The sequence below is a fragment of the Monodon monoceros genome, unplaced genomic scaffold, assembly GCF_005190385.1.
Source record: "Monodon monoceros isolate NGI ecotype Baffin Bay Population unplaced genomic scaffold, NGI_Narwhal_1 Super_Scaffold_9, whole genome shotgun sequence".
In the NCBI taxonomy this organism is placed as follows: Eukaryota; Metazoa; Chordata; class Mammalia; order Artiodactyla; family Monodontidae; genus Monodon; species Monodon monoceros.
Genome location: NW_021703786.1, coordinates 20,376,174 through 20,502,661, shown reverse-complemented (window position 1 = coordinate 20,502,661; position 126,488 = coordinate 20,376,174). Strand labels below are relative to the sequence as shown.

Below are 126,488 nucleotides of genomic sequence, written 5' to 3'. Positions count from 1 at the left end.
TGCTTCTGGTCGCATGCCTTTTGGGCTCTGTGGGCATCCCCTGCTGAATAAAACTTGATGATGCCATAGAACCCAGGACCGGCCACTGCTGCGTTTGGGAAGACTCGGACCGAATACAGAAGGCCAAACTGGGAGAAGACTGTGAACAGAGAATGCTGTAGGGTGGTCCCATGCTAAGTAAGTGCAGGAGATTTCACGCCCAGGAAAACAAACCGCCCGTTCCCTTATGTTCCCCCAGCCCTTCGCCACAGGCAACTGTGGTGAGCCCCAACTCCAAACACTTCTCATTTTATGAACAAGTTTCCCTCTGAAATCCTAAGCTTCGAGAAGCATTAGGAGGCAATGCCGTCTGTTGGGAACTATCTCTCAAAAATCTGTGGGAGCGAGCTGACTGCTCAGGTCGGCTCTAGAACTAAGATTCCTCTCAGCGGAGACCACAGGCAGATGAGGTGCTGAAGCAGTACCCCGGGCCGCCCAGTTACTGGGGCGCGCGGCGGCTTCCTCCACCCCTCCCTCCGCCCCGGCTCGGCTCACTTGCAAGGCCTCGGCCGTGGGTCCAGAGCTCAGCTCCCACACCAGCAAGGTTTTGTCTCCCGCGACGGGAACCGCAAAAGGTACCAACTCCACCATTCGACCGTTACCGCGTTTGCGCGACTCGGAGCGCAAGCGGACTGCGCCTGCGCACGCGCGCCCGCGCCCGCGCCCGCGCTTTTTGAAAATGGGAGCCCGAGGGGCGGAGCCACCTGGGTGGGAGTGGGACAGGGGCGGTGCTCGGACCTCTCCCTCGCCCCTCCCACTCCGGGCTTGTCTCTGCCTCTAGTTCCCCTTCCGAAACCCGCGCGCCCAGAAGTTTTGGAGTTTAGCGTTTCTATTCAAGTGTATTTTTAGCGTAGAGTCCAAAGTGTGAGTTTACAGGATCGAATGGTGCGGACATCTTTACAGCAGCTGGCTTCATCTTCAAAGTTCCAGAGAAGACTAGAGTACTAAGTAGTTAGTGCTAACTATCCACTGAACTTTAAAAACTTAGATTTCCCGACTCTGTTTGAGAAATGACCACCAAAGATGCAATCTTTCGTCTTGAGTGTTTGCATGAGTCTTAAATATGTAAATCAAGGTATAACATTAAAGCCATCAACAGTCTAGTATGAAATTCTTAAAAAGCTGGTTTCTAGCCCATTTTCCTAAAGTACCCCCAAATCACCGAGCACATTTCTTCATCCCCACCACGACTTTCTCCACCTCAATATATCAGACCCTTATCCCCACCCATTACCTACTTCTGAGCTCTTTTACTTCAAGAACTGTTGACTTTGGAGGAATTACTTGGATCTTGATACTGTTTCAAACCAATAACTATAGAGTTATTATCCATATCATTATCCATTGCATTCATTGTATGTATCCATTTATTCATTGTATCCATTATCTGTGTATGGAGAAGATCCATAATCTTCTCCAGATAGATTATGAACACCTCATGAACAATATTTACAGATTTATCATCCTTTTTCTAGTACCTAGCACACTCATACTCTATTAGGTACTCAAATATACTTGGGATTAATCATGACTAAATTAACACATTCTTTGCACAAGGAATGCTCTAATAATTCCAAAAATATAAAAAATTCTTCATCGTGGTCTTCTTGGTTTGCAAATGACAGTCAGGAACCAGGGGCCTGGGCCTGGATAGGAACAAGGAGGAAGTCCTAGAAAACCATTTACTCCTGGGGCTCTGGTCAGTTTTATTTGTAAATGGGAAAGGAAGAAAATAACATGAGGTGGAGGCAAGAGGAAGAAGAAATGGAGAATTCCCAAGTGAGGAGAGGAGTTCTGGAATAACTCCACCACAGGCCTGCTCCCTGTCTCATGCCAGGTGGCATCCTGTCATCCAGTAGGAGAGTGGCCGGCCTGCACAGTGCAACGTCCATTTTACCCTGTGGAGAGAAGGAAGATTGGTTCTTTTTTTTTTATTAAGAATCAATTTTATTTATTTTTGGTTGCGTTGGGTCTTCGTTGCTGCACACGGGCTTTCTCTAGTTGCGGCGAGTGGGGGCTACTCTTTGTTGCGGTGTGCGGACTTCTTATAGCAGTGGCTTCTCTTGTTGCGGAGCACAGGCTCCAGGCGCGTGCGCTCAGTAGTTGTTGCACATGGACTTTGTTGCTCCACGGCATGTGGAATCTTCCCGGACCAGGGTTCGAACCCGTGTCCCCTGCATTAGCAGGCGGATTCTTAACCAATGAGCCACCAGGGAAGCCCAGCAACACTTTTTATAGAAAATGCTGCTGCCAATTATGTAGAGAGGGCCCGTGGCAGCCGTGTTTATGTTGCATAATTTCTTCCATGCCTGTAGCTGAATGAATGGAGCTGGGACACAGGGTCCAAGCTGAACCCATCAGATCCTGCCTGCCAGGCACTTGGACTGGGACTGAGCCTAGCTAGTCTCTATGGTTGCTTAGGACATTAGCCCATAGATTCAGGGCAGACATAGTCTGTCTGGTAGACTGTAGAGCAGAGAAAGCTGGTCTGCAGAGGGAGTAATGAAGCCAATGCACAAAGAGAAGCAGAAACCTGCAAAGGAAAGTTTCCAGCCCTGCTTCCACCCTCTTCCTGAGGCCCAGCTGCACCCCTCGTGTGGGCTCAGCAAGACACCTTGTCCTCTCAGAATAAATCTCCCCCAGCTAGCTCAAGTTGCTCTGTTCCTGCAACCAAAAGAGTTTTGTTTAATATGGTGTCAGAGGAAGAGCCAGATCTCAGGTCTTCTAAGTCGGAGTTCCAAGCCCTGCCACATCCCACATTTTTCTAGGCTGTAGAAAAGGTCAGGTCCTGGCCTACTGTCCCTTTCTCTGTCACTACATCTTGCTTAAGGCTCCGCCCACTAACTTCATCCCACCATGGCCTCCTCACCAGTTCTTCATCCCCCCTGTTCCAGACACAATCTTTTTCGCACAGTTGATGATTGAAAGAAGATTTGGGCTCAGCAGTTCTGAAAGGGAGAAAGAGGATACCCGTCAGAGCACAGGGGACAGTCCCGAAGACTGGCTCTCCCTGCAAGCCAACACTATCCAACATGCGTCTGTATACAGGTATGGTGAGGAGGCACCACCTGTACTTGGAGAAGTCCTGGAGCCCTACTCCTTTTTTTTTTTTTTATAGGCTTATGGGTGTCGAAGGCTTTGTAAAAGGGGTGTGTGTCTACATAGAATAACATGGTGGAGAGCTAGCTGAGTCAGAAATCTGGAAGGTGTCAGTGTAGTTGGGCAGCAGGTGAGGTACTGGTTGCTGGTGACATGCAGTCAGCCCCAGAGGTGACTGTAGAAACACCTGGAGTTGATCCTTAGTTGCTCTCTGGAATGTTCTCACTGGGATGAAAGCTGGGTAGACTGCAGGCAGTGGAGCATCGGAGAGAACATAGCTGCCATTCAAAAGGGCTGCCAGAGGAAAGGTGTCCATAGGGAAATATCTCTCAAAATATGGTCTGTGGAGCTCTACACTCAAACATCTCTGGGATGCTTCTTTAAAAGGCTGATCCGGGGACTTCCCTGATGGTCCAGTGGTAAAGAATCTGCCTTCCAGACTTCCCTGGTGGTGCAATAGTTAAGAATCCACCTGCCAATGCAGGAGACATGGGTTCGAGCCCTGGTCCGGGAAGATCCCACCTGCCGCGGAGCAACTAAGGCTGTGTGCCACAACTACTGAGCCTGTGCTCTAGAGACCGCGAGCCACAACTGTTGAGCCCACGTGCCGCAACTACTGACGCTCGCTTGCGTAGAGCCCGTGCTCCACAACAAGAAAAGCCACCGCAATGAGAAGCCCGCGCATCACAACAAAGAGTAGCTCCAGCTCACCGCAACTAGAGAAAGCCTGCGTGCAGCAATGAAAACACAGCACAGACAAAAATAAATTAAAAAAAATAATAATAATAATATAAGTAAATAAATAATCTGCCTTCCAATGCAGGGGATGTGGGTTCAATCCCTGTTCGGGGAACTAGGATCCCACATGCCACAGGGCAACTAAGCCCGCGCGTCACAACTACTGAGTTTGCACGCCTCAACGAGAGAGCCCGCGCATCACAAACTACAGAGCCCACGCGTTCTGGAACCCGTGCCACAACTAGAGAGAGAGAACCTGCTCGCCACAACTAGAGAGAAGCCCGAGCCCTACAACGAAGATCCTGCGCGCTGCAACAAAAGGATCCCACATGCTGCAACTAAGACCTGACGCAGCCAAAAAGTAAAGAAAATAAACAAATAATAAATAAAAGTTTAAAAATAAAACGCTGATCCTAAATAAGTAAATAAAAATAAAAGTCTAGTCCTGGACACACACACGCCCCCCCTTATCAAAAAGAAACAAAGCCACATGCTACTTAAAGTGGTAAAATCAGAGTTCAATCAGTAATGTACAATTGCAGTGGTAGAGGGAAAGAGACCATCATGAACTGAACTCAACTGCGACTGGTACAGGGCTTTTAAAGGGAAGATGAGGGGATGAGGAGGGGGGAGGGTCTGTCTAGTCAGAGAAGTGAGAAGGGGAAGGCGGGGTGGTCACGTGAAACCCATCTGTGCTGGCTAACTGAGGCTTCTCAAAGTTAGGCTCCTACCCTGTCCCAGAAGCCGGGAGACAAGAGCCCTATCTTGAGGTGTTGGCTAGAACAAACAGCAAATCCTTTAGGCAGCCTTGAGCTTTTTTCAGGCAGCCACTTTAAGGAGGGCTAGGGTCATCCTAGAAATGTGGTCTCGAGCTGTTAGAAACTCTGTTAGTGTTTGTTGACGTCTTTATAGGCCAAGGTTGGATCTAGAGGAAGGCTCAGAGGAGCCTGGCTAGAGTTTGGTCCAGCAGAGAGCCTGTCACCCTCCAAACCCACGTGCCCACCCATCCTGAGTCAACCTCAGAAGCAGAGGGACCCATTTTAACAAGCCTTGTTACGCTCACTGAACTGCTGAGGTGTGGAAGGAAGGGGGGCAGGGAAGTAGGGGCTGCCGAGGTTCTCTGGCTTCTTTGGGGTCGGAGGTGAGCGGGGATTTGAGGGTGGGAGAGGCCAGGTGCGAGGATGACTGGGAGGGAGACTGGACTCTTGTCTTGGACACTGGACGGCTCCCCCCACCCCCCATGGAGGTGAGGGCCTCTCACTCCTGGGGAGCACCAGTTCTGGCCCCTGGGGTCCTGGTGAGAGTGAGATGCATTGACACCTGGAGGATGGCAGCGGAGCACCAGTTTGGGGACGTGGAGGGGAGCACGCCCATTCAAGAAGAGGACAAGTCCCCAGGCCTGAAAGAGAAGCGGAATCATGGTTCAAGGTGAGGCCTTAGGTGCTGGACGGTGATGTTGGAACGAGGTTTTGGCGCCACACTGTGGAATATTTCGGTAAGACTTCGATCTGTGAACAATATGAAGGCTTCGGGTGGAAGAGGGTCACACGGAGAATGGTGGAGTCTGGCTCCCTGACACACGAGCCACCAAACTAACCCTGGACTACTTAACCAGATTCTTACACGAGAGATCAATAAATGTCTTTCTTATTTAACCCACTGTTGTTTAGGGTCTCTATTGCAGCAGCTGAACTGATAACCTAATAAAAGAGTGGGTACATGTACTGGTTAGTTACTGCCACAATAATGCTATGTAATAAACCCATCCAGAAATTCAGTGGGTTGGAATAACGATTCCCATCAGTCTGCCGTTTGGCTGGTACAGCTATGGTTTAATGCTCTGCTGGCTGGGTCTGCTCTGCTTCTCATTGCTGGTCTGCAGATCAGCCAAGGTAGCTCTTTTCCATGTGTGTTCATTCAGGGGCCCGGGCTGAAGAGGCAGCAGCTACCCAAGAGAAGCATACGGGGGCAAGCAGCATCAGGCTTCCTCCAGCTGGGCACGGAACTGGCACGCTCTCATTTCTGCCCATTCCATGAGCCAAAGCAAGTCACATGGCCAAGACCCAAGCCAGGGGACTGGACAGTACACTCTGCCCACAGTGAGACATGGCAAAGAGTATGGATGCAGGGAGGGATGAGGAATCGGGACTAATGATTCTATCTGTCCCAGGATGTGGCTGAGTCTTGGTTTGGGATGTGTGCAGATGACTGTGATTTTATTCCGCGTCAATAAACAGCAGCCATAGGACCTGTTGGCACGGATATTCCTGGTTCTGTAACAGAAGTAAGTGTTCCGCAGAATGCACACCTTCCACTCTTTCAGGTGTCACCTCTAAATGGAACATTGTGAAAGACAGTGTCCATCAGTGTGCAGACCCAAACACTGTTCTCTATTAGGTCAGGAATGCTGACAAGGCAAGAATCATATCTCCTTCCTCTCCCCAATGTCTAGTAGCAGGCCCTGCCCCCAGTGATGACTCAGGAACATTCTTCAGTGAATTTTAGACCATTTCTTCATTCTCCCCTTATGATTCCTTGTGAAATACAGACCGACCTCCTAGAGGTCAGCACAAGATGCTATGTATTGGCCCCATAAGCTGCAAAGGAACTATGCCATTTGGAGCTGAGTTTTTTACCCACATCAGCCTCACATAGGGACCTCACAGAAGAAAAGGTTTGTACAGGGTAAACATCAAAACAGGTTAGTGAAATGTCTTTCTCTAGACTCCATTTGACACTGGAAAGAGACTCACTGCCTGAAATATCCTAAGAGGAAGGCTGTCTAAAAGCACAATCCTAGGGAGTTCCCTGGCGGTCCAGTTGTTAGGACTAGGCACTTTCACTACCTAGGGCCCAGGTTCGATCCCTGGTCGGAGAACTAAGATCCCATGTGCTGTGTGGTGCGACCAAAAATAAAAATAAATAAAAATAAAAAAATTTAAATAAAACCACAATCCTAGTTAGGGATCCACGTGGACTTAAAGACAACTTTAAGAACAGTGAGATTCACCATCAGAGCCCGCATGGCTCCACAAAGCCCCTTGGCCCCTCTCATCATGTCTTTGTCCCTGTCATCGGGGCAGAAGCAAAACTGGCCCCAGATGCTCTCCGTTCATTGTTGCCTTGCCCTGCAGACTTTTCGCCCTAAAGGAGAACCACTTAAAGGGAGCCATGATTAACCCTAAAGAATGCCACCATCACCACTGAATTCCAGGCACAGGGCATGAAGGTGGAAAGCGTATTTTAGGGCAGTGACTCATGGTAAGTCGTAGCTTCCAGTCCCTAAAAGGGACTATTCAATGTCAAACTACTCAGGCCCAGGCCGGTATAAGTGGAGGGGTGGGGAACACAGCATTCTTGAGAGATGTGCTGGTTATGATGCATGTAAAAGATTTTAGAGCTTTTTATTAAAAGTGATGACTTCTCTAGACTGGGTAAGGGATTGCCTTACTGGATTACGAGAGCAGGTTTTAAAAATAAGGCAGGGGCTTCCCTGGTGGCGCAGTGGTTGAGAGTCCGCCTGCTGATGCAGGGGACACGGGTTCGTGCCCCGGTCCGGGAGGATCCCACATGCCGCGGAGCGGCTGGGCCCATGAGCCATGGCCGCTGGGCCTGCGCGTCCGCAGCCTGTGCTCCGCAACGGGAGAGGCCACAGCAGTGAGAGGCCCGCGTACCGCAAAAAAAAAAAAAAAAAAAAAAAAAAATAAGGCAGACTGGAACAATCTATCTCCAAGATGTATGTGTTGTTGTGTGAATAAAGCAAGATGCTACTATACACTTTGTGTTAGATGTACAGTATAGAACTGCACAGTCCAATACAGTAGCCACTACTGCATGTAGCTATGTAAATCCCAATTTAAATTAATGCAAATTAAATAAATTTTAAAAGTCAGCTCCTAAGTCACACTAGCCACATTTCAAGTGCTCAATAGTCACATGTGGCTAATGGCTACCATATCGGACAATATGCAGATAGACTGTTTCATCACTATGGTTCTATTGGATGATGCTGGTACAGAATATCTCCGGAAGGGCACACAAACTCATAACGGTAGTTGCTCTCAGGGAAGAAAACTGGGAGACTGCAGCACCATATTCCGTTTTGTACCTTTTGAATTTTATATCATGTATTTGTATTAAGTAATTAAATTTAAAAAAACAAACTGGGAATTAGAAATCCCCATATAGGGGGACTTCCCTGGTGGTCCAGTGGGTAAGACTCCGTGTTCCCAATGCAGAAGGCCCGGGTTCGATCCCTGGTCGGGGAACTAGATCCTGCATGCATGCTACAACTAACAGTTCTCATGCTGCAACTAAAGAAGCCCACATGCCGCAACTAAAGATCCTGCATGCCGCAACTAAGACCCGGTGCAGCCATAAATAAATAAACAAATAAATAGAAATTTCCATGTAGGGTCACTGTACCAGGACAGTGATTCCCAGGAGATGACTTTGCAATCAGCCTAAAACAAAATAAGTTAATAGATATTATGATTTCACATTTAATTTTTTTTCACAGTGTGAACTTTTAGCTCCTGCCACCATCTCTCTGCTCTTGTGAGCTCACAGACAACAATGTGAAGTAGCAAGGGGATGTTAAAGGAAAAACAGGGCTTTCCTGGTGGTGCAGTGGTTAAGAATCTGCCTGCCAATGCAGGGGACACTGGTTCCATCCCTGGTCCGGGAAGACCCCACATGCCGCAGAGCAACTACACCCGTGCGCCACAACTACTGAGCCTGCGCTCTAGAGCCCGCGAGCCACAGCTACTGAAGCCTGAACGCCTAGAGCCCGTGCTCCACAGCAAGAGAAGCCACCGCAATGACAAGCCTGCGCACCGCAACGAAGAGTAGCCCCTGCTCGACACAACTAAAGAAAGCCCACGTGCAGCAACGAAGACCTAATGCAACCAAAAATAAATAAATAAATTTTTATTTTTTATTTTTTAAATTCATTATTCTCTTTTTTCAATTAATTAATTTATTTTTGGCTATGTTGGGTCTTCATTTCTGTGCGAGGGCTTTCTCTAGTTGCAGAGAGCGGGGGCCACTCTTCATCGCGGTATGCGGGCCTTTCACTGTCGCGGCCGCTCTCGTTGCGGAGCACAGGCTCCAAACGCCCAGGCTCAGTACTTGTGGCTCACGGGCCCAGTTGCTCTGCGGCATGTGGGATCCTCCCAGACCAGGGCTCGAACCCGTGTCCCCTGCACTGGCAGGCAGATTCTCAACCACTGTGCCACCAGGGAAGCCCCAAATTTTTTTAAAAAAAGGGAAAAACAACCTATTGTCAAGCACTGGTTGACGGCATTTTTTTTTTCTCTTGAGAAATGTATGCAGATGACTGTGATTTTATTCTGCATCAATAAACAGCAGCCATGGGACCTGTTGGTAAGGATATTCCTAGTTGTGTAACAGAAAGAAGTGTTCTGCAGAATGCATACCTTCCAAGTGAAACAGGAGGAAGGGGGCAGGGCACAACCTCTAAAGAATGACATAGGGGCTTCCCTGGTGGCGCAGTGGTTGAGAGTCCGCCTGCTGATGCAGGGGACACGGGTTCGCGCCCCAGTCCGGGAAGATCCCACATGCCGCGGAGCGGCTGGGCTCGTGAGCCATGACCGGTGAGCCTGCGCGTCCGGAGCCTGTGCTCCGCAACGGGAGAGACCACAACAGTGAGAGGCCCGTGTACCGCAAAAAAAAAAAAAAAAAAAAAAAAGAATGACATAGCCAGAGCATGCGACATAAACGTTAGAATCAACTAGGTCCAAGATGGCGGACGAGTCGACTTCCACTAGACCTTGAACCTCAGTACACACTCGTAACATATCAGCACGCTAAATGACACACCCACAGGCGCCATGACAGTTCCAAGGCTGATCATAAATGGTCAAAAAGTGGGCGTAGCCTAAATCCTGGACACCCCCACCCCTTCCCCAAAATAGCTGGAATACTCCTCCCACTCATTAGCCTATGAAATTACCCACCCCTATGAAAACTGACAGCCCCATACCTCGGGGCCTCTCACCTTCCGAGATGGCTCACACTCTGTCTGTGGAGTGTGTATCTCCCTGAATAAACCTTCTTTCACTTTACTATATAGCTCACTCTTGAATTCTTTCCTGCGAGAAGCCAAGAACCCACACTCGGCAGCCATCCCAGGGACTCGCCTGAGACCTGGAACGTGAGCATCCACTCGGGCCCCACTTTCTTTTCCGCAACGCGGGTAGGGGGAATATGCAACACCACATGATGCTTTTAGAGAAGGAATAAGCATAGACCAAAAGGGGACAGGAGATTAGACGTTGCTCTGCTCAAGAGGCAACCCGTGGAGCAGTGGGTTTCCAAGATGTGGCCGCAAGTCCTGGGAAGACGAGTTACAGCAGGGGGTCTCGTAACACACGTGTCCACCAAGCCCTGTTTGCAGAGCCAATAAATCCTGTGTCTCCACAAATAGAATTATTGTATCACTAACAGCTATCACACATTGAGGGTGTATGTTATCTCATCTTACAGCGACCTGTGAGGTAGATCTTATTCTACCCAATTAACAGATAAGGAAACTGAGACTTGGGGGCGGGGATGGGGGAGTAAATAACTCGCCCAAGTTCACAAAGATAATATATTAGTCACTGCTCTTTATGTTCCAAGTGAAAGATGCTTAACCCACAAATGGCACACAGTATATCAGCTCGCATAACCAGGAAGCCCACGGGCTTAGAGCTGGCTGCTTCCAGGACTCAAACAACGTCATCCTCTCCCCATCTGTCCCTTGACTCTGCTTTCCTCTCTCATGGATTCAGCCTCCAGAGGACTCCTGCGCCCTGACAGCAAAGATGGTCATTAGTCATTCCCACTCCACACCTTTGGACCATGTGTCCGGGAGGAGGAGACCCTGATTGGCCAGCCATGGTCATGTGCATATGCTGGGTGGGGTCTTAAACCAGTACTTCAGTGCCCACTGAATCACAGGGAGCAGAGGAGTCTCTGTTGGGCAGCATGTGGAATCTTCCCAGAGCAGGGCTTGAACCCGTGTCCCCTGCATTGGCAGGCGGATTCTTAACCACTACGCTACTAGGGAAGTCCCTAAAGCTTAAATCCATCAAAAGTCACCTCCTCCAGCATGCATTTCAAGCTCTCTTGTCTAGCAGTTTGCAAGTGCTTTTATTATTGTTCAAATTGTGTGGTAATGTGAGATTCTTTTTCTAGCTGGAGTCTACCTGGTGGGCTCTTGGTCCATGTGTAAAACCTTTCATGGAATGCCCCTTCATTCTCCAGCCGTCCCACCCCCAGCCGCCTGCCCGGATCCAAGGCTTTATTCAGCTTTACAAAGTTTTGTAGAGCAAGATGAAGAGAGAAGACAAGCCCACAGATTTTTCACAGAGGCTGAGAAGCCTGGGAAATAAGAGAAGACCGGGAGATGGGGGTGCTGCTGAAAAGTCAGACAGCATTAATCCAGGGGACTCCCACAGCTTTTGCAGATGGCAGCTGTGCAAACATTCATCCCAATTGAAACCGCTAGGTGGCGTTTCAGGGGGCTCCAAAGAGCTCTGGTTCTTTATGTCTCAGCACAGAAAGAATTCAGTGAGGCAAAGTGTTAGATAAGAAGTGATTTATTAGAAGAGGACACTTGTGAGGCTTACAAGCGGGTGGGTGAGAGGGTGACCCGCCCTGAGAACTCAGTGGGCTACAGTTTTATAATCAAAGGAAAAGTGAGGAGGGGGAAAAGACCACCGTCTTCCTCATTCTTGAGTAGACGTCATGCTTCCATCATTAGTCCTCCTCTATGTCGGGCGGAGGGGTTTTCTCTGTCATGGGACTATGGAAAAATTATTCCAGGTCTCAGTACAATGAGAGTCTTTCACGTTGAAATATCACCTTTCCATAAATTATTGTTTTTTATGTGTCCAGAGAGTATGTCCTAGGGGTCATTAGCTTACTGAGCTCACTGGGCAGGATGTGGGTCTCATGCCACCATTGTTTTATAGTTTGGGGGCATGTCTCTTGCTTCTGTTGCATGGTTTTGGTGCTAAGCAAGCCTGCTTGGCTTTGTGGTTAAGCAAACCTGCTTTCTTGAGTAATCGTTAACTTACAGGGGTCTCCCATACTTTTTTTTTTTGCTTACAATCCCCTAGTGGGATTAACTATTTAATCACCTACTTTACTCTGCCCCTATCAGAATAACTGAGGGAGGACTTTCCTGGTGGTGCAGTGGTTAAGAATCCCCCTGCCAATGCAGGGGACACAGATTTGAGCCCTGGTCCATGAAGATCCCACATGCCGCGGAGCAACTCAGCCCGTGTGCCACAACTACTGAGCCTGCCCTCTAGAGCCCGCGAGCCACAACTACTGAAGCCCACGCGCCTGGAGCCGGTGCTCCGCAACAAGAGAAGCCACTGCCATGAGAAGCCCGCGCACCGCAACGAACAGTAGCCCCCGCTCACCACAACTAGAGAAAGCCCGCACACAGCAACAAAGACCCAACACAGCCAAAAATAAATAAATAAAATTAAAAAAAAAAAAAAGAATAACCGAGGGACGTTGCATATTCCATTTGTGGGGAGGGCATGCTTGTGCCAAGCCAGTGAGGCTCTTGCTGTGTCAATCATGACGAGAAACACTGTCCTTCTGCCAAGGTAACCGGATTTCCCTAGTAAATCTCTTACTTTCCACCTTTACAATGAGTTCGGCCCTGAGAGAACACTTTGCCTCTATGTCCTTATTTCTAATCTTTCCGCTCAACCGTTAACTCCAGTGAAGGTGCTCAGCAGTCAGATGCATCTAGCCTAAAGCTGAAGATGCGGTGGTTCTCACTGCTGGAGAATTACGGAAGGGGCCGACCACAGCCCCAGCAGACGCTTTTATAAGTGGAAACTGTCATTGGTGTCACCTGAAAGCTGGGTTCACCTCTTGTTGGCTGTCAAGCCAAAAGATATAACTTTTAAAAAAAGATTTATTATTTGTTTATTTTTGGCCGCGTTGGGTCTTAGTTGCAGCACGCGGGATCTTCGTTGTGGCACGCGGGATTTTTCGCTGTGGTGCGCGAGCCCTTCGCTGTGGTGCCGGTCTTCTCTCTAGTTGTGGCGTGTGGGTTTTCTCTTCTCTAGTTGTGGTGCGCAGGCTCCAGGGCACGTGGGGCTCTGTAGTTTGCAGCATGCAGGCTCTCTAGTTGAGGTGCGTGGGCTTAGATGCCCCTCAGCGTGTGGGATCTTAGTTCCCTCACCAGGGATTGAACCCGTGCCCCCTGCATTGGAAGGCGGATTCTTTACCAGTGGACCACCAGGGAAGTCCCTAAAAGACACAACTGTTATTACCAAGGCTGTTTCTCCAGAATCATCCACCTATCCCTCCCTCGAATGGAAACCAAGTCTCTTATCTAAGTTTCAGGAGGAAGCTGCAAAGAGAAAAACAAGAAGTGGTTAGAACCAACTAGGCCCAAGATGGTGGAAGATTTGACTCCCAGTAGACCTTAAGCCTCATTGTAATGAATTACCATGCTGAATGACACACCCACTAGCGCCACGACAGTTGACAATTGCCATGACAACTGGAAGAGCCCGGACAAGGACTGAAAAGGAGTACTGCATCAATTCCGTGTCCAAACCACACCCCTGTTGTTGGATAACTCACAAATATTCCTCTTCTCTTTCCAATTCACTCTCTTTTACCTCTCCTATATATATGATGTCTCCACCTGAGCTGGGTTGAGAAGTTGATTTGAGAAAAGTTCCTCTTCTCCATTCTTTCTCTTTTTTTATTCATTTATTTATTTTATTTATTTATTTTTGGCTGCTTTGGGTCTTCGTTGCTGCACGCGGGCTTTCTCTAGTTGTGGCGAGCTGGAGCCACTGTTCGTTGCGGTGCGCGGCTTCTCATTACAGTGGCTTTTCTTGTTGCGGACCATGGGCTCTAGGCACACGGGCTTCTGTAGTTGTGGCTCGTGGGCTCTCAAGTGCAGGCTCAGTAGTTGTGGCGCACTGGCTTCATTGCTCTGCGGCATGTGGGAACTTCCCGGACCAGGGCTTGAACCCGGGTCCCTGCATTGGCAGGCAGATTCTTAACCACTGTGCCACCAGGGAAGCCCCTCTTCTCCATTCTTTAGCCATTGAATAAAGCTTGTCTGTTCCAGTCCATCATCGGTTTCATTATTGGCTGTGCAAATCCAAGCAGAAAAAACCTCCTTGGCAGAGACCAGGGGTCTCAGCTGGCCAGGACCCTGGCACAGGTCCAGTCGACCAATTCAATATCACCACCAAGTCAAAGACCAGAAGGAAGGGTTTATTACTTGCAGCAAGAGAACATGGAGGATCCTTCCCAAAGCAGCATCTCCACAAACAGCAAAATTGGGGCAGTTTTAAACTAAGGGCACATGCACACTTCATGAAGGGGTTTGAGCAGAGGGCAATTCAACATAGAATAGGGGCAAAGGCTGACAGAGTCCAAGCTTTAGTTGATTGAAGTCACCAGGGTCAGAAAAGGTCAACATCATCATTCCTTAATTTTCCACCAGTCTGCGGTCTTAGCATGTAGTTACCACACTCCACCGGGGTGGGGGTCCTTAGTTCCTGTAGTACAACTCAAAGATATGTATCAGATTATTAAGTCTATCCCTTAAGGAGGAACTAGGACTCCTGTTTTATCGCGGAATTATTGTTTCTTGATGGCTTTCCTCCATTCCTTTTTTCCTTTAAGATCATTAATTACTGAGGCCTGTTCAAAGGCAAGCATTGTGGCCAGGCTCAGATCACAAAATGGCTTAGGCTGAAAATGGCTTCTCTTATGTCAAAAAGCTATATCGGGTTCTTTTCCTCCTGGGAACACCCACACACCCACACACACACCCACACACACACACACATACACAACTGCTTACACTGGGACCTCAGTCTTCCCAGAGATATGAGGAACACCTTCCCTGGAGAGGCGGATGGAGCACAGGAATCCAGCAGAGATCAGTGGAGCTTGCTCCTAAGAACTAGCCTGTCCCCTCCTCTCCCAGCCCTGTAAGCCACTCCAGGGTCCCCTGGACCTGCATGTAGTGGTACCTCTCCGCCCCTGGCCCACGCTCAGACCCTAGGCTCTCAGTCGATCAAAGCCTGCATGTGTTAAATGTCTGAAGTATGGCACGACACCCCTGCTACTTTTGACCTTTTGCTCTGATTCCATTTGAAAGAGAAATAGCACTTATACGATGTAAAGCAAACAAGGCTGTATGAGAATTGCTTGAGCATGTGCGGCGCGGGGATGATGGTGCGTTACAGGACAATGCCCAGAGGACCTCAAGGAGCTCACTTGGTATAAGCTGTGCTCAAAACATCTACGTTTTTCCTGAGAGCAGGAGGGAAGCTCTAAGTTGGGCCTGGGCTCTGCCCACCGGGCTACGCTGATGCCCTGGGGGAGGCAAAAACGGGATAGGCGTTGGTCCCATTTTACAAGTGGGCAACCTTCGCTGAAGGCGGCCATGTGTCGGCCCCAATTCTACGCAGATAGTGCTGCGGCCAGATACGGTCAGGAAGCCAGAAGCCAGGATCTCGTCTGACGCAGACCCTGCGAGAGGCAGGCAGTGAGAACGCACTCCGCCCGGAGTCTGTGGCGTTGCCTCTCTGCGCCCAACAGAAAGGCGAGGATCGCGAGTCTCCCAGATCATGTCTCTGCTCCGGGCCTGGGAACCCTTGGGCGTCCAAGCGCGCTGGCCCCGCCCCGCGGTTCCTCCGCGCCCCGCGATTGGCTCCGAGGGGCAGGGCGGGGCCGGACGCCCAGCTGACGTGATGGACGGCGTCAGGCGCCGCGGGAACCGCTTCCTGTTGTCAGTAGTCCGGAGGCCGCAGCGTCCGGTCGGAGTGTTAGGGGCTGCAGCGACCGGGAGTGCCCCCGCCCCCCTCCCCACTCCGTTTGGTGAGTTAGGGGTTGGGGGCGAGGCGGGCAGCAGAGGGGCGGCGAGGCCGGGACGGGAACAGGCGAACAGGGAACAGCAGCTCTCTCCGTGATCCCAAACCCCTGGTTGCCTTGAGACTGTCCTGCTTCAGAGTCCTCACCCTTCCCAGCCCAAGCCCCGCGCCCCACTCCAACTAGCCTTCGGCCCGCACTGCCGCTGCTGGCCTCTCCCCTCTATTTGCCACTTGTGACCTGACCCCAGCCCTTACCCCCACCCTCTCACCGCCGGTCTTGCGTAAATGCAGCCGCACCCTTGACCTCCTGGTAGCCCACTTCCAACCCCGACCTTGGCCACATCCCTCCGCCTCCCTCTAACACAGCTCGTCTTCACCTCTCAACCCCTTTGGCCGTGCTAATGCTGCACACAGGCCTCCTCAGGACCCACCATTCTGGTTTGCCTTTTTCGGGATCAGCTTTCTTATCCGAATCTCCCACACCCCCCTGGTCAGCTCCCCACCTCTGTCCCACTCTCATTTAAGACCCACCACTAAAGTAGATGCCCTGTTGAGCACACCCTTTTCTTTTTGATAACTCTGATCTCAGCCCTATCCCAAGTCTTACATGTATCTTGTCCTCACAGACTCATACCCTAACTTCCTAGCCCACCATATACTTCCTTTCCATCTCCAACCATCAGAGGACACCCCCATCCCTAAGTCTTTGCTAAACCACCCCCAACTCTTGGTGCCCCAGTTACTACCACCCTCAGCCAATCTTATTAAAAATAGATCTCCTGCCCTTTCACCTCTGCTGTCCCCACCTCAGCTCTACACCCATTTTTCTCTTGACCCCCGTCCCCATTCAATCTGAGAATTTAGTGCAGAGTCCCCTGCCAACCCCACCGGCTGCCCCTCAACAGCCAAATTTAGGTGCTTCCTGGGAGCCCAGCAGTTAGAGACTGAGCACCTTGATGGGTGCATGCAGGGCCTCAGGTGGTAAATAAGTGTGGAGAAGTAGAGATCCGCCCTCGGGTCAGGGTCAGGGATTTTTTTTCCCGGGTGTCTTGTCCGCTGTACCTGCTCCCAGGGATTATGGGTCTAGCATTCATATTAAATGACTTGTGCTACTGCTGGAATGGTGGGTGTCACCCACATACCTGGAAGGTGAGGAATGGCCACTCACCTAGCTCACTCACAGCCTGGGCCAATGGAAGCCATCACTTCCTTTTGGCTGGTTTTCTGGCCCAGGAGAAACTCAGGGAGTACCACTGTGTGACTGTGGTCACAGAACCACATCCATGTGTGTTGTCCTGGCACTTGTAAAGGATCCTCCTCACCCAGTGTTCCTCCCGGCTGGAGCTGACAGCAGACCTGTCCCAACGCTTAACACAGGGAACACAGTGGACGCCAGAGATGATGTTACATGTTGTGAAGAGTGTAGGTGAGAGGGTTCCCAGGAGGCTAAGGCGAGTACAGAGGCTGTTGAATCACTTCCTCGTTTTGCAGGTGCTGAATCTTTGAGTTTTGGCCATTTGGTTACCCATGAACGTGGGGAGTTGAGATATCTGAGTAGCTGAGGGAGAGGGACGTTCCTGAGGCACCCGTGCCCCAAGCTCAGCATTTATCATCTCCTGGGCTTTTAGGGCACACATTCTCTCCAAATTCTAGTGACCTGGCTTCAGATGGTTGGCCGTTTGGCAGCAATTTTAAAGGGCCCCAGACAGGACCCGTTGTCTTTGCTTTTGCCGTTTATAGTCTTGTTCCTTTGAAAGTTGAAGCTCTCCCTTCAGTATCCCCCACCCCACCCCCCATTAAGGTGCAATATATCAGAGTGGTCTCAGCCTGCTGGCAGGGTGATTTAATGAAAGGAGTTGCATCGTGGCTGAGAATTGTATACCTCAGCTTTCCTCGGTCTGTGAAATGGAGATAACCTGCCCCTGAGCCTTATTTTTGTTTTATTCTTCTGTTCATTCAGCAGGTATTTTTTGAGCACCACTGCGTGGTCTGTGTTGTTCTAGGCACTAGAAATGTAATGGTGAATGAGTTGAGTAAAGTTCCTGTTTTTAGTCATTCAGAGTTTGGTCCTTGCTGGAATCCTAAGGATGGGACAAAAATATGGGGGAGATGGGTATTATTGAATGGAAGGAAGGAGGGGGGAAAGAAAGTTACCCCCTGTTCACTGATTCACATTTCTGGGCTCACTCACTAGCCTTTGGTTTGGGAATCACAGGCTAGATGTTTCTTGCCCTGCAGCTGGTATCCAATTGCTTCAAAGATGCAGTTCCCCCAGCACACTCTCTCCATCCCCCGCCCTCCAGAACACTTGTCCAGAAATCCAGCTTTTTACGGGTGGGAGGAGGTGCAGTTTACTCAGCACTAACATGTCTGAAAGATCAGCTGCCTTTCTGAATCAGAAGATAACTTTGTCATTCTTTTCCAACTGATAACTTTGTCATTCTTTTCCAACTGAAAACCATGACTCATCAACTGGTACAGCAGCTGGATGGCTTAAATGTCAGGCTGTTTGTTCTGAACAGCCCGGTGCAGGATTGGATTCAGGCTGTAGAGAGGAGGCTGTTGGGAATGGCTGAGAAGTCTCTAAGGAGAAGAGGTTGCTGTTTACCTATGGATGGAGTGTTTCAGAAGCGGGGAAGCCAAGCCATCCATTTCTTCTTTGAATGTAAGTCTCATATAAGCCATTTTTTTCTTTCTTCCTTGGTCTCTGGAAGAAGTGAAATTGGATGTTTACAGAAGCCCGGGCAGTATAATAAAGAAAAGCAACCACAACAATTCCTTCCTGTGTGTTGGAACATTTAAGAAAGGACAGCTGTGAAACCTGTGTACCATGGAAAGGACCTGGCCTCAGCTGGTTGGGACTACAGACCTGATGGGTAAGATTGTTTCTTGTTGATTTTAGCCTTATTTGATAAAAATGGAGCTTTCTGAGTACTAAGTTAATTATTACTTAGTCTATAAGTAATCAGTTTGCCTGAAACTCTTGGAACCAGAGACCTGAGACAGTTTGATCTGGTGAAGTCTGACACAAGACTTAGAATGAGGAAACCAGACAGTTTTGTCCCTTACCTGGGGCTCTTTTCTACTGAGCCTTAGTCTTCTCCTCTGTAAAACGGGGATAATCATCCTTCTCTCACAGGATTGTTTTTTTTAATTAATTAATTAATTTATTTATTTTTGGCTGCGTTGGGTCTTCATTGCTGTGCGCGGGCTGTCTTTAGTTGCAGAGAGCAGGGGCTACTCTTTGTTGTGGTGCATGGGCTTCTCATTGTGGTGGCTTCTCTTGTTGCAGACCATGGGCTCTAGGCGCATGGGCTTCAGTAGTTGTGGCTCTCGGGCTCTAGAGCGCAGGCTCAGTAGTTGTGGCACATGGGCTTAGTTGCTCCGTGGCATGTGGGATATTCCCAGACCAGGGCTCAAACCCGTGTCCCCTGCATTGGCAGGCGGATTCTTAACCACTGCACCACCAGGGAAGTCCCCAGGGTTGTTTTAAGAATTAAATGAGATTAGAGAAGCTAGGAGAGCCATGTCAGGATGAATCAGTACTTACGGGGAGAGGTAGACTTCTCGTGGTTAGGAGTTGCCTAAAAGGCAGACAGAAGTCACCTTTTCTGCTAAACTCCACCAGTAATGTTTGAAGAGCTCTTTGGTAATGTTGCCCACGTTCTCTCCTTAACTCTTTTTAGCCTAGGTCTCCTTGCAGCCACGCCTCTCTTTGCTTTGGCTTTTGGTGTCAATGAAGACTGTTCTGGGGACAGGAAGTGAAACCAGTCCCATAGGAAGGTGGACTGGGGGTCTAGAGAATGACGGAGTGCTGACCCAGCAGTCAGGAGACCCAAAGCCCCGTTATGGTTCCGTCAGCAAGTTCTCGTGTCTCCTGCCCCCTGAGGCATGATGGAGCAGACCCACATAGGTGGGGTGCTTTGGCTTCTTGCAAAGAAAGTTGTGCCCTGGATTGTGGCCCGAACCCCAAAGCCTCAGTCCTGTTTTGTGAATTGTCAAGTGGCCATTCTCCTTCTGGACTCCTCTGCACCGTCGTCAGTCATTTTGTGGCTTTTCTGACTCTTGGTTTTAGGGGGCGATTACGTGTCTCCCCCTGCTCTGACCTCTCAGCATCAGTTTGCTTTGGGTTTTTAGCAGACCCTTACTGGGCTGGAGGACCCACTTACTAACAGGCCTCCCTCCGTCCCATGAATACTATTTTCAGTTAATTAGTCAATGAGGCTTTAACGGATCCGGGCTGTTCTTTAGATTGTTGAGGCCTGAGCCCTTCCTGGCCTGGCCCGTGGCTGGCTGAGGGAAGGGCAGTTTCGCAGCTTGAGGCTCTAGAAGGGCAGGCCGGAGGGGAGGCCTTCGGCTGCTGGAATTGCTGAAGGCGATTGGAACCCAGGGTCTTGGAGCCAGAGAACCTGGATTTGGCCTCCTGGGCTGCACAAGGGTGGCCTGGAAGGAACGTTGTCCAGAGGGACTGTCTGCAGCACATGTCCCCTTGTCTGGGGCGCTGGTGGCTGGAGTGTGGAGGAGAGCCCTGAAGAATCCCTGGTAGGTGGGAGGGGGATGAGGTGAGGGTGAGGTAAGTCAGACAAGGCCTGAGGCTGGGGGCCCGTGTTCTGGGGTCTCTCACACCCTGACCAGAGTTGGCTCTGCGGGGGCCGCCCTCCACACACCTCCCTCCCTCTGCATGTCCTTACTTGGAGAGGTTGGCTCTGGGTCCTGTTTACCCACTGCCCACTCCACAGGCCAGGGATTGAATCAGAGCAGCTCCTACCATTTAGGGCCACTCTGCCTCTCTCATCTCCAAGTGTCATGCTCATGTCCCCCTGTAAACCTCTCCTGCCAGACTGACCTCAGTGTTCCACTGTGGCCTCTCACCGGGGCCCCCGGCTGAAGAGCCCTCCTCCCAGGCCTCCCCTGCCCCCTCGCCCGTTGCCCCCTTAGCCCCAGCCCACACCCGCCTCTTCCAGAAGGGAGGTGGTCGCACTCCTCCTGGAGTCTGGGGGTTTCTCTTGAGCTCGGGTTGCTGTTGTCCTGGCGGCGGCTGGTAGAGTTGGCCACTTACCAGCCCTGGGATCTTGGGAATTTCCCCGACCTGGGTCAGCTTCTACTTCTTATCTGTCAGACTGAGATGATAAGATACTCCTAGGATGGTTATCAGGAATGAATGGGGTAACACATGTAAAGGGCACAAAACCCATTTAACAGGTCTTGGTTTTACTAACTTCTTTGGGCCATGGGTTCTTGAGAGCAGAGAAAGCAGTAACCTGATTTTCTCTCTCTTTATTATTTTTTGTTGGTGGTGGTGTCCCCTCATGCTTAGCTGTGTGGCCACTAGAGATTTGTTTAGATGTGAGTGTGCCTGTCCAGTCCTGCCCTGTGCAAGTTCCCGGGGTGGGGCAGGCCAGGCAGCAGCCCCTTCATGCTCAGGCCGTAGTCCTCGCCCCCACCCCACCCTTAGCCTCAGCCACCCCGGGAGAGAGCCAGCTGCCTCGAGAGATTTCTCTGCGTACTGACTTCAGCTGCTAGCACACGCTTAGTTAGGTAGTGGCATTCTTCGCCTGTAGATTCGGGCGGCCGCATCCACTGGGGTTAGAGATACCATTTATCCTCGGTAAATATCAGGCCCTGCGCTCAGCGTTTTCCATACTCATAGTCTCCACTTAAGAGGTCTGATACGTGCCCCAGTGTGCCTAGCTGGTTAGTGGCAAATTGAGATCAGAACCCGTGTTGTTCCCCTTTAGACATGTCCCTGTGCTGCTCAAGCTAGACCTTTGCAGCCCAAAGGAGAAGCAGCTGTGTGGCGAGAGAGCCCTTCCTTTTGAAGGCATTTCAGTTGTACTTTTCCCCACTGAGCTGGCCGACCCTGGGATGGGACAGGAGTCGGGACAGTTGCAGAGCCCAGGCCCTGAATGTGAATTGTGAGCCCCTGCTTCCCGGCCCCTGTGGGTTCTTGGCCCCTTCAGCTGCAGCATCCCCCCTTGCAGCCTCACATCTGTATCTAAGTTAGCCTTTTTTTTTTTTAATAAATTTATTTATTTTTGTCTGTGTTTGGTCTTCATTGCTGCATGCGGGCTTTCTCTATTTGTAGCAGGCAGGGGCTACTCCTCATTGCGGTGTGCGGGCTTCTCATTGCTGTGGCTTCTCTTGTTGCGGAGCACGGGCTCTAGGCGCGCGGGCTTCAGTAGTTGTGGCACACGGGCTCAGTAGTTGTGGCTCACAGGCTCTAGAGTGCAGGCTCAGTAGTTGTGGCGCACGGGCTTAGTTGCTTCGCGGCATGTGGGATCTTCCCAGACCAGGGCTTGAACCCATGTACGCTGCATTGGCAGGCAGATTCTTAACCACTGCGCCACCAGGGAGGTCCCTAAATTAGCCTTTTATTCCCTGCTTTTTTGTGCCAGCATTTGGAGTGGTGTCAAGAGCCCTTTCTACCCACCGTTTGGGATAGACTCGCCCATGGCACACCCCACGAAATCTTGTTTCCTTCCTTGTTTCCATCCTTAAAATCCACTCTCAGTTTTTACTTTTGTATTGAAAGTCCTTGCAGTTGCAGGTTGAGTAAGATGGGGGTGGGGCGTGGGGAGGAGATCGTTTGGGCACAGTGATTGTTCATCTGGCCGTGTCTGTCCCTGTAGGTGTCATGTGATTCTTCTGGGGAGCTGCTGCTTGAGTGGAAATGCTCTCAGCGGTGGAGAATGGACTGGACCCCCGGGCTGCCATCCCGGTAGGCAACAAGGGAGAATCAAGGGTGGAGGAAGGGGTGCCTGGGACAGCCATTTCATTGTTTTCATTGTTTTTTCTCACTTTGAAATGCATTTGCACTGTTCAGAAAGAGAGGCCTGGAGTTGAGAAAAAGTTATAGCAGAAGCAGGCTCCGAGGAGATCCTGCCCTTTCTAGATCCTGCCCTTTCTAGATCATCTTAATGGTGATAGAATGGAGATTTACAAAAAACAATGGAGATTGCATGTAGGTTACCTGAGGACCAAGGATTTCTCCAAAGAACATATACAAATGACCAATAAGTACATAAAAAGACGCTCCACATCATTAGACATTAGACAACGGCAAATCAAAACCATAATGAGGAAAACAGAAGTAGAGTCACCACGGATGTAGAAAACAAACTCATGGTTACCGGGGACAAGGTGTGGGAGGGATAAATTGGGAGATTGGGACTGACGTATACACACTACTATATATAAAATAGATAACCAATAAGAACCTGCTGTATAGCACAGGGACTCCACTCAGTACTTTGTAATGGCCTGTATAGGAAAAGAATCTAAAAAAAAAAAAGGTGGATATATGTCTATGTATAACTGATTCACTTTGCTGTACACCTGAAACTAACACAACATTTTACGGCAACTATACTCCAATACAACTTTTTTTTAAAAAGTAAAATAAAATAGTAAGAAAAAAAAATCATAATGAGGGACTTACCCAGTGGTTCAGTGGTTAAGACTCCGTGCTTCCAGTGCGGGGAGGTAGGGGTTCAGCCCCTGGTTGGGGAACTAAGATCCCACATGCTGTGCGGTGTGGCCAGAAAAAAAAAAAAAACATAATGAGATACTTCTTCATATCCACTAGGATGACTGTAATCGAAATGGCAGACAATAGTAAGTATTGGTGGGGTTGTGGAGAAGGTGGAACTCTCATACCTTCCTGGTGGGAGTGTAAAATGGTACAGCCATTGTGGAAAACAGTTTGATAGTTCCTCAAAAAGTGAAACATAGAGTTGCATGTGACTCAGCAATTCCACTCCTAGGTATACACCCAAGAGAATTGAAAACATATATTTACACAAAAAACTATGAACATGAATGTTCATAGCAGTGTTGTAGCCAAAAAGTGGAAACAACCCAAATATCTATTAATCGATGAATGGCTAAATATAATGTGATATATCCATGCAATGGAATATTATTTGGCAATAAAAAGGAATGAAGGACTGATATATGCTACAACACAGACAAACTTGAAAACGTGCTAAGTGAAGTCAGACACAAAAGGCTGCATATCATATGATTCCATTTATAAGAAATGTCCAGAATAGGCAAATCCATAGAGACAGAAAGTAGATCAGTGGTTGCCAAGGGTTGGGGGAGAGGGGAATAGTGAGTGACTGCTGATAGGTACAGGGTTTCTTTTGGGGGTCATAAAAATGTTCTAAAATTAGATAGCAGAAATGGTTGCACAATTCTGTGAATGTACTAAAAACCACTGAGCTGTATATTTTAATGAGTGAATTCTATGATATGTAAATTATGTCTCATTAAAGCTGTTCTAAAAAAGGAACATTTAACTTTTCAAAGAACATTAACATTAATTGTGTTGGCTAAAATAAAAGTGAAACAGTGAAATATTTGTCCATAATCCTATCACCTAATAATTCAAACCAGTTTTTCTGCAATCCCTTCCAGTCCTTTTCCAAACCCTTAGGTAATTTTGATATATGTACTTATATTATGATAGAACGATCTTAACTATGTATTTTCAAAGGACTTTATGTATATTTTATAATTTATTCATTTAGCAAACATTTACTGAGTACATGTGCCAAGAACCAGGCCCATTGTGGAGGGCACAAGGATGAATAAAAAACTAGTCCTGAGCTTCCCTGGTGGCGCAGTGGTTGAGAGTCCGCCTGCCGATGCAGGGGACACGGGTTTGTGCCCTGGTCCGGGAGGATCCCACATGCCGTGGAGCGGCTGGGCCCGTGAGCCATGGCCGCTGAGCCTGCGCATCCGGAGCCTGTGCTCCGCAACGGGAGAGGCCACAAGAGTGACAGGCCCGTGTACCGCAAAAAAAAAACCAAAAAAAAAAACTAGTCCTACTTTCAAAGTGTAATACCCCCAGCTGTAAATCACCAAGTATTATTTCCATTTAACAGATGAGAAAGTTGAGGCTCAGAGAGGTTAAGTGAAATATCTGAGGTGACCCAACTGGTGACTGACAGAGCTGAGACTAAACCCAGGCTCTGACTGCCAGGTCTAGGATCTTTCTTCATGTAAACTGTGCTCCTGTTTCTGGGTGTTTTTATTGTTCTAAAGCAACACTTTTTGACTCTTAACCTGTTGACTCTCAGTGGAATGTTGGTCATGTGATTAAGGTAGAAAGCCTCACCCCTGCCCTAAATGGATTACCCAAGCTCCCATAGCTGTAACTCTGATGGAGCCAGTATTTAAACACAAGGTTTATATGGCTGTCAGCTCACTGAAGTTTGGTTTAAAAAACAAACAGGGATTTCCCTGGCTGTCCAGTGGTTAGGACCCAGCGCTGTCACTGCCGTGGGCCGGGTTCAGTCCCTGGTCGGGGAACTAAGATCCCACAAGCCTCTCTGTGCGGCCAATAAATAAGTAAATAAAAAATAGAAAACAAAGAAATTTTTAAAACACACATATCTTTGCAAAAACTAACACATCTTGGGGCGATTTTCCTTTTCTTCTCTCTGCTTTCTCTTTATTTTCTACTGTTAGCCTGTACTCGTTTTGCTACACAGATATGTAGATTTGTGCATGCATGTGGACCCATGAGTTTGGCCACAGGAAGAGTCACATTGCAGGGGTCGCCACAGGAGCCTCTAAAGGCCTGTGTTATGTCTGGCGCCACCCAGGTCATCAAGAAGAAGCTAGTGGGCTCCGTGAAGGCACTGCAGAAGCAGTACGTGTCCTTGGACACAGCAGTCACAAGTGAAGACGGAGATGCCAACAGCATGTGCAGCGCCCTGGAAGCCGTCTTCATCCACGGCCTGCACACCAAGCACATCCGAGCCGAGGCCGGAGGGAAAAGGAAGAAAAGTGCCCACCAGAAGCCTCTGCCTCAGCCCGTCTTCTGGCCCCTCCTGAAAGCTGTCACCCACAAGTGAGAGCTGCTGGGGGTGGCGGGGCAGGGGGTGGAGGCAGTTCACGTCGGGGAAGAGCTTCAGAGTGTGGGACGCTGGGCTCTTCCCTCCAGCCGTGCGGGAGAGACACAGAGAGCCCTGTGTCCCGGAGAGGAGTTGGTGGACCAAGCGGGGTGGGGGTGGGGGGATGTTAGACCAGGGCTCAGTGAGCCCCTCAGGCCATGGCCTGGGGCAGCGTCGAGCCCCTGGGCTGGGCGCCCTAAGCAAGAGCAGGAGCCTTCTTTGTACCACCCTCTGGCAAATTCGGTAGTTGCAACAGAGGTTGTGTGGCCTGCAGAGCCTGAAATCTTTATTGTCTGGCGCTTTCCAGAAGTTTGCTGACCCTGCCTTAGGATGTTTGCACATCTGTGTGCTACATATCATACTTGTAACAAGGTAGGGTTTGTTTCTTTTTTTTTAAGAAGAGTGGCATCCAGCTAGAGCCTCTGAATGTGTGCTCTGAGACACTTGTCTTGCTGGCCCTGCCCTGAACCGCCTGGACTTCGGAGCAGGCAGCTGACACTGTGCCTCTCGGGGCTATTAAATGCCACCTCCTGCCCGAAGGTGCCTTTGTCAGTCTCTAATCTTCCTTCCCGTGCTACTGCCGCTGCCCTATCTCAGGTTCTTACCTGACTCCTGGGTGGCAGTGCCTTTCTAATTGTCCCCCTTATCTCATTCTGTCTTTCCTTTGGTCAGTCAGCCAACATTTACTGAGCTTAAGCTGACTGGAGCTCCATCACTGGGTTCTGCAGAGTACGGTCCGCACTCCCGTGGAGGAGACGTGCACAGGGGATGGCGGTAGTCAGAGGAGGGGCATTTACATCAGACCGAGGCATTCAGGAGCTGAGTTTGGTACACGTGAGGTCGGGTTGGGTAGGAACACCCCACCCTGAAGTCTGCGTAGCTGCGAGCACGTCACTTTCCTGAGCAAAAACCTATAGCCCACAGGCTCCCAAACGCCAGCCTGGGGTCTGCTTCACTTGGCTGGGGCCCCGGAACCTGTATCCTAACCTAGTTCCCCAGGTGATTCGGGTGCACAGCCAGGTGTGGGGAGCATCGCCCCGCTTTGCCTCCCCCGTTTGATACTCAAGGCCTGCATTACCTGGCTTTGCAACCCAATCACCCACTCTTTGTCCCTGTGCTGTAACCGGAGCACTCCCCACTCCTGTTACAGTCTGTTGCTTTCCTACCCTTTATGCTTTTTTCTCCGTCAGTCCCTTGTGCCTCAAAGGTTCTCCATCCATCTTTGCCTCTTTAGTCTCTCAAGGCCCAGCTCAGATACTACCCTCTTCTGTGGTGTTTTCCTTACTCCAACCCAGAGATGACTACCCAGCCCTCACCCCAGCTCTGCTAACAACAGGGCTCACCTCAATATGCCCTTGAAAGGCGGTTTCCTGGACCGAGGGTAGGGACCATGACTTTACCCTGTGTCTTCACAGCTCTGAGGACCTCAACCTAAAATTTAGGGGCTTAGCAGACACGTCCAGGATGAGCAGGTGATGTCAGGGGCCGGACGGGTAGTTGTCATGAAAATGGCAACAATCCTTCATGACACTAAATGTAAAAAAGTTGGGGGTTTAGAGCTGAACCTTTCTAAATTCCCCTTTAACACTGTTATCCAGGAGCTTTTCATGCCTATGTATATTTGTGGTCGTTGTTACTGGCTCTTGCTAACCAGTGGATAAAATGACATGTCCATGATTTGGAGTTGTTTCTTGAAGACACGTGTGCTCTCCGCCTTCCCAGACACATCATCTCGGAATTGGAGCACCTGATCTTCGTGAGCACGGATGTGGGCCGCTGCCGGGCCTGGCTGCGGCTGGCCCTCAATGACGGCCTGATGGAGTGCTACCTGAAGCTGCTGCTGCAGGAGCAGGCCCGCCTGTGCGAGTACTATCAGCCCACGGCCCTGCTCCGTGACGCCGAGGAGGGCGAGTTCCTCCTGAGCTTCCTGCAGGGCCTGACGTCCCTGTCCTTCGAGCTCTCCTACAAGTCTGCCATCCTAAACGAGTGGACGCTCACCCCGCTGGCCCTCTCCGGGCTCTGCCCGCTCTCGGAGCTCGACCCCCTCACTACCTCTGGAGCGGAACTACAGCGGAAGGAGTCTCTGGATTCCATCTCCCATTCCTCAGGCTCAGAGGACATCGAGGTCCAGCACTCGGGCCATAAGATCCGACGGAACAGGGGGCTCACAGCCTCCTCCCTCAGTCTGGACACGGCCAGTTCGTCTCAGCTCTCTTGCAGCCTCAACTCTGACAGCTGCCTGCTCCAAGAGAATGGCTCCAAGAGTCCAGACCGTTCCGAGGAGCCCATGTCCTGCGACTCAGACCTGGGGACGGCAAATGCTGACGATTCGGACCCGTCTCTGCAAGAGTGAGTACCCCTCCCCCACCCCTTCCCTCTCTTTCTCCTTCCTTCTTCTCTTCCTCTTGCCCTCCCTCCCTTCCTGGGGCATGTGATTGCCTGTCACTGAGCACGGAACTCTGTTAGGGCGTAAAGACAGATGAAGGGGGCAGGGACTCTCCCCCAGAGACTGGAATTGCTGGGAGCTGTACCTTCAGGCAGACTGGGGCCAGTGGGGAGAATGCATTTAGATGGGGCTCAGAGTTGGTTCCAGCCCCATCTCTGTCCTGGTGACCTGTAACAAGTTATTTAATCTCTGAGATTTAGTGTGAAATATTATTGTCGTCTTCATCTAGAGAGAAGGAAACTGATAGTTCAGAGCTCTATGTACAACTTCCCAAAAAGTGCAGTGAAGCACAGTGCATAAGGGTGATCTTCTGGGACCTCACAGAAGACCTTCTGGGGGACACAAAACCTGAGTGATGCCAGGACGGGGGTGGCAGACAAATGGGGACGAGCAAGTGTGTGGAGGAGGAGGACATGGAATGATGAACTGGACTGGAGAGGGGAGCCTGGCCAGAGCCTTCCTTCCTTCAGGCTTTTTAACATTAATTTTTGAATAGATAATATATTTTTATAGTTAAAAAAAATCTAAAATATATACAGTGAAAAGTCTTTCCCACTGTATTTATGTAACCATAATTATTAATTTCTTGCATATTTTTCCAATTTCTAAATGCATCTATAACAAATATGAATGTACAAATTTTTAAATTTTCTTTTTTTTTTTTTTTTTTTTTTTCAGTACGCGGGCCTCTCACTGTTGTGGCCTCTCCCGTCGCGGAGCACAGGCTCCAGACGCGCAGGCCCAGCGGCCATGGCTCACGGGCCCAGCCGCTCCGCGGCATGTGGGATCTTCCCGGACTGGGGCACAAACCCGCGTCCCCTGCATCGGCAGGCAGACTCTCAACCACTGCGCCACCAGGGAAGCCCTTTCTTTTTTTTTTAAATTGAAGTATAGTTGATTTACAATGTTGTGTTAGTTTCAGGTGTACAGCACAGTAATTCAGTTATTTATACATACATATAAATATGTTATATATATATTATATATATATATATATATAATATATTGTTTTTCAGATTCTTTTCCCTTATAGGTTATTATCTTTCTTATTTCTTATTCCTTTCTTTCCATGAAAGCTAGTATAAATTATTCTATACCTTGTTTGGGAGATCTTTTCATATCAGAGCTTCTTTTTTTTTTTTTTTTCCTGTTACAGATTTTTCCATTGTATGAATGTACCTTAGTTTATTGAATCAGCCCTGAGTTTAATGGACATTGGAGTTCAGTATTTCTATAAATAACCTGTGTATGTGGTCCTTTAGGCCTACGCAAGCTATCTCTGTTCAGTAAATTCCCAGAAGCAAAATTGCTGAGCCAAGGAATAAATTAATTTGTAATTTTCACAGATATTGCCTATTTGCGCTCCATCAGGGTTGTGCTTGTGTCCTCTCAGCCTTGTCAACAGAAGGTATCATCAAACTTTTGGAAATTTGCTCGTCTCATAGGTAAAAAATGGTAGCCGTCTCTGAAGCATTTCCTCTAGTAGGACCTGTGTTACATCAGCTGTGTTTAGGACCTTTCCACTCCTGCTGTTCCCCACCCTTCCCCCCACCTTGGTTCAGGTCTTTACAGGGCTCCCACCCGGTGTGGGAATCACACCAGGATTGGGTGTCATGGACTGGCCCTGGAGCAGATCTAGTTTCAAGCCCCGTTCCACCACGTACAAGCCCAGTTATGTCTCGTACATGGCTAACTCTTCTTGAGGTTCTGTTTCTTCATCTTTTTCTTTTTTCTTTTTTTTTAAATTTTTATTGGAGTAGAGTTGATTTACAATGTTGTTTCAGTTTCTGCCGTACAGCAAAGTGATTCAGTTACACATATTCTTATATCTACTCATTTTAGATTCTTTTCCCATATAGGTCATTACAGAATACTGAGTAGAGTTCCCTGTGCTATACAGTAGGTCCTTATTAGTTACCTATTTTATTGTTTCTTCGTCTTTAAAATGGAAATTCCCTCATAGGGCTGTTTGAGAATCAAGTGAGATACCCATGAGTGAGATGCACACATAAGAATGTCTGGTAGGTCCCAGAAATGGCCTCTGAACATTGAGCACATCAGATAGAATTTTCACATGTCAAACGGAAGGATTAGATATAACGTGCTGGGAAGGAGCAGCCCCCGCCCCAGAGATGGCTGGGCCCATGGCGTGACTGAGGCTCAGTCACCTGTCTTAGCCCTTGGTTGTCTCTCCCTCCTCCCGCAGACCAGCCAGCCTTCTCTTTGTCATGTGCCTCGTCTTTATCTTTCATGAGTCTTGTGATTGGAAAATTCCAGCTTAAGGTCACTGAATCAGTGACCATCCACCCTGCATGGGAAGTGTTGTCCTGGGTATTCCAGGGGAACTCAAGGGAAGAGGGTCAGGATGTACAGACCAACACTGGACAGTGATGTGAGGAAGCGGCAGACACCACACACACACACACACACACACACGTACACACACACACAAGCACGCAGCCAGCGCCATCATTCTTAGAGCTGGGCTGGAAGTTTGTCTTGGAGCATTCACAGAGACCAGCATTTCTTAAAGTATATGTTTTAATGGTAAAGATTCTCACCAACACGTAAGAGTTTGCTTAAGTTGTTGTGCTACTTAAATGTATATAACTTAAAATTAGGCATAAACATGTTGTGCTTAAAACTCTTACAGCTATAGAGTCAAAACATCTATAAACTGGGAATTCCCTGGTGGTCCAGTGGTTAGGACTCCGCGCTTTCACTGCCAGGGCCCAGGTTCAATCCCTGCTCGGGGAACTAAGATCCCACAAGCCTCTCTGTGTGGCCAAAAAAAAAGAGAAAAAATCTACAAATTAAACATGAAGCGCAAAACCCATAACATTCCAAATGAAACTTATTAATGTTTTGCAGAAGCCAAATTACAGTTTGCCTTGTGAAGAGAGGATCGACTGTCCCACACAGCTTCTTTTGTGTTCATTGGGTCTGAATTATAATTATATCCTGAATTATAATTATATCATGCATAGGTACAGTCTAGTGGTAAAAAGTGTGGACTCAGGAGCTGGACTGCCTGAGCCCTCCATCAACCAGCTTTGCCATCTCGGGCAAGTTACTCAACCTTTCTGACCTTGATGTCCTCATCTGTAAAATGGGAATAAGAATGCTTCAAAGGAATGCTGGGGAGATGAAATGAATTTAGATCTGTCAAATGCTTAGAGCAGTGTCTGACACAGCATGCATGCTCACTGGGTGGTGGCGTCATTTTACTACTGTGTACCTGTGACATCCGTTCTCCTACTGCTTGCCCTCACATACACTGCTGCAAAACCTTGGTTAGTAATATTTGTCAGAGGTCATTGTCATGAGGCCTTCCCTTGGGGGAAATGATTCTTAGCATGTGCAGCCTACCTCTTTGCTTTTTTTTTTTGCAGTACGCGGGCCTCTCACTGTTGTGGCCTCTCCCGTTGCGGAGCACAGGCTCCGGACGCACAGACTCAGCGGCCATGGCTCACGGGCCCAGCTGCTCCGAGGCATGTGGGATCTTCCCGGACCGGGGCACGAACCCGCGTCCCCTGCATCGGCAGGCAGACTCTCAACCACTGCGCCACCAGGGAAGCCCTCTTTGCTTTTATTAGTGGCCCTTGACTGCCAAATAATACTGTGTATCACCAACACAATAGTCTGCATGTTCAGGAAAACCGCAGGCTCAGGATCACTTGTCAGGGGTACTTTATAAGGTGGCCATTCAGATTCTCCAGGCCATGCTTTTAATTTACTTCATACATAAGTATTTATAATACATATACTTTTTTCCCAGATTGTTCTCTAAATGAAAGCACAAAGTTTAAAAATTTTCGAATAGAGGACTTCCCTGGTAGTCCAGTGGTTAAGACTCTGCGCTTCCAATGCAGGGGGGGCCTGGGTTCAGTCCCTGGTTGGGGAACTAAGATCCTACATGCCGGGCGGTGCAGCCAAAAAAAAAAAACAAAAAAACAATTTTCGAATAGAAAGGTTTTGGGAAACATGGCCCTGAACCAGACCAAAGTGGAAGGACTGTAGTGGTTTCAGTTTCATTTCTTTTCCTTTTTTTTTTCCCCCAGTTTCATTTCTATGTTTCATTTTCCTCAAAATTTTTAAAAATGTTCTTTCTCTTGCCTTTCCTTCAAAATCTCATCTCTAGCCCTTTTTTCCACTTGATGTACGTGTCTCTCTTATTCTCACTGAGTCCTTCACCAATTCTGGTGAAGCTCTGTGAGCTTCATTTCACCTTGACCTGGGTTTTTTGTTTTTTTGGGGTTGTTTTGGCTGTGCCCTGCAGCTTGAAGGATCTTAGTTCCCTGACCAGGGATTGAACCCGTGCCCCCTTCAATGGAAGTGCAGAGTCCTAACCACTGGACTGCCAAGGAATTCCCCTTGATCTTGGTTTTGATTTGACAGAAGCTCTAATTGATCACACAAGCTTTCTGCTGTTTCGTGACATTTCTCTAAGCATTAAGTCAGTCACTTATTCTAACACCCAGTCTACGCTTGTCATTAAAATCTTTCTTATAGGTTAGGATTCACTTCTAATTGGTAACTGTTTTGGTAATGCTAGTGAGTATTTCAATAAATCTGTTCCTTTCCTTACACGTCTATGTTTGTGTACACGGAGGCTAAGCAGTCTTATCAGTGATAATGAGGTTAACGTTTATTGATCGCTTTGTGCCAGACACTGTGCTAAGCACTTTACCTGTATTATGTCATTTAATCTTTGTCACAGTCATAAAAGATGGGTGCTGATACCACATCCATTTTCCAGATAAGGGAATTAAGTCCATGAACATAATGTTCACATTGTGGGGCCCACAGCCGTGTGTTAAGCAAGGCCAGGTGGACTCGGGAGCCCCTGCTTTTAATCACTCACCACACCACCTCCTGGGAGCCCATGAGGAGACGGGACCTCACAGAGGACCTTGTAAAAAGTCTGACACCCTAGTTCATTTCAGAAGGGGGCCCCGTGGTTTGGACACATATAAGTGGTTAGCAAATGCCCCTCCTCCTCTGCCTGTGGAAACTACCCCTTTCTTTCCAGAACTCATCATTGCCTACTCGCTGCAAATTGCACTCTTGGATTTTTTGTGGGTCTGTTTTTAGAGTGTGGCTTTTAGAGCAAGAGCAAGTCCCCACCTGCGTCCCCGCCGTAACTATTCCACAAACACATTTACAGCTTTCTCTGAGAGGTCATCTGTTTGTTTATCAAGATATGATTCACATACCGCAACATTCACCATTGTAAAGGGTACTGTTCAGTGGTTTTCAGTATATTCACAAGGTCGTGAATTCAACGTCTACTGCTGTCTACTTCAAGAGCATTTTCATTATCCTGTAAAGAAGTCCCTTACCCATTAGCTATGAATTTACCTTTTCTGGACATTTAATATCAATCGAGTCATACAGTATGTGGCCTTTTGTGACTGCCTTCTTTCACTTAGTACAATGTTTTCAAGGTTCAACCACGTTATACAGCACATATCATGGGCAAATAATATTCCATTGTATGGATATATTACAATTTGTTTATTTATTCATTAATTAATGGACATTTTTTCCCACTTTTTGGCTATTATGAATAATGTTGCTGTGAGCATTCATTTACAAGTATTTTGTGTGGACATATGTTTTGAATTCTTTTGGGTAAGTACCTAAGAGTAGAATTACTGAGTCCCATGATAACTCTATATTTAACTTTCTGAGCAGCTACCAAATGTTTTCCACAGGGGCTGCACCATTTCACATTTCCACTGACAATATATATGTGTTCCAATTTCTCCACGTCTTTGCCAGTACTTATTATTCTCTGTCTCTTTGTTGTTTTTTTTTTTTGCGTACGCGGGCCTCTCACTCTTGTGGCCTCTTCCGTTGCGGAGCACAGGCTCCGGACGTGTACGCTCAGCAGCCATGGCTCACGGGCCCAGCCGCTCCGCGGCATGTGGGATCTTCCCGGACCGGGGCACGAACCCGCGTCCCCTGCATCAACAGGCGGACTCTCAACCAGTGCGCCACCAGGGAAGCCCTCTCTGTCTCTTTTATTATAGCCATCCTGTTGGGCATACAGTAGTATCTCGTTGTGGTTTGGATTTGTATTTCACTATTGTCTAATGATTCTGAGCACTTTTTCATGTCTTCATTGGCCATTTATATAGCTTCTTTGGAGTAATGTCTATTCAAATCCTTTGCCTATTTTTTTCCTTTGCCTACTTTTAATTTATTTATTTTTTGAAAGCATTGTGCTTTTTTCTTTTTAAAAATATTTATTTTTGTTTGAATTTTATTTATTTTTTTATACAGCAGGTTCTTATTAGTTATCCATTTTATACATATCAGTGTATACATGTCAATCCCAATCTCCCAAATCATCCCACCACCCCACCACCACCACCACCACCACCACCACTTTCCCCCCTTGGTATCCATACGTTTGTTCTCTACATCTGTGTCTCTATTTCTGCCCTGCAAACCAGTTCATCTGTACTATTTATTTATTTTTGGCTGCGTCGGGTCTTAGTTGTGGCACATGGGCTCTTTGTTGCGGCCCACGGGTTTCTCTCTACTTGCAGCACGTGGGCTTAGTTGCCCTGTGCCATGTGGGATCTTAGTTCCCTGACCAGGGATCAAACCCGCATCCCCTGCATTTTAAGGCAGATTCTTAACCACTGGACCAGCAGGGAAGTCCCATCCTTTGCCTGTTTTTAAATTGGGTTATTTATTGTTGAGTTGTAAGAGCTCTGTATATTCTGGGTACTAGACTCTTATCAGATATATGATAATATTTGCACATTTTATATGCAAATATTTTTATTATATTTTTATTAGTCACTTATGCATTAGATGTCATATCTAAGAAACCATTGCCTGATCCAAAGATATGAAGCTTTACACCTCTTTCCTTCTAAGAGTTTTATAGTTTTAGCTCTTACCTTTAGGTCTTTGATCCATTTGGGGTTAATTTTTTTATATGGTGTGAGATGAGTCCAACTTTATTCTTTTGCATGGAACTATTCACTTATCGCAGCACCATTTGTTGAAAGACTATTCTTTCCCCACTGAAATGTCTCAGTACCTCTGTTGAAAATCAGTTGCCCAGAAATGCATGGGTTGGTCACCTCTTCTTGTCTAAAATGTCTTAAAATGTTGTTTGGGGTTATGATGGTGTAAATAAGAGCAGAGCTCACCTAGAAGACAATCAGATGAAAACTTGAGTTCTAAAATCCTCTTTTCTGTACCGCATTAAGGGGAGTTTGATGTGTCTTCTGCACCCAGTCTAAGCCATTAGGGCAGATACGTGCGATGGTGAGATCTCTTGGGCCCCAGACAGCTTTCTTGCCACCAGAACCTGTATTTGCCCATGATGTCCTCACTGGATTCATAAGCAGAGGTGGAGACAGCAAATAGGTTTACTTCAGAAACAGAACTTGGATTCTCGGAAGCCTCAGGAGAGGGAGGGAGAAGCAGCCACTAGCCAGCGCACATTCCAGAAGTCCCAGAACTCTGTGTGTGTGTGCGTGTGCGTGTGTGTGTGTACACAAAGGCAGTGACATTGGCTCCCCCGGCCCCAGACACACCACTGAGGGGCAGAAAGTGCCAGTCCCATCAGGAACACATCCCCATGTACACGGGCACACACACTGCACAGCTTGTATGCACTGTGCTCCAGCAGCAGCTTCTGGGGATTTGAGGCTTCTCTGGATCCACACCCAGCCCCTCACCCCGACCCTGCTGCCCAGTTACTGTTCCAGGAGCAAAGCGGGTCCTCACTTCACCCAAGCCCGTGTCCCAGGGAGCGGAGTCTTGGAGCCCAGCTCTGAGACATGCTGTTCACCGAGGCACTGCTGAGGTCGCCTTGGGGCAGGGACCGGCCACACAGCTGTTTGGCTGAGCCAGGTCTGCAGGCCCACCGTTAGCCTGTTCAGAGGGTGAAAGGCAGTCAGTTCCCATTCGCCTCTAGTCCTGTCCTCTGCTTTGTGGGCTTTGTCAGCTGAGATCCTGGGCTGCACAACTCACCTGCCTACCCAACCTGCCCAAGTCCCAGCCGGGGAGCAACTTTGGCGGGAGTGTCTGTGTGTATGAGCTGGGAGCACAGCGATGATTAAGGGATTGGGGATTGTTTTGTTTTGTTTTTTGTTCAATCACAAAACAGCAGTTTTCCACTTAGCCTTGGGCATTCTAGCTGACAAGCCCGTCACACAGGTTTCTTTGTTTAAAAACTTCCAGGGTGTTGTCAGAATTCAGCAAAGCCCAGGTGAACTCTGTGCCAACCAACAGACTGAGCCACGAAGCGGAGGTTCCCATGCTGCAGGCCTTGCTCGCCCTCCGCGGCCTGGACACCAGCACACCCCTGCGCCTTGAGGTACCTGCAGAGCCCCGCCCCGCCCAAGCATCCCCTGGGACTCGAGATGGGGACCGCAAGCAGGAGCCGCTTTCCCAGGCACCTGGCGCCCTGGGCTGGCCACAGCCGGGCAGTGCCCAAGCTGTCCTTTTGGGGAGCACTTCAGGCCAGCAGCCTCCTAGTCCTGTGAGGGAGGCGACCAGAGCAGTCGGCCAAGGAAGTGGCCAGCGGAAGCTTCCGGAGGAGGATGGACCTCGGCTGAGCCTTGTGGTTCCTTTGCCCACCAGTCCGGTGAGTGGTACAAGCTGGGTTTTTTGGGGGGGTGTCGGTGAATGTCTCAGAGGCGGTGCGGAGCTTCTCCAGCTAGTGACCCTGAGTGGCCTCTGCTTTCCCCCGAGCCTCTCGCCCTGCATGGTTTGGTATTAATAGCGTTGTAGCGATGGAGCTCATGTTCCTTGGGGTGTGAGTGGTGGATGTGAGCCAGGCTGTGCGCCCACCTCTTCCCGTGGGTGTCTCCTGTCATCTGCACATGGACCCTGTGGAGCACGTAATTCTCACCCAACTGCAGACTCTCTTCTCTTAACCCCTGCCACTCAGGGGTTATGCCCTTATGCCTTAGGCGAGGCACTTCACCTCACTGAGCTTTGGTTTCCTCCTCAGTACTTGTTATTATTAAATTAACATTTTCATAAAGCAGCAGGCTTTGAAAATACTCATTTTGCAACACGAAGCAGATTTCGGGCCGCGCTGTCCACTTGGGCAGCCACTAGCCACGTGTGGCTCTGGAGCACTTAAAACGTGGCTCGTCCGAATTGAGATAAGCTGAGTAAGATACACACTGGATTCTGAGGACTTAGTAGGAAAAAAAGAATGTAAAATGTGTCATTCGTAATTTGATTATTGATCATGTTAAAATGAAAACATTTAAAATATGTATTTTAAATAAAATTTATTAAAATTAATTTCACCTGTTTTTTTAAACTTTTTAAAATGTGGCCACTAGAACGTTTAAGGTGACCTATGTGGCTTGCATTGTATTTCTGTGGGACAGCGCTGTTCTAGAATAAGCCAATCCAGTGTGTTGATGACCCGAGGAAGCCAGCTCTGGGACTGTCCTGGAGAGAGCCCCGAGGGTAGAGGCTGGAACTGTGGGCCCCGGGAAGCAGTAGTCAAGCTGTGAACCCAAGCTCTTGTGCCATTTCACATTTGTTCTTGGGTCATGAAAAGCAGAAGTAGGAATTGGAGTGCACGTGGACACAGACACATAAAACCCAGAGCTCATCCTAGCCGCTGTCTGGGGCTTGTGTTGGGAATATAACCTTGCTCTTTCAGTTCCATCCACACACATCCTTTGGCCTACGTCTACACATCCTTTGGCCTGTAGCTTTCAGATCCTATAACTCAGGATGGGCCAGCGCCATGAAATAGACTATAGAAGAGGCATATCCACTCTCTTTTTCTAAGAGCTTTATTGGGATATAATTCACATACCATACAATTTACCTAATTAAAGTGTATAATTCCATTTGTTTTAGTATATTCACAGATTTGTACAACCATCATCACAGTCTAATTTTAAAACATTTTCATCTCCCATAAAAGAAACCCCCTACCCATTAGCAATGGGTCCCTTTCCCCTCCTACCTCACCCCGCTCAACCCCTGGTAACCACTAATCTCCTTTGTCTATAGATTTGCCTGTTCTGGACATTTTACATAAATGGAATCATGTAATATGTGACACTTGCGATTGGCTTCTTTCAGTTAGCAAAATGTTTCATCCATGTTGTGGCCTGTATCAGTACTTCATTCCTTCTCATTGCTGAGCAGTATCCCATTGTAGATTTCATTAGATGGATGTATCACATTTTATTTATCCATTAATAAGTTAATGAACATTGGCGTTTTTCCTACCTTTTGGCTATTATGAATAACGCTACTATGAACATTCATGTATAATTTTTTGCTTGGACATATGTTTTTAACTTTTTTGGATTCATACCTTGAAGTAGAATTTTGGGCTCATATGGTAGCTATATATAACCTTTTGAGGAACTGCCAAGAGCAGCTGCCTTGTTTTATATTTCAACCAGCAGTGCATTCCTCTGCATTCTCACCAACAGTTCTTACTGTCTGTTTTTGTTGGTTTTGCTTTTATTATAGCCATCCTAGTGGGTGACAAGTGGTATCTCATTATGGTTTTGATTTGCATTTCCCTGATGACTAATGATACTGAGCATCTTTTCATCTAAATGCTTATTGCCATTTGTGTGTTTTCTTTGGAGAAATGTCCATTCAAAACATCTGCCCATTCTTTTTTTTTTTTTAACAGATTACAGTTGTCACAGACTGTTTTTTTTATATTTATTTATTTGGTTGCTCTGGGTCTTAGTTGTGGCATGCGAACTCTTAGTTGCGGCGTGCATGTGGGATCTAGTTCCCCCACCAGGGATCAAACCCGGGCCCCCTGCACTGGGAGCGTGGAGTCTTATCCACTGCACCACCAGGGAAGTCCCTGCCCATTCTTAAATTGGGTTATTTAATAAATTGAGTTATAGTTCTTTATATATTCTGGACACTAGACCCTTATTAGATAAATGATTTGCAGATTTTTCTCCCATTCTGTGGGCTGTCTTTTCACTTTCTTGATTATATCATTTGAAGCATAAAAGTTTAAAATTTTGCTGTTGTCTGTCTTTTCTTTCGTCACTTGTGCTTTTGGTGTCATACCTAAGTACTCATTTCCTAATCCAAGGTCGTGAAGATTTACTCCCATGTGTTCTAAAAATTTTACAGTTTCATCTCTTACATTTAAATCTGTGATCTAACTTCATTTTTTTGCATGTGGTTATACAGCTGTATGAGCACCATTTGTTGAAAAGACTATTATTTCCCCATTGAATTGTCCCACTTTTCCCCTTTAAAAATTTTTTGAGGAATGGTGTATTTAAAGTACCCAGAGCCTCAGTGTACACCTCAGTGAATAATTATATATTATACACACTCTGTAACCACCATCCAAATCAAGAGTCAGAACATTTCCAGCTACCAGAAGCTTCCTTCATGCCTTCTGCCACTCACTGCCCTGCTCCAGAGGAAACCAGCATTCTCACTTCTAGTCCATAAAGTTTGTCCTGTTGTTGAACTTCATATAGATGGAATCATACAGTATGTACTCTTCCACTTGTTTCACTGAACACTATGTCTGAGAGATTCATCTGTACCTGTAGCCTGAAGCTCTAGTTTGCTCTTTTCCATCGTTCTGTAGTCTTCCACTGTAAGAATATATCACAACATCGTTATCCATTCTCCCATTAACAGACGTTTGGGTTGTTTTCAGATTTGGGCTATTATGAAGAAAGCAGCTGTGAGCATTCTTGTACTCGACTTTCAGTGAACCTGTGTACCCATTTCTGGGTGTACATCTAAGAGTGGAATTGCTAGGTCACTGGGTAGGCATATGTTTAGCTCTAATAGATACTGCCAAACGGTTTTCTAAAGTGCTTGTGCTAACTTATACTCAACAGTAGCAATATATGAGCATTTTCATTGCTGTTTATCATAGTCGATGGTATTATCAATCTTTTACATTTTGGCCACTCTAGTAGGTGTGTAGTGGTATCTCACCGTGGTTTTAATTTGCATTTCGCTGATGACTAATTATATTGATACCTTTTCATTTGCTTTGTGGAAGCATCCTTTAAAGTCATTGTCTCATTCTTTTTTTTTTTTTTAACATCTTTATTGGAGTATAATTGCTTTACAGTGGTGTGTTAGTTTCTGCTTTATAACAAAGTGAATCAGCTATACATATATCCCCATATCTCCTCCCTCTTGCGTCTCCCTCCCACCCTCCCTATCCCACCCCTCTAGGTGGTCACAAAGCACTGAGCTGATCTCCCTGTGCTATGTGGCTGCTTCCCACAAGCTATCTGTTTTACATTTGGTAGTATTTATAAGTCCATGACACTCTCTCACTTCATCCCAGCTTACCCTTCCCCCTCCCCGTGTCCTCAAGTCCATTCTCTACGTCTGCATCTTTGTTCCTGTCCTGCCCCTAGATTCTTCAGAACCACTTTTTTTTTAAGATTCCATATATACGTGTTAGCGTACGGTATTTGTTTTTCTCTTTCTGACTTACTTCACTCTGTATGACAGACTCTAGGTCCATCCACCCCACTACAATTGTCTCATTCTTAAATTGAGTGTATGTGTTTTCCTTATTGATTTGTAGGGGCTCTTTATATACTGTGGATGTGTCTTTTACTGGAGAAAAATATATGTTTATAGCAAATATCTTCTTACAGTCTGTGGCTGGCCTTTTAAGTCTCTTAATGGTATCTTTTGTTGAACAGAAGTTCTTAATTTTTAAAAATTATTTATTTATTTATTTACTTTGGCTGCACCGGGTCTTAATTGCGGCACGCGGGGTCTTCACTGTGGCATGTGGGGTTTTTAGTTGCAGCATGTGGACTTTTTAGTTGTGGCATGCATGCAGGATCTAGTTCCCCAACCAGGGATCAAACCCAGGCCCCCTGCATTGGGAGCTCGAAGTCTTACCCACTGGACCACGAGGGAAGTCCCAGAAGTTCTTAATTTTAATGAACTTCAATTTATCAGTCTTTTTGTTTTGGATCAATGTGTTTTGTGTCTATTTTTAAAATCTGTGTCTACCCCAAGGCTATGAAGGCTGTGGAAATCCCTGTATTTTCTTCTAGAAGCTTTCATATTTTACCTTTTACAATTAGGTTTATGGTTCATCTGGGATTAGTTTTTGTATATGGTGTGAGGTAGGTGTTTTCCAAATGAATATCTGATTGACTTAGTACCATTTATCGAGTATGACTGTGTAAATCATGGAACTGTGTAAGTGTGGGTCAGACTCTCAGTTTTTGCTCTCTTTTTTTGGGGGGGCCGGGCCTTGCAGCTTAGGGGATCTTAGTTCCCCGACCAGGGATTGAACCCAGGCCACCGTAGTGAAAGCGCCGAGTCGTAACCACTGGACCACCAGGGAGTTCCCCAGTTTTTGCTGTCTTGAAGGTGGCTTTAGGCCCAGAATGTCACAAGACCCTGAAGGTTGTGACTATAAAACCAGCAGCACACACCGAAGGTTGAAGAGAAAGGCTCTGAAGCCCCCACTCGAGCTAGAGGAAAGGGATGTCCCTTGTGGACAGTGGCTCTGGGCCGCAACAGGGCTCCCCAGCATGGCCTTGACTGTGGTGAGTTCACTGCTGTCGAGGGTCTGGCTTCTGCTTTGCTGGCTCCGACATCCTGTCTTGCCAGGGTCCTAGAGCTGATGGACAGAACAGCTTACCTCGTCAACAAAGTTCCTCCTCTGCTCACCAAGCTTTGACGGTCCCCACCACCTCCACCCCCACACTGCCTCCGTGCACCTGCTTCCAGAGCCCGCTCCTTCCAGCCCCAGCTTTTACATTTGCTGTTCCCTCTGCCTGGACCCTTTCCCAACTCACTGCTTTTCCTCACTGTCGTTTCAGCCTTCCTTGACCACCCTGTTTCAAAAGCACCATCCCCAATGACTGTCTTTCCCATTTACCTGCTTCATTTTATGACACTCATCACTAGGTTAGATTCTGTTATCGCTTTCATTGTCTACGTGTTTATTTCCTGTATTTCTGTCCAGGATATTAGCTCCATGATACAAAAGACCACGTCTGTTCACTTGTTTTTTTTAATATTTATTTTATTTACTTATTTGGTTGCACCGGGTCTTAGTTGCGGCCGGCGGGCTCCTTAGTTGTGGCTTGCCAGATCCTTAGTTGTGGCATGCAAACTCTTAGTTGCGGCATGCATGTGGGATCTAGTTCCCCGACCAGGGATCGAACCCGGGGCCCCTACATTGGGAGCGTGGAGTCTTAACCACTGCGCCACCAGGGAAGTCCCACGTTCACTTCTATATTGTCAGTTCTGAGCACTGTACCTGGGAAAGCATAGGTATCAGTGAATAGTTCTCAAATTGTTCAGAGACTCCCGAGATGCCAGCTTGTAAGTTTACACTGAGAAGTGCTCCACCAGGTGCCTGGGGCGGGCAGGTTGGTCTGACCAGGTCACCCTCTGCCTCCTGGCCTGCATCAGGGGAGCCTGGTTGCTGCAGGGTTGCTTGGGGACTGTGAAATCGAAGCACCGGGTGCCGAGTTCAGCGTGAGAACCTCAGATGCTCGCCCCTCCCAGAGTCTGTCTCTAGAGGGGAGCTGTGGGTCTGTCCATTCCCTTCTCAGGAGATAGTCACTGTGCTGCCCCTGCGATTCTCATCTTTCTATGCTCCTGTCATTTAGTCACTGCTATTTATCTGACACTTTATGGGGGGGAGGGAGTCACTATCAAGTTTTACAATCCCGAGAGCCGTTCAGTCTTTCTTTAAAAATTTGTTTTTAATTAATTTAATTAAAAGCCCCAGCTATGGGCCAAGCACTACACTTGGTACAGCGATGGAACAGGACAAAGGCTCTGCTCCTTGGGGAAAGACACTATGTTAGACAAATAACTGCCTGCACCATAATTACACTGGTGACAAGTGCCGGGAAGGATGGGAGTGGGGAAACTAGGGTGACTCTGTGGCATCCGGAAGGTCATGAGTTGGTTTCTCAGTTTAATTCCCAGAGGACAGTCTGAATTCTAAGACTTGGCCCTAATCACTGCCCTCATGGACCACTGGCCTCTGGCATGTGGTCCCCTCCCCCAGGAGGAGGAACAGGCAGTCCCTTGGCCTGACATAATGAGGACAGACTGAACAAAAGGGATTTTTTGAAAGTGGTCCAGAGACCTGACGTCTCACTCCTCTGCCAGACCCCTCTCTGGGATTTAGCTGTTGTACACAGTGTCCTGGTCCCTGTAGTAACTCCAAGTGGCATTCTTCTGTCTTGGGTCCTGGTGGCAGGTGCTGCTCTGGCTTAGATCCTTGGTCATTGGTGATTTCCCCCCACTGTTAAAGGGGCAGGGAACGGGCCAGATATGGGGCCTTGAATGAGCAGGAGGCAGGTTTAGTGGGGGAGGGGAAACAGTGGTGTGCTGCCCTCTCCCCCGCTCTGTGTAATAACTGGGGGTCCTGGAGGGGGGCACAGCCGCAGAGCTCAGTCCAGGCCCATGTGCAGAAGCTCCAAGGACCCAGTATTCCTGCTGTTTTTCTCTATTGCTTAAGAGAACAAAAGGTTTTCCCTAGAGTATCACTTCCTGGTGGCCGGCCTGGGGCCACTGGACCAGGTGTGAACATCTCCAAGGAGAGAGAGGCCCTCACCAGTGAGCCTACACCATCTCAAAATCCACATCTGTCTCCTGCCTTGTTTCCTCACCCCATCTGTGTTACTTTATGTTAAAGATAGTTGGATAGTCAAGGTGTATCCCCTCATCTTTTATAGCTCTGTGCCCGGCACAAAGAAGGATGACCATTCCAAACAGCTTTGTAGGTGCTAGGATGGGGGTGAACACAGAATGCCATGGGAGCCCAGAAGGGGTCCCAAACCCAGCTGGGGGTGGGTGAGTAAGGACAGCTTCCAGGAGAAGGCGATGGATGACCCCTGAGCTGAGCCTCAAGGGAGAGTGGTCTCTCCCATTAGGGCCATTATCCGGGGCTGCAGCGTTGCAGGGTTTCCCAGGTGTGTGTGCCAGGCTCCAGGAGGCTGCCTGGACAGCCATGTGATTGCTCCTCCAGCCCATTTTCCCTGGGGAGTTCCCCTGGGTCATGATGACTTAGACAGGCTTTGTTCAGAATCCTGAGTTGTAAATAGTCCCTAGCAGTCACCCTGATTGACACGTTGTCCTGTCACTGGCAGAAGGAAGCATCTGCCAATCTGAGGGTTTGGGGAGGAAGCTCTGGAGGCCCAGCTCTGTGAGCCGCCACCCCCCACCCCCAGCCCACCTCCAAGCTCCTGACTCAGAAAATTTGGCAGCATCTGAATGGATTAAACTGTCCAAACCAATCCTTCCGGGCATTCTGGGTAGCTCCAAGCCCTGCTCCCCCATTCCCTGTCTGCGGGAGCAGAGAGGGCAGTCTTAATTTAGGGGGTGGAAATAGCAACATCAGGATGAGGTCGGTGGCACTTAACAGAACAGCTGGGCTGTCCCACCCCTCAGGTGACTCATTTCCTCTGTGTAGACAGCCACTTAGGCGCCCAGCCAGCTTCCTCACCTCTGCTCTTCCACACTTAGGCACGGAAAGGCAGGGAGCACTTGAAATAGTGAAGAAAAGGAGGCAGAGTCCATTCCTACAAGCCTCCTGACCCCAGAGCCACCCACTTTCCTCAGCCAGTGAGCAACTTCAGACTCGGAGAGACAGCAACAGAAGGGAAGGGCTAGGGCCTGGCTGCCTGGAGCCGAGGGGCCTGTTCAGAAGTGGGGAGCAGAGGCAGAGGGAGCTAGTGAGGTCTCTGGGTCCTGCTCACCCATACCTCCCTCATCTCACACCCTACAAGCAGTGCTGAAAAACCCTACATCCCTTCAACAAATGGTGCTGGGACAACTGGATATCCACATGCAAAAGAATAAAGGTGGATCCCTTCCTCACGCCCTACACAAAAATTAACTCAGGACTTCCCTGGTGGCACAATGGTTAAGAATCCGCCTGCCAATGCTGGGGACATGGATTTGAGCCCTGGTCCAGGAAGATTCCACATGCCGCGGAGCAACTAAGCCTGTGCGCCACAACTACTGAGCCTGCACTCTAGAGCCCGCGAGCCACAACTACTGAGCCTGCGTGCCACAACTACTGAAGCCCACACGCCTAGAGCCCGTGCTCCGCAGCAAGAGAAGAAGCCCGCGCACCACAACAAAGAGTAACCCCCGCTCGCCGCAACTAGAGAATGCCCGTGCACAGCGATGAAGACCCAACGCAGCCAAAAATTAATTAATTAATTAATTAATTTAAAAAACCAATTAACTCAAAATTGATTGTAGACCTAAATGTAAGAGCTAAAACTGTAAACCTCTTTGCAGAAGACATAGGAGTAAGTCTTTGTAACCTTGGCTTAGGCAATGGTTTCTTAAGTGCAATACCGAAAGCACAGAGACAAAAGGAAAAATAGATAAATTGGACTTCATCAAAATTTTAAAATTATGTGCCTTAAAGGACAACATCAAGAAAGTAAAAAGACAGCTCACAGAATTGGAGAAGTTATTTGCAAATCATGTATCTGACAAGGGCCTAGTGTCCAGAATATAAAAAAAACATTGTAACTTGTGTTTGTTTCCTAGGGCTTCTATAACAAAAGACCATAAAATGGATGGCTTGAAACTACAGAAACGTATTACGGTAGTTCCCCTTTATCTGAGTGGATACGTTCCAAGACCCCCAGTGGATGCCTGAAACCATGGATAGTACCTAGCCCTATATATAGTGTATTTTTTCCTATACATACGTACCAATGATAAAGTTTAATTTATAAATTAGGCACAGTAAAAGATTAACAACAATAACTAATAATAAAATAGAACAAGTATAACAGTATACTGTAATAAAAGTTATGTGAATGTGGCCTCCCCCCCCCAAAAAAAATATCTTATTGTACAAATTTAATGCCTTTAAGCACTTATCACATGCTGTGGCCATAACTTTTGCAGTTTGAGGTGTGACAGCAAAGCTGGCACAAATTTCCTTTTCCTTCTTCACAGTCTCACAGAAGATTCATTCTTACCATAGATCTTAGCAACCTCAGAATATAATTTCTTTCTTTCCTTATTAAGTTGAGAACTTTCACCTTTTCACTTAAAGAAAGCACTTTACGGCTTGTCTGGCAGATCCGAATTGCCAGCATCACTAGTCTTGTGCTTTAGGGTCATTCTTAAGTAAAGTAAGGGTTCCGTGAACACAAGCACCAGTGATACCATGACAGGAGATCTGATAACCAAGAGGGCTACTAAGTAAGTGACAAATGGGTGAGATACACTGGACAAAGGGATGATTCACGGCCCAGGCGGGATGGAGAAGGATGGTGCAAGACTTCATCACACTACTCAGAATGCACGCAGTGTGAAACTTGCGAATTGTTTATTTCTGGAATTTTCCACTTAATATTTTTGGACCACAGTTGACTGTGGGTAACTGAAACCGCAGAAAATGAGACCACAGATAAAGGGGAACTACTGCATCTGATATTCTGAAGGCTAGAAGTCCAAATCCAGATGGAGGCAGGATTGGTTCCTTCTGGAGATCCTGAAGCACCATCTGTTCCACGCCTTTCTCTTAACGTGTAGTGTCTCCAGCAATCTTGGGCATTCTCTGGCTTGTAGACGCATCACTCCAGACCCTCCCTCCGTCATCACGTGGTGGCCTCCCTCTGTGTCTCTGTCTTCACGTGGTGTTCTCTCTCTGTGTGTCTTTTCTCCTCTTATAAGGACATCAGTCACGCTGGATGAAGGGCCCACCCTACCCCAGTATGACCTCATCTTAACTAACTGCGTTTGCAGCAACCCTGTTTTCACATTCTGTCACCTAACGTCACATTCTGAGGCACTGAGGGTTAGGATTTCAACATATCTTTTTTTGGGGGTGGAGCATAGTTCAACCCATAACACAAGAACAAAAGGACAAATAAACCAATTTAAAAATGGGTAAAGGATTTGAATAGACTTTTCTCCAAAGAAAATATACAAATGACCAATAAGCACATGGAAAGATGCTCAGTGTCATTAGATGTTAGAGAAATGCAAATCAAAACCGTAAGATTGCATTTCTTATTACAGCCATATGGGATGGCTATAATCAAAAATACAGATAATAACAAATGATGGAGAGGTGGTGGAGAAATTGGAACCCTCATATGTTGCTGGTGGGAATGTAAAATGGTGCAGCCACTTAGGAAAACAGTTTGGAAATTCTTCAGAAGTTCAACATAGTTATCATATGACCCATCAGTTACACTCCTAGGTATGTACCAAGGGAATAGAAGACGAGTGTCCACAGAAAAACTTGTATGTCAAGGTTCCCTGCAGCATTATTCACAATTACCAAAAAGTGGAAACAACCCAAACGTCCATCAGCTGATGAGTGGCTATGCAAAATGTGGTACATCCATACGTTGGAATACCATTTGGTAATAAAAAGGGATGAAGTACTGATACATGCCACACCATAGATCAACCCTGAAAACATTATGCTAAGGAAAAGCCAGTTTCAAAAGACCGCATGTTATAAAATTTCGTTTATGCGTGTCCAAAGTGGCCAAATCTCTGGAAACAGAAAGTAGGTTCTTGGTTGCCTAGAACTGGGGGGGTTGAGCGGAAACAGGGAGTGACTGCTGCTGAGGACGAGGTTTCCTTATGAAGCAGTGAAAATGTTCTAAACGCAGATTGTAGTGATGTTTGCACAACTCCGTGAAGACACAGAAACTGTTGGATTACATGCTTTCAGTGCATTGATTTTATGGCATGTGAATCATGTCTCAATAAAGATGTTTTTAAAAGCAACCTGTCTTTACTTCTTTCCCAATAGAAAAGCACGAGCTGGATCTCAGAAGATGACTTCTACCGGCCTCCCCGGGAACAGCCCGCAGAGAGTCCTTCCCATGATTCCGTGGCTTCTCCCAGAGGGACTCCAGAGCCGAGGCCTGGTCTCCTCACGCAAGGACCAAGAAGAAGCTGTTCCATGGAGGCCTTAGACAAAGCTTGTGTGCCTTCCCTAGGAAGCAGGAGAAGCAAGGCCGCCCCGACACCGGAGCATAAGAACTTCAGGGTGGTGCATCGCAGGCAGATGGGTAAGCGACTTTGCAGGCTTCCGGGCGCTGCACTGCGCGCGGGCAGTGCCTTTCAGAAAGCAGTTCAAAAGTCCCCTTTTCCGTTACCAACTGGGCGGTGTCTTCTCCCAAGAAAAACCGCATCCCAAAATGTAATAAGGAGCACCCTTGCTGAGTAATTCAGAAAAGTATTTCAGGAAGAGTACTATATTTTCTCATAAAATCTTTTATTTATTTATTTATTCATTCATTCATTCATTCATTCATTCATTTATGGCTGCATTGGTTCTTTGTTGCTGCGTGCAGGCTTCTCATTGCGGTGGCTTCTCTTGTTGCGGAGCATGGACTTTAGGCGCATGGGCTTCAGTAGTTGTGGCTGGCAGGCTCTAGAACGCAGGCTCAGTAGTTGTGGCACACAGGCTTAGTTGCTCCGCAGCATGTGAGATCTTCTTGGACCAGGGCTCGAACCCGTGTCCCCTGCATCAGCAGGCAGATTCTTAACCACTGCACCACCAGGGAAGCCCTATTTATTTATTTACTCATTCATTCATGCGTGCATGCATGCTGGGCCAGGTCTTAGTTGTGGCACGTGGACTCTTAGTTGCAGCATGGGGACACTTAGTTGTGGCATGCAGACTCTTAATTGCGGCATGTGTGCAGGATCTAGTTCCCCGACCAGGGATCAAACCTGGGCCTCCTGTATTGGGACTGTAGAGTCTTACCCACTGGACCACCAAGGAAGTCCCTCTCATAAAATGTTAATAAAGTAATGCTCAAAACTGCCTACAGAGTACACAAATACTGTTTCATATATTGAAATGGAAAATATCTTCCCTGAAACTCTCCTATAAATCTTATGATTATACATAAGATAATCTTATGAGTATATAGACATCGTGATTCTGTCTGTAGCCCAGAGCAAACCCCTGCCTCTTAAAGGCCCAGGTGTTTCACCTGCTCCTTCCCAAGGCCTTTCTCTTAGTTTATTTCGCAGCTGTGATGGGGTTATTAGATCTGCTGTTTGTTCAGTGGCCTCTGTGTGCAGTTTACAGTGAGGCCACCTTGATCTCCACACCCTGTGAAAGTCTAGAAAGCATTAAATAACCATAACCTGATTTTTCTGTAACCCTCAGAAACAAACAAACACGTGTGCTCTAGAGTCAGTTTCTTTCTCTTCTCATTTTCTGTTTGCAATGACCCAGCAGAGAATTCTGGCCAGGTTCCTGGGGCCCTGGCTCGGGGAGTCTGGGCAGAGCCCTGGTCTCCATGCTGCCTCCTTTTAGGTTTTTCTTTCAGCCCATGTGATGGTTGCAACCATACCAGAGAAGGTGTGTTTTATGCCTGCATCATCAGGTACCCTGAAGGGTGGGAAGACCCTACACAATGGTTTGAAATCTCTAAGGCTAGTCCAGGCTGGGAGAGAGACGTGTGTGTCCTTTGGACCCCCTGGTTCAGGGGATGGTTGACCCCCAGGGAGCAGGGATCATTGGGCTGTGTGTGGTACATAGACACGCACTCACTCACTCAGCAGATACTTACTGAGCATCTGTGATGTGCCAGGCACTGTTCTAGGTGCTGGGGACACAGCAGGAAACAAAGCAAAGTTCTTATCTTCATGAGACTTATATTCTAGTGTGAGAGGCAGGAAATAAACAAATAAACCAAGTAAACGTACAGTGTGGGCAGGTAATAATAATTTCTGTGGGGAATAGTAAATCGCGGAGGGAAGGAGGAAAGCACGAGACGATCTTCGTGTTTCGAGCGGGGAGAACGTGTGCAAAGGCCCTGCAGTGGGAACGTACTTGGCCTGTCCAGGAAAAGAGCGGAGACCAGAGTAGCTGGAACAGAGGAGATGGGGAGGGGGGTGGTTAGAGATGAGGTCAGAGTGACGGAGGGTCTCGTGGGCCACAGAAAGGACGTTGGCTTTTGCTCTGAGGGAGACAGCAGCTTTGCAGGGTTTGGGGGGGAGAGATGTGATCTGACTTATCTCTTGAAAGGGGGAGTCATACTGGCTCATTTGTTGAAGGGCTACAAGGGGACATAGACCAGTTAGGAGGCCACGGCCATAACAGGCCAGGGATGACGGTGGATTGAACCCCTGAGGTAGTGGTGCAGGCGGTGTGAAGTGGAGGAAGATTCTGGATATGCCAAGAGGATTGGCTGATGGATTAGATGTGGAGTGTGAAAGAAAGAAAATCAAGAATAACTCCAAGGTTTTTAGCCCAAGTAGCTGGAAGGATGAAGTTAGTCATTTTATGAGATGAGGAACTTCAGGAGAGAAGCGGGTTTGGAGTGGGAGAATCAGGAATTCATTTTTGGACATGTCAACTTTGAGAAGCCTATTAGACATACACAGAGCAGTTGAAGATCAGAATCTAAAGTTCAAGGGCAAGGTCTAGGCTGGAGATAAAAACTGGTGAGTTGTTGACATAAAACCCCAAGACCAGGGGAGATCAGCTAGGAAGCTGGTGTCAGTAGAGAAGAGAATCCAGGGCTGAGCCCGGGGCCTCCAGCATCGAGAGGCCAGCGAGAGGAGGGGGAGCCTGGGACACAGGAGGGGGGACAGTGACGGCTGAGAAGAGCCAAGGGAAGGGGGGCTCAGCTGTGTCCAATGATGCTGATGGGCTAGGCCAGATGGGCACCAAGGATTGGCCTTTGGACTTGGCGACAAGGAGGGCCTGGTAGCCTTCCCAAGGGCAGGTTCTGTGGAATGAGGGGACAGAAGGCTGCCTGGAGCAGCTTCAAGCAGGAATGGGAGCAGGGGGACTAGAGACAGTTCCCACACCTCCCCAGGGAGGTTTCTGAAAAGGGGACAGAGACACAGGGTGGTAATTAGAGATGCGAGTGGAGTCAAGAGGTTATTTTTAAAGCTGGGAGAAATAACAGCGTGTTTGTGGGCTGGTGGGAATGATCCAGTAGAGAAGGGAGGAAACGGCGGTGCAGGAGAGGGAGGGAGGATTGCTGGAGGGACGTCCTTGTCCTTGAGTATGTGGGGGGCGGTGGGACCCCCTGCACAGATGCACAAATGGGAGGGTTGGCCTCAGACGTAAGCATAGTCAGCTCATCCCTGGCGACGGGGGCAGGCAGAGTGTGGGTGCAGATGCTGGAAGGGAGAGGGGTAGTGGGGGGCATGTGGAGGTGATTGAGTGCTTTTATTCTCTCGGTGAAATTCAAGAACAAGGTCAACAGCTGGGGTGAGGATGGAATGGAGGCTCTCAAAAAGTGTTCCCATCCGGCCCATGGCGGGCCTGTGTTCTCCTGGTGGTCATGTCGTCTGCACGCAGGACAGGACTCAGGCCCCGGATGTTCTCCTGGGTGGTGAAGGGTCAGGCCCGTCGTCTAAAGCACCTCTTTCTGCCTCCAGGGCTGTCTAACCCATTCCGGGGGCTTCTGAAGCTGGGCACGGTGGAGCGGCGGGGGGCCATGGGCATCTGGAAGGAGCTCTTCTGCGAGCTCTCCCCGCTGGAGTTGCGCCTCTACCTGAGCGGCGAGGAGCACACCTGCGTGGAGAACTGCTCCCTGCTGCGCTGTGAGTCCGTGGGCCCGGCCCACGGCGACGGCCGCTTCGAGCTGGTCTTCTCGGGCAAGAAGCTGACCCTGCGCTCCTCGTGCCGCGATGAAGCCGAGGACTGGCTGGACCGTGTGCGCGAGGCGCTGCAGAAGTGCCGGCGGCCCCAGCAGGAGGAGGAGTGGGTGACCATCCAGTACCCAGACCAGCCCGAGGACCCTCCAGAGGCCCCCCAGGGTGGCTGCGCCTCCCACTCGGACCTGCTCTCGGAAACCCCTGAAACCCCCCAGGGCCCGCAGTTTGACTGGTCTTCTTCCCAGGTTCCCGAGCCTGATGCTATTAAGGAATCCCTTCTGTACCTGTACACAGACCGGACCTGGATGCCCTGTATCTTCTCCCTGTCCTTGGAGTCTCTGAAGTGCTTCCGCGTGAGAAACAATGAGAAGATGTTAAGTGACAGCCATGGAGTCGAGACCATCCGAGATATCTTGCCGGACACGAGCCTTGGAGGCCCATCCTTCTTCAAAATCATCACGGCCAAGGCCGTCCTGAAGCTGCAGGCCGGGAACGCTGAGGAGGCCGCCCTGTGGAGGGACCTGGTGCGCAAGGTCCTGGCGTCCTACCTGGAGACAGCTGAGGAGGCAGTGACACTCGGTGGGAGTCTGGATGAAAACTGTCAGGAGGTGCTGAAGTTCGCCACGCGGGAGAACGGCTTCCTGCTGCAGTACCTGGTGGCCATCCCCACGGAGAAAGGCCTCGACTCCCAGGGCTGCTTCTGTGCAGGTGCCGACTCGCTGTCCTGCTGCCCCCAGCCTGCTAGCCTCGCTCTGCCTGCGGTGGGGTTCCCACTCTAGGCTCTGCACCCCTTCCTGCTCCCCACGAGTGCCCCCATCCTGCCCCGGGGAAGTTGCAGCAAATGAGGCCGTTCCATGATCACATTGTATTCTTTTGGAGCAGGGGCATGGTACCCTTCCAAAAATTTTTCGCTTGCTTTTGCAAGTGGACACAGTTTTTTTTTTTAATTACAAAAATGGGCTCGTATTACTCAGAGCTGTCCAACAGAACTTTCTGTGATGATGAAAATGTTCTAGATCTGTGCTGTCCAGTACGGTTGCTACAAGCCACATGTGCCCACTGAGTACTTAAAACGTGGCTTCCTAGTGTGGAAGGAACTGAATTTTCAATTTGCTTTAATGTAAATATATTTAAACGTAAATGGGCCCCTGTGGCTCGTGGCCACCGTTTTAGACGGCGCAGCTGTAACTGTTGTTCTGCAACTTGGCTTTTTTCTGCTTGGGAGTATATTATGCGTATTCTTCTACGTCAGTACGTCTGCTCTGTCATTAGCATCGTCAAATCCTGTGCTGGGCCCTGGGCCAGATGCTTTATTTGGATCATCTTGTTTAATCCTCACAACAACCCTGTGGGGATTTGTCTCTATTTGTAACTGAGGAAACTGAGTCACAGGGCTGGTAAGTACCTGTCCCACACTCACACAGCGAGTGATGGTGGAGCCTGCAGAGGACTTGATGGTCCCAGAACCTGTGCTCTTTTCCAGGCCCTCACAGGGCCTCTCCGCTCCCTTGCTTTCAAGGCTTCGTGATCTTCTGCTGCTCACGTTCCATTTCTAGCTCTTCTCCCCAACCCAGACACCCACGTCCATCACCCTGGGCCCTCCGGGTGAAGTGTGAGGAGCCTGTGGGACGGGAGGCAAAAGCCTGCTTCACGCATCTAGAAGGGAGTGGTCTGCAGCTGGTGCCCCTGGAGGATGGAGTAGCTAAGCAGAGCAGAGCTTCGCGCAGAAAATATCTTCAAGCTGCTGCTCACCCCTCGCCCCCCCACCAGCCAGACCCTAGCAGCCACACTTTGCCCTTCAGCACGTGGGCGCCAGTCTCAGGGAGGAGGCCAGGCCTCCGGGGCTGGGAGGAGGGCTCCCTCGCTGGGGACGTGGATGCTGGTGGGTGGCTCTCCCCACGCCTGCCACCCGCCAGCCTGCCGGCCAAACTGAAACTGGGGAGCTCGGGCCTCCTCTCTGCCTGCGAGCGCAGCTCGGTGGCCGGGCAGACACCAACCTCTGACATCTGGCTTGTATTTCATAGTTTACAGGGCGCTTTCAAAACTCCATTTAAACTTTGTAATAACCCCACAGAAGAGCAAGTAGTAGGGAATTGGAACCTTGCAAAACTTCTGTGAGGATGAGACAGCTAGCATGCAGAAGAACCAGTCCTTCTAGTCCCCGGGAGGCGGAAGGGACTCTTTCCCTGGCCCTGTAGGAGGCAGGGCCTGTGCTCAGGATTCGAGCCAGGCCTTTGTTGTGCCCTGGGCACACCCCACTCCCGGTCCCCCCACCTTCCCCCGCCCCACTGTGGAGGGCCCTCCAGCAGAGGGACTGAAGCTGGCCCCAGGCCATGTCCAGACAGCCCTGCCTCTGGCTGGCTTCCCCACCCACTCCCTGTGGCCAGCCCCATGTCCCCAGCTCCTGCCCTGCTTGCCAAGACCCTGACTCCGTGGCTTCCATTTCTGGGCTGCCATGGAGGGGTGGACCTAGAGGAGGCTGGCATTGTTGTGCAAGCAGTGAAGAGAGGCAGCTGGGAATAAGAGAATGAGGGCTCTACACCAGCCCCACCCAAATCTGACTCCAGCTGTGCCACTCAATCGTTGTGTGACTGGGCAGGTTTCCTGCCCTCTCTGTGCACCAGCTTCTTCAGCTGTGAAGCCGCTGATAACTCTTAACAGTGTTTTGTCCTAAAGATTAATTAATAGGGTTGGTTCTGACTGGTGGGAATATGAGCGGTGGTGGTTTTCATCTTCGTACTCTCCTTTTTAATCTTTCTATGGATACTTTCCTTAGATAGCGGGCCCTTTCTGCCTTGGCCGCTTCCGGGTCACTCAGGAGCTGACTCTGTCCCCACCGCTGCTCACCCTCTCCCTGTTCTTCTCCCCAGGCTGCTCCCGGCAGATCGGCTTCTCGTTTGTACGGCCCAAGCTCTGTGCCTTCTCTGGCCTCTATTACTGTGACGTCTGCCATCAAGACGATGCCTCAGTGATCCCGGCCAGGATCATCCACAACTGGGACCTCACCAAGCGCCCGGTAAGTCTGGAGCCCAGCCTGCCGTGGCCGCACAGGGCTGCCGAGTGACAGAGGAGGGGTCGCTCCTCTTTGTGGCTGCTGTTCGTATGTTTGGGGGAGTTTGGCTCTAGGGAAGCCCAGGTCACTAGTTCAGGCCCCATGATGTGGGGGAGTTGACCAAGAAAGTAACTGGGTGCTGGTCTCCAGCCCCTGGACACAGCTCTGTCAGTGCCTACCTTGGTCCTCAGGTGGGAATCTGAGGATGGTTTGCTGCAGCTCCCCATGGATACAGATAAAACTGTTTAAAGCACCAACAACTAGATACATAGATGGAAATGATAGATAGGATAGATTAGATATAGATGGTTGGGTGGATGGGTTAGGTGGGTAGATGCGTGCATGGATGGATGGGTAGATCGGTGGGTAATGTGGATGAGTGGATGGAAGGATGAGTGGGTGGATGGATGGATGGGTGGATGGGTGGGTAGGTGGATGAGTATGGATTGGGTGGGTGGGTGGATGGATGGGTGGGTGGGTGGGTGGATGGATGGATGGATGCGTGGGTAGGTGGATGAGTATGGATTGGGTGGGTGGGTGGGTGGGTGGATGGATGGGCTAGCCAGCTGGCTGCACTTTCCCTGGGAGCATTTTTCCGTGCATTTTTGTTTTTTACATATACATCTACTTTTTTTTTTTCACCATTCAAAATCATCTTTATTTGGTTGTTTAGCCTTTCTTCCCCACCCCCAAGATTACAAGCTCCTGCATCTACTTTTGGTAAAGTTTGGGATCATGCCGGACTCATACTGCTTTATAAGGTGCTTTGTTTAGTTAGTATTACATCTTGGGTACTTTTTTATGTTCACCAAATGCTTCTGCATAAGATGTATTCTCTGATCTTTCAGATTTTCCTCTTCAGCTGAGCTTACCCACTTACATAGCTGTGTTACCATGAGCAGACTATTTAACTTCACTTTCCTCGTCTGTAAAGGGGGATTAATAACAGCGTCTGTCCCCAGGCTGTGTGAGGACCAAAAGAGACAGTACCCACCAGTCACTTAGCTGGTGGCTTACATTAGTGCCCTGAGGCCTCACCTTCTGCCCCTAATTTGCTTGAGGGTCTGCCTCAAGGGGCGCAAACTTGGCTTTCTTCCAAAGGCACAGATTTCTGCTAAGACAAGACACAGAAACACCGGGAAGAGTTTGGTTGCTTCTCTCAAGACCCAGGCCTACCGGCCGTGCTGTCTCATTATGTGGAGATGTCTTCACATGTCCCCATCAGAGTCCAGGGAACATGGTTCTCAGAGCCCGTACCACCCTGACCTCCACCCCGCTGGGGGTGAGAACCTTCCAAAGACATTAGCTTCACTTTGGCTTTTTTATTGGTTACCTCATCCCCACCCCTGCCCTCAATGTTAAGTATTTAACTAACTACATGGAGAAAACTAAACCTCAAGATCACCACAGATGCGAAGAACCCTCTGCCCATAAAACACCCTCCCTGCTTATAACACCCAGATGCCTCTGTTGAGCCACCTTCTTTTCACTGCTGTAATTTTGGTGCCACTTCCTTTTTCCAACTGGAGAATTCTAACACTTCCCTTGGCATGCCTGAGGTCAGGAAATATCCAGCTCTCTCAAAGATCCCGGGCCTGGGAAGGACATGAAAATTCACACTAGAAAGTGGCTGATCGGCGGGTTAAGGGCCCTTTGTCCACTGTTACCACTCTGGCTGACCCACTTGTGCAAGGTCCGGCTGGCACTACTTGGCAGGATGTCAGCCCAGGCCTGGGGCTTCTCTCTTTGTCTGTCTCCTCCACACCCACGGGGGAGGAACAGTCCCTGGGGAGCTCGAAGCCCATGCCTGTCGGCAGCACTTGGCAGTTTTCAGCGCACATTCCTGCGTGGTATTTCATCTGAGCCTCGCCAGAAGCCTGGGGCTGAGTCGTGGGAAGGGCTGGGTTTGACCCGAGTCACGGACTCACCAGGCTTTTGCCAGTGGGCTGTCTATTGGCTGGGGGCTGGTTCCTCAGGGCTCTGGGAAATGGGAAAAGATGGAGTTGTCAGCTGTTGCGGGAGGCGAGAGATACTGGTGAAGCTGGTGGAGCAGCCCCCAGCCTAACGGTCTCCTGAGGGCCCTATTACATCCCCCTGAGCCAGGGGACAGACACCGGGACCACACAGGCACTCACAGAGTCTGATGGCAGCTCCCCTTTACAGAGGATATGCTTACATGGATTTTCTTTTCATCTAAGCTCAAAATTATCCCATGAGGTAGGTGCTTTTATTTTCCCCATTTTACAGATGAGGAAACTGAGTCACAGAGAGGTTAAGTAAGTTTCATAAGGTCATACAGCTGGGAAGGGGCGAACCAGGAGCCAAAGCCCGACTTCTAAGCACTGCCGGGTGGTTGACGGTGGAGAACATCTCAGCTCCTCCATCCTTATCACGGCAAGGAGGAGACTGCAGGGGAGAGGGGCTCCTCTTTAGCACGTGAGGCAGCCAAGTGTGCAGAGACAACACCTCGGTTTAGACCCGGGCTCTGCTTTCTTCTGGTGGCTTGGGTAAGCCACTTTAGCTTCTCTGAGTCTCAGTTTCCTCATGTGTAAAATGGGGATGATGACACCTTCCCTTTTGGGTTGTTGTGAGGATGTGGTCGAGGTCCTTAGCCCAGCGTCTGGCAAATAGTAGGTGCTCAGTAGTTGGCTTTGGCATCAGGATCAGGGCTGAGGGTAGAACCTTCAAAGTCCTATCACGTGGGAGAGGCCCAGATTGATCACTCAAATCCACATGGAGACTTGGGGGGGCCCTGGTTGGTGCTGCTGGCAGGGGTGGAGGGAGCTCAGGAAACCTCTAGTTAAGCTGTGTCTGATCCGTAGCTTACTGTGGTTGGAGCCTGACTCACACCCGTCACCTGGTTCCTGAGTCGGCCCGGGGTAGTGCCTGTTTCCTTTCGGCAGGAAGGTGGGGGCAGGGACGACAGGAAATAGTGGGAAGGATCTGTGAGGCCCAGGAGGAGAGGCGTGTTGACCGGAGCAGCCCCTCCTCCGTCCCAGCACTGTCAGGAGGGGCAGCAGCTGGTGTCAAGGGGGAAGAGTGGGTTTGGAAGTCAGATAAACTGGGTTCACATCATGACTTGTGCGAGCTGTGGACCTTGGCCAAGTCACTTCCTCTCTCTCAACCTCAGTTTCCTCATCCGTAAAATGAAGATGGTACCACTTCCCTCGGCAGGTGGTGGGAGGCGTGAGCGAGTGAGTAGGTAACGCAGTGCCTGGCCCTCAGGTGCTCACCAGATGGCCCTCCTGTCTCACCCTCGCTGCCTGGTGGTGTCCCCAGGTCTGCAGGCAGGCCCTGAAGTTCCTGACGCGGATCCGGGCCCAGCCCCTCATCAACCTGCAGCTGGTGAACGTGTCTCTGTACGAGCACGTGGAGCGGATGCACCTCATCGGTAGGAGCCGGGAACAGCTGAAGCTCCTGGGGGATTACCTGGGCCTGTGCCGAAGCGGAGCCCTGAAGGAGTTGAGCAAGAGGTGAGCACCCTGGGCGTGCATGGGCACGCACACGCGTGCGCACGCACACACACACAAATACACGCACACACACAAATACACGCACACACACAAATACACACGCACACGCGCACACACACAAATGCACATACGCACGTACACACGCACACGCGCACACACACACATACACATGCGCACACACAAATGCGCGCACATACGCACGCACACGCACACACACACAAATACGCACGCACACACACACACACACAAATACACATACACACGGGGTCAGTGCAAAAGCAGCTTCTTGGGAGAAGCGCCAGGGCTGGGTGGGGAACGCCTTCCCTTTGCATTTAGGAGTGGCTTTTATTTGTGCTTATGTTTGTTCTTTCATTCGTTTGACAAATATTTACTGAGAACGTGCTCAGGGTCCATCACTGGGCTTGGGGCATGGGCCCCAGTGCTGAGCAAGGTGGACCTGGGTCCTGCACGGCAGGTGAGTAAGGCAGCAGCTGCCACCAAGGGTGAGGGCTGGAGGAGAGAGTCGGACGCCCTGGGAGTCCTATTAGAGGGGCGGGGGATCTAACCCAGACTGGAGGAGGGCGGAGTGGGGAAGGCTCCCTGGAGGAACTGACATCCAAGGTGAGACCTGCCAAACGAGTGGGAAAGTGAGGAGACGCAGGAAAGACCGTTCCAGATAGAAGGAGTGGTGCGCTCAGGCTGTGAATGAAGGCCCCGTGCGTGGAAGGCAGAACTTCCAGGGGGTGAGGAGGGAAGTAGGGATGTGGTGAGAGGAGGCTGGAGAGGTGAGAAAGGGCTGTGTCGCCCTGGCTCCTCTGGTTCCCGCCAGCCATTCACCCCATGCGGCTTGGCTTTGCTGCTGTGGCAGCATCCGTCCCCAAATCCTCGCAAGAGGACAGGGTTGTGTGGGACCCTTAGGATGCCCTTCAAGAAGCTTCTTGGTACCCAGGGCCTGAAGGGGACCTTCAGTGCTCAGTCGGGGCTGAGGGGTGACACCTTCTGTGGGGCCCTAGGAGGGCAGAGCTCAGGCGGATGAGCTGCTGCCGGCTGCCCAGTTGGGCTTCGCTGCTGGGTTTCTGAGGTCTTGGAGCGGCTCACAAGTCCCTCCACTTTCCCCCTGCAGCCACCCCTCCCGACAGCGTTGGCCCAGAGACCGCCTGTCTGACGGGCTTCCTGCTCAGTCCTGGTGCCCGTCAGGGCGGCGCAGGGAGAGACTGCTGCGGGGAGCCCCTCTCCTAGGCAGAGAGCAGAGGCTGGCCCCTCCCAGGCTCCCAGAGCAGCCGGCTGAGCCCTGGTCTCCTCCACAGGGCCCAGAAGAACAGAAAGCCCTTTGGGGGCCACTGTGAGGGACCTAAAAGGCTGCTTCTGGGGAGGCTCTTTCTGTCTCCATAATCAGCTGAGTGCCTGGGTCCCTACTCACTCCCATCCTTTCTGAGATTCCAGGACCCAGGGCTCCAGAGTCTGCCCTCCTACCCCTCTGTCCAGGGTGGTAAAAGCTCAGGTCAAGTGGCACCCTGTCACCCTCCCCAGTCCAGGGTTCTCTGCAGACCTGAGAAGACCAGGTGCCTGTAGGGTGGGTCCTGGGTGCCGGCCTCATTCGCCCATCCCTGCCGTGCTGAGATTGTTTGGTCAGCAGCCTTACTGGCCTGTCCAGGCTGCCCTGCCTGGGCACTGGGGACAGTCCTGCCTCTTTCTCTGTGGCCCTGCTGTTCCCATCCTTGGGCGGCAGCGCCGCACACGGTGCTCAGGGCCAGGCCTGTGGAAGTCCCATTTCAGAAGCAGCGTGGGGCGGGGGAAAGAGTCCAGGCGCAGCCTCCGCCTGGCCCCAGATCCACTGTGTGACTCAGGGAAGTTGCTTCACTTCTCTGAGCTTCAGCTTTCTTGTCTGTAAAATGGGCCAGTGATCCCTGTGTTGACGTGGCTTACCAGAGTTGTGGTGAGGGCCACATGAGGGGATCAGTGTCTGGGGTGGGACAGGGACAGGTGGACAAATGGCCCTGGGTCAGGGCGGCGTGTGCCATGAAGAAGGAAGGAAGGGCCAGGGGAGCTCCCGGAGGAGGTGGCATCAGTTGAGGGTTTGTGAAGTTCATTTCTTTTGTTCTTTTAAAAAGAAAAAGTGCTTTTCTTTTTCTTCTTTACAAAGATAGTATTTCAAATAGTACGAAAGAGTCAGGCAGAAAGTTGGGATCCCCCTTCTCTAGTCTGGCCACCATCAGTTCTGTTAGATGCTCCAGACCCCACTTGGTCCTCACACAGGAGAATAGAGTTGCCACCACACAAATGGCATCACGTATGTAGTGAACTAGGGTTCAGCAAAAGAAGCAGAGAAGAAAGCAGAAGGGAGGGCCCGTTTTCCTGGCTAAGGGAACCCACGGCATGGAAGCGGGACAGGAGCACGGCTCGCCAGGGCCTTCGGGGGGCTCAGGGCAGCCAGGTGGTGGGTCAGGGGCCAGACCTCGAAGGTCCCCTGTGCCACAGCAAAGGCGTCTGGATTTTATGCTGCTGGCATTGGGGAGATGTTGAGGGGTTTTGAGCAAGGGATGGTCACGTTCAGTCAGGAGTTTAGGAAAGACCAGTTTAGCAGCAGTGGAGCGTGGGTGCTGGTGTAGGAATTGGCCCAGGAGGTGAGGAGGCCTGGACTGAGTCGGCCAGAGTGAAGGGTGAGAGGACGGGAAGGGCTGAGGAGAAACAGGCAGGTTTTGGATGTGGGATCCCCTTTCTCTCAGGGGGCTGTCCTGGCAAAGGGTCTCCTCCCTGACCTCATCTCCCCCAACAGTTGTACGGCCTCACTTGAGGGTATGACAGACCCAGGGTAGGTGGCTTGTAGGGAAGGCCCTGGGCCTGGCTGGCCCCCTGGGCTTCCACGACTGTGGGCAGAGGACTCTCCATCCAAATCAGCCCCACCCTTCCTGCCGGCGCAGCCACAGCCGGTGCACCCCGCACCCCCTGCATTTTCCTGGTGATAAACGGCAGCGTCCTGTTCCCAGAAAGCTGGAAGTTTACTGGGGAGACGAGCATGTTGAGCTGAGTGGCCTCACCCTCACCCCACGCAGCACAGCCTGGCCTGCCTGCCTGCCTGGTGGGACTTGCCATCTCGGCCCCGGGTGGGGTCCCCCCCGGACCACAGCTGAGGCCACGGGGTGGGCAAAGCCAAGCACCCACTCCAGATGCCGCGGGGCCTGGCACCTTCCCGCCTCCAGATGTCCAGAGCATCCTGGGGCAGGTTCCCACGCTTCCTCAGACTGGGAGAATTCTCCCCCCAACCCCAGTACCAACACAGACACACAGCAAGGCTAGACAAGTTTTTGTACCAGGGGATTTCTGCAGTTGTTTCCTCTCCATCTCTCAGGATGTGACCCTTGGGATCTGTGCCATTGGTGAGGTGGAAACTAGAGCTGGGTTGGCAGCTGAGCTCTCGTCCTCTGCCTCCCCCACCCCCCGCCCTCCCCCATCTCTGAAATGGGATCTGCTGCACTCAGGACATGTCTCAGCTCCTCTCCCATAGCACTGAAACCAGATGCTTAAATGTCTGTCCCTCCACTAGACCAGGGGCTACAGGAAGGCAGAGGCCACGTCCTGTGCATTTCTGTCCCCAGCCCTGTCCCTGGTATGTAATAGTGGCAATAATGACAACAGTTAACACCTACAGGCATTCACTGGGTGGAAAGGATGCAGGCTCTGGAGCCAGACTCCTGCGTTTGTTCAGACTCCAGCTCCGCCACTTACTAGCTATGTGACCACAGGCAAGTTATTTAACCTCTCTGGGCCTCCATTTCCTCTTGCAAAATGGGGGTTATAATAGTGTCAACCTCACAGGAGTCTTGTGAAAATTAAGTGAGTTAATATATATAAAGCTTAGTCCCGTTCCCGGTACCAAGCGTTAGCTTTCCTCATCGTTATTAGTTTTTAAATAGATGTTTATTTTTTTATATCTTCAAATTAAGATTTTTGCGGCTTTCTTGAGTGTACTTGACGAAATTGTAAGACATTTAAAGCGTGTGTTGTGATGATTTGACATAGGATTACATGGTGAAAGGATTCCTCCCATCTGGTTAATTAGCATATCCATCATCGTCACACATTTTATATATTTTTATATATATACATGGGGTGTGTGTGTGTGTGTGTGTGTCTGAGACAGAGACAGAGACAGAGAACATTTGAGTTCTACTCTTAGCAAATTTCAATTATGCAGTGCAGTGTTATCAACTGTGGTTAACAATTATTCCTTGTTTACTATGTATGAGGCACTGTACCGGATGCTTTAAATAAATTATTTCATCCTCAGAACAGCACTCTTTCTCAGGTGAGGAAACCTAAGGTTCAGAGAGGTTAAGTAACTTACCCAAGGTCCCAACAGCTTTTCACCTGGAAGCCCAGATCCCAAGCCCAGGCGACTGACTGCTCCGCCCAGGCGGGAGCTGTTCATGCCTGGTCAGCAGCGCTGAGGGAATGAAACCAAACCCAGGTTGGCCCGGGTTCCTTCTAAGGAATCTCTTGTGTTTTCTTTGAAGACTCAACCACAGGAATTATCTCTTGGAGTCTCCTCACAAGTACAGTGTCGCGGACCTCCAGCAGGTGAGAATGCCACCCCGCAGACCTCTCTAGAGGGACCTTATTCCTGGAGAAATCAGAAAGGGAGATGATGGGGTGCGGGGAGAGTGCCTGCAGTTTACTGAGGCAAGACAGCCGTCTTCAGCTCTTTGGTAGCTCGGAACGGGTGTCCCGCCATCCATGCTTCCTGGGCAGTGGCTGAGCCCCCAGCGCCCCCGGGACAAGCAGGCACTGCAGCAAAGCCCAGGATCACAGGGCTCGGCCCCTTCCCTGCGTCTGGACTCCTCCCCGGCAGGGAGGGCAGAGGGAGGGGTGAGGGTTTGGGACGTTCCTTTCCTCAAGGGAGGGTACAGTGGATTCCTCCGTGCGCAAGGGCTGCACGTGCTCGGCCTGATTCTGGGAGGTTTTCTTGCCCAAGTGGAAGGAAACTCCTCTTGGGGTAGGAGTTCTTCAGGCAGGGTGCCAGGAGCAGCAGCAGACCACGTCTTGCAGACGGCCTCAGGCTCAGCACAGCTGCTTAAAAGGCCTCGTGGCCCGCGCTTGCCCTCCACAGATCGCAGACGGGGTGTATGAAGGATTCCTCAAGTCCCTGATCGAGTTTGCCTCCCAGCACGTCTACCACTGCGACCTGTGCACCCAGCGCGGCTTCATCTGCCAGATCTGCCACCACCATGACATCATCTTCCCCTTTGAGTTTGACACCACAGTCAGGTATGCGGACCCTCAGCCAGCCACCCCGCCCCACCCCCATTCCCACCCGGCCCCCCGGAGTCCCCGGGCGGCAGGCCCTGTGCCCAGGGAGGGGGACAAGACAAGCCCTCACAGGACTCCCTGCCTCCACCGAGCCATCCATGTTTCTGGAGAAGAGGTGGCTGCTGCCTCTTTGAGTTGCAGTGGGAGGACCTCAGTTTCGTCCTCTATGAGCAGGTGGAGGAGGAACTGGATGAGTTTCTGGCCTGGAGTGTTGGCACAGGCCGGGCATAAAGTGGGCACCTGGTGGGTGGTACCTGCCACTGCCTCTGCCCCCGTAACAATTGTTCTTGTCCCCAGTTATTGCTCATTATCAGAAGCCTCTAAATGGAAAAATTCATCCACCAAACCTCCATTCCAATCCGTGTGGGAGTGGAAAACTGAACTGGTGGGCGCATTCATTCATTTTCAGTAGGTGTCCCCGGACCCGCATTTGACCTCTGAACAGACCTGGGGCTGAGTTTTTTAAACTGCAGAGTGTTTGAAACATAGGCAAGAAGTCGTTTTGTGAGTCTCAGCAGTATTTATAAAAGGGAAATAGAATAGAGAGTATCAGTGTGCATTGCGGGGCTTAGTAAGCGCTGTGGCAAGAACCTTTTGTCCTGGGACGGAGAGGCAGTGCCATGTGCCGTGGGTGGCAGGCCCCCGTCAGGAACACTGACCAGCCTCGAGCCCCGGGAGGCCCATCGGTCCCAGCAGTGCTTGCTGCTTTCTCCCAGGTGTGGCGAATGCAAGACCGTCTTCCACCAGAGCTGTCAGGCCGTGATGAAGAAGGGCTGCCCCCGCTGTGCCCGCCGGCTCAAGTACCAGCAACAGAGCACTCTCGCCTAACCCCATTTCCTGCCCCCACCCGGGACCCGGGGCTCAGCCATCCCAGCTGGGTTGGCCATCAGCCTGGGTCACACTTTCAAGGTGTCACAGATGTCTCCCTTGTCAGGAAGACTCAGATGTGACCAGAGCATGAGCCTATGAGAGGAAGCCTTGGGAGCTCTTGATGACACCTCCTGCCCCCCACCCATCTGGAGGCCAGGACACCAGCAAATGCCCCTGTCCGAGGATGTGGGAGGAGAGGGGGCTTTGCACTAATTGGCCTGGATCACCTCACTGACGCACCATCTCCATTAGGGCTGTTCAAACACTGTGGAAATAAGACTTGGGAAGCATTTTCAATTCCACATTCCTGATTAAAAGGCCTAGTTTTTTTAAGGTGGGTTTTTTCCCTTCATATTTCAACAGAAAATATTTTTTTATTCTTGACCCTCCACAAGTCACCCAAGAAATCCAGCCACTCTCACCCTGAGCAAATGTGCAGGAAGCGCTCAGGCCAGGCCTGTAGGCGGGTGGCGGCTCGGTGGACAGGCCCCCTAGGACAGAGCCTGCCAGCTGGCGGGCGCCTTTCCTTCCCCCTTACCGAGCGCTCGCTGCCGACAGCTCCTGTACAACGTGCCAAACCCCCGGGGGGCCAGGCAGGCTCAGTCCTGAGGACCATGTGTTTCCTCTGCCTCTCCTCTCTGCTCCCCGCCCCCTCCTCACCCGAAAAGCCCCTCACGTCCTCCTTGTCAGAGCCCCTGGCTCTCCTATGGCCTGGGATCTTGGTCCCGCAGGAGGAGGGGAATGACGCGGAGCCAGCACTGTCAGCACTTTGAGCCTTTCCTGGTCCAGGGAGGGTCGTCATCTAGCCCACCCTCAGCCCCCACCCTCCTCACTCCTACCACCGACAAGCAGCCAGACAGGCGGGGGACTGCTGCAGACGCAGGAACGCATCCCCGCCTGACTGACCCCCGCCAGGACAACCCTCAGAACCCTCGTCCTTCCACGAAGAGCGTCAGCCCTGCTGCTGAGATGTGCAGGGACACGCGGGAGAAGCCACCCTCGTGGAAGGATGCTCAGCCTCAGTTTACAAAGCCATGAGAGTTCACAAAGCTTTGCTGGACTGGCCCAGGAGGGGCGCTGCCGAGAGACTGGAAAATTTCACTGGAGCACGACTGCCTTTTGAAGGGGTCTTGGGGTGGAGCCTGGAATTGTTTTCAAAGTGATATTTAGACCCTTGGGGTTGGGGGGTGAAATCTGGGCATGATTTCTCTGTTGCCTCCCCCCCCACCTCTCCTGGATCCTCAGCCCTGGGGTCTTCTGGCCATCCTATCTGCACTCAGCTTGGATTGGGGGCCTCAGGTGGAGATCCGCCTTCACTGTCAAGATGCGAACCTACTCCCGCCTCCCCCTTGGGCTGATCTGGTTGCTGAGTCACCTGCCCGGCCCTGTGGAGCTGGATGAATTGTGCAATAGAATCGAGGAGGTGGCAGGCGGGTGGGGGAGGGGGCTGTCACACAGCTGCTCTGTCCCCATCCCGGAAGATGGTGCACACCTGTGCCCAGCGCACCAAAGAAAGTGGATCCTTACCCCCATCCCCACCCCCCATAGCCAGCATTAATGCTCCACCACAGACACAGCCTGATCAGAGCCGTAATTGGTCCAGATCGCTGAGTGGGCCTGGGGTGGGCAGTGCCGCCTGAGCCCAGCCCTGTTTCCTCGGGCCTGTGAGTATATTCTGTATTCCGGAAGGTCCCTAGGAGGCAGCAGGAGTGAGGCCCTGGAGGAGCTCACTTCGGCCTGGCGGGGCCTGGCACGCCCCGCAGCCCGCCCTCCCTGAGATCAGTAGCATTAGAGCTGACCCTCCCCCATACCAAAAAGCAGCTGATGCCTTCAGATGAGTTGACTTTTAACACCCTCACCGCCAATGGGAAGCTGATGTGAACCTCGGTAGTGCCCACACTATTTTTAAAATTTCATTTTATGCAATAAACTGTTTCTAGTGAGGGGCCCCGGCCCTGAGAAGTGCTTTGCAATGCACCGAAGGACCTGCTGTGTGAGTTTTGAATGATTTTGCAGTAAAGACCTGATCTTTCTAACCTGTGGTCTGGTTTCTGAATCTTTTTTTTTTAAATATGTAATTCGGTTATTTTATTTATTTGTTTATTTATTTAGGCCGTGCCACCTGGCATGCAGGATCTTAGTTCCCCAGCCCAGGGATCGAACCCAGGTCCCCTGCAGTGGAAGCGCAGAGTATTAACCACTGGACCGCCAGGGAAGTCCCTGGTTTCTGAATCTTAATGCTGCCACTGATTGGGGGAGACCACAGGCCCTCAGTTACCATCTGATAGCCGCCCCTGCTCTCGTCAGTCAAACCGTAGGCAACGGAGGGCAGGAGGAGGGTGGTTATTGGTAAACATTTGCAAGCAGGGGGCTTGTGTGCCAGGAGTGGGCATGGAGAAGAGGGGAAGTAATTCTTCAGTCTACCCCGGACCCTTGCCTCTCCCCGGAGTCAGCCCCCTCCCCCACCATGGGATAGGATTTCAGGGCCTTTGGGGAGCTTTACTTACATACACTCATATAACTAATGAAGCTAATGCCTGAAATCCCACCGGGATGGCTTCTTTCCTGTTCCTTAAATGTCAAAGCACAGACTCCTGACACTGGAACATGTGAAACCATTTTCCACAGGGTTATCCAAGGCAAGAGAAGGGGCTCAGGAAGGAAAGGTTTGTGAGCAGGGCCCGATTTAGGGCTCATGGTTTTAGGGCTCAATGTGGCCTTTACTTGGCTGCCAACTTTCCTCTGAAGTTCCAGAAGAAGTCCCAGGGGTGGGGGTGGGGGGCGCCTGCAGTGGGAAGCCCGCCGCTGCCCACTGTAAAGACAGAAGGAAACAGACTAATTCCCAGGGAAATCAGGTTGCAGGAAAATGGGACTGAAAGAATCAGGTCTGCAGTTTCCTGTCCTTGAAGATGCCTCTCAGCCTTCGAGGGACCACTCACTCTCCGCCCATTGCATGAGCCCCAGCTTCCGTCAAGGGCAGGTAGTGGTGGGCTCCGAGGAAACCTGAGGGACCTGGTGCGAGGGCTAGAGGAGGCGGGCCCAGAGGAGGGCCAGGAGCACATGACCTGTGTGCTACCTTTGGACTCAATCCTCCATCCTTAGCAAGGTGTTTCTGAGAACACTTGTGTCTCCCTTCCCCCTCCTGCCTAAAGGAGGATGGGGGGGTGGGGATTGGAGACCTCAATTCAACCCCAAAGAGGAGGACAGCTCACCTCATAATAAAATTAGTGGTAATAACTAATCTAATGTGTGTTCTTAGAACGTGATCATAACAATACATTTGCTTAGTGCATCTCATTTAATCTTCACGACAGTCCTATGAAGTAGGTGTTATAATCCCCGGTTTATAGGAAAGAAAACTGAGATGCAGAGATAAGGTGAGCATCTTGAGTTCAAGCCCCAGGAGCCTGCTCTGAGCTTATCCTACAGACAGATTGGAGGAGGCCCTCCTCCCCCACAAGGATCAAGGCAGGGCAGTGGGGGAAAGGGGTGGGGTAGAGCAGTGGAGGGAAATCTGGCCAGCAGTTGGTTAGAAGGCCTCCTCCCCTCTCATCCCACCATCCTGGTTCTGCTGTCTCCACCTCCGGGAGACCGCCAGGTGTGGCCCAGGATCCCGGGAGGTGCAGGGGAAGGGGTGGCGCCTCTGCTCCTCGGGCGCTGGCCCGTCCCAGAGGGGACAGGAAGCCAGGACACCGGGGATTGTCTCTCGGAGCCGCAACCCCAGTCCGGGAGGAAGTTCTGCCGGGTGCTCTCCGCCGGTGCCTCCCTCGCTATATTGTTGAACAGGAAACAGGGCAGCGTGGGAGCAGGGCGGTGGAGGAGAGAGCGCCGGACGCCGAGCCCCCGCGCGGCTGCCAGGACAAGTGGAGGCGAGGCCAGCGGTCGGACACCCCGAGGTGCCAGGGTAGGGCCGGACTGGGCGGGGGTGCTGATCTGGGGCGGGGAAGGGGACCGCAGGTGGCGGGTCCTCACCCGGGAGCATCGCGAGCCAGCCCCTTCGCACTGCGCTGGAGCCTGAGCTGCGCGGGCTCGGAAGGAGGGCCGCGCGGGACGGATCTTCCCCTCCCCCGGGAGGAGGTGGGAGGCGAAGGGCTGCCTTCCGTCCCGGGGCAGGAGGGGCGCAGGCCCAGGCCCCCAGCTTCGACCCAGGCGTTGGCGCCGCTGTGGCTCTTGTCTGTCTCCCGGGCAGTGGACGCAGTGCACCTCCTGGTGATCGCGCTCCAGGGATCCTCCCAGCTCCCCCATCCCTTCCGTTCTCTTCGCTCCCCCAGGGTCGGGGAAGGAGCCGAGGGTTGGCTCCCTCCCCACCCAGCCAGTGACCCTGCGTTCCGGGGAGCGTCCCTGCGGTGGGAACCCCGCTCCAAGTTTTGCCAGGCCCGGCCGAGTTGCGTTCGGAAAGAGCCTCGGGAGGACGTAGATGGGACGGGAGCGGGTAGTGCCTGCAATCCGCACAGTTCAGGATGCAAATGGCCTTGCTCGGATTGGGAACGCCCCGGCAAGACTGCAAGCCCGGGTCAAACAGTCCCTAAGCAGCGCGCCCGCGGGACGCAGAGGCTCGCGGACAACGAATCTCGCGCGTAGGGGTGGGGCGGGGCAGGGGTGGGACCCTACCCTCCCTTGGATCCGCTCGCGACCCTCCAGCGCCCCTTCGGTGGCAGCCCTCCCTGCCCCTGCCCCTCCCTCTGGCCTTCTCCTGCCCCGGGCCCCGCCCCCAAAGTCCCCACCGGCCCAGGCAGACTTCTTTAGGCTCCTCCTCGCCCCTCCCAGACACAGCCGCTTTGGGAACTGAAGGCAGCCCTCTCCTTCTTTGCTCTCCTTGCCAGCTCCTCCTTCCCGAGGTCTCTCCAGCCTAGCTCTTTGAAGCCCCGCCCAAGGAGATGGCAGGGGCCTAACCTGCATACAACCGCCGGCTCCGCCCAGCCAGCCCATGGGCTCCTTGAGGTCAGCCCTGCCGACGTGAGTGAGCGCGGGGGTCCAGGGGAAGGTGGTGAGAAGGGGTGTCCCCCCCCTAGGGTTTGGTGGCTTAGCTCCCGTCAGCTCAAGGACCCCGCCTCCAGGGCCCAGTGTGCTTAGTGACTCAGTTTACACCCCTTCCCCATCGGGGAAAGCTTGAGAAGGAGAAGGAGCGCTAGACCAGACCAGACCTTGTGCCTTGGATCGCTCAGCTTCAGCAAGAGGCCGAGCTCCAGCTGCTGGTCCCAGGTCACCTTTGTGGGTCAGTAGGTGTGGTCGATGTAAAGGCTTGGAGGGACCAGCCACACAGGCAGGCTTACAACTGGGCTCTGACTCCCTCCCCCAACATACCAAGGGCCAGACTGAGCTGGCGTGGAGGGGGTCGTGTTGTGGTGATCACTCCAGGAGAGCTTTGGAGGTCCCTGGTTACACCGCACGGGTAGTCAATGTCCCAAAGTGCATTCCCTAGGGGCCATTCTCATGGGGCAAAGTAGAGATCACAGGGCAGGGGGGCAGGCCGCAAGGCCGAGCCTCTCTCGGGAGGTCGAGATGGGAGCCAGAGAGCAGGGGGCGGTGCCGGTCGGTCTGGGCTGGCCGGGCTCCGGGTTCACGTCTGTGGCAAAGCCGCCGGGGAAGGAAAGAGCAACCGAGAGAACCGGTTCCCCCGGCCTTGGCAGTCGCGGCCCCTTACGCCAAGGCCCTTGGACTAAGCGGGGCAGGGACACTCCCAGACTAGAGCAAAGCGGGGGCCGCTCCTGGAGCCCGCGCCCCAACCCTGTTACCGCGGGCCTTGGGCGCACACGCCTGGGGAGCGGGGTGCCAAGGACGCGATTCCCTGAGGGCTGGAAGCGTCGGGGAGGGGTGGGACGGGGGTAATGGAATGGGCTATTCTTCCCACTTCACAGACGCGGAAACTGAGGCCCAGTCAACTTTTAGGCAAACGTGGTGTCGACTTTATCGCGGGCAATCACCCCCATCTCTTTGAGCCAAAGCTTCCCTGGCTGTAAAGCTGGACCAGTATTACCCACAATCTCCCCACCAAGGGATAGAATTTTACAATCAACCAAGAGAATGAAAGGGCTGTCTTAATTCCATCACTGAGTGTAAGAATGAGAACCTTAGAGATTATTTTATCCAAGTCCCCCGTTTTAGAGATAGGAAAACTGAGGCCTGAACGTACACAAACGATTGTAGCTTCGGTACTCGAACCCAAGTTTTCCGTCTCCCTAGTGCGGTGCGCTTCCCGGCTCGGCGGCCCTGACCTCCGCGCCCCTCCTCCTCGTTGCCCACAGGGACACGCCGCGGCCACGATGGCGGCGGACGTCGAGGGGGACGTGTACGTGCTGGTGGAGCATCCCTTCGAGTACACGGGCAAGGACGGGCGCCGCGTTGCCATCCAGCCCAACGAGCGCTACCGCCTGCTGCGCCGCAGCACGGAGCACTGGTGGCACGTGCGCAGCGAGCCCGGCGGCCGCCCCTTCTACCTGCCGGCTCAGTACGTGCGCGAGCTGCCTGCCCTCGGCCACCCTGCCCCCGCCCCGCAGCCGCCCGCGCGCCTTCCGGGTCCCGCAGACCCCGAACCGCTCTCCTATGACTACCGCTTCGTGAGAGCGTCGGCGCCCGCCGGTCCCGACGGCGCGCCCGCCGAGCCCCGGGGCCGCGCGGGCTCCATGTGCGGCCTAGCTCGGCGCGGCGCAGCAACCCAGCGCCGAAGCCTGGCGCCCTGCCTGCCCGCCTGCCTGTACACGAGGCCCATGGCACCTGTGCGGCCCGCGCAGTCTTTGGACGACCTGGCCCGCACCGCCGCGCCCCCTGCCGGTCTCCTCGGGAGCGGGGGCAGCCTCAAGGCCTGCAGCGTGGCCGGCTCTTGGTTGTGCCCGCGGCCTCCGGCGGGCAGCAACTCCGAAAACGTCTATGAGGCCATCCAGGACGTGCGCGGCCAGCCGCTGGAGCAGCACCCGGAGCAGGTACGCCATGGGGAGCCGGGAGCGGGCAGACGGGCGGGAGTTACGCGCGCCGCGAGTGGCGGCGCTAGGAGACCCGCTCAGTCTTGCATCGGGCTCCACGGAGCAGCAGTGTCCGCCGGCTTTGGACCGCTCACGCCGAGCCTAACTTTACTCAACTACGAAACGAGAGGGGTACAGGCTTACTAACGATCTCTTAGCTGCAATTCCCAAACGTCAAAGCTCCCTGTAGCCCAAAGGGTTTTTGTAACTCAGCTGGTGGCAAACTTTGACTTGAACCATGTGCGGCCGTGGACGGCCTTAATTTATCCCATTTACTGTGAATATTCAAGTTTTGCTGCAGAAGTGCAAATAAACCCGATTACAGGCTGCTGCCCAAGCCTTGCAGGGAGAGTTATGTCACCTGTGGCAGGTGTGTGCGCCGGTTATCCTTCTAAAATCCGAACCATTCCGAAACGTATCCAGAATGAAATAGGGGATTGTGGACCTGCCGCCGCCGGCTCTATCTGCCTCGCCTTTCTCACATGAGCTTGGGCGTCGGAGGAGATAATGGATGTGAAAGTCAGGGGTCTGCTTCCTTTTTTGACTGGTTCCAACATTTTAGTTCCTTTTCTTTTTTTTTGTAATTTCGATGGTTTTGTTTCAGAAAGAAGTCCAGTTATCGCGAGGATGTTCTTTTTGCCTCAGAATTCGGTTATGTAAATTTGGGAAATTTAAAATTTTTATTTAAATATCATTTAAAATAAGAGCACCTTTTAAAAACTCTTACATCCTCAGAATACTTCGGCGGCCTGGACTTCTTCAAGTTTAGGGACTTTTCAGGGAGAGGTGGGGGCGTGGAGGGCACAGGCCCCCTCTGACATGTGCCACACCTGACAGCTGTGTAATTATGGGCAATCCACTTCCTCTCTCAGGGTCTCAGTTCGTGTTTAGATCAAGGGGGTAGGGGATGGATGACCCCTGAAGCTTGTGAGTCTCTGATTTCCTTCTTTGGACCCAATATGATTACAATAAATATTGATGCCTGCCACGTTCAGGGACTGAGTCTGGGAAGAAAGAGGCACCGTCCCCATCTGTGAGTTCCTGGGTCTTCCCTCCGCCCGGTCTCGTTATGGTGCAGTGTTCAGGATTTGAGGCAGAGACTCGAATTTGACTCTGCTGGGTCACCTGCCAGCTCCTGACAAGCCGCTTCATTCCCCCGGCCACGGTGCCCTCTTGTGTACATGCAGAACAATACCAAAGGATTCGAGGCGTTGAGAGCCTTAAACGAGGTGAAGCGTGGAAGTGCTTGGCACGTAGTAGGCGGTCAGCCAAGACTGGCTGAGGTCCCACTGGGTGTCTTTTCCTCCGGGTGCACGCCACCTTTGCTAAGGTTTCTGCAAGGACCAACCCGCCCCCTGGTGGCCAGAGCGGAGAACAGCATGCGGTGGGTGGGGAAGGAGATCGGGACCCAGACCCGGAGCTGGGAGAGTTGCGGGGGCGGAGCAGGGATGGGGCGAGTCCTTCAGCCAAGCGCTTCTGCTAACCCACCAGACAGCTCCTCTGGAATACATGGCTGGATGCCAGCACCCCTTCCCCGGCGCCCCTCCGTTTACTGAGCAGGCTCTCGGCGGCACACTCCGGGGCCTTTCCACATTCTCTGTCCTTGTGATGATGGGAATGTCTGTCTGGCCCTTGGAGGTGCATTCCTCGATCCTTGAGGTGGGGGACTGGCCTTTCTCTCTGAACCCCAGCACCTGGCATAGGGCCTGGCCCAGAGCCTTGCCGAATGTGTTGAAGAGGGACGAGGAGAGCCAGCCCCCTTACCATGAGCCGGGGCTCTGCAGGTCTGCCCAAGGGGCTCCACCCATGAGCCCAGGACCAAGACGGGAGAAAGAGGGAGAGGAGACACCACCACCCCACCCCACTCCCCGCATCCTGGTACCTCCTGAGAAGAGAAATCACCCCAGGAGCCAGGGTCACTGCCCCTTCTTTCTCTAGCTGTGGCAGCTGCTGTGGTGTGTTAGGAGTATGTGGACACAGGTGATAATGGGGGCAGCGCTTGTACAGGGAGGAACTGGGGTGTCTCCCAGACACCTGGGTTTTGGCAGAGAGGCTCTGCCCAGTCCCACTTCTGGCCCTAATTCACTGTGTGACCTCAACAAGTCACTTAGCATCTCTGGTCCTGTTTCCTCCCCTGTGTAATGGGTATAATACCACACTCCCTGTGACTGTGCTTTATTCGAGTGTCAGCTGTGGGCTTCCCTTGACACCCCATCCCTGACAAACTCCAGGGGTGGGCAGGTGGTTCCCTCCTGGGAAGGAAATCCCACCCTGCTCTCAGTTGTTCAAGATAGCATTTAGAGAAGCAGTTTCCTGACAGGTGAGCCTGCCTGTTTTCTCCTTGGAGGATGCAGGAGAAGCAGGTCCTACCTTTCCCCTCCATTCACTTCATGTAAATTGACTGAACACCTGCCAAGCACCAGGTGAGCCTTTGGATCTAAAGGTGACTGAGGCACAGCTCCAGCTCTGAGGGGTTCACTGTCTGGGATGGGAGATTGGGAGGAGGGGACTTCAGTGCTTGACACAGGCCACCTGTAATGGAGCTACACTCGGGGTGCATGGGCAGAGGTGGAGGTGCGGGAAGATGCGGCACCTTTGGGGCCTTACAGCTCGGGGTCAGGAATGGGGGCTTGGGGTCGGGAGTGGATGGTGTCTTGCCGAGCCGGGGCTCATGGGCTCTCGCCAGGAATTTGGACTTTATCCTGCAGCTGTTGGAAGGCTTTCAGCAGAGAAGGGAAGGGGACTGAGGAAAAACCCCTGTGGCTGGGCCTTGGAGAATGACGAGGACCTTCATGGTCTCCCAGGCACGCAGTGATAATGGGAGATTTGGGAGGTAGGCTTGGCGGGACCTGGTGGCTGATGGGTCGGGGGGTGGGGGTGGGGGGTGGGAAATCAGGAGGAGCTCCAGTCTCCCAGTCTGCACTCTGGGGCAGACAGTGGTGCTGTTCACAGCTGGGATAACTGGGGAGGAAGGGGTGGAGGAAAGACGCGGTGCCCACTTTGGCCCTGCCTGGTCCAGTAGGCAGTCGGATAGCTGGGGCTGCCGTCCAGGAGGAGACCTTCAGCCTGTGATGGAGGAGCCATGGGTGTGGAGAGAATGTGGGGAATGTTGGGGATAGGAGCACCTGAACAGCCTTGGGGCTATTGCATTTGGGTGACTGACAGAGGGAGGAGAGAGGATCATAAGGGGAAAGAACAGTCAGGGAACAAAGAGGAAAAGCAGGAGAGTGCTGACCCAGAAGCTGAGGGGAAGTGTCCAGAGAAAAGGGAAGTTAGATGAAGGCCGTCGAACATTTATCAGTAGTGGCCACCAGAAGGTCAGCGGTCACCTTATCAGAAGCTGGTCAAGGGGTCAAGGGGTTGCTGAAGGCAGAGAGCAAAGGGCCAGAGAAATGAAGGTGAGGACACAGATAGCATGTGGAAAACTCTCAAAAGCTTAGCGGGGAGGGCGACCCGTGCGGTCAGATGCAGGTGCAGATCTAGGGTGGAGACTCCCCCGAATCTCAGTGAAGGGGCAGGAAGAGGGGGAGGCTGAGGATGGTGAGGAGGTCGTTGAAGGGATGAGATCCCGGGAGAAAGGAGTGAGGGAGGGACCCAGAGCAGAGGGGAAGGGACCTACTTCCTCTGAGGAGGAGCAAGGATGTGTGCATGGAGGTGACATGGGGTCATTGGCAGGGTAGGAACAGTGTCCACTTGATGGGCCATTGGACAGGGGGAGATGGTGGCGAGGAGGGCAGGACAATTGGCAGAGGCAGGGACTGTCCCCGCCACAAGAGAGGAGCCTGTACCACGTGGGGCATTTCATAGCCTCGTCATTAACCACTCACTTGGCTGGGGAAGCACACAGTGAGCATCTAGCGTGTGCTGGCCACCGGGACACAAAGCATGGTAAGACATGACGGTCCCTGTCCCAAAGGGGCTAACGGTCCTGTGGGCTCTCAAACACTCATCCTCCCAGCAGCCCAGGAGGCAGGCATGGGTACTCCCCCACGTTTGTCCCGAGTGCAAACAGAGGTTCAAAGAGCTTTAGTGACTGGCCAAAGGTCACACGGCCAGGAGGTGGCTGCTTCCAGATCAGTTGCAGGCCTCCAGACCCCAAACCCCACCCTTACCAGGCTCAGTCTCAGCCAGGTGGCTTTCAGGCTTGGCCACTCTGTTCTCAGCAAGGACAGTACAAGCCCAAGGCAAACAAGGGTTCACTTTTGGGTATTTTTTGGTGGCACCGCGCGGCTCGCGGGATCTTAGTTCCCTGACCAGGGATTGAACCCAGGCCCCGGCAGTGGAAGTGCCGAGTCCTAACCCCTGGACCGCCAGGGGATTCCCAAGTGTTCACTTTTCTGTGTGCTCCGTATGTGCCCAGCCGTGGGCATGGGGGCACGGAGGAGGCAGGGATTCCAAACGCTCCCCTTGAGAATGAGATGCCCCAGAAGGGGGCAGAAGCACACCCTTCTGAGGCGGGCGGGAGGTGAGCCGGAGGACTGTATCCCCGCCAGCCATGCACACCCGCTGGGAGGCGCCCTGAGGGCCCAGGGAAGCCGGGTGAGGAAGGGGCCTCTGAGACTCCTCCACGGTGGCTGCTGCGGGGTCACCCCTGGGCGACGGGCCGTCCTGACTCTGGGATTTCAGGATGTGGTCACCATCGCTGCCCCAAGATGACTCAGAGGTGGGAAGGCCCAGGCCGGCCACCTGGACTGGAGCCCGCCCCTGCTGCCGGGGCATTGGCCCCAGGGAGGAAGGCGTTACAGCCCTGGCCTCTGCTGCTGCTTATGCAAACAGCCCAGGAGGCACCGCACCTGAGCGGGTTCTGGACTGGAAGGAACCCCAGGGCCCTCGTTGCTCCCTCCTCCTCTGCCAGGAACCCTGAGTGACCTTTCGCCTCCCAAGGAGTTGGGACCCTGGGGGGAGGAGGGACGTGCCACAGCGGTTTTCCCACGCTCTCCCCGACTCCCCTCCCGGCCTTTCCCTGTACCCTAGAACCCACCCGGTGACCCCTACTGCCAGGTGCCCCACTCTCCTCTCTGGATCCCAGCTCTGGCATGCACTCCCTGGGACAGACTCCAGGGGCAGCCCCAGGCAGCTGTGATGGAGATAAGGGAACTGGTCTTGGACTGACCCACCTGGATCCCCCTTTGGGACCAGCCAGGGGGCCTTCTAAAACGGGGGGCTGGTAAGAACAGGGGAGCCGAGGCCAAGCGAAGGACCTAATGAGTCCCCTTGTCCATACGCCCTCCTTCCAACACCTCAGCCCACCCCCACCCAGTAAGGGCAGCTGCCCTGGGGTGGCCCAGCTGCTTTCTTGACACCTGGCCTGAACTTACCCTCCCCATGACTCACCTGCAGCCCCAGGCTGGCCCGGGAGCCCCACTGCCCAGCCTATGACCTGGTTTGTGAAAGAGCAGGTTCTTGGGGAGCTCCCTCCCATCCTCACCCCACATTCCTGCCCACTGAGAGCCCCCCCTGCCCACTGCCCCCAAGGCAGAAAGGAGCAACCTCCCACCCTGCAGACTGTTGTCACTGGGTGATTCCCCCGCTCCCTCAGCCTGGGCCTCATTTCATCCGGTTCCCTTCAGCCCCCAGGCCTCCTGAGACAACCCTGCGGCAAGCCCACCTGCCTCCCCACTTCCTTCCTGGGCTCCGGCAGCTGGCCTCACTCTGTATCTATTTTCTCTGCCCTTCCTGGAGCTGTCGGTCCAACAGTGGGAGGGGTCGGGCAGTTGGTACTGAATGCCAGCCCCGATGGCCAGTCAGTGCCAGGTCCTGGGCATGGGAGAGTCCATGATCATGACCGGAGGTAGCTGATGACCAGAACACGGTCAAGGTTCCACGGTAGAGTGTTGGGGAGATTTGGAGCTGGATCTAAGTGGATCAGCGAGGGGATAGTTGATGTTGGTTGGCGTTGAGGGAAAGGGGGCTCCCAGCGCTGGGTCCCGCGAAGGGGTGCTTGCTAAAATTCGGAGACTGTTTCCAAATTGAGGAAGGATTGTGGTGTTGAGGGGATTTCCAGAGCTACTGCCTAGGCAAGGTGAGGCCTGCAGGACCCTTTGTCCAGCCCAGGCTCTGGGCTCCATGGTGCCGCCCTGCATCCTCTCCTTGCCCTGCCTGCAGGTCCACCGTGAGCATGAAGGTGAGTGGGCCAGGACTCCATGTCTAGGCTTCATGTCTGTCCTGGAGGCTGGGCCCACTTGGGCCCGAGAGAGGAAGCCCAGAAGAGGCCTGCCTCCAGACCCTGCCAGCCATCTTCACTCCTCATTATACACTGGAGTGCTCCTCGCCTTGTCTGAACTTGTAAATTACTGTTTCCCTATAAACATAGTTTAACCCCATTGCAAATATTTGGATAAAGGGGCGGAGGGGGAACTTCAATCTAATGATTTAGGGTTTGGGTCTCTCTCCATGCGTTCTGCTTTCCTAGGCTTACATGTTGGGGAGTTTTACAGGTATCCCAGCGTGCTGACAATTATGCTGTACTTTTTCACTTCCACGTTCCTTGATTCAGTAAATGGCAGGTGATGTTACCAGGCTCTGGGAGACAATGAAAAATCAGAGGTGGTCCCTGCCCTCAGGTAGCTTACTGTCCAGGGGGAGAGATTGACAAGTAAATGACAGTTACAGTATTTTGTGGCGAATGCCACTGCACGGTGCTGTGGGGGGCACATCCGAGAAGCCCCCCTCCCGGGATCTCTCAGGCGAAAGGGAAATCTACAATCCTCCTGTCCAGGGAGGGGATGTCAGAGGTGAATCCTAACGGTTTCTACAGTTCAGCCTCCTGCAAAACCTTCTGGACCTGGTGCTTTTGCAGTGACAGATTTTTTTTTTCTTCTTCTCATCAATGGTAATTAGTCTTTTCAAGTTTTCCACTGGTTCTCTAGTTAATTTTGGCCTTTTCATATTTTACCAGGGAAGTATTCCTTTTTAAGTTTTCAAAGATTTTCATAGACCTACAAAAACTGTATATATTTTCTGTTTAAGGGATGTAAGGGTCCATATGTATCAAATCAAGTTTATTGATTATATTATTCAGATACATTTCCTTTGTATGCTTCTTTTTTTGTCTTTTGTTCTGATTCTGATAGAGGTTTATTAAATCTCCCACTCAAATTCTCTCTGTAAATTTATTCTTGTACTTTTTAAAAAAAATTTATTTATTTTTGGCTGTGTTGGGTCTTTGTTGTTGCGCGTGGGCTTTCTCTAGTTGCGGTGAGCGGGGGCTACTCTTCGCTGCGGTGCACAGGTTTCTCATTGTGGTGGCTTCTCTTGTTGTGGAGCACGGGCTCTAGGCTCGCGGGCTCAGTAGTTGTGGCGCACGGGCTGAGTTGCTCCGTGGCACGTGGGATCTTCCCGGACCAGGGCTCGAACCCGTGTCCCCTGCATTGGCAGGCGGATTCCTAACCACTTCACCACCAGGGAAGCCCTCTTCTTGTACTTTTAATAGTTGTTGCTTTTTCTGTTTAACTATAATGCTATTGGGAGCATACAGCTTTTGACCGTCCTGTCATCACAAATCGTGCCTTTGGATCATTCTGCCATGTCCCTTTTTATCCTGCTTAGTGCTTAAACCTGAAATTCCACCTTTCTGTTATTAATATGGCCATGCTTCCTTTTTATTTCATTTTATTTTATTTTTTGCACTTGCTGGTCTCTCAGTATCCTTTTATTTTCAACCATTATCATTTTTTTTTAAAGTGTATTTCTTGTACATATCATATCACTGTTTTTTTAAAACCCAAGCTGTCTCTTAATGGGATAATTCAATCTGTTCACATTTCATTTAACAATTGATACACTGTCCTTGATTTTATTACTAATGGTTTATTTTATTTTATTTTGTTATTTATTTATTTATTTGGCTGTGCCAGGTCTTAGTTGCGGCACGCGGGGATCTTCGTTGCCGCGTGGTGTCTTTAGTTGTTGCGGCATGCAGGATCTAGTTCCCTGACCGGGGATCAAACCCGGACCCCCTGCATTGGCAGCGTGGAGTCTTAACCACTGGACCATCAGGGAAGTCCCACTAATGGTTTATTTTACATTTATTGGTTTACCTTGTGGTTTTCTTTTCCCCTTCAGTCAGGTTGCTCTTGATTCCCTTTTTCTCTCCCTGTTAATCTGTTGTCCTGCTGCACTTTGCTCGTCATTAGTGGCTCCTGCTTTTCCCTGGGGTTCCTAATCCAGTGTGTGTGATGAGGACTCTTTTTCTCAGCAACCCATCTGGAGCTCTCAGAGCACCGTCAGTATGTAGACTTGGGTCTTTTTCCAGCTTAGGGAAATCTTTTTGTTACATGATTATTGTTTCTTTTACTTTTTCTTTCCTTTGCATGTTAGCTCTCCTGGCTGGATCCCACCAGTTTCTTATCTTTTCCCTCTTTACTTCCATCTCTATGTGCTTTTGCTCTGAGGTTTGAGGTATTTTTCTGCTTGGTCTCCCAGGCCACACATTTGAATCTCAAGAGTGACTCTCTTCTCCTTCAATTAGTAGTACAACAATATATTTTAAGTTCTAAAATAGTCCTTTTTTTCCTTCTTTTGTGCCTTACTTGAATCTCCTTAAGAGTTTTTATTTTTTGTTCATGTTGTAATTATATTTTCCAGCCCTCTATCTTTCGAATAGCCTCAAGGTGTTTTTTGTTTTTGTTTTCTTAAACCAGGTAGTATACTTACATGGCTTAAAAAAAATCAAAGCAATATTAAAAAGTATATAGCAGGGCTTCCCTGGTGGCGCAGTGGTTGAGAGTCCGCCTGCCGATGCAGGGGACATGGGTTTGTGTCCTGGTCTGGGAAGATCCCACATGCTGCGGAGCGGCTGGGCCTGTGAGCCATGGCCGCTGAGCCTGCGCGTCTGGTGCATGTGCTCCGCAATGGGAGAGGCCACAGCAGTGAGAGGCCCGCGTACCGCAAAAAAAAAAAAGAAAAGTATATAGCAATAATTCTCACACCGTTGCTTCCATGCCCTGTTCTCCATTGGCTCAAAAGTCACCACTTTTATTAATTCTTTTTCTATTCTTCCAGAGTTTCTTTATACAAACACAAACTGGTATCAATATATAATTGATTGTTTTCTGTCTCTCTTACACAAAGATAGTATGTAGGACACAGGGTCCTACATCTTGTTATTTTTTGCCCTTTTGATTTAACAGTGTATCTTGGAGATTGTACACAGAAAGTATCCTTCCTTATAGCTACATGTTTTCCCATTGTAGGGATGTATCATAATTCATTTAACCAGTCCACTGTTGATGGACACTTGGATTGTGTCCTATCTTTTGCTATTACAAACAACACTATAATAAATAATCTTTTACACCTGTACAGGTAAATCGAGGATAAGTCCCAGAAGAACAGTTGCTGGGTTGAAGGGTAAACAGTAGGTATTTGTTAGATGTTGCCAAATTGCTGTGGGTGGGGCTTATACCAATTTGCTCTCCCACCAATGCAAATGAGCACGACTATTTCTCCACAGCCTTGCCGACTGAGTGTCATCAAAATTTTGGTTTCTGCCAATCTGACAGGAAAATGTATTATCTTAAGGTAGCTTGAATTTGCATCCTCTTTCCAGTGAGAATGAGCATCTTTTTACATATTTGAGGACTGTTTGCTTCTCTTTCTCTGTGAATGGCCTGTTCCTATCCTTTGCCCATTTATCTGTTGAATTATTGGTCTTTTTCTTTGTTGATTTCCAGGAGGTCTTTCTGTAGGGAAAATCACCCTTTGTCTATTACATGAGTTGTAATCCCTTGTCAAAGTTTGTCTTTTGACTTTGCTAACGATAATTTTTGGCCACACAAGTTTTCCTAAAATACATTTATGTAGTCAAATGTATAACTCACTTATTTTATGGCATTTATATTTAGAGTCTTTGTTACTAAGGCTTCCCCCCACCCTTTGGCTGCACTACGCGGCATGTGGGATCTTAGTTCCCCAACAGGGATCGAACCCGCACCCCCTGCATTGGAAGTGCAGAGTCTTAACCACTGGACCTCCAGGGAAGTCCCACAAAGGCTTTTTTTTAAAGAGAATTTTGCTTATATTTTCCTCTCTGAGTATTGTTGTTATGGCTTCACTTTTTTTTTTGCGGTACGCGGGCCTCTCACTGTTGTGGCCTCTCCCGTTGCGGAGCACATGCACCGGACGCGCAGGCTCAGCGGCCATGGTTCACGGGCACAGCCGCTCCGCGGCGTGTGGGATCTTCCCGGACCGGGGCACGAACCCGCGTCCCCTGCATCGGCAGGCAGACTCTCAACCACTGCACCACCAGGGAAGCCCTGTGGCTTCACTTTTAACATCTGAATCTTTGATCCTTTCGGGGTATGCCTGAGTGGACAGAGTGAGATGTCGACTCACCTTTAATTACCTTTTCTTTCCAGATGGTCATCCAGTTGTCCCATCCCCCTTTACTGACAAGTTCTTCTTCCTGCCATGATTTGTGATGGCGTCTTTAGCGTGTCCTGCGTCCCAGTCGTACTGGGGTCTGATAGCAGTGGCCAGTTTGGTGGCTCTGTTTGTTCCACCTCTCTCCAGCCCCTGGGCCATCAGAGGAGTGGAGTTTATTATGAGTCTTTGCTCATCAGGGCTGGGGGCGAGCTTGGTGGGGGGTCTCTAGAGCAGCGGTGGTCTCTGCCAGTGTGAATTCTCCCTGCCTCCTCGGCAGGCCCAGCCTTAAGGACAGAGGGTGTTTAGCCCACCTGCTTGGCTCCCCATCAGCTCCTGGGGGCAAGGGGTCTGGACAAGGCTCCCCCTGCCTTCACCCTAGGTGAAGTCCCGTGGCAGGGGCAGTCTACAACAGGGTCTCCCGGGTCCCAGCCTCTGTCTCAGGACCTCTCACCTGTGCCAGCCAGGTCCTGCCCACTCACCTGCACCAGCTCCCACTTAATTTGGGCAGTAGAGGGTAGCAGCTGGGAGAAGAAGAGAAGCAGGGCATGTTTAAGCTGCTATATTTCAGAGTCCCTGGCCCCAGAACTGTATCTTAAAGGGAGAGAAATTCCTTTGTCTATGACAGATTGGGAATAGGGGAGAGCTGGAAGGGCTGGTCTGTTTGCAGATAAGAAATAACGAATACCTTCTGAAGTAGTAACACTGAGGATGAAGAATAGAAAAAAAAAAAGTTTGAGGGTTTTTTTCTTTCTATTATGAAATTTTTCAAACATACAAAAAAGAATACTGAAGTGAATATAATTATACTTATTAGCTAGATTCAACAGTTACTGTTTTCCATGTTCTATCTTTTTTGCCAAGAATAAAATTATAAAAGTTACAAATGCCAGAGTTCATTATATTTCACCCTTGAAAGCTTCAGCATGCACCTCTTAAAAATGATCAAAAATGATCTTTTTCTCTATCACCATGATACCATTATTATATCTAACAAAATTAACATTAATGCTTTAATATCCTCTAAGATCCAAGCCATAGTCAAATTCCCCCATTATCCTAAGACAAGTCTCTCACAGCCGGTTCAAACCAGGATCCAATCCTATGCATTCACTGCATTTGGTTGTCTCTTAAATCTCCCTTGACAACCCCCTTCCTTTCCTTCTGCCCCGACACGGACTTGTTAAAGATACCAGACCAGTTGTCCTGTAGAATGTCTGTTTTAGATCTGAATGTTGGCTTCCTTGTGGTGATGTTCCCATGCTCCTCTAACCCTGGTGTTACCTGGGGACTGGTAATTCTGAAAGGTTTCCACAGGCTGGATCGCCAGGGCTCCGAGGCAGGTGATACAAGGAATCAAGGATGATTCTAGGTTACTGCTTGAGCAACAGAGGTGATGCTGAGATGGGGAGGAGAATGAAGATGAACTCGGTTTGTGCATCTTTTCAGTGTACCAAGGCCATCCTGGGGCGGGGGGAGGGGTGCAGTTGGATTTCTCAACCTGGAGATACAGTTGCAAGTTGTTAACTAGTAAAACTGGTCGAGCTTTCCCAGGACAGTAGAGTGAGAAGCAGAGATGAGACACCAAGCACCCAGGAGGTGGACAGAGGAAGGAGACAGACCAAGAGGCCACGGCCTGGGGCAGTCCAGGAGGGGGAGAATTATAAGGACTAAGGACCAGAGAGGAGTCAGGACAGACCAGGACCAAATTAGTCATTGAGGAGGTTGTGGGAGACCCGAGCAGGGGGCTGGGTATCTGGGCGAGATGGTGGGTGAACGCACTCCTTCAGGAAGTTGGCTCTGAAAAGGAGGAGGGGAGGGCTGGGTCCAGGGACACACTTTTTTTCTTTCCAAGATGGAGAGACCTTGAGTTTGTTGAAATGCCAAAGGGACAAAGGCTGGAGAAGGGGCTGGAGATTAGAGGTGAGGCAGCTTCTGAGCAAATGAGAGTCAGTCGGGTTCCCGGGCCCGTTGGGGAGGTCGGCTTGGACAGGAGGACCCTGCACCCCCATCAGGGCAGGGAGAAGGAAAGGTGAGCGCAGGGACAGATTCGCTTGAGGGGGTGGCAGAAGATGACCACCCGGTCACATTTTCCCACCTCCTGAGGCTGGCTCATAATCACAGCATTTGCTGCCCAGCGGGGTCCTTGACACACCATTTCTGATTCCTCCTGGCCCAGCAGCAGGAGACCTCCTGGGTGTCTGCCAGCCTTCCTCAGAGCACAGGGGGTGGTAAGTGGCGAAGGGGCTCCACCCCAGGCCTCACCCCGCCAAGTAACCTGGAGATACAGTTGCAAGTTTTTAAGCTAATAAAGATGGTTGAGCTTTCCTAGCACAGTAGGGTGAGAAGCAGAGATGAGACACCAAGCACCCGGGAGATGGGCACCAAGAGTCTGGGAACAGAGTCCAGAACCAAGGGCACCCAACTGAAACCCAAAACCAGAAAAGCAGAAGTGCAACCCTGCTTTCTTCCCCATGTCCCCATGTGGGTGTGGGAACTCAGGTTCCTGCTTGGCTCTTTTGTACCAGCCAACCCTTTGAGCAGGGGAGAGAATGACAGCCCATTCTATGGATAAAGAAACTGAGGTCCAGAGATTCCAGGGGTTGCCCAGAGAGATACTAAGACAGAGTCTACACAAGAAGCTAGGTCTCTGGACTCTGGCTCCATTCTTTTTTCCCTTTAATTGAATGGAGCTTCTGCCCCAAACCCAGGAGAAGAACCTCACCCCAGGTCCTTGTGTTTGGAATCTCACACTAAGTGCCTCTCAGGGGGCGGGGCCAGGCATGGCTCCCCACTGCACGGTGGTAGGGGTGGATACAGAGTGAGGCCTGGACTCTGTGCTGGAGAAGGTGTGCTCAGAGGAGGGACAGACGCCAGAACAGGGGCGGTTCTGTACACGGCTAAGGCCCTGGGGACAAAGATCACGACTCATTTCCCCCTCCACCCCAGCCCGGGTGGCACAGAGCAGGCTCAGAGGCAGCCGAGGAGTTCCTGTCCGCCCTGCCCCGGCCCCCCTTAGCCAGCCCCTAGACTCAGTCGCTGGTCTGTGGGCATTTCTTTTGCCTCTGGTCCCAGACAGCTGATAGGATTTTCTGGTTGCACCTGCTCCTGGCCCGATACTTCTGTGAGAGTTTTGGAGAGATGGGCGATATGCAGCTGGCTTGTTGTGTCCCCTTCCCCCCGCACGTGCCTCTCCAGGCGTGAGGGTGTGGTGAGAGAGGAGGACCCTGCTGGGGAGCCGCTGTGGTCAACACCTCCTCTCCCCGGGGGAGGGGAAGCCCAGGCAGGAGGCCTGAGGAGCCAGCCTCGGTGATCAGGACAGGCCAGAGCTGCGTGGGTTTTGCTCGGTCCCTGAAGTGTGGAGCCAGAGCCCAGAGGGAGACCCCAGGCGTGGGAGCCAGGCCTCTTAGAGGGGAGGAGCTGTGGCCGGGGTGCTGGCTGCCTTTTCTGTGGTCCCAGCCATCCCCCCACTGTCACTCCTGGTCCCTGCCACAGGGAGACCCTGCTCCCCAATTCCTCCTGCGGGGCAGTGCTGAGGGCCTAGGTTCCCGCGCCTGTCCTCCTGTCTTCCCTCCCCATCCCAGCTCCTCCCTGGTGGCTCAGCTGCTCTGGGATTTGCAGAGCTTCTTCCCTTCTCTGGGGCTTGGCTTCTTCTCTCTTGGTGGCTCTGTGTGTGTGTGTGTGTGTGTGTGTGTGTGTGTTCCCTGGCCCTCAGGGTAGGGGCAAGGTGATGTGCCATATATGTGACAAGTGAGGACTCCAGGCTTCTCTGGGGGATTAGTCTTGCCCCTGGGCTGATGTCTTCTGAGTTGGGGCCCAGGGGATGGTAGTGAAGTGATACTAGAGCCCTGACGACAGAGTAGGGCATAGGCCTCAGACTTGCTCTGAATAGGGTCTCCCCAAGTGTTCCACACCCCAGATCTACACCATGCCTGGCTCGACTTGGGTGTCCCTGTCCTGAGCCCACAGTGGGTGCAGGGGAGGAGAGCCTGGGGGATGTGGGCCGGGAAGGAAGGAGAGCCAGGGCTGTGGGGTGAGGGATTGCTGAAATGGGAGATGAGGGCCCTGGGATGCAGGTGGGAGGGTGAGGGTCACAGCGTCCTGTTCAGCCACTGCGGGCGAGCCCGCGGGCTGCCGGGTGGTGGGCACTTGGGGCTGTGGAGGAAGCACCTCTGAGGGGATTAATAAAGACAAGATGGACCCCAAAGTCTCGGAGGAGAGGCCGCAGCTTCTCATCCAGGACCTGCTGTGTCCTCTGTGAGCACCCACCTGGTGAGGGGGTGAAGAGAGGAGAGGCCAGAAGAAAGCTCTTAGGGTAGGGTGGGGTGGGGGGCTGGTCTCTGGGTCCATGGAGGGCGGGGGAGGGGCCCGGGTGTACCTGCTCGTGTGTGTGGGCATGCAGGTGAGGGTGCACGCATGCGTCTTGGTGACCAAGGCTGGAGGAGGCGGACCCAGGCGGTCAGGCGGGTAGATGGTGGTGTGGCCAGAATCCCGCCTGTCCTCCGCGTGGCTGGAGGGATCCAGACACCAGCTCCCTCTGATACCACGTCTGCCCAGGCCCCTTCCTCTTTGAGACATCCCCACACAGACACAAGCTTCCTCTTCTCCATCACATCCTCCCTGGGCCTTGGAGGAGTTGACGGCCACTCGTTGTCCTGTCTACACCAGCCCAGGCCCCAGCACCCAGCTGCCCCCTCTGCCGGCCCCCATATGTGCAGCCCACCCCTCCCCCCCACCATGGGCCCAGTGCCGTCCTCTGTGCAGCCTGCTCCGCGTCTGTGTCTGGGCCTGGGTTTCAGAACTCCCTGGTAATCAGAGCACTGAGCGGGGTGGTCAGTGGTTTCCCTGGACATAAAATACCCCTGCCCCGAGGTACCCCTACCTGACTCCACCCCACCCTGTCTCAGGCGGCCTCCTTCTCAGGCAGCATTTCCGCAGCCCTGACAGGAAATGGGCTGGAGGCTCAGCCTACCGCCATCGCAAGACAACTTCTTGTTTCCCTGTTGCCCTGTACCAGCCCTGGGCTTGTGCCCCTTAGCTCCACCCCCAAAGCCTTCCCAGGGCTCCATCCCAGCAGCTCAGGGGCACAGGATGGTGGACATCATTGCCAAACTGACCAGGAGGCAGAGTCGGGGCCTGCGGGGACAGGTAGGGGACCCTGGCATTGGGGGGAGAGCTCAGCCTCTGATGGGGATGGCAGAGGGGTCTATGGGGTCAGGGGCTGCTAGTGGGCCTCCATTCTCTGGCCCCACTAGGAGCTGAGGGAGCCTCACCAAGGTGGGACTCCTCCCTTCTTTCCTCTTTCCTTCTCTGAGGCCCCGCCTGTCTGAGAGGGGTGGCATAGGGATGCTGAGAGGTGGTGACCTGCTTCGGGGCTGGGGGGCGGGGAGGGGAGAGGCAAGGCCTGTCACCTGCCTGTGGGCAAGGGGAGGGGACTGGATTTGAGAGGGGCACGGGGGCAGCCGGGCCCCTCTTGGCTCTGTTCTCCGGACTGAGGTGGGAGACCACTTTCTCTTTCCCACTCAGTGTCCCCTGTGTCTCTAACATGACTGGGATCTGGGGCCCAAGAGCCCCTGGTGCCCTAGTCAGACCCCTGTTGACGGGCTGTGTCTGCATCTAGTCTCGGCCTCCAGGAGTTGGGGGAGGGGCGGCAGCCCTGCTCTAACCCGGGAGAGCTCCTCCTTGAAGGCCTGAGGGCCTGGAGGGCCTGGCTTCACCACCTGGCTTCCAGGAGCCAGTCTGAGCCTGTCTGAGGCTCTGCCAGGAGAGGAAAGTACCTCTATCTCAGCACTGCAGGGGCTCTACAGAGAGTTCTAGAGTCTGAAAGGGCCTCGGGGCTACTTCAGTCCAGCTCTTTCCACAGCGCTGCAGCATCCCTAGCAGGGGTTCGACTCTGCTTGCCCACCTCAGACGAAGGCCCCTCACAACCTTCCAAAGCTGCCTGTGTCTCTGGGGCAGCTCCAATCCTTAGACTGTGCTTCCCCCCAAGGGGCGTTGCCCTGCCCCCGTTTGGCCTCTGATTTGCAGTCTGGAGCTCCCCAGTGTAATTCTGTGTCTTCTCTTCCTGGTGACAGTCACGTGGGGGGCCTCAACTTCTACCTCCCAAATCTCCTCTATACCGGCTGGGCGTGTTCCTTGTACAAGGTCCCGATCAGCCGGACCAGCCTGGGGCTCCCCGTGGACTCAGAGCCAGGGCCAGCAGCCTGGCCACGTGGAATTCCCCACTCCCAAGAGCCTGTCTCCTTCCTTGGCACCCTTCCAGCCCCTGTCCCCGGGATGAGCAAGGCCGCTGGGGTCCAGCTGGGGTGGGTAGGAGGTGTGTCCGGTCATCCACTTTCCTCCACCCACTGCCCATATCCTGTTCTCCCAAGGATTTCCCTGGTTCCTGTGCCTGAACTCTCATTTTCAGGAAGTTCTTGCTCAAAGTTAACCCCAGTCTCTCCTGTAATATCAGGTGTGTTTGGTTTTTGTTTGTTACTGAAGTTTGGCATGGAATTGACTTGCGTACTCATGCAGTAATTGTTTTTGTTTGTTTGTTTGTTATAAAGCATTTTTTTTTTTAATATTTATCTATTTACTTGGCTGTGCCGGGTCTTATTTGTGGCACGTGACATCTTTGCTGTGGCACTTGGGACCTTTTTGTAGCGGCATTCGGAATCCTTAGTTGCGTCATGCGGGCTCTTAGTTGTGGCATCTAGTTCCCTGACCAGGGATCGAACCTGGGCCCCCTGCGTTGGGAGCGCGGAGTCTTAACCACTGGACCACTCAGTAAGTGTTTTTGATGGATCGGCTGTGTGGCTCAGGGCATTGGACCATCTCCTGGGGGTCGACTATGGTCAGTTACATCATCCTGGGTCTTGATCTCAAGACACTCTTGCCTTTTGGGGGCAGAGAAGTTAGGCAGATGGGTGGACAATGAACGGACCACCAAGGCAGAATGCCATCGGGCCCCAACAGAGCGACAAGCAGAGTGCCAACGGGTTAGACTTCTCATCGGAGGGAGAAAGCCTCCCCCAGGTGAGGCTTGTGAGCTGAGCACCAGCGGAGGAGCGGGATTTGGAGCAGCAGGGAATGGGGAGGGAGGGTGGTGGGTTTCCAGGCTGCAGGAACATCTGGAGCAAAGACATGGGGGTAAGAAGATGCCTTTTGTGCTTGGGGGAGGGTCAGCAGGCCAGTGTGGTTGGAATACAGGATGCCACAGGAGGGCTGTTGTGGACAGAGAGAGAAGTGGTGCGGAGGTCCCATTTCGGCCACACAGGAGCTTGTGGAGCGAGGGAGAGGAGTGGACCGGTGTACGCAGGTCTTCCTGCCCCCTCCGTGCCTGGGGCCCATCACACTGTCTCAAATAGCAACACCCCCTTCTATTTTTGTTTTCTTGTTAGCAGCAGTCATCACTGAGGTGCGGTGCATTTCCCTATCACCCTGCTTGGTGCCCTCCTCACCCTACCACCATTTACACACATATGCACTAGAGTGTCAGCTCCGCCAGGGCAGATTTGTGTCCATTTGTCCACGGCTGCATTCCCAGTGCCTAGAACAGTGCCTGGCACAGAGCAGGCAGATCTTTGCTGGCCAAGTGAATGTTTTTGTAGGCGCCTGCCCAAGGCCCAGTGAGAGGCTGCCTTGAGCGGGAGGTGCTTCCCCTCTCGAGTAGTTTATAGCAGCAGTCCCCAAACTTTTTGGCACCAGGGACCGGTTTCATGGAAGACCGGGGCGGGGGGGGTGGTGGTTCGGGCTGTAATGCCAGCCATGGGGAGTGGTGGGGCACAGCAGATGAAGCTTCACTTGCTCGCCTGCCACTCACCTTGGGCTGTGCGGCCCAGGTCCTAACAGGCTGGGGACCACTACCGGTCCATGGCCAGGGTATTGGGGACCCCTGGTTTATAGCTTAGTGAAGGTGTTACAGCAACAGAGGAACCTCTATGATTTTTAAAAAATTAATTTATTTATTTTTGGCTGCGTTGGGTCTTCGTTGCTGCGCGCGGGCTTCTCATTGCGGTGGCTTCTCTTGCTGCAGAGCACGGGCTCTAGGCACACAAGCTTCAGCAGTTGCAGCATGCAGGCCCCAGAGCACGCGGGCTTCAGTAGTTGTGTCACGTGGGCTCAGTAGTTGGGGCTCGCAGGCTCTAGAGCACAGGCTCAGTAGTTGTGGCTCATGGGCTTAGTTGCTCCACGGCATGTGGGATCTTCCCGGACCAGGGCTCGAACCCGTGTCCCCGGCATTGGCAGGCGGATTTTAACAACTGCACCACCAGGGAAGTCCCTCTATGATTTTTTAAAAAAGATTTATTGCACAAAATTTTGTTGCTGCAGAAAAGAAAAAAACTAAACAAGACCAAATCCAAGTCCTATAATTACCCTACCCAGAGATGACCTCTGTTAGCATTTTGGAGAGTTTCTAAAAACACAAAATTGGAATTGTGCTGAGTTTACATTTTTGAAATCTGCTTTTCCCTTGTATGGGAAAATTTCTAAGAATTATGCATTCTTAGAAAACAGTATTAATCTCCTCGTGCTCTTCTGCTGCCTGGGGTTTGATAGTGTCATTATCTTTCTGGTGGGTGCTAGGCTGGGGGTGGTGGGCACACAGGAGAAATCTCGGGAGAGATCTGGAACCTGACACCTGAGCTGAGTCCTAAAGAAGGAATAGGAGTCAGCCAGGAGGGGCAGGTTGTGAGAGAGCAGAGGCCTGTAGCAGACACAGCAGAGAGGCTGGGGGCCTCCAGCAAGCCGGTGCTACTGGAGCTTAAAGTTCAAGGCAAGGGCCAGGAGTGGCAGGAAATAGGGGGGAAGACAGGCAGGTGACGGAAGGCCTCTGGGGCCCTGGTAAGGGCTTAGAGTTTGCCCAGCAGGTAGCAGGGAGCCGTGAGGGTGTTAAGCATGACCAGGCTTATATTCTGTGTAACTGGACCCTCCAGCCCACCTCACTTTACTTTGGAGGGGGACATGGGGCTCACCTTTTCTTTGCCCTCCTTCCTCCTTCCCATCTGGTTCTTTCTCTTTCTCTTGTCTGCGATTGATTCTGAGGCCTGCAAACCCTGTATTGGGGAAGTACCAGCTCCAAATCTGGAACTGGAGGCAGTACTGGTTCCAGTTCAGAGCTTTCTTGGCAGAGGAGGAAGGAGGGCTGGGGGTTCTTTGTGGGGGCTGTAGAATGGAGCAAGGCCCCGCCCCCAAGTGTCCTGGGGCCTGGGGCGAGAAAGAACTGGGCCCAGGCCATTTCTCTGTTCCTGCGCAAACTTTGATTCACACCTGTGAGTGTGCGGCTGGAGAACTTCGTTATCGATATTTTACTACTGTTAATAAATAATTAATCTAATTGTCCCATGCATCTGGGGCACTTCATACTTTACAAGGCACTTTTCAAGAACATTTCCTCATTCTCTCTTCACTACAATTTCCGGAGTGGGGAGGGCAGACATTTTGCAGCTGGGGGAACCGAGGCAGAGAGGTGCTGTGACTTGCTGACAGTCGCCCAAGTGGCGAGTGCCCGAGTGGGGACGATGTGACCGCGGGGCTGCCCTGAAGGTCACGTCTCCTTCCTCCCGCCGCAGGTGGATGACCTCCCAGAGCCCGTGTACGCGAACGTAGAGAGGCAGCCTCGGGCCACGTCGCCTGGCGCCACCGCAGCCCACTGCACCGGCTCGGTGTGGGAGACGCACACGGACGCGGGCACCGGGCGCCCCTACTACTACAACCCGGACACGGGCGTGACCACCTGGGAGTCGCCCTTCGAGGCTGCCGAGGGCGCCGCCAGCCCGGCCACGTCTCCGGCTTCGGTGGGCAGCCACGAGAGCCTCGAGACCGAGTGGGGCCAGTACTGGGATGAGGAGAGCCGCAGGGTGTTCTTCTACAACCCGCTGACGGGCGAGACGGCCTGGGAGGACGAGTCCGAGGTCCAGCCGGAGGACGAGCAGGAGATGCAGCCTGGCCTGAGCCCCGGCAGCCCCAGGGACCAGAGGGTGAGGGGCGGGGCCTCGTCTGAAAGGGCGGGGCCTGGCCAGGGTGGGCGGGGCTATCTCTGAGAGACTTTGACCCCGCCTCTGTCTCCCACAGCTCGGGGGAACTAGGGTGAGGGGGCGTGGCCTGGACCGAAAGGGCCGGGCCCCTGAGGTCACTGCTGGCTCTCAGAGCCTCTGACTCTTCTGCTCCCTGCAGCCCCCCACCCCTGAGACGGACTACCCCGAGTTGCTGACCAGTTACCCAGAGGAAGACTATTCCCCCGTGGGCTCCTTCGGTGAGCCCGGCCCCGCCTCTCCCTTGGTCACACCCCCAGGCTGGTCTTGCCACGTGAGCCAGGATGGGCAGACGCTGTACACTAACAACTACACCCAAGAACAGGTAGGGGCAGTGGGCAGATGGTCCCAGACAGCCGCGGGGTCGCTCCCCTTAACACTGTAAACTGAAGTTCCCGCGCGGGCTCCAAGTCAGCCCAAGACCGAATCACCCACACCTGCCCGTGTAAACTCTTTGGGGCTATGTTGGGCTCTGGTTGGAGGGAACCTTTTGCTCCCCCATCATGAGGAGAGCTAGGTCCCTGACCGTCCCTCTCCCCACAGTGGATGAGGTTGGAGGACCAACACGGGAAGCCTTACTTCTACAATCCAGATGACGCCTCCGTTCAGTGGGAGCTGCCCCAGGTAACCAAGTGGGGAAGGGAGAGTGCCGGGGAGAGGAGGGGGTCGGTTATATACCACAGTGTCTTTCTCCCCAGGTCCCTGTCCCTGCCCCTCGAAGCATCCGCAAATCCAGCCAGGACAGTGAGACCCCGGCCCAGGCCAGCCCACCTGAGGAGAAGGTGAGGGAGGGGGCATGTAGGACCAGGCAGGACCCCCGCAGAAAAACTGGGGTGTTTCTGGAGGCTCTGGAGGCTGGGATTGGGTCTGGAGGCACGTCTCCACCATAGCCCCGAGCACTAGCCTGGGCTGAATGAACCTGGGTTCTGGGTCATCCCAGGCTCAGAGCTGGGCGAGGCTCAGAGCTGGAAGGAAGTCTCTCCTGCTGCTGCTCCTGCTGTGGGAGCAGGCACCCCACCAAGCAGCGGCCAGGTGCCGGCAAAGAGGATTCAGTGGAGACTCAGGCCCAGCCTGTGGGGAGTGGCTGGCTGAGAGGGAGGCAAGCCTCTGGCCCCCCGCCCCACCCCCGTGGCTCCCCCCTTACCTGCCTCCTCCTTCCCCTTCTTTCTCTAAGATCAAGACCCTGGACAAGGCAGGCGTGCTCCATCGAACCAAGACGGTGGACAAAGGAAAGCGGCTCCGGTGAGAACCCGTCTGCCCCCAGACTCCACGGTGGGCCTTAACGATGCCGTTCACTGAGCACTTCCCATATGCCAGGCTCTTGTTAACCCTCAGAGCGACTTTATGAGGTCCTGTGAGGACCCTGAGGCACTGAGGAAGTGACTTGCCCCAGGTCCCTTGGCTACCAGTTGTTAGCGCTGGGAGTCCACCCCTTACGGTTGGGTGCCCCAAGCTGTGTTCTTAAACTCTGTGCCCTGCTTCTGGGGGTGGGAGGGGGGCCTCAGCCCAGGACCGAACCCAAGCCCTGCCACCACCGCCCCGCCTAGGAAGAAGAACTGGAGTGCCTCGTGGACAGTGCTGGAGGGCGGCATCCTGACATTCTTCAAGGACTCGAAGACCTCGACTGCAGGTGGCCTGGTAAGGCCCAGGCGCCCAGCAGGGACCACCCCATCTGCTCCTGACTCCTGTGGGTCTTCATCTCATCAGCCTTGCCAAAGGCTAGGTCTGAGACCGTGGAATATGAGTGTCAAGAGAGCTGGGCCTTGGCAGGGGGTGATGAGAGCAGATCACCCCAGGACAAGCACTTCCAGCCACCTTGGGCCTGGGGACCAGTCCTTGAGGATGGACAGCTCCAGCCTGGTGGGCAGGGAGGCTGGGGACTGGACACACCTGCTCGCAGAGATGGGGCTGCACTCCTTTCTCCTTTCCTATCCTAGGTGGGCAGGTAGCAAACAACCAGCCAGCCTGCAGGCTCCATGGTTAAGAAGTACCAGGATCTCTGCGGTCCAGGAACCCTTGGGCCCCCTGCCCCCAGAGCTGTGACCCCATTTTGTCCCTGAAGCCAAGGGAGCCTGGTCTATTGGAGCCAGGACGCTGTGACGGGCCCAAGCTGAGCTGAGGGTGCGCTGTAACCATGCTCCCTCCAACCCTTCTTCCCTTTGCCACAGAGGCAGCCTTCCAAGCTCTCCACCCCCGAGTACACGGTGGAGCTGAAGGGGGCCTCTCTCGCCTGGGCCCCCAAAGACAAATCCAGCAAGAAGAATGTGCTGGAGGTGAGTGGTGGGGTGGGGGAGAAGGAGAAGGGGCTTACTGATGGCTTGGGACCCTCACTAAGCAAGCCCCAAGAAGGTGGACCTGGGGAGTTAGGGCTGGAATTCTCGGGGCTCAAAACCAAAACTGCCTCCACCTTGGGGATCCGTCCACAGCGTTTCCTGGCATCACAGATTCTGCAGCTCCCTCTCCAGGAGTGGAGTTCACTGGAGTCCTTGGTCCTAAGTAGGGGGTCCTTGGGGAATGAAACTGTCATGCCTAGAAGTGCAGTCCTCATCCCAGCTGCTTTGGCCTGAGACAGACAGGAGTCTCTGGGTCCCCAGCTACTTACTCTGGTAGGCTGGGACACCTGCTCTAGCTGGTCAGAGCCCAGCTTCCAACTAGCAGTGAGTAAACCAGGGTAGTGGACACGTTTCTCAGGCTCTGCAGCAGGAAGAGAGAGGCCAGGTGGGGCCCAGGCAAGACCCTCCCAGGCCACTGTCCATGTGTTGTCTTCACCGTCTTCACTGTTGTGTTTCCCTTCACTGTCCATGTGTTGTCTTGTTTTTAAACTACTCTTACCCTCACCTCAGTCCCCAAATGTTTTGAGGCAGCTCACAATAAAAATGCATATGGTGAGCTGGTAAAAGCCACTGAAAGCCAGGACGCACAAAACAAGTTAGAGGAAGAGGGCAGTGTGGAGAGGGATTAGAATGATGTACAGGTACTAAAGTTGTCGTTGCTGAAAAAAGTCACCTCCAGGCTTCCTGGTCGCCAGAGTGAAAAGAGAATGGCCGTCAGTTACATGGCTCTTATTATTGGGGCAGGGGGAAACCTTCCTAGATTTTGAGGGAAATCAGTTTCTAGTGTGCAGCTCCGTTCTAGTTTAGTAAAGGGACGCTTGGGCTGCTTCAGCTAACATCTGATGAAAGCCCCAAAAGCATGACCTTCCATCTCAGCTCAGAAAAAGCAATTCTGCAAGGAGCTTGAGTGTGTCGTTTAATGATAATTCACCCAGCTTCATTCAGTTCTAGAACCAGAGTATCCACAGAGCAGAGCTGGACACCTGTTTTGTCTCATGAGCCACTCTGATCAGTAGGTCTGGAGCCTTCTCCAGGCTTAGCGCTGTAATCGACTAGCAATGTCTGCCGTGGACGTCAGATTGAGGAGGGACATCATATTTGCTAGGTATGCTCCTTCCTGATCTGGAGGGACATCCTTCAAACAGGGCTGTCTGAATGTCACCTCTCTGACCGGGCTTTGGATGAAAGTTTCAGAGGAGACACTTCTGAGTTGTCTTTTCTGGCAAGGACTGGAGGGCAGATGGTGCTTTTGAGAGCTCCTCCAGCGGACGGGAAGGCTGACAGTCTTGAATGGAAATCCTGGAGGCCCCTGCTTCCCACTGGCTGGCAGCCATCCTTCCTCCACTCAGGGGTGACCTGTAGGTGACTTTGGATATTTCTCAAGAGACCGCCCCAAATTCTATATCGTTGAGGATGGCCGGTCTTTCTAGTCACCCCAGAGTCACAGAAAACTTCAGTAACAGTCCCCTGAGAATGGCTGGTTTGAGCTCGGCTTGCCTGTGCAGTAAACAGAATGAGTGTCTTGAGCAGTATATTGATAATGTAACTAGACAGATGTGCCTCCGTATGAAACTCAAATATGAACTGAATATGTTTTGAGACAGCTGCCAACAATAATGGCTATTGTTTCAGAGGCATTGTTAGGCCATTCTCTGGGATAACAGACAGGGCCCCTGTCAGTTTAGGTTAGCACGAGGTTGTGCTATCTGTGGGCACACACGAGGTGTGCCCACTGAAGGTTCTCTAGTCTTTGCAGGGAGGGGGATGGGGTAGAACTTGCAGGTTTGTTTGGTTTTGTCTTGGGAAGCATTTTAAGTAGCATTCAAGTCTGAGTTAGATAGGTAGACAGCCAAAACACAGCCCTCTCTGATTCTGGAAGTTTGTACCCTGTTGTCTGAGACATTTTTTGCTGACTCTGACTCTCATTTGACCCAAAGCTGTGGCAACCAACCATTCCCATCAACCTTGAACGTTTGGTTCTCAGAGCCAGAGGTTAAGGAGAGATCCATCCAAGTTGCCTCACCTTGTTCTTTGTAGACTTTGTTAGGGAAACAGCAGTCAGCTGAAAAATAGCCCAGGCTGTTAGTGTCTGCTTGCTCCTCAATAGTATAAAATAGTGGCTTTGGGGTCTCCCATCGGGAGTTTCTTTCATTGACTTTTTTGCTGGCCCGTGCTCTGGGTGGGCCTGCCGTGTTCTGTGGCTCATGGAGAGACAGGATGGGGCAGGGAAAAGCACACCAGACCGTTGACAGATGTGCAGATCTTCTGCACTCAGATCCTTGCTCCATCATTCACTAGCTGTGTGTCCACGAGGAAGTTGCTTACACTCACTGTGCCTCAGTTTGCCCATCTGTAACACGGAGATGCTGTTACCTACCAATTTAATGAGGTGAAATACCTTGGCTTGGGGTGAGGCCCTTGCTCTGTTAGGCTCTGAGTTCCTGGGGACAGGAACAGATCACCTCTACCTCGGTATCCCCCCTGGGACAGACCCAGCGAACCAGAGGTGACTGAGTGATTTGTGTCCCACCAGCTGCGGAGCCGAGATGGCTCGGAGTACCTGATCCAGCATGACTCGGAAGCCATCATCAGCACCTGGCACAAGGCCATCGCCCAGGGCATCCAGGAGCTGGTAGGCAGAGCTGGGGGCCGCCAAGGCTGGTGGGGAGGGGATGGGCAGCCATTATGCAGGGCAGCTGTGCCCACCGTGGGTGGGGCCCTCCACTCGGGCACTGGGAGCTCCATGAAACCAGTGGGTAAGTAGCCCTCTCTGCAGATGCAGATGGGCTGCTGAAGAAATTAGCCTTTCTTAAGGAAGTGAATCCAGCCTCTGGGGTTGGCCGCACAGGAGGACTCTCCAGGTGGGCATATCCTAGAGGAGTGTCCCATTCCACACTGAGGCAAGAGAAAAGTAAATACTCTGCTAAACAGCCTCAGGCTGGAAAGACAGGCTGAAACCAGAAGACAGAATTTAAAAGGATTGAATTGATGAGTCTAGCGTTGTTTTTTAAGTTCAATATATCAATTGCATAAGTAGAGATGGGGTAGGCCCGCTCTGACAGCTCTTCACGTGGAAACAACCTGAGGCTTTTTGATCCTTAAGTCCCTATTAAGGGACTAGGCAACACTGGGTGCCCTGCTTGGCTGTATTAATAGAGGTAGGGATCCAGATCCAGGGAGGTGATGCCGGTGAGGTTGTTGGCAGCGCTCCGGCCCCAGCTCAAACTGCAAGCTCGAACTGGGAGCCTCGTATTGAGGAATACTGACCTACTGGAGTGTGTACAGAGGAGCTAAGGAAAATTATGGGGAAAGTGGACCAGGAACTGGGGGGTCGGTAGGGGTAGTCAGGATAAGAAAAGGTGAGGGAGAACAGGATGACTGTCTCCAACACCTGGAGGGCTCCATGCAGCCAAGGGAGGGGAGCGTTTGGGGTTCTCTGGTGGAGGTGAAGGGGGTTGACCTGGATAAGGAAACAGCAAACTCCCTGCCTGGGGGTCTCCAGTCCAGGCCTGCTGGGAGGGCACTTCGGGTCCCTCACCCCATCCCAGAAGGACATGCAGCTGGCCCAAGGCTCTGCCTCTCTGAGGCTGTGTGATTCTAGTCCGCAGACCTACCCCCCGAGGAGGAAAGTGAGAGCAGCAGCGTGGACTTTGGGTCGAGTGAGCGCCTAGGAAGCTGGCGGGACGATGAGGCACGGCCTGGTGCAGGTGTGCTTGGGGGTGAGGCTGGTGGAGGGGGTGGTGGGCATCCTTTGGGCGGGGTGGGGGGGGCGGGGTGGTGACGACCGGGCTAGGGCTGCCGGCCCAACCCCGGCGCCACTGACTGACCCAGCCCTGGCATTCCCATTCCCATTGGGCAGCCGTGCCCACCCCGGGGCACGGAGGTCTGGAGAGCGACCTGAGCAAGGTCCGGAACAAGCTCCGCAAGTTCCTGCTGAAGCGGCCCACGCTGCAGTCGCTGCGGGAGAAGGGCTACATCAGAGGTACAGGAGGGACCCGGAGAGCTGGGCGCCGGTGGCGCAGGGGCGAGGCGACGCTGACGAGCCTTTCCCCCAGACCAGGTGTTCGGCTGCGCGCTGGCCGTGCTGTGTGAGCGTGAGAGGAGCCAGGTGCCGCGCTTCGTGCAGCAGTGCATCCGCGCCGTCGAGGCCCGGGGTACGTACGTGCGCCGGCCGGCTGGGCCTGGCATTCCGGGAGCCTGAAGGCCTCCTTCCAGGACCCCAGACGGAACCCCCGGGGAGCACAGGGTCGAGGGGGAAAAAAAGGGAGTTCCTGAGCAGGAATCATAGCAGGGGCTTTAGCGCCATCCCACCGAACCCGCGGTCAGCGCCTCCCTCCGCTCCAGGGCTGGACATCGACGGTCTATACCGCATCAGTGGAAACCTGGCCACCATCCAGAAGCTGCGCTATAAAGTGGACCACGGTGAGGCCCGTCCCCTGTCCCTGCCCCAGGCCCGAGGGCGCAAAGGGATGCTGACCTCCTCTTCCTCCCCTCCCCCCTTTCCGCAGATGAACGTCTGGACCTGGACGACGGACGCTGGGAGGACGTCCACGTAATCACCGGCGCCCTGAAGCTCTTCTTTCGAGAGCTGCCCGAGCCCCTCTTCCCCTTCTCGCACTTCCCCCAGTTCATCGCAGCCATCAGTGAGCGCCTGGGGGAGGTGGGGCGGATGGGGTAGGAGTGGGGCTGGGCTGCCTCAGGCACCCGTCTGGCTGGGACTGCCCCCGCAAAATACTGGAAGTCAGCCCCCTCTGTTTCCCTCCCTTTCCTCTCTCTGCCTCTGACCTTTCCCCTGCCCAGAGCTGCAGGACCAGGCCCAGCGCAGCCGCTGTGTTCAGAGCCTGGTGCGCTCGCTGCCCGGCCCCAACCACGACACAATGCGGCTGCTCTTCCAGCACCTGTGCAGGTGAGCCGGGGAGCCGCAGGGGAATGGGGAGGCGGGCCTGATAGGACCCTCCCCCGCACGCCTCCCCCCAGCTCTGGGCCCTGATTCCACCCCACCCCCACCGCAGGGTGATCGAGCACGGAGAACAGAACCGCATGTCCGTGCAGAGCGTGGCCATAGTGTTCGGGCCCACGCTGCTGCGGCCCGAGACAGAGGAAACCAGCATGCCCATGACCATGGTGTTCCAGAACCAGGTGGTGGAGCTCATCCTGCAGCAGTGCGCAGACGTCTTCCCGCCGCACTGACCGCGGGCCCGCACCCCTACCCCCGCTGCTGGCGCTGCGGACCTGGGAGTGGGGGCGGCGACAGTGGTCCTGCATAGAAGCGGGGCGGCTGGAAGCCACGCGGCTGGACTCTATCTCTGAGACCCTCCGCCTCCCGCCAGTCCGCAGGCCCGTGCGAGTTCTGCACCTCTCGGTTCTGAGGGTATGGTGACCCCTGGTGGGCAGTTCGCAAAATGTGATTTTTTTTTTTTTTTTTTTCTCTGATTTGGCCTGTTTGGGGGTTAATTGGGCTCTGTTCTTTATCACAGCGCCACCTACTGTGCGTGTGCGAGAACGAGGGGTGGGGGGAGAGTTTTCTGGGACGGCCGCTGTTGCGAGGAGGAATTTGGCCGAAGGGCTTCCTGGCTTCGTCAGGCCTGCACCTGGTGGAGGCCTTCAGGGAGACCCTGTGGGTCCCCGGCCCCGTGCATGGCACTGTGCCCATCATGAAGCAGCAATCGACAACCTCCCTGCTGCGGAAACAGGACTGAGCTGGGCCTCCGGCGGGCAGCTGAAGCTGCCTTTCCCCAGGCCTCTGGGCTGAAGCTCCTGCCAGGCCCAATCACTGGCTGGCTGTAGACCCTCTTCATTGACTTCCCTGTTGGGGTTCTGGGCCTCTGCCCTCCCTGATCCACCTGTGCTCTGTGCAAGGGTTCTTCCTGGTCACTAAATGTGTACCCTGCACCTGCCACTTGACATGCACCATTTCTACTAGTAATCCCGTCTTACAGATGAGGAAACTGAGGCGTACAAAGGCAAAGTGCCTTGTTCAGGGTCTGGTGGGTGATCTGACTCCTCTCACACCAGAGCACAGCCTCCTGTGAGGCTGAAATCAATCCTTTCAGCTACCCCTCAACCCCAGCATGGCCTTATGGTAAAGCAGGGAAACGAAGCCGAGTGGGTTCTGTCTGGGCCTGGGGAGGTCCCTGAGGCAAAGAGGGAATCCGCCGCAGCTGTTCTTCTCTGCGGGGAGGGGAAGTAGCCCTGGCAGGAGCGCCCCTCTCAGTGCCTCGGCTGTCAGGCAGGCCTCCCTGGTGCCCACCTTGCCATGAAGAGCTGGGACAGAGACCTGATGGGTAGGGGGAAGGAGGGCACATCCTCAGAAAAGGAAGCGTGAATGCTGCGGTCATCAGCCCCCCTTCCCTTCTTGTACACAAACCACCTCAGTATATGGGTCTCAGCCCCCAGCCCACCTACCCGTTCATGTGTTCAAACAATAATAGCTAATATTTATTGACATTTGCACCATATCATCTCATTTGTTTCTCACAGCCAATATTTATTATCTGCTCCTCTGTGCCAGGCACTGTGCCTGGGGCAGGGGCACCGCACATTGCCTCCCTGGTGGAGCTTATGGTTCGGCGGGCAGGGCTGACCGAAGCCCACCCCTAATGCCAGAGGGGCTGGGGCAAGAGTAGAAGTGGAGGCCTCACACCATATGTCAACATATCGTAAAGCTATAAATCAAGCTAACAAGTGTTCAATAAAATGTGTTCTATTCTCCTACTTTGAAAAATATCTTTCATAATGACCTGGGAGGCCAGGGTTTTTTTTTTTTGTTTTTTTGTTTTGCCTTGCCATGCGGCTTGTGGGAGCTTAGTGCCCCAACCAGGGATCGAACCTGCGCCCTAGGCAGTGAAAGCAAGGAGTCCTAACCACTGGACCGCCAGGGAATCCCCGAAGGCCAGGTTCTAACATAAACTTCTTTGACTCTTCCGAATTCCGTGCCCAGATGGCTGGCATGAGAAGAGCTGGCTCTGCTCTCAGCCACACACACCATATCTTCCCACCCTCAGAGCATCCTGGCCCAAGGGGAGGTGCACACAGGTGGACACAGCAGTGCAATCTGCTGCCCCTTGGTCACCCCACATGGTCCACCCTCTGAGGGAATGGGCCTGGGGTCCCACGTGTCAGGAGCATGGTCTAAAGGGATGGGCCTGGGCTCCAAGGGGGCGCCAAAGATTCCTCATCCTGGGGGGAGAGGCACAGACAGAGAAGGTCCAGAGCTAGAGTGGGACCCATGGCAGGGCAGAGACCCCTCTCACAGGTCTAAGGGCGGAACTGGACGGATATTAAACACCCAACTACTTGGTTAACCATGTTGGTATGGGAGCTGAGAAAAGCACAGGGTGCTCTGAAGGTGTGTCACTGGGGTGTGACTGTCCCCCAGGGGGCCAAGATGTCTCTGCTGAAGCCACATTTGAGCCAAGCACTAAAGAATGAGGAGGAGTCAACAAGGTGAGGAATTAAGGGCAAGGTGTCTAGTCAGAGGGAACAGCATGTGCAAAGGCTCTGAGGCAAGAAGTCTTGTGGGGAGAACAAAATCTGAGCGAAGACCACCGTGACTGGAGCCCACAAAGCCAGCAGGCCTGGGTGGGAGGTGATGCTAGAGAGGCTAACGGGGCAGAGTGCACAGGGCCTTGTGGACCACGATGAATGGGGACCTGTGGCAGGACAGCGGCAGGCGGATCCTTGGGCAGGAAGGTCTTGGGAAGTGTCAGCTCCCCACCCCACCCCAAGCTTTTGACCCTGCCAAGAGCTTGGTGGGCAGCAAGTAATGTGGGCAGCTGCAGGCACGGAAGTCCCAGAATCATCACATACTATCCCCAGGAGGAGCTTCAGAAATCACCTACTGCCAGAGAGTAAACTCCTGGAGAGACGAGCTGTAACTCACCTGAGGCCACACGGCAGGTTGGCAGCAGAGCCTGCCCAGAGCTTCATGCACACAGTCTGAGCACCTACATGAGCCCCACCAGAAGGTTGAGCTCAGCCATAAACCCTCAACTGCGAGCACAGTGCATGGCGAGCACTGCAGGTGCACAGTGAGTACGTTTGGGGTGAATTGGATTTTGTCTGGAGACACAAAGATACATAGAAAGAGTATATGTATACTCATATATATAGAAAGAGTATCTGCCCTCTTGAAGTGCCATCTGGTTGGGGGATAGACAAAAATAAGTGACACAGTTGATAAGGGCTGCCACAGGGGGCAGCCTCTGTCCCCCTCCCAGCAGATACCCCATGTCCTCCAACAGCCAGGCATCTGCCCTGACGCTGCCCTAGAAAAGGCTCCTGGTGTCCACCTGTTTGCTAAGTCCGTGGACGCGCCCAGCCTTCATGTGAGTGGACCCGTGAACTGCCTGTCATCCTCCTAGACAAGCTGTCCTTTGCTCACACAGCAACATGGGTCTTTGCCCAGCCTGTAAATGGTGATGCCCCGGCCCACTGCTCTCTCCTCTCCACCTCCCTGATGGCACTCATCCGTTCCACTCTGGGGACTGTCATCAAGCCTGCACGTGCATCACTCAGATCTCTGTCACCAGCCTGAACCACTCGCTTCCGAGTTCCAAGTGCAAATGTCCACCTGCACGGGTGGCTGCCAGGCACCCCAAGTGCAACCTGCCTAAAACAAAACTGAAGCCAGCCCCTCCCACTATTTCAGGGCAGAGCACATCCATGCACCCAAGGCTCCTTCCCTTCCGTATCCAGTCAGCTTCCAAGTCCCTGTCTTCTACCCCCTAAAGATTTCCAGGATCTGCCTCTCCCACCCCTGCTCAGCCTCTCATCTGGATGGACTCCTCCACTTCCATCGTCCACTTAGCAGCTATCTGACCATGGCACTCTGGTGTGTGGCCTCTGAGGCCCTCCCCAGCCATGCCTCCCACCTCTCTGCACACCAGCTGTGCCCATGCCTATAGCTCCCAGCACACTCCGGAATGTCCCTTGCCTGCATGCCTTTGGGCCCACAGTCCCCTGTCTTCCTCCCTTTCTCCTGGCTAATTCCTCCTTCTCCTCTCAGCCTCAGCTCACACCTGCCCCCACACCCCTCCTCAGATCTCTCACATGTGCCTCTCTCCCTCATTGTACTTGCCTCGCTGTAACGTAATTGTGCTTTCATAGCCTTCACTTCCCTGCTAGGCTAAGGGCTACATGTCTTCCAGGTTCATCCATGTAGTCCATGGAGGTACATCATTCACTCTTACGGCCAAATAGCATTACATTGTATGGATATGCCACATTTTTTATCCATTCACTAATTGATGGATGTTTGGATTGTTTCCAATTTGGGGCTGTTATGAATAATGCTGTTGTGAACATTCAGGTGCGAGTTTTTATGGGAAATACTGTCTTAGTCAGCATGGGCTTCTATAACAAAATAACATAGACTGGGTAGCTTCAACAACAGATATTATTTCTCACAGTTCTGGAAACTGGAAGTCTGAGATCAGTGTGGCAGCAGAGTGGGGTTGTGGTGAGGGCTCTCATCCTGGCTTGCAGATGGCTGCCTTCTTGCTGTGACCTCACACAGCACGGTGGGAGAGAGAGAGCTCATCTCTCCCTCTTCTTTTCTTTTCTTTTTTTTTAAGAGTAAAAATTATTTATTCATTCATTCATCAACATTTTGGGGGGTAAACTTAACAATAGCCAAGCACTGACCACCATTCACCAGTTTCATTTTAAGGGGAAAGTGAATAAGAAATCTTGAAAATTCATTCTGGTTATCCTTTGCTGCACTTTAAAAAATGGGGACCAACCAGCTCATTATAATGCCTCACCCAACATCGTGGAAGCTTAAAAGCTTACTTTGCACTGTCTGAAAACATAATTTATTTCAGCTTTTGTTTCCCGGAGCTCCAGAGCAGCCTTTTTCCCGAGACTGATCCCCACAGATGTATTTGTGATGATATCCAGGAGGACACCAGCATACCTGCAGAAACATTTTCATAAAGGTTTATTATTGTGTTACACATGTAAGTAGCCTCTGTCAATAGATAGCTATACCACTCCCAAGCTGTAGTTTTGTGAAACTTTATGTCTAAATGAAATGTCTTACTGAAATAAGACTAAATATTTAGTGGTGAAAACCTTGCCTTTCAATGTTTAATTAGCCTTCTAACTCATATAGAGGATCACAGCCATTGAAATGATCCCGTTTGTAAAAGTGATATAGAAAAGTGCTAAGATACGATTTTCATACATGACTATATCTAGCTAGAAAGCTTTATGTGTCTTAAAATTTTTTTTAAGTTAAAAAAGTTTATTTCCTGATTTAAAACTTTACATGATTGTTAAAAATTTTTTTTAAAGAGAAATACAATAAAACAAACAAACAAACAAAACTGAGGCCCAGCAGTGTTAAGGGAAGGGTACTTTGTCCACTTGGCGACCAGAGCATCAGAGGTGGAAGAGCGCCCCCTCAGGCCAGTACAGGAGGGGATGCATTGGAATTAACAAGCGAGTCCCCCCAGGTAGAATCGGGGCTGTGAGGTCCAGCCCCCTGTGCCCTCCAAGAGGGAATATTCTTTTTCTGTTGCCAGCCTCAGAGGAGGGCTTGGTATACTAAAGGAGTTGGCACTTTTCCTTCCATGAACTTCATCCTATGTGGCCCACCAGGTGCCACAAGATAAACAGGTAGGTGGAGGCTTCCCTGGTGGCGCAGTGGTTAAGAATCCACCTGCCAGTGCAGGGGACACGGGTTTGAGCCCTGGTCTGGGAAGATCCCACATGCCGCGGAGCAACTAAGCCCCGTGCACCACAACTACTGAAGCTCGCGTGCCTAGAGCCCATGCTCCGCAACAAGAGAAGCCACCGCAATGAGAAGCCCGTGCACCACAACGAAGAGTAGCCTCTGCTCACCACAACTTGAGAAAGCCCGCGCGCAGCAACAAAGACCCAACACAAAAATAAATAAATAAATGTATTTAAAAAAACAAAAGCAAAAGCTAGGTGATATGGCCAGGTATGCTTTTTTTTCTTTTCGTAAGCTTTTTATTTTGAAAGAATTATTGACTCACAGGAAGTCACATGAATAGTACCAAGAGGTCCCGTGTACCCGTCACCTAGCTTCCCCCAGTGGTGACAACTTACATAACTGTAGTGTTAAGAAAACCAGAAAAGTGATTGACATTAGACACAACTAGACTACAGACCTCACTCAATTTCACCATTTTGGGCATGCACTTATTTTTTTGTATGTCTTTGTGTTTAATTCTATGACATTTTATTACATGTATAGATTCATATAACCACCACCACAATCAAGATACAGAACTGTTCCATCACCTTAAAAGAAATCCCTTCTGCTGCCCTTTTATAGCCACACCCTCCCTCCCTTTCCTTAAGGCCTGGCAATCTTGTCAGTTCTCCATCTCTATCATTGTGTCATTTCGAGAATGTTATATAACGGAATCATAAAGTATGTAACCTTTTGAGGTTGGCTTTTTGCACTCAGCATAATGTACTTAAGAGCCATTTAAGTCATTGCGAGTACGGATAGTTCATTACTTGTTATCACGGAGTAGTATTCCACAGATATGTTTTAAAGAGATTCTCCCAGCTGTGGGTGGAGGAGGGAGGGAGGGAGACCAATTAGGAAGCTGCTGGAGTCCAGGTAAACATCACAAGCCAGACCTGTGTCCTGACGGGGCTCCTCATCACTTCCTGCCACTGAAACTGGCCCTCGATGCGTTCCGGCCACATGGGTCAGGGTCGGCAGCAGAGAGGAGGGATTGGGGTCGTTGAAGCTGAGCTGGCAGTAGGGGGCGCCAGAGGTCTTCTGCCCAAAGGGCGATTCCCAGCCCCGAACACCAGGGAGGATTTGCTGGCGCTTTGGGCCGCTGTGGGCGTGCGCCAAGAGAACCTAGAGTCTTGACCCCCTCCAGCCCTCAGCCCCAAAGTTTCAGTGCAGCCCTGAGTTCCAAGGCTGGGGGATGAGGCTGATGACCCGTAGTGGGGGAGGAGGCAAGGTGAGGCCTGGACTAGGAGGAGGTGCGGAGGGAGAGAGCTCTGGCCCTTCGTCAGCCCAGGGCTCCCCATCAGGAGGTGGCTCGGAGCTCAGGACACCGGGCTGGACCTTGGCACTTCCTGCCCCATCCACCCTTCTCCATCTCTGACAGATGCCCTCAGTTCTCCGTCCACTCTTCCGAGAACGCTCCCAAGACCCTGGAGCGCCCATACTCTACCCGGCTCTCACATACCTCTCTGGAAGATGTCTACCAGCACATGCCTACCCCTTCTCCCGGGGCTTGTCCAGGGCGCTCCGGGCTGTGTGGAGTGCGCAGAGTGGGCACTGGCTGTGCAGCGTGCGGGCGCCTCCTAACCGCTGGGGGCTGGGAAGAGAAGGGGCGGGGTCAGGGGCTCTGGCTCCCGTGGGCTTGGTGGCAGGCACTCTCCTCGAAATCTGCACTGGCCCCATCACCTTCTGAATTCAGCCCACTGTCTCGGCATGATCTTAAGCCTGTCCCGGGTTTCTGGTCCTCTGGCTTTGCTCCACCCCTCCTGTGCTTGTGGATCCTGGCTGCCACAACTCACCAAGCAGTTTTCCACCTCCTCGCCCTTGCTCAGGCTGGTCCTTCTCTGTCAGGGCCCTTGCCCCCATTCTCTAGCTCCATGCCCACCCCTCCATACTAGGTTCAAAAAGCGGGAGTCCCCATCCTCTGTGCTCCCACAACATACATCAACTGTGCTTCCATAATAGAATATTTCTCATGCAGCCTTGCCTAATGATTTGTAGTTCACACAACTTCCTCCCCCAGAGACTTCACATTCATCTCTGATTCCCCAGAGCCTGGTACTCAGAAGACACCAAGTAAAGTTTGATTGAATAAATGAATGAATGCATCAGTTGAAAGATCTTTGAAACCCTCTTCCTGTGACCCACTTCCACCCTCCTCCTCCTCTGATGACTCCTCCGTGGTTTACTTTGAGGGTGTACCTTCCCCTGCTGCCTCTAAACGCTGGCATTCCACCCTCCCCTCCGCACAGTTCACTCTTTCCCTCTCCCTAGGCAAGCTCACTCACGCGGACAGCTTTAACGGCTGCATTGACTCCCACAGGCCCCCAATCCACCCCATGGCCCAGAGCCCTGAGCCACGTGCATACTTTGCTGGTCCTTATCTGTCTTTCCCACCGTCCATCTTTCTCATGAATGTTAAGCTCCATCAGAGCAGAAATCTTATTTGTCTGATCCACTGCTGTACCCCTGCACCCAACGTGTTCAGTGAATATTTGTGAAATGAATAAAGAAACGGAGACTCTCCCTGTGAGGTCCTGCAAACAGTTCAAATTCAACGCATTCCAGATAGATTTCACCACCTCCTCCCTCCCGTGATTTGCTTCTCGTCTTTCCTATCCCCCTCCTCCCAGTCCGACTTAGAAATCCCACAGTCCCCCAGACATCTTCTTTTTCTCTCTTAACCCATCAATCAGCCACTACGTTGCCCAGATTCTACCTCTTGTCTTTCCAGTCCCCACACTCACCCCCAGTCCCTGGCTCACCCCTGGTTTAGACCCTTGACACTTACCACCTGGACTTCTTCAACTTCTCCTAACTTAGGTTCTTCACCTCTATTTTTGTTTTTTCATTCACATTGTTATCTGAACGATTTTCTAAAACATCAGTTTCATTACGTCAACCCCTTAGTTTAACCCCCTTCGTTAAAACCCTCCTTGCTGGGCTTCCCTGGTGGTGCAGTGGTTGAGAGTCCGCCTGCCAATGCAGGGGACACGGGTTCGTGCCCCGGTTGCGGAGCGGCTGGGCTCGTGAGCCATGGCCGCTGAGCCTGCGCATCCGGAGCCTGTGCTCCGCAACGGGAGAGGCCACAACAGTGAGAGGCCCGCGTACCGCAAAAAAAAAACAAAAAAAAACCCTCCTCGCATCCACCATCTCCTAACTATTGTGCAGACCTCACACAGTGGGTGGCATAATTATAGGAGGCTCAAGGACAAAGGGTACACTGGGGTGATAATTAACATGGAGCTGCAAAATGAGAAAATTATATCTTTTCTAATTTTTTCCAACCTTCTGAAGACATCAAGGAGAAAGTCTCCACGAATGTCTTTAACACCTCCTTTTCACTTGCTAATCTCTTAACAGGATTCTATCCATTCTGCCAGCCATGAGATATTTAGCTAGAGTGTAATAACATTGTCTTATTTTTATTTTATGTATTTTGCCTACTATCTATGACATGTGATATTGGTTTTTTAGTTATAGTAGTAATGGCCCATAAAATAAATTTACTTGGGAAAAGATTGTAAATCATATATCCATCAAAGGACTAACATCCAGTATATATAAAGAACTCTTACTTATCAATAAGAAAAAAGGAATAGAAATTAAAAATCAAATAGAAAAATGAGCAAAAGACTTAAACACTTCAAAAAAAAAAGGCCATATATAAGTGACCAATGAACAGATGGAAAGTGCTCAACTACATTAGTCATCAGAGAAGTATGAATTAAAATCACAGTTTGATATCCCTGTACATCACCAGGACTCAAAAGAAAAAGATTTTCAGTATCACATGTTGGCAGGACTGTGGAGTAATTGGAACTCTGACTCACTGGTAGTGAGGATGTAATTTATGACAACTACTTTGGGAAATTGGCCGTATCCACTCATGTTGGGCATTTCCATACTACCCTCTGACCCAGGAATTCAACTTCTGGGTATGATCCCAACAGATATGAGTACATGTGTTCACCAAGAGTCGTGCACAAGAATGCTCATAGCAGCTTTACTCATAATAGCCAGAAACTGAAAACAAGCTACATGTCAGCAGTAGAATGGAGAAATAACATTCTGGTATATACACATAATGAAATATTGTATAAAAGTGAGAATGAATAAATTAAACTACACAAATGTTGAGCCAGACACATAAAAAGAACAGCCTTTATATGAATGGTTCCATTTATATGAAGTTCAAAACCAAACAAAACTAATCTATGCTGTTACAACTCAGGGAGTGGCTACCTGCGGGGCTATGTCTGGCAGGTGGCACAAGACCGGCTGCTGAGGGCTCATAATATTGTTATTGACCTGGGTGAAAAATTGCTTTTTTTTTTTTTTTTTTTATTTTGCGGTACGCGGGCCTCTCACTGTTGTGGCCCCTCCCGTTGCGGAGCACAGGCTCTGGACGTGCAGGCTCAGCGGCCATGGCTCACGGGCTCAGCCGCTCCACGGCATGTGGGATCCTCCCGGACCGGGACACGAACCCGTGTCCCCTGCATTAGCAGGCGGACTCTCAACCACTGCGCTTTTTTTTAACGTGAGTGAAAGTTAATTGATTTGTGTACTTCTTCATATGTGTTGTATGTCAAGAAAAAATTACTTAAATTTAAGTTTTTAAAAAGTGAAACATTTAAAGACAAGCATTTAGGGAAGGATAAATGAGGAGGTTGGGATTAACATACACACACTGCTATATATAAAATAGGTAACCAGCAAGGACCTACCTATAGCACAGGGAACTATATTGAATATTTTGTAATACCTATAAGGGAAAAGAATCTGAAAAAAAAATTTATGTATAACTGAATCACTTTGCTGTACACCTGAAACTAATACAATATTGTAAATCAATTAAGAAATTTAAAAATAAAGAAAAATTTTAAAAAATAAAGACAAGCACTCAGACAATGAAAGTCTGAGGACACGACAGGTCTCTTGAAGATGGAGTGCAAATGGCCGACATTCGGGGAGTTCTCAGGACTCAAGTCCGAATGGTCATACCTGGCTCCTCTGGTCCTGCATCATGTCATGGGGCAGTTCAGTGTGGTGGTTAGGAGCACAGATTTGGGAACCTGACGAACCTGAGTTGGAACCTGAGCTCTGCCACTGGCTGTGGGACTTCAGAAAAGTTACCTAGCCTCTCTGGGCAACAGCTTCTTCATCTATAAATCACCTTAGAGGGTGATGGGCTTGATCAGAGGAACAACGTGGTCCAGTGCTGGGCACATAGGATGGCCTTGATAAATGGAGCCACACCCAGCTGCCTGATGGTCCCTGCCCAAGCCCTGCTGTATCACACCTTTTTGCACCCCCAAGTATCTGTGCATGCTGTTCCCCTGGAACGCCCTTCTATCTGGTGATCACACTGGCCCATCCTTCAATGCCCAGTTCAAGCACATCTTCCTACCTGATGCCAGGCCCCACAAGAGGCTAGCTCCGCCCTCTCTGCGCCATCCCACCCATGAACACATACAATATCCAGGCATACACCGTTTTATTGCACTTTACACATATTGCTTTTTTTTTTTAATTGAAGTTTTGTGGCAACCCTATGTGAAGCAAGCCTACAGGCACCATTTTTCCAACAAATTTGCTCACTTCATGTCTGTGTCACATTTTGGTGATTCTCACAATATTTCAAACTTTTTCATCATTATTATATTTTTATGGTGACCTTTAATGTTACTGTTGCAAATAGATTAGGACTCTGAAGGCTCAGATGATGGTTAGCATTTTTTATCAATAAAGTATTTTTTTTATTTATTTATTTTACTTATTTTCTTTTTGGCTGCGTTGGGTCTTCGTTGCTGCACACAGGCTTTCTTTAGTTGCAGTGAGCGGGGGCTTCTCTTGTTGCAGAGCACAGGCTCTAGGCACGTGGGCTTCAATAGTTGTGGCATGTGGGCTCAGTAGTTGTGGCACGTGGGCTCAGTAGTTGTGGCTTGCAGGCTCTAGAGCGCAGGCTCAGTAGTTGTGGTGCACGGGCTTAGCTGCTCTGTGGCATGTGGGATCTTCCCAGATCAGGGCTCGAAACCATGTCCCTTGCATTGGCAGGCGGATTCTTAACCACTGCACCACCAGGGAAGCTCAATAAAGTATTTTGCACACTTAGTAGGCTACAGTACAGGATAAACATAAATTTATATGAACTGGGAAACCAAAAACTTTGTGTGACCGCTTTTATCGAGACATTTGCTTTACTGTGGTGGTGTGGAACTGAATCTGTAATATCTCCAAGGTGTACCTATACATGGTTTATTATTCCTTTAGTGGTTGGCACCTTCTTATAGGAGGAGACCCTCGATACATATTTGCCGAACGAAAGAATGATTGTAACTTCAAATGATTCTAACTTCTCTGCAGTTTCCTGGTGGGGTGGGGTGGGGGCTGGTTCCCTTTTCGTGCCTGTAAGAGCATCAGACATTCAGCCCCGTGTTAGGGACCTCATCCATCTCTGTGGAGAATGGGTACCACACGATGCGTTGTGGGTGAGTGGTTATCACCATGACGTCAGCCTCAAAGGTTAGGCTGTCCCCAAGTCATCCCAGTTCCCTTTACCACCTTATATGGATAGGTCACCCACGAGAGTGACTCCAACTTCTACTTAACCTCTTGGTAGCCTAACAGGTTCCCTAAGCCAGGCACTTGCTGATTGAGGCAATGACACTTAGTTTTCAGCTTTTACAGGTTGCTGTGCAGGATGGGAGGAGAGTAACTGAATGGGGCAACTCATTCCGATGTGACGTCACACGTGATCGAGTCCATGGCTCCCTTGGCGGTTTAGTAAATCTGGACATATTCCCTCGGCAAGACCCCCATTTGAAACCTGAGCAGCCCTCCAAGATCTGGTGACAATGGTCATGCCGCCTTCACCCCACCCCCTGCACCCCACGCTCTCCCCAAACATGCAGCCACTTACACTGTACCCTGCCGGCCCCTCAGCCCAGAGCAACGTGCCTCACCTTTTCAGCGTCTGAAATTCAACTCAAAGGTACAGTTGTCACCAAGTACCAGATCTGTGGGAATAAGAAATGGAAAAGACAGGAATCCCAGCCATCCTATCTCCTAAGTGTAGACAGATACAGACAGAAATTCACAGAAGAGGGTGGTGAGTGCAGTGGGGGAGGGGTACAGGGGGCCAGAGAAGAGGCATCAGATTTGGGGAGGGGCGGCTGGGGAAGGGGAAGGCTTCCCGGAGGAGGTTGATGTGTTGGCTACTGATCAGTTTGCTTTCTGTCCCACTAGAATGTAAGCTCCACGAGGGCAGGGACCTCACACCTTGTCCTCAGCTGTTTTTCCAATGCCTGAAAGTCCGGGACAGGGACAGGCATAGAGCAGGTGTTCCAGGAGTATTGGTGAAGGAATCGGGCAAGAGCTGAGCTAAGATGTGCGGGATGAGTGAAAGCTGGCCTTTCTGCAGGCTTTCTAGGAGGGGGGTACTTTGTGAACAAAGGGCTGGAGGTGGGAAAGGGCAGGACATGTGAGGGGAATGAGATGCAGCTGGGGTGGGAAGGGGTAGAGACTGGCGAGGGATGAGGCCAGAGAGACAGGCAAGGGCGGAGAGGGCCAGACAGAGCCCCTGCCTCCCCCACTTGCTTTCTCTGTTGAGTTCCCTCTGCCCCTGGCACTTCATCTGCACTTCCTCTACACCCTAAATCCTGCCTCGTGTTGCATGAGCTCATTCATCAGCACTTACTGAGCACCTAGTTCGTGCCAGGTGTGGTGCAGGAGCAAAACACCCACCATGTGCAAAATGAGGCAGTTTCCAGAGTGATGGCCCAGCCAGGATCACAGCGCATCCTCACAGCAACGCTGGAGAGAGGGACCCCTCCATCTATCTATCCATCCATTCATACGCTCCGCAAATATATATTGACAGCTTAGTATGTGCCAGTTGCCAAGAATGTAAGTCGAGCAAGACCCCTCATCCGTGTGTGGCGGAGAGTAAATTTGTACACACACCAGCAGGGTAATGCTAGGTGATGCTCAGTTCTGAGAAAGACACGGCAAACGGGGTGACGTGACCAGGAGTGACTGGCGGGGCTGCGCTGGATGCGTGTGCGGAAGGCTCTCAGAGAAGGTGACATCTGAGAAGTTATCAGCCGTGGAAAGAGCAGGGCAGGACGAGTGCACAGCAAGTGCAAAGGTGCTGAGGTGGGACAGTGCCGGGGGCATTGGAGGCGCAGAAGGAAGGCACTCTGCGTAGCTGGGAAACTGGAATATTCGATGAGGGTGAAGTGGAGAGTGGAAGGGATGAGACAGAGGAGGAAGCCAGCAGCCAGATTAGAAAAGGTTTGTAGACGTTGGATTAATTCTGCAGTGAGATGTGAGCCCATGGAAAGGTGTTAAGGAAGTGAGCTGATGTATCCTGAGTGACGCTTGAACAAGACCACGGGGCTAAGCTGGAGGCAGCAGAGGGGGGAGACCAGCAACGATGGACGGTCTGTGTGTGGGGTAAAACGCAGAACCCACTGCAGGAAGCCTTGGTTTCTCTTCCAAACCTGCTTCTCCCCATCTGTCCCATCTCAGAAAAGTGGCCCCATGGCGTACCCTACTGCTCCAGCCAGAAATTTCCAAGTCCTTCCTGCACATCCTTTCTTCCTTTCACCCTCCACACAGGTTCAGTTCTGTCCGTGTTCACACCAGGAAAATAGAACCGTCTCCAGACCAGGCCAGTGCCCATCTGAGGGGCTGCACCCAGGCAGCCTGGCTGTGGGACTGGCTCAGCAGCTTCCTGCTTCTCTGGGGAGAAAGTGGAGAGTAGGCTTCAGCCACAGGGAGGCTCCAGCAGACTTGGACGATGAAGGGAGGAGGGAACGGGAGTTGGGGTCGTTGTGAGAGAATAATCAAAATGGTAGACCATGGACTCCAAGGTGGTAGAGACAGAAGGGAAAGGGCAGGGGTGACAGCCAGTGAGAAAGTGAGAGAGTCCCTGGTTGGGGGTTTTAGACAGTGCCCACCCAAGAGAAAGTGAGCTGGGAGGATGAGAGGTGTGGTCAGGGTGGAGACTTGGGCACCACACTGGCAGCAATAAGGACGAGGTCAAGGGGTGACTCTGGAAGTGGGCAGCTGGCGGAGTGGAGAGCGATGGCTAGAGGCCAGGAGGTCAGGATGCTGAGGAGCATCTGCGTGGATGTGGGAGTCACTGGGAACCAGGCCAGGCTGGGTGACAGGCATCGGGTCCCCCAGAGTGTTGGGGGTGGCTGGGGGGTGGTGGACGCCAGCACTGGCAGAGGCCGGTACAGCTGTGGTTGGTGTGTGTTCAGAGGGGCCGGGGGTTGAAGGAGGAATGGTCTGGAAACTATAGGGAAAGAGGAGGACACACCCCTACACACACTTCCTGGCCCTGAGATGCCTCCTTTTGCAAGGGCTGCTGGGAAGTCTCCACCCTGACCAGGAGGTTGGGGGGACACCCTGAGAACCCCGAGGCCCCCAGGAAGGGCTGTAAAGGGGTTGAGAGAGAGGCCCGGACACGGAGATGGGCCAGGCTGAGGTCACCCTGGGTGGACTTCCCAGCTAGCTGGAGTAGAAGAACAAACCTGGGCAGGCCGGGTGGGGACGGAGAGGGCGGAGGCCATGGGTCGTGGCGGCAGAGGGCGCTGTGAAGGAAGGAAGGTCCCAAAGAGGGCGACAAGTTAACTAGCTTGTAGCCCAGGTTAACTATCCATTCTTTTGTAGAACTGCCTTGAACCCCCAAAGCTGCCAGAACTGTGGCTTCTACCACTGGTCTTTCCAGGCCAGCAGTACTGGTCTTGCCCAGACCCCTTCCTCCTTCCCTCACTCTGGGGAGAGGGGTTCCCTCCTGGCCTGGGGCCCCGAGGCTGGGCAGACCCAGGGGAAAGTAGCTGAGGGACACAGGGAGGACAGGCCCCATCTCCTCACTGCTGCTCCTTTGCAGATAATCTCCATGGGCACCAGAGAGGCACAGAAACTGCTCTTCAACCATGAGGGGCTTTGGTGGGGAACCTGGGGTGCCAGATTAGCCACCAGGTCCCCTGGTGTCCCTGCTGTGTTTGCTGTGGAGAAAGAAGCTGCCTCTCAGAGGCCATGGCTACCTTATCCGTGTGTGTAGGGGGACCCCTTTGACACTACCACCACCTTTGTCTTGACAGGTTCACATGGAGCTCTTGCTCTGGGAGGGAAATGAGAAGAAATTGGCCCTGTGAGCCACCATCTTGGCTGTCACAGAGCAGTAATCCTTACGGTGTACGGAGGGAGGCTGGGATTTCACAGACCAACAAGTGATCAGTGTGCCACAACTAGGATTTGGGTACACATGGGGCTCTGGGAGCCCCAAGAAGTGCCTCGTCTGCTTGGAGCGTCAGAAGCAGTAGTATGCTCACAGGTTGCGAGTCTTCATGGAGCCTGGGCCAAGGGGCGTCAGGAAACCTGAATGTGCCTTTCTGGTCAGAGGGAACCCAACCAATGTTCTGGTGACAACTGATAATGGTAACAGTCCCAGCAGTCGTCCCTTGAGGGTTAGTGATCTGTCAGGCATGAGCACTCGTCCATCCTCTCAAGTCACCCACCAACACCCCCGATGGGTAAGTCCCGTCATGGCGCCCACTGCACAGAGGAGGGAGCAGGACCTAGTCTGCAGCTGGTCTGGCCTCACAGTGACAGACACACCATCCATGCATCCATTCGTTCACTTAGTCAGTGAACGTTTGTTGGGCGCCTCCTATACACCAGGCACTGTCGTAAGTGCCGGAGACGCTGCAGATTACAACCAGATAAACCCCTGTAGCCCCTGCTTTCCTAGAGAGAGAGCTAAGTGAGAAACAAAGAAGTACAGGAGACAGAGATCTGAGAGCTGGTGTGGTTTAACAGCCCAGACCAACGGTCCCTCCCAACCTGCTGCTCATGAGCACGCTCCTCCTGGGCTGGAGCCCATAGGGAGGAGGGTGCTAGCTTAAGAGCTGGGAGTAGCACCCAAAGCTAGTATCTCTAATTATGAGTCCGGGGCAGGAGGATTCTCTCCCCTTGAGCCCATTCATCTCTGGAGACCCTTGACATTGAGTTTCCGAGCTGTAAGTCCAGATTTGGGGCCAGTCAAGGTTCCACCTCTTAGTGGGTCCTGATCGAGAAGCTCCCAGCATCCCTGGCAGACACCTCTGGCTCATTCTTCTCTCTAAATGCAGCTCCCCTCACTGTCTGCAGTTGATACTGGTCAGCACAGACCTTGGCTGTGACTGTTGGCCAGACACCTATACACGGTCCGGGCTTCTTCACCACATGGCAGCCTCGCACTGTTTACACAGCAGCTCAGGTCTCCAAAGGTGAGTATCCCTGGAGAACTTGAAGGAAGCTGGATTGTCCTTAAGACTTAGCCTTGGAAGTCACATCACATCACTTCTGCCATACCCTATTGTCGCCATACTCTATAAGTTTGGCTCTCCTCCAAGGGGAGGAGACATAGACCCCACTTTTTGATGGCCAAAGAATTTGTGGACGTGTTTTAGAACTGCCACATACAGCTAGGAGTAGTGGCACCAGAAGGTGAATTTGGGATGTCTGATGGCACTGTCTACACATTAGGCCATAGGACCTCACATGACTCCAGGCTGCCAAGAAAGAAAGAGAAGGGGCTTCACGAAGGCAGTAGATGTGGGCTTGGAGAGGAGACAGAGAGGAGTGATGCTAAGAAGGTGAAAGCTCTGTCCTGTCTACCCGCGGACATCCCAGCCCAGACAATCCAGGGGCTGCTGGGCTGGTTGGATGGTTCCAGGGGCTCGGGGAGCCCCTTCTCCAGGGCAGGGGGCCTGAATCAGTACCTAGCAGCGGGGAGAAAAGGGAGAGAGCCTTCCTGCACTCAGTGAGCCTGGAACGGTCACGGGCCAAACTCCTCAGGGTTTTTTTAAGGAGCTGGTGAGGGAGCAATAGGGATGTCAGATCCCGCTGCCCAGATTGTAGTCACCACCATGAAACTTAGGAAGTGAAACTTTTTCAAGGTCAACTTTCTCATCTGTTGTGTGAGGTTGGCTTTCAGTGGCTCCCCTGCTTGGAGCAGCAGGCAAAGGTCTGGGACCTGAAATGTACCGAAACTTGCCTGGGGGATGTGGGAGAAGGGGGGCCACAGCACCCAGGTGACCCCCGCGGGGATTCCCAGGTGGAGGCAGGGCAGTAAACTCACAGGGCCCTTTTCCTCTGGCACCACAGTGGAGGGTGGGGGTGGGGCCAGGGGGTGGGTTCTGGCCTGGCTGGGAGTCAGCCTGGGTTTTGGTGGCAGCTCCACCAGGAAAGATCTGCGTGACCTTCAGAAGTCACTTCCCTCTAGAGTGCTCAGTTTCCTTATCCATCAAATGTCAGGTCAGTTGATCTTTAAGACGCTCTCCTCTGGTAACATCACAAGCTGATTTTGCAGCCTCCACAGACCTTATTCACCCCAAACCTGTTCTCTTAGCCCCCAGCCAGAGCCTGATGACTGGAAAAACACACAGGAAGGAGATGTGCCTAAAGATAAGGACCTGGATTCAGCCCAGATCCACTTGGATCTCAGACTGGGTCCTCAGCTAAACCTGCCACCTCCCAACCTGCTCCATTCACAGGGAGGATGGGGAGAGAGCGTGGATGGTTTAGGGTGTGTCCATCCGTGGGTCCCCTGCAGGAGCACGGATGGACACATCAACCTTCCTTCCCCAGGGATCGAGAGCATCCTTGCTAAGCCCTTCTCCATTAGCACCACCACCCAGCCACCCACCAGGCAGGACACTGAGAGAATGATGGAAAAGTGTGAGGCCTGGGTACCCATCCCTGACCAGCCCAGGCCCCCATCACAGACAGTCCCTGCAGCTAGGACTCCTCAGGGCTTGTCACAATGGTTATTAATCATTTTGGGTAATTGTTATTTAATATTCATCTTCCTTGCCAGACTGGAAGTTCCATGAGGACCAAGTCTGGTTTGATACTTTATCCCCAAAGCTTAGAACTGTGACTTACATATAGTAGGTGCTCAATAAATAAAGTGAATGATTGAACGAATGAATACTTTTGAAGAGCTTTTAATCTAGTAAGGAAGATTAGGCACATACAAATACTATGATAAAAAACCTTTCATAGTATATATGTGTGTGTGTGTGTGTGTGTGTGTGTGTGTGTGTGTGTAACTGAATCACTTTGCTGTACAGCAGAAATTACCGCAACATTGTAAATCAACTATACTTCAATAAATTTTTTAAAAAGCCTCCCATGTCGTTCAACATTTATTATTAGTATACTAGCTAACATATAGACTAAAGTTGCCAGATCTAGCAAATAAAAATACAGGACACCCGGTTACATTTGAATTTCAGGTAAACAGCGAATGATTTTTTTAGCATAAGTATGTCCCACGCAATATGGGTGTCCTGCACTTTATCTGGCAGCCCTTCGCCAGACCACTCTCCAGTCCTCACACCAGCCCTATGGGAGGGCTATTATTATTATGTTCCTTTACGGAGGGAACGGAGGCACAGAAGGGATGAGTAACCTGCATGAGGTCACATAGCTGAAAAGTGACCAAACCAAAGCTAGGTCCTGAGTAATTGGAGCCTCGGGTCAGCCTGCTTAGTCTCTCTACTCTCTTGCTTCCCAACAAGTGCCCATAAGTGGTGGGCACTTGGACCCAACAGGGGAAGGTCCTTCGCCAAGCTGGACAGTAGGTTTTGGTTGGATGGACAAGAAAAGTTTTCCAGAGGAGGGACAGAAGAGGAGGTGGGACAGAGAGGGTCGCAGAGTCTTGCAGGGACAGCATCTGGGAGAGACACCACCTCAGGCTTAGACCCACCAGCCCATGCCCAGCTCTGACTGACCACTCTGAGCCTTGACCCTGTTCAGTAAAATGGGCAAAGCACAGATCCACAGTCTCTTATCTAAAATCCTGGGGGCCAGATGGGTTTTGGAATTCAGAATGTTTCAGATTTTAGAAAGGAGGTTCAGCATGAAATGTACATTATATAGCACCTCCAGGGCACCTGGGGCAGCATCCTGTAATCAGACATGTACATTTCGTAGCCAAAGTCTGAGCATCAGCATTCAGCACGATAAAGACTGTAACTTAGTTTCACGTCAGTTCAGCAGGTTTTGCCATCCATTTGGCTTTCAGGCATTCTTGGATTCTGGAATTGGGGATAAGCGAGGGTGGATCGTTCCTCTCTAAGGCCGGTGGGTCGCTGCACAGAGAGGGCGCTTGTCCCCAGGCTTCCCTGCCCTCCTTCCCCCTCCTGCTGGGGACCGGGGAGGAGAAGGGGCTGGTTGGTGCGGAGGCGTCTAAGGAGTTTCCAAATAGGAAAACCAACGGCTGCAGGGCCCCAGGACGAACCCGGGCGTTCCCTGGCTGCCTGGGCCGTGAGTCACCGGGGCGCAGCAGGCAGCTCGCAGGAATGTGACCCGGCCAATCGCCTGGCAGGGGGTGGGCGGCGGGCAGGCGAGGGCACGGCTGGGCTGCCGGTGACTAAGCAAGACCCTCCCTGCGGGCCCCTGCCGGACCCCCAGCGTCTGGCAGCTACCCTGCAAGGGGCGGGGAGGACGCGCCCCCTTGGACCCGGCTCAGTGCCCCCCCACTCATTCCGGCAGGCAAGCGCGTCCCGGGAGGCCCAACGGCTGCGCAGGGGCCTTCGAAGGGGATGTGGGGAGAAATAGTACAACCTACATTTCGATTCACTTCTATTTCATACTTTTACATTTTACTTTACTTTTTTTTCTTCAAAGAAGTTGCACAAGTCACATGCTTTAGAAATGTAAATATACAAGGATCTCCATGAGATAATCTGTACACCCGTGTTCATAGCAACGTTATTCACAATAGCCAAAAGATGGAAACCAAGGCATCCATGGAAGGATGAATGGATAAACAAAAGGTATATACAGACAATGGAATATTATTCGCGCTTAAAAAGGAAGGAAATTCTGACACATGCTACAGCATGGATGAACCTTGAGGGCATTATGCGAATGGATAGAAGCCAGGGACAAAAAGGCAGACTGTATGATTCCACTTATATAAGGTACCTAGGGTGGCCAAATTCGCAGACACAGCAAGGAGAATGGTGGTTGCCAGGGGCTGCGGGAGTTACTGATTAATGGGCACAGGGCTTCAGTTTTGCAAGATAAGAAGAGTTCTGGAGGGGACGGTGGTGACGGTTGAACAACAATGTGAATGTACCTAATGCCGTGGAACTGGACACTTAAAAACGGTTAAGATGGTAAAGTTTATGTGTATTTTGCCACAATTAAAAACAAAAAGAGGAAGAAACTTGTAAAGGTACAAAAGTCACTCTCGCCCTCCTGCCCAGCAGCCATCCAATTCCTTCAAACAAAAAAAAACCCTAATGTCTTTAGTTTTTGCGTGTCCTTCCAAAGAGAGTCTGTGACTATACAGGATAATCCATATATACATGTCTATGTATAAACATAATATGAATAAAAATAAATATGTATGAAAGTATGTATATGCACATCTTTTATTTCTTTCCACATTTTTATTGATACAGTTGATGTACAATATTATATAAGTTACAGGTGTACAACATGGTGATTTGCAATTTTTAAAGGTCATACTTCATTTATAGTTATTATAAAATATTGACTCTATTCCCTGTGTTATACAATAGATCCTTGTAGCTTATTTATTTTATACAAAATAGTTTGTATCTCTTAATCCTCTGCCCCTATCTTGCCCTTCCTTGCTTCCCTCTCCCCACTGGTAACCACTAGTTTGTTCTCTGTATCTGTGAGTCTGTTTCTTTTTTGTTATATTCACTAGTTTGTTTTATTTTTTAGATTCCACATATAAGTAATATCATACAGTGTTTGTCTTTCTCTGTCTGACTTATTTCACTGAGTATAATACCCTCCCAGTCCATCCATGTTGTTGCAAATGGCAAAATTTCATTCTTTTTTATGGCTGAGTAATATTCCATTGTGTATACATACCACAACTTCTTTATCCATTTATTTGCTGATGGACACATAGGTTGCTTCCATATCTGGGCAATTGTAAATAATGCTGCTATGAACACTGGGGTGCATGTATCTTTTCAAATTAGTGTTTTGGGGTTTTTTGGACATATACCCAGGAGTGGAATTGCTGGGTAATATGATAGTTCTATTTTTAGTTTTTTGAGAAAACTCCATACTGTTTTCCACAGTAGCACACCTTTTCTTTTTTAAGAAATGCAAACAGCAGCATACTCTGTACATTGATTTTTCCATTTAAAATACATCTCGCATGCAAAGTGTTATATATAGAATGGATAAACAACAAGGTCCTACTGTGTAGCAGAGGGAACTATATTCAGTATTCTGTGATAGACCATAATGGAAAAGAATATTTTATTTATTTTTTAAAATTTATTATTTATTTATTTATTTTTGGCTGTGTTGGGTCTTCGTTGCTGTGTGCGGGCTTTCTCTAGTTGCAGCGAGTGGGGGCTACTCTTCGTTGCAGTGCACGGGCTTCCCACTGTGGTGGCTTCTCTTGTTGTGGAGCACGGGCTCTAGGCGCGCAGGCTTCAGTAGTTGTGGCTCGCGGGCTCTAGAGCTCAGGCTCAGTAGTTATGGCGCACGGGCTTAGTTGCTCCACAGCATGTAGGATCTTTCCGGACCAGGGATCGAAACCTGTCCCCTGCATTGGCAGGTGGATTCTTAATCACTGAGCCACCAGGGAAGTCCCGAAAAGAATATTTTTAAAAAGAATAAATAGATATGGATAACTGAATCACTTTGCCATACAGCAGAAATTGACACAACATTGTAAACAAACTATATTTCAATTAAAAATTTTTAAAAATATATCTTTGAAACCCGTATATACTGATGCCTAAAGAATGTCCTCTTTTTTAAAACAACAGCTATATTGAGATATAATTTACATAAAAATTCATCCATTGTAAATATACTCTTTGATGATTTTTACTAAGCTTATAGAGTTGTGCAACTTTGACCACAATCCAGTTTTAGAATATTTCCATCATCCCCAAAGTTCCTTCAGGTCATTTACAGTTTAACCCTCATTCCCACCCCTAGTCCAGCCAACTGCTGAGCTGCTTCCTGTCTCTAGGGATTTGCTTTCTCTGGAAATTTCATAGAAATGGAATCATAGGATATGTAGTCTTTTGTGTCTAGCTTCTTTCACTGAGCATAATGTCCTTGAGGTTCATCCATGTTGCAGCACATTTAATTAGCTTGTCCCTGAGTAATAGCCATTGTAAGGATAGTTCACATTTTGTTTATCCGTTCACCAGTGGATGGATATTAGGGTGTCTCCAGGTTTTTTTATTATGAATAATGCTGCTTACAAACACATACAAGTCTTTGTGTGGGCATATGTTTTTATTCCTCTTTGGCTGATACCTAGGAGGATTGCTGAGCTGCGTGGTAAGTTTATGTTTAACTTTTTAAGAAACTGCTAAGATGTTTTTCCAAAGTGCCACACCATTTTACATTTCCATCAGTGATGGATGAAGCTTCCAATTTCTCCACGTCCTTGACAACACTTGCTATTACTTTTCTTTTTGAGGAAGGCCATGGTAGAAGATGTGAAGGGTTACCTCATGTGGTTTTTTTGTTTTGTTTTGTTTTTTGTTTTTTTTGGCTGTGTCGGGTCTTAGTTGCGGCACTGCAGGATCTTCATTGAGGCATGCGGGATCTTTCCTTATGGCGCGCGGGCTTCTCTCTAGTTGTGTCGTGCAGGTTTCTTTTTCTCTCTCTCTCTAGTTGTGGTGCACAGGCTCCAGGGCACGTGGGCTCTGTAGTTGTGGTACACGGCCTCTAGTTGAGGTGTGCGAGCTTAGTAGTTGTGGCACTTGGCCTTAGTTGCCCTGCGGCATGTGGCATCTCAGTTCCCTGACCAGGGATCTAACCCAAACCCACGTCCCCTGCATTGTAAGGCGGATTCTTTACCACTGGACCACCAGGGAAGTCCCCCTCATGTGGGTTTTTTTTTTTTTTTTGCGGTATGCAGGCCTCTCACTGTTGTGGCCTCTCCCGTTGCGGAGCACAGGCTCCGGATGCGCAGGCTCAGCGGCCATGGCTCACGGGCACAGCCGCTCCGCGGCATGTGGGATCTTCCCGGACCGGGGCACGAACCCGTGTCCCCTGCCTCGGCAGGCGGACGCTCAACCACTGCGCCACCAGGGAAGCCCGCCCTCACGTGGTTTTTAACTTGCATTTCCCTAATGTTAAATGAAATTGACCACTTTCATATGCTGATTAGCCATTCATATCTCTTTTTTTAATGAAATGTCCATTCAAATCTTTTGTTCATTTTTCAATTTAGTTACCTTATTATTGAGTTGTAAGACCTCATTCTTACATTCTTAGTAATCCGTTGTACGGATGGGCCATAATTTGTTTGTTTCTTATTGATAGTGTTTTAAATTTTTCATTTTATGTATATTTTACAGTGGGCATAATATATTAGTGTAATAGTATATATCACTGACATAAATAACTAAACAAATACATTTTGGGGATACATCTTCAAATTATTTTACTGAGAAGGGAGCAGTAAAGCTTGGTGACCCCTGGCTTGAGCCTTCATCCCCCTTCTGCCCCACCACCAGCCCCACCCCATCCTTCAGGCCTATTCCAGCCATCCTGAGGTTTGTAGAAATCCTGTGAAAAGCTTGCTCCTCTGGCAGCCCTGGGACCCCAAAGAGCCTGACCGGTATCCCCTAACCAGTGGGGTAAACGAGGCTCTGAGGGTGACTACCTGGAATGTGTGGGCACCGTCTGACTCTCCAGGGTCCTCTGCCAAGACCCAGGGCCCACGCTTCCCTTAATTTGGGGATCTCCAGGAAGGGTGACCCAGTGATATTCATGTTGGGGTTCCCTGAGCCCCAGCAGGGCAAGGAGAGTTCAAAGTCCAGGAACGTGGTCTGGGGCTGGGGCTGCCCTTGGCCCCTGTGCTCTGTCCCGGCCTCCCTTCCCCCGCATCTGCCCAGCCTGATGACACGGCCTCACGCACAGGCTCAGCTCAGAGTGCTCCAAGGGACAGGACTCTGCTGGTCATTTCCTTCCTCCCTGATTGGTTCTTTCATCTCCTTCATCATCATCATTGTCACCGTTTATTGCAGACCCTGTGCCTGTATGTGACATACAGGATCCCATTTAATCCTCCCGCCAGTCTTGTGAGATGGAGCTTATTCGTTCCGTTTTGCAGAAGAGGAAACGGAGGCTCGGGGAGGTTACATGACTTGTCCCTAGGGACAAAGGAGGAATTCAAACACAGGTTTGACCAACTCCAAATCCCACCTTTGACTGGAGGCTGGAGAGCCTGAGGGTCCCCACAGACCCTGCCCATCCTCCACCCAGCCTCCGGCTCAGCCTATAGGGTGGGAGAGGGGAGGTTAAGCCCAGAGTAGTGGGGACGTCAGGGGTACTCAAGCCTTCTGTACTTTGGCAGGAGAAAGCTAAACCCTGGAATCACACTTTGTGCTTTCACTTTCCTTCTGTCTCTCAGTAAGCATTTCTACTGGAAAACTCCAGACCTGTCTGAGCTGAACTGAAGGAAGAACCTGGATCCAGCCAAGCCTGAAGCTGTAATCCCTTCAGACATGAGGACAAAATATTCCCTTTTTGAGATTGGTTCAGTTTGGATAACTCAAAGCATGGACTTAGGGCACTAGCTAACTTAGGGGACCAACAGAGGAAGAAAGGAAAAGATTTCAGCTTTGATGAACGTATTTAGAATTTTGCAATCAGCAAATCTAAAGAGTCAATGTTAATTTTGGCATACACCACGCACGTATTCCAAAAAATAACACTTCAGAAAATAACGTTTGATACGGAATTACTTTCAGAAGTGAGAAGCACACAATCTTTTCTCTCTAGAGGTCATATTACTTACAACTGAAAAACCCCAGACTGATTTACTCCCTGTGCTCTGGTTTTCTGTAGCTAATGTCCTATTTGAGCCTATGGGATGGAAGCTCCTGGAAGGCAGGGGCGAGGACCTCTTGCCTTTGTGCTCTCACAGCACCAAGCACAGGGCCAGGCCCACAGAGGTGCTCAGAGATGAATGTTTGAGAACTGCCTGGATGAGGAGTGAACACTCTCACTGTCCCGGCCGTCTCCACTCCAGCCAGGAGCCAGCCCAATGCCCTGAAACCCCCACTTCCTCCCCAGGTACGAACTAAAAGCAGGCAGCCCTGCCCTGAGCTTCCTGCCTGCCACACCCAGCCCGTGGTTCCTGGTGAGCAGGGGCCAAAAGACGGTGATTGCCCTGATTGCGAGAGCTCTACGTCCCCAGGGATACATCTGAAAGACAATGTGAAGCTCAGAGAAACTTCCAGGCACTTTGGCCAGCATCTGGAGGGCAGCCAGTGGTGTCTGGGCCTTTGCTTCTGGAAGCCATCTGCTGGGGGTGGAGACAGGGGCACTGTGCCAAAGACGAGCAGCTCTGGAAACCAGCAACAGGGAGGAGCCTGGTGCCAGGCAGAGGAGGAACCAGAGCAAGAGGCCAGGCCTGCGGGTCCCTGCTGCTCAGGGGGCTCAGGAAGACCCTCAGTATTCTCCCATCTGCTTCTGGAAGCTTGTCTTTGGGCAGTCATTCTTACTCTGGGTACAATACAGTTCACGAAACCAAGTATCTTAGGGACACTATGTTGTCAATAGACAACAGGGTGAAACAGTGATATATTTGGTGTCCTGTCTGGTGCATTAGTCAGGAGAGGCTATGACATGCTGCGGTAACAAATTCATCTCCAAATCTCAGTGGCTTAACGCAACAGAGGCTTATTTCTTGTACACACAAAGCAGCTGCAGGTAGGACAGCTGTCTTTGTACAACCAGTGATCCAGGCTGCTTCCCCCTAGTGGCTCCTCCATTTCAAGCTGTGGCCGCTATAGTCACCACTAAAGGAAAAGAGAGAACAGGAGGGTCAGACACCAGCACCTAATGCCTTGGTCCAGAAATGACACGCATCACTTCCATTCACAGCCTGTTGATCAGAGTTAGTCACTTGGCCCCAACCTGACTGCAAGGAAGGCTGGGAAGTGTGGAGGAGCACACGGCTATTCAGTGAGCATTCAGTGCCTCTGCCTCGCTGGGTGTCCCAGGAGACAGAGGCACAGAGGAATAAACAGACTGTGAAGTTTTTTCCTTAGGTTTCAACCCAACTTTTCTATTCGCTAGCTATGTGACCTTGGGAAAGTTCATTTCTCTGAGCTCTGCTTTCCTTGCCTACAAAATGGGGATAAAATAAGAGTCCTTGCCTCATTAGATCATTGGGAAGATCAATAGACAAGTCTTAGTGCTTCGCTATGCCTGGCACATGGTAAGCACTAATAAATGACACTACTTGGGGGGAATCCCCTGGTAGTCCAGTGGTTAGGACTCAGCACTTTCACTCCCGTGGGCCCAGGTTCAGTCAGGGAATTAAGGTCCCACAAGCCTCGTGGCACGGCCTAAACAAATAAACAAATAAGTAAATAAATGACACTAATTAGTCTCATTTTGTTTAGAAAAATTTGAAGATGCTCAACATATGATGATCGAAAAATATAAAAAATATAGCTGTGGGCTTCCCTGGTGGCGCAGTGGTTGAGAGGCCGCCTGCCGATGCAGGGGACACAGGTTCGTGCCCCGGTCCGGGAAGATCCCACATGCCGCGGAGCGGCTGGGCCCGTGAGCCATGGCCGCTGAGCCTGCGCGTCCGGAGCCTGTGCTCCGCAACGGGAGAAGCCACAACAGTGAGAGGCCCATGTACCAAAAAAAAAAAA

General features: G+C 51.5%; 3 protein-coding genes across 19 annotated transcripts in view; 2 read left to right on the top strand and 1 right to left on the bottom strand.

Moving 5' to 3' along the window:
* The window catches only part of RDM1 (RAD52 motif containing 1), a 39,953-nt gene extending 39,306 nt beyond the window's left edge, over positions 1-647 (bottom strand). For all 5 annotated transcript variants that reach the window (XR_003791982.1, XM_029212234.1, XM_029212236.1 and 2 more), the window contains exons 1-2: positions 535-647; positions 18-155 (exon numbers count right to left, since the gene is read on the bottom strand). Coding sequence is in view for 4 of the 5 variants with exons in the window: in XM_029212234.1 (XP_029068067.1) it covers positions 18-155; positions 535-630 (234 nt within the window). In the remaining variant the exon portion in view is untranslated. The remainder of the gene's footprint in view (positions 1-17; positions 156-534) is intronic.
* A 14,997-nt stretch (positions 648-15,644) lies between these two features.
* Positions 15,645-66,427, top strand: PLEKHM1 (pleckstrin homology and RUN domain containing M1). Of its 3 annotated transcripts, XM_029211773.1 has the most exons (14): positions 15,645-15,762; positions 18,470-18,631; positions 22,385-22,473; positions 25,367-25,614; positions 27,380-28,006; positions 36,315-36,720; positions 47,869-48,130; positions 51,474-52,400; positions 54,563-54,708; positions 58,024-58,217; positions 62,732-62,795; positions 63,325-63,482; positions 63,822-63,932; positions 64,241-66,427. In XM_029211773.1, exons 3-14 carry the CDS (start codon positions 22,426-22,428, stop codon positions 64,350-64,352), a joined length of 3,303 nt encoding a protein of 1,100 aa, XP_029067606.1. In that variant the 5' UTR covers positions 15,645-15,762; positions 18,470-18,631; positions 22,385-22,425; the 3' UTR covers positions 64,353-66,427. The 3 variants fall into 3 exon arrangements, with proteins under 3 accessions (XP_029067606.1, XP_029067605.1, XP_029067604.1); XM_029211772.1 differs by lacking the exon at positions 63,822-63,932; XM_029211771.1 differs by lacking the exons at positions 15,645-15,762; positions 18,470-18,631; positions 22,385-22,473; positions 63,822-63,932 and having other exon boundaries at positions 24,275-25,614.
* Positions 66,428-68,091: 1,664 nt separating this feature from the next.
* On the top strand, positions 68,092-100,778 carry ARHGAP27 (Rho GTPase activating protein 27). 11 transcript variants are annotated; one of them, XM_029212056.1, is made up of 18 exons: positions 68,092-68,290; positions 69,218-69,350; positions 70,640-71,314; positions 91,270-91,677; positions 91,874-92,056; positions 92,275-92,355; positions 92,430-92,513; positions 92,906-92,973; positions 93,279-93,369; positions 93,900-94,004; positions 96,598-96,696; positions 97,666-97,771; positions 97,924-98,046; positions 98,120-98,218; positions 98,409-98,486; positions 98,573-98,707; positions 98,865-98,970; positions 99,077-100,778. In XM_029212056.1, exons 3-18 carry the CDS (start codon positions 70,658-70,660, stop codon positions 99,252-99,254), a joined length of 2,601 nt encoding a protein of 866 aa, XP_029067889.1. In that variant the 5' UTR covers positions 68,092-68,290; positions 69,218-69,350; positions 70,640-70,657; the 3' UTR covers positions 99,255-100,778. The 11 variants fall into 11 exon arrangements, 10 of the variants coding, with proteins under 10 accessions (XP_029067889.1, XP_029067893.1, XP_029067890.1 ...); XM_029212060.1 differs by having other exon boundaries at positions 68,092-68,298; positions 69,218-69,335; XM_029212057.1 differs by having other exon boundaries at positions 68,092-68,298.
* The last annotated feature ends 25,710 nt before the right edge of the window (positions 100,779-126,488 follow it).

Excerpts from the sequence above, each read along its gene's own strand:
- PLEKHM1 (XM_029211773.1), top strand. The coding sequence starts at position 22,426 with ATGCTCTCAGCGGTGGAGAATGGACTGGACCCCCGGGCTGCCATCCCG. Across the intron at positions 52,401-54,562 it reads CCAGGGCTGCTTCTGTGCAG|GCTGCTCCCGGCAGATCGGC; the intron begins GTGCCGACTCGC and ends TCTTCTCCCCAG. Across the intron at positions 63,483-63,821 it reads GAGTTTGACACCACAGTCAG|TTATTGCTCATTATCAGAAG; the intron begins GTATGCGGACCC and ends TCTTGTCCCCAG.
- ARHGAP27 (XM_029212056.1), top strand. The coding sequence starts at position 70,658 with ATGGCGGCGGACGTCGAGGGGGACGTGTACGTGCTGGTGGAGCATCCC. Across the intron at positions 92,057-92,274 it reads ACAACTACACCCAAGAACAG|TGGATGAGGTTGGAGGACCA; the intron begins GTAGGGGCAGTG and ends CTCTCCCCACAG. Across the intron at positions 92,974-93,278 it reads GACAAAGGAAAGCGGCTCCG|GAAGAAGAACTGGAGTGCCT; the intron begins GTGAGAACCCGT and ends CGCCCCGCCTAG.